The following is a 140,250-nucleotide window of genomic DNA, read 5'->3' on the forward strand; positions in this document are numbered from 1 at the left end:
TGGTAGCTTGGCGGGCTCAAAGTTTTAGGATTGTAAGTGAAGGCAGCGAGGAGTTGCGGCCATTTACGTCGCTTGTTGTGAAAGACGGAGAGACGGGACGCGTCGCGACGCGAAGCGCCGCCTAGCCCAGAACCGTGAGACGCGTAAAAAAACAAAGTTTGACAGTACAACTGAAGGAAAGTGACGGAAAGTGTTTAATTTGTAACTACATAAGTCGAAAAAGTGGCTTTTGCGTGAGTTTGTGTAAGCCGTTTTTCGGTTTGTATTTGCGTCTTTGATGGCGTTTTTTCCGGGGAAGGTAAGGGCGCATCAAGTCGAAATGAATATCACGTAGTGCGGTTGGTGGTAGCTTGGCGGGCTCAAAGTTTTAAGATTGTAAGTGAAGGCAGCGAGGAGTTGCGGCCATTTACGTCGCGTGTTGTGAAAGGCGGAGAGACGGGACGCGTCGCGACGCGAAGCGCCGTCTAGCCCAGAACCGTGAGACGCGTAGAGAAACAAAGATTGACAGTACAACTGAAGGAAACTAACGGAAAGTGTTTAATTTGTAACTACATAAGTCGAAAAAGTGGCTTTTGCGTGAGTTTGTGTAATCGGTTTTTTGGTTTGTATTTGCGTCTTTGAGAGAGCTTTTTCCATGGAAGGTAAGGGCGTATCAAGTCGAAATGAATATCAGGTAGTGCGGTTGGTGGTAGCTTGGGGGGCTCAAAGTTTTAAGATTGTAAGTGAAGGCAGGGAGGAGTTGCGGCCATTTATGTCGCGTGTTGTGAAAGACGGAGAGACGGGACGCGTCGCGACGCGAAGCGCCGTCTAGCCCAGAACCGTGAGACGCGTAAAGAAACAAAGATTGACAGTACAACTGAAGGAAACTAACGGAAAGTGTTTAATTTGTAACTACATAAGTCGAAAAAGTGGCTTTTGCGTGAGTTTGTGTAATCCGATTTTTGGTTTGTATTTGCGTCTTTGAGAGCGCTTTTTCCATGGAAGGTACGGGCGTATCAAGTCGAAATGAATATCACGTAGTGCGGTTGGTGGTAGCTTGGCGGGCTCAAAGTTTTAAGATTGTAAGTGAAGGCAGCGAGGAGTTGCGGCCATTTACGTCGCGTGTTGTGAAAGACGGAGAGACGGGACGCGTCGCGACGCGAAGCGCCGTCTAGCCCAGAACCGTGAGACGCATAAAGAAACAAAGTTTGACAGTACAACTGAAGGAAACTAACGGGCAGTGTTTAATTTGTAACTACATAAGTCGAAAAAGTGGCTTTTGCGTGAGTTTGTGTAATCGGTTTTTTGGTTTGTATTTGCGTCTTTGAGAGAGCTTTTTCCATGGAAGGTAAGGGCGTATCAAGTCGAAATGAATATCAGGTAGTGCGGTTGGTGGTAGCTTGGGGGGCTCAAAGTTTTAAGATTGTAAGTGAAGGCAGGGAGGAGTTGCGGCCATTTATGTCGCGTGTTGTGAAAGACGGAGAGACGGGACGCGTCGCGACGCGAAGCGCCGTCTAGCCCAGAACCGTGAGACGCGTAAAGAAACAAAGATTGACAGTACAACTGAAGGAAACTAACGGAAAGTGTTTAATTTGTAACTACATAAGTCGAAAAAGTGGCTTTTGCGTGAGTTTGTGTAATCCGATTTTTGGTTTGTATTTGCGTCTTTGAGAGCGCTTTTTCCATGGAAGGTACGGGCGTATCAAGTCGAAATGAATATCACGTAGTGCGGTTGGTGGTAGCTTGGCGGGCTCAAAGTTTTAAGATTGTAAGTGAAGGCAGCGAGGAGTTGCGGCCATTTACGTCGCGTGTTGTGAAAGACGGAGAGACGGGACGCGTCGCGACGCGAAGGGCCGTCTAGCCCAGAACCGTGAGACGCGTAAAGAAACAAAGTTTGACAGTACAACTGAAGGAAACTAACGGAAAGTGTTTAATTTGTAACTACATAAGTCGAAAAAGTGGCTTTTGCGTGAGTTTGTGTAATCGGTTTTTTGGTTTGTATTTGCGTCTTTGAGAGAGCTTTTTCCATGGAAGGTAAGGGCGTATCAAGTCGAAATGAATATCAGGTAGTGCGGTTGGTGGTAGCTTGGGGGGCTCAAAGTTTTAAGATTGTAAGTGAAGGCAGGGAGGAGTTGCGGCCATTTATGTCGCGTGTTGTGAAAGACGGAGAGACGGGACGCGTCGCGACGCGAAGCGCCGTCTAGCCCAGAACCGTGAGACGCGTAAAGAAACAAAGATTGACAGTACAACTGAAGGAAACTAACGGAAAGTGTTTAATTTGTAACTACATAAGTCGAAAAAGTGGCTTTTGCGTGAGTTTGTGTAATCCGTTTTTTGGTTTGTATTTGCGTCTTTGAGAGAGCTTTTTCCATGGAAGGTAAGGGCGTATCAATTCGAAATGAATATCACGTAGTGCGGTTGGTGGTAGCTTGGCGGGCTCAAAGTTTTAAGATTGTAAGTGAAGGCAGCGAGGAGTTGCGGCCATTTACGTCGCGTGTTGTGAAAGACGGAGAGACGGGACGCGTCGCGACGCGAAGGGCCGTCTAGCCCAGAACCGTGAGACGCGTAAAGAAACAAAGTTTGACAGTACAACTGAAGGAAACTAACGGAAAGTGTTTAATTTGTAACTACATAAGTCGAAAAAGTGGCTTTTGCGTGAGTTTGTGTAATCCGATTTTTGGTTTGTATTTGCGTCTTTGAGAGCGCTTTTTCCATGGAAGGTACGGGCGTATCAAGTCGAAATGAATATCACGTAGTGCGGTTGGTGGTAGCTTGGCGGGCTCAAAGTTTTAAGATTGTAAGTGAAGGCAGCGAGGAGTTGCGGCCATTTACGTCGCGTGTTGTGAAAGGCGGAGAGACGGGACGCGTCGCGACGCGAAGGGCCGTCTAGCCCAGAACCGTGAGACGCGTAAAGAAACAAAGTTTGACAGTACAACTGAAGGAAACTAACGGAAAGTGTTTAATTTGTAACTACATAAGTCGAAAAAGTGGCTTTTGCGTGAGTTTGTGTAATCCGATTTTTGGTTTGTATTTGCGTCTTTGAGAGCGCTTTTTCCATGGAAGGTACGGGCGTATCAAGTCGAAATGAATATCACGTAGTGCGGTTGGTGGTAGCTTGGCGGGCTCAAAGTTTTAAGATTGTAAGTGAAGGCAGCGAGGAGTTGCGGCCATTTACGTCGCGTGTTGTGAAAGACGGAGAGACGGGACGCGTCGCGACGCGAAGGGCCGTCTAGCCCAGAACCGTGAGACGCGTAAAGAAACAAAGTTTGACAGTACAACTGAAGGAAACTAACTGAAAGTGTTTAATTTGTAACTACATAAGTCGAAAAAGTGGCTTTTGTGTGAGTTTGCGTAATCCGTTTTTTGGTTTGTATTTGCGTCTTTGAGAGCGCTTTTTCCATGGAAGGTAAGGGCGTATCAAGTCGAAATGAATATCACGTAGTGCGGTTGGTGGTAGCTTGGGGGGCTCAAAGTTTTAAGATTGTAAGTGAAGGCAGGGAGGAGTTGCGGCCATTTACGTCGCGTGTTGTGAAAGACGGAGAGACGGGACGCGTCGCGACGCGAAGCGCCGTCTAGCCCAGAACCGTGAGACGCGTAAATAAACAAAGTTTGACAGTACAACTGAAGGAAACTAACGGAAAGTGTTTAATTTGTAACTACATAAGTCGAAAAAGTGGCTTTTGTGTGAGTTTGTGTAATCCGTTTTTTGGTTTGTATTTGCGTCTTTGAGAGCGCTTTTTCCATGGAAGGTAAGGGCGTATCAAGTCGAAATGAATATCACGTAGTGCGGTTGGTGGTAGCTTGGGGGGCTCAAAGTTTTAAGATTGTAAGTGAAGGCAGGGAGGAGTTGCGGCCATTTACGTCGCGTGTTGTGAAAGACGGAGAGACGGGACGCGTCGCGACGCGAAGCGCCGTCTAGCCCAGAACCGTGAGACGCGTAAATAAACAAAGTTTGACAGTACAACTGAAGGAAACTAACGGAAAGTGTTTAATTTGTAACTACATAAGTCGAAAAAGTGGCTTTTGTGTGAGTTTGTGTAATCCGTTTTTTGGTTTGTATTTGCGTCTTTGAGAGCGCTTTTTCCATGGAAGGTAAGGGCGTATCAAGTCGAAATGAATATCACGTAGTGCGGTTGGTGGTAGCTTGGGGGGCTCAAAGTTTTAAGATTGTAAGTGAAGGCAGGGAGGAGTTGCGGCCATTTACGTCGCGTGTTGTGAAAGACGGGGAGACGGGACGCGTCGCGACGCGAAGCGCCGTCTAGCCCAGAACCGTGAGACGCGTAAATAAACAAAGTTTGACAGTACAACTGAAGGAAACTAACGGAAAGTGTTTAATTTGTAACTACATAAGTCGAAAAAGTGGCTTTTGTGTGAGTTTGTGTAATCCGTTTTTTGGTTTGTATTTGCGTCTTTGAGAGCGCTTTTTCCATGGAAGGTAAGGGCGTATCAAGTCGAAATGAATATCACGTAGTGCGGTTGGTGGTAGCTTGGCGGGCTCAAAGTTTTAAGATTGTAAGTGAAGGCAGCGAGGAGTTGCGGCCATTTACGTCGCGTGTTGTGAAAGACGGGGAGATGGGACGCGTCGCGACGCGAAGCGCCGCCCAGCCCAGAACCGTGAGACGCGTAAAGAACCAAAGTTTGACAGTACAACTGAAGGAAAGTGACGGAAAGTGTTTAATTTGTAACTACATAAGTCAAAAAGTAACTTTTGCGTGAGTTTGTGTAATCCGTTTTTCGGTTTGTATATGCGTCTTTGAGAGCTTTTTTCCTGGGGAAGGTAAGGGCGTATCAAGTCGAAAAGAATATCACGTAGTGCAGTTGGTGGTAGCTTGGCGGGCTCAAAGTTTTAAGATTGTAAGTGAAGGCAGCGAGGAGTTGCGGCCATTTACGTCGCGTGTTGTGAAAGACGGAGAGACGGGACGCGTCGCGACGCGAAGCGCCGCCTAGCCCAGAACCGTGAGACGCGTAAAGAAACAAAGTTTGACAGTACAACTGAAGGAAAGTGACGGAAAGTGTTTCATTTCTAACTACATAAGTCGAAAAAGTGGCTTTTGCGTGAGTTTGTGTAAGCCGTTTTTCGGTTTGTATTTGCGTCTTTGAGAGCGCTTTTTCCATGGAAGGTAAGGGCGTATCAAGTCGAAATGAATATCACGTAGTGCGGTTGGTGGTAGCTTGGGGGGCTCAAAGTTTTAAGATTGTAAGTGAAGGCAGGGAGGAGTTGCGGCCATTTACGTCGCGTGTTGTGAAAGACGGGGAGATGGGACGCGTCGCGACGCGAAGCGCCGCCTAGCCCAGAACCGTGAGACGCGTAAAGAAACAAAGTTTGACAGTACAACTGAAGGAAAGTGACGGAAAGTGTTTCATTTGTAACTACATAAGTCGAAAAAGTGGCTTTTGCGTGAGTTTGTGTAAGCCGTTTTTCGGTTTGTATTTGCGTCTTTGAGAGCGCTTTTTCCATGGAAGGTAAGGGCGTATCAAGTCGAAATGAATATCACGTAGTGCGGTTGGTGGTAGCTTGGCGGGCTCAAAGTTTTAAGATTGTAAGTGAAGGCAGCGAGGAGTTGCGGCCATTTACGTCGCGTGTTGTGAAAGACGGGGAGATGGGACGCGTCGCGACGCGAAGCGCCGCCTAGCCCAGAACCGTGAGACGCGTAAAGAACCAAAGTTTGACAGTACAACTGAAGGAAAGTGACGGAAAGTGTTTAATTTGTAACTACATAAGTCAAAAAGTAACTTTTGCGTGAGTTTGTGTAATCCGTTTTTCGGTTTGTATTTGCGTCTTTGAGAGCTTTTTTCCTGGGGAAGGTAAGGGCGTATCAAGTCGAAAAGAATATCACGTAGTGCAGTTGGTGGTAGCTTGGCGGGCTCAAAGTTTTAAGATTGTAAGTGAAGGCAGCGAGGAGTTGCGGCCATTTACGTCGCGTGTTGTGAAAGACGGAGAGACGGGACGCGTCGCGACGCGAAGCGCCGCCTAGCCCAGAACCGTGAGACGCGTAAAGAAACAAAGTTTGACAGTACAACTGAAGGAAAGTGACGGAAAGTGTTTAATTTGTAACTACATAAGTCGAAAAAGTGGCTTTTGTGTGAGTTTGCGTAATCCGTTTTTCGGTTTGTATTTGCGTCTTTGAGAGCTTTTTTCCTGGGGAAGGTAAGGGCGTATCAAGTCGAAAAGAATATCACGTAGTGCAGTTGGTGGTAGCTTGGCGGGCTCAAAGTTTTAAGATTGTAAGTGAAGGCAGCGAGGAGTTGCGGCCATTTACGTCGCGTGTTGTGAAAGACGGAGAGACGGGACGCGTCGCGACGCGAAGCGCCGCCTAGCCCAGAACCGTGAGACGCGTAAAGAAACAAAGTTTGACAGTACAACTGAAGGAAAGTGACGGAAAGTGTTTCATTTGTAACTACATAAGTCGAAACAGTGGCTTTTGCGTGAGTTTGTGTAAGCCGTTTTTCGGTTTGTATTTGCGTCTTTGAGAGCGCTTTTTCCATGGAAGGTAAGGGCGTATCAAGTCGAAATGAATATCACGTAGTGCGGTTGGTGGTAGCTTGGCGGGCTCAAAGTTTTAAGATTGTAAGTGAAGGCAGCGAGGAGTTGCGGCCATTTACGTCGCGTGTTGTGAAAGACGGGGAGATGGGACGCGTCGCGACGCGAAGCGCCGCCTAGCCCAGAACCGTGAGACGCGTAAAGAACCAAAGTTTGACAGTACAACTGAAGGAAAGTGACGGAAAGTGTTTAATTTGTAACTACATAAGTCAAAAAGTAACTTTTGCGTGAGTTTGTGTAATCCGTTTTTCGGTTTGTATTTGCGTCTTTGAGAGCTTTTTTCCTGGGGAAGGTAACGGCGTATCAAGTCGAAAAGAATATCACGTAGTGCAGTTGGTGGTAGCTTGGCGGGCTCAAAGTTTTAAGATTGTAAGTGAAGGCAGCGAGGAGTTGCGGCCATTTACGTCGCGTGTTGTGAAAGACGGAGAGACGGGACGCGTCGCGACGCGAAGCGCCGCCTAGCCCAGAACCGTGAGACGCGTAAAGAAACAAAGTTTGACAGTACAACTGAAGGAAAGTGACGGAAAGTGTTTAATTTGTAACTACATAAGTCGAAAAAGTGGCTTTTGTGTGAGTTTGCGTAATCCGTTTTTTGGTTTGTATTTGCGTCTTTGAGAGCGCTTTTTCCATGGAAGGTACGGGCGTATCAAGTCGAAATGAATATCACGTAGTGCGGTTGGTGGTAGCTTGGCGGGCTCAAAGTTTTAAGATTGTAAGTGAAGGCAGCGAGGAGTTGCGGCCATTTACGTCGCGTGTTGTGAAAGACGGAGAGACGGGACGCGTCGCGACGCGAAGGGCCGTCTAGCCCAGAACCGTGAGACGCGTAAAGAAACAAAGTTTGACAGTACAACTGAAGGAAACTAACTGAAAGTGTTTAATTTGTAACTACATAAGTCGAAAAAGTGGCTTTTGTGTGAGTTTGCGTAATCCGTTTTTTGGTTTGTATTTGCGTCTTTGAGAGCGCTTTTTCCATGGAAGGTAAGGGCGTATCAAGTCGAAATGAATATCACGTAGTGCGGTTGGTGGTAGCTTGGGGGGCTCAAAGTTTTAAGATTGTAAGTGAAGGCAGGGAGGAGTTGCGGCCATTTACGTCGCGTGTTGTGAAAGACGGAGAGACGGGACGCGTCGCGACGCGAAGCGCCGTCTAGCCCAGAACCGTGAGACGCGTAAATAAACAAAGTTTGACAGTACAACTGAAGGAAACTAACGGAAAGTGTTTAATTTGTAACTACATAAGTCGAAAAAGTGGCTTTTGTGTGAGTTTGTGTAATCCGTTTTTTGGTTTGTATTTGCGTCTTTGAGAGCGCTTTTTCCATGGAAGGTAAGGGCGTATCAAGTCGAAATGAATATCACGTAGTGCGGTTGGTGGTAGCTTGGGGGGCTCAAAGTTTTAAGATTGTAAGTGAAGGCAGGGAGGAGTTGCGGCCATTTACGTCGCGTGTTGTGAAAGACGGAGAGACGGGACGCGTCGCGACGCGAAGCGCCGTCTAGCCCAGAACCGTGAGACGCGTAAATAAACAAAGTTTGACAGTACAACTGAAGGAAACTAACGGAAAGTGTTTAATTTGTAACTACATAAGTCGAAAAAGTGGCTTTTGTGTGAGTTTGTGTAATCCGTTTTTTGGTTTGTATTTGCGTCTTTGAGAGCGCTTTTTCCATGGAAGGTAAGGGCGTATCAAGTCGAAATGAATATCACGTAGTGCGGTTGGTGGTAGCTTGGGGGGCTCAAAGTTTTAAGATTGTAAGTGAAGGCAGGGAGGAGTTGCGGCCATTTACGTCGCGTGTTGTGAAAGACGGAGAGACGGGACGCGTCGCGACGCGAAGCGCCGTCTAGCCCAGAACCGTGAGACGCGTAAATAAACAAAGTTTGACAGTACAACTGAAGGAAACTAACGGAAAGTGTTTAATTTGTAACTACATAAGTCGAAAAAGTGGCTTTTGTGTGAGTTTGTGTAATCCGTTTTTTGGTTTGTATTTGCGTCTTTGAGAGCGCTTTTTCCATGGAAGGTAAGGGCGTATCAAGTCGAAATGAATATCACGTAGTGCGGTTGGTGGTAGCTTGGCGGGCTCAAAGTTTTAAGATTGTAAGTGAAGGCAGCGAGGAGTTGCGGCCATTTACGTCGCGTGTTGTGAAAGACGGGGAGATGGGACGCGTCGCGACGCGAAGCGCCGCCTAGCCCAGAACCGTGAGACGCGTAAAGAACCAAAGTTTGACAGTACAACTGAAGGAAAGTGACGGAAAGTGTTTAATTTGTAACTACATAAGTCAAAAAGTAACTTTTGCGTGAGTTTGTGTAATCCGTTTTTCGGTTTGTATTTGCGTCTTTGAGAGCTTTTTTCCTGGGGAAGGTAAGGGCGTATCAAGTCGAAAAGAATATCACGTAGTGCAGTTGGTGGTAGCTTGGCGGGCTCAAAGTTTTAAGATTGTAAGTGAAGGCAGCGAGGAGTTGCGGCCATTTACGTCGCGTGTTGTGAATGACGGAGAGACGGGACGCGTCGCGACGCGAAGCGCCGCCTAGCCCAGAACCGTGAGACGCGTAAAGAAACAAAGTTTGACAGTACAACTGAAGGAAAGTGACGGAAAGTGTTTCATTTGTAACTACATAAGTCGAAAAAGTCGCTTTTGCGTGAGTTTGTGTAAGCCGTTTTTCGGTTTGTATTTGCGTCTTTGAGAGCGCTTTTTCCATGGAAGGTAAGGGCGTATCAAGTCGAAATGAATATCACGTAGTGCGGTTGGTGGTAGCTTGGGGGGCTCAAAGTTTTAAGATTGTAAGTGAAGGCAGGGAGGAGTTGCGGCCATTTACGTCGCGTGTTGTGAAAGACGGGGAGATGGGACGCGTCGCGACGCGAAGCGCCGCCTAGCCCAGAACCGTGAGACGCGTAAAGAAACAAAGTTTGACAGTACAACTGAAGGAATGTGACGGAAAGTGTTTCATTTGTAACTACATAAGTCGAAAAAGTGGCTTTTGCGTGAGTTTGTGTAAGCCGTTTTTCGGTTTGTATTTGCGTCTTTGAGAGCGCTTTCTCCATGGAAGGTAAGGGCGTATCAAGTCGAAATGAATATCACGTAGTGCGGTTGGTGGTAGCTTGGCGGGCTCAAAGTTTTAAGATTGTAAGTGAAGGCAGCGAGGAGTTGCGGCCATTTACGTCGCGTGTTGTGAAAGACGGGGAGATGGGACGCGTCGCGACGCGAAGCGCCGCCTAGCCCAGAACCGTGAGACGCGTAAAGAACCAAAGTTTGACAGTACAACTGAAGGAAAGTGACGGAAAGTGTTTAATTTGTAACTACATAAGTCAAAAAGTAACTTTTGCGTGAGTTTGTGTAATCCGTTTTTCGGTTTGTATTTGCGTCTTTGAGAGCTTTTTTCCTGGGGAAGGTAAGGGCGTATCAAGTCGAAAAGAATATCACGTAGTGCAGTTGGTGGTAGCTTGGCGGGCTCAAAGTTTTAAGATTGTAAGTGAAGGCAGCGAGGAGTTGCGGCCATTTACGTCGCGTGTTGTGAAAGACGGGGAGATGGGACGCGTCGCGACGCGAAGCGCCGCCTAGCCCAGAACCGTGAGACGCGTAAAGAACCAAAGTTTGACAGTACCACTGAAGGAAAGTGACGGAAAGTGTTTAATTTGTAACTACATAAGTCAAAAAGTAACTTTTGCGTGAGTTTGTGTAATCCGTTTTTCGGTTTGTATTTGCGTCTTTGAGAGCTTTTTTCCTGGGGAAGGTAAGGGCGTATCAAGTCGAAAAGAATATCACGTAGTGCAGTTGGTGGTAGCTTGGCGGGCTCAAAGTTTTAAGATTGTAAGTGAAGGCAGCGAGGAGTTGCGGCCATTTACGTCGCGTGTTGTGAAAGACGGAGAGACGGGACGCGTCGCGACGCGAAGCGCCGCCTAGCCCAGAACCGTGAGACGCGTAAAGAAACAAAGTTTGACAGTACAACTGAAGGAAAGTGACGGAAAGTGTTTCATTTGTAACTACATAAGTCGAAAAAGTGGCTTTTGCGTGAGTTTGTGTAAGCCGTTTTTCGGTTTGTATTTGCGTCTTTGAGAGCGCTTTTTCCATGGAAGGTAAGGGCGTATCAAGTCGAAATGAATATCACGTAGTGCGGTTGGTGGTAGCTTGGCGGGCTCAAAGTTTTAAGATTGTAAGTGAAGGCAGCGAGGAGTTGCGGCCATTTACGTCGCGTGTTGTGAAAGACGGGGAGATGGGACGCGTCGCGACGCGAAGCGCCGCCTAGCCCAGAACCGTGAGACGCGTAAAGAACCAAAGTTTGACAGTACAACTGAAGGAAAGTGACGGAAAGTGTTTAATTTGTAACTACATAAGTCAAAAAGTAACTTTTGCGTGAGTTTGTGTAATCCGTTTTTCGGTTTGTATTTGCGTCTTTGAGAGCTTTTTTCCTGGGGAAGGTAAGGGCGTATCAAGTCGAAAAGAATATCACGTAGTGCAGTTGGTGGTAGCTTGGCGGGCTCAAAGTTTTAAGATTGTAAGTGAAGGCAGCGAGGAGTTGCGGCCATTTACGTCGCGTGTTGTGAAAGACGGAGAGACGGGACGCGTCGCGACGCGAAGCGCCGCCTAGCCCAGAACCGTGAGACGTGTAAAGAAACAAAGTTTGACAGTACAACTGAAGGAAAGTGACGGAAAGTGTTTAATTTGTAACTACATAAGTCGAAAAAGTGGCTTTTGTGTGAGTTTGCGTAATCCGTTTTTTGGTTTGTATTTGCGTCTTTGAGAGCGCTTTTTCCATGGAAGGTAAGGGCGTATCAAGTCGAAATGAATATCACGTAGTGCGGTTGGTGGTAGCTTGGGGGGCTCAAAGTTTTAAGATTGTAAGTGAAGGCAGGGAGGAGTTGCGGCCATTTACGTCGCGTGTTGTGAAAGACGGAGAGACGGGACGCGTCGCGACGCGAAGCGCCGTCTAGCCCAGAACCGTGAGACGCGTAAATAAACAAAGTTTGACAGTACAACTGAAGGAAACTAACGGAAAGTGTTTAATTTGTAACTACATAAGTCGAAAAAGTGGCTTTTGTGTGAGTTTGTGTAATCCGTTTTTTGGTTTGTATTTGCGTCTTTGAGAGCGCTTTTTCCATGGAAGGTAAGGGCGTATCAAGTCGAAATGAATATCACGTAGTGCGGCTGGTGGTAGCTTGGGGGGCTCAAAGTTTTAAGATTGTAAGTGAAGGCAGGGAGGAGTTGCGGCCATTTACGTCGCGTGTTGTGAAAGACGGAGAGACGGGACGCGTCGCGACGCGAAGCGCCGTCTAGCCCAGAACCGTGAGACGCGTAAATAAACAAAGTTTGACAGTACAACTGAAGGAAACTAACGGAAAGTGTTTAATTTGTAACTACATAAGTCGAAAAAGTGGCTTTTGTGTGAGTTTGTGTAATCCGTTTTTTGGTTTGTATTTGCGTCTTTGAGAGCGCTTTTTCCATGGAAGGTAAGGGCGTATCAAGTCGAAATGAATATCACGTAGTGCGGTTGGTGGTAGCTTGGCGGGCTCAAAGTTTTAAGATTGTAAGTGAAGGCAGCGAGGAGTTGCGGCCATTTACGTCGCGTGTTGTGAAAGACGGGGAGATGGGACGCGTCGCGACGCGAAGCGCCGCCTAGCCCAGAACCGTGAGACGCGTAAAGAACCAAAGTTTGACAGTACAACTGAAGGAAAGTGACGGAAAGTGTTTAATTTGTAACTACATAAGTCAAAAAGTAACTTTTGCGTGAGTTTGTGTAATCCGTTTTTCGGTTTGTATTTGCGTCTTTGAGAGCTTTTTTCCTGGGGAAGGTAAGGGCGTATCAAGTCGAAAAGAATATCACGTAGTGCAGTTGGTGGTAGCTTGGCGGGCTCAAAGTTTTAAGATTGTAAGTGAAGGCAGCGAGGAGTTGCGGCCATTTACGTCGCGTGTTGTGAAAGACGGAGAGACGGGACGCGTCGCGACGCGAAGCGCCGCCTAGCCCAGAACCGTGAGACGCGTAAAGAAACAAAGTTTGACAGTACAACTGAAGGAAAGTGACGGAAAGTGTTTCATTTGTAACTACATAAGTCGAAAAAGTGGCTTTTGCGTGAGTTTGTGTAAGCCGTTTTTCGGTTTGTATTTGCGTCTTTGAGAGCGTTTTTTCCGGAGAAGGTAAGGGCGCATCAAGTCGAAATGAATATCACGTAGTGCGGTTGGTGGTAGCTTGGCGGGCTCAAAGTTTTAGGATTGTAAGTGAAGGCAGCGAGGAGTTGCGGCCATTTACGTCGCTTGTTGTGAAAGACGGAGAGACGGGACGCGTCGCGACGCGAAGCGCCGCCTAGCCCAGAACCGTGAGACGCGTAAAGAAACAAAGTTTGACAGTACAACTGAAGGAAAGTGACGGAAAGTGTTTAATTTGTAACTACATAAGTCGAAAAAGTGGCTTTTGCGTGAGTTTGTGTAAGCCGTTTTTCGGTTTGTATTTGCGTCTTTGATGGCGTTTTTTCCGGGAAAGGTAAGGGCGCATCAAGTCGAAATGAATATCACGTAGTGCGGTTGGTGGTAGCTTGGCGGGCTCAAAGTTTTAAGATTGTAAGTGAAGGCAGCGAGGAGTTACGGCCATTTACGTCGCGTGTTGTGAAACACAGAGAGACGGGACGCGTCGCGACGCGAAGCGCCGCCTAGCCCAGAACCGTGAGACACGTAAAGAAACAACGTTTGACAGTACAACTGAAGGAAAGTGACTGAAAGTGTTTAATTTGTAACTACATAAGTCGAAAAAGTGGCTTTTGCGTGAGTTTGTGTAATCCGTTTTTTGGTTTGTATTTGCGTCTTTGAGAGCGCTTTTTCCATGGAAGGTAAGGGCGTATCAAGTCGAAATGAATATCACGTAGTGCGGTTGGTGGTAGCTTGGGGGCTCAAAGTTTTAAGATTGTAAGTGAAGGCAGGGAGGAGTTGCGGCCATTTACGTCGCGTGTTGTGAAAGACAGAGAGACGGGACGCGTCACGACGCGAAGCGCCGTCTAGCCCAGAACCGTGAGACGCGTAAAGAAACAAAGTTTGACAGTACAACTGAAGGAAACTGACGGAAAGTGTTTAATTTGTAACTACATAAGTCGAAAAAGTGGCTTTTGCGTGAGTTTGTGTAATCCGTTTTTTGGTTTGTATTTGCGTCTTTGAGAGCGCTTTTTCCATGGAAGGTAAGGGCGTATCAAGTCGAAATGAATATCACGTAGTGCGGTTGGTGGTAGCTTGGGGGCTCAAAGTTTTAAGATTGTAAGTGAAGGCAGGGAGGAGTTGCGGCCATTTACGTCGCGTGTTGTGAAAGACGGAGAGACGGGACGCGTCGCGACGCGAAGCGCCGTCTAGCCCAGAACCGTGAGACGCGTAAAGAAACAAAGTTTGACAGTACAAGTGAAGGAAACTTACGGAAAGTGTTTAATTTGTAACTACATAAGTCGAAAAAGTGGCTTTTGCGTGAGTTTGTGTAATCCGTTTTTTGGTTTGTATTTGCGTCTTAGAGAGCGCTTTTTCCATGGAAGGTAAGGGCGTATCAAGTCGAAATGAATATCACGTAGTGCGGTTGGTGGTAGCGTGGGGGGCTCAAAGTTTTAAGATTGTAAGTGAAGGCAGGGAGGAGTTGCGGCCATTTACGTCGCGTGTTGTGAAAGGCGGAGAGACGGGACGCGTCGCGACGCGAAGCGCCGTCTAGCCCAGAACCGTGAGACGCGTAAAGAAACAAAGATTGACAGTACAACTGAAGGAAACTAACGGAAAGTGTTTAATTTGTAACTACATAAGTCGAAAAAGTGGCTTTTGCGTGAGTTTGTGTAATCCGTTTTTTGGTTTGTATTTGCGTCTTTGAGAGAGCTTTTTCCATGGAAGGTAACTGCGTATCAAGTCGAAATGAATATCAGGTAGTGCGGTTGGTGGTAGCGTGGGGGGCTCAAAGTTTTAAGATTGTAAGTGAAGGCAGGGAGGAGTTGCGGCCATTTACGTCGCGTGTTGTGAAAGGCGGAGAGACGGGACGCGTCGCGACGCGAAGCGCCGTCTAGCCCAGAACCGTGAGACGCGTAAAGAAACAAAGTTTGACAGTACAACTGAAGGAAACTAACGGAAAGTGTTTAATTTGTAACTACATAAGTCGAAAAAGTGGCTTTTGCGTGAGTTTGTGTAATCCGATTTTTGGTTTGTATTTGCGTCTTTGAGAGCGCTTTTTCCATGGAAGGTACGGGCGTATCAAGTCGAAATGAATATCACGTAGTGCGGTTGGTGGTAGCTTGGCGGGCTCAAAGTTTTAAGATTGTAAGTGAAGGCAGCGAGGAGTTACGGCCATTTACGTCGCGTGTTGTGAAACACAGAGAGACGGGACGCGTCGCGACGCGAAGCGCCGCCTAGCCCAGAACCGTGAGACACGTAAAGAAACAACGTTTGACAGTACAACTGAAGGAAAGTGACTGAAAGTGTTTAATTTGTAACTACATAAGTCGAAAAAGTGGCTTTTGCGTGCGTTTGTGTAATCCGTTTTTTGGTTTGTATTTGCGTCTTTGAGAGCGCTTTTTCCATGGAAGGTAAGGGCGTATCAAGTCGAAATGAATATCACGTAGTGCGGTTGGTGGTAGCTTGGGGGCTCAAAGTTTTAAGATTGTAAGTGAAGGCAGGGAGGAGTTGCGGCCATTTACGTCGCGTGTTGTGAAAGACAGAGAGACGGGACGCGTCACGACGCGAAGCGCCGTCTAGCCCAGAACCGTGAGACGCGTAAAGAAACAAAGTTTGACAGTACAACTGAAGGAAACTGACGGAAAGTGTTTAATTTGTAACTACATAAGTCGAAAAAGTGGCTTTTGCGTGAGTTTGTGTAATCCGTTTTTTGGTTTGTATTTGCGTCTTTGAGAGCGCTTTTTCCATGGAAGGTAAGGGCGTATCAAGTCGAAATGAATATCACGTAGTGCGGTTGGTGGTAGCTTGGGGGCTCAAAGTTTTAAGATTGTAAGTGAAGGCAGGGAGGAGTTGCGGCCATTTACGTCGCGTGTTGTGAAAGACGGAGAGACGGGACGCGTCGCGACGCGAAGCGCCGTCTAGATCAGAACCGTGAGACGCGTAAAGAAACAAAGTTTGACAGTACAAGTGAAGGAAACTTACGGAAAGTGTTTAATTTGTAACTACATAAGTCGAAAAAGTGGCTTTTGCGTGAGTTTGTGTAATCCGTTTTTTGGTTTGTATTTGCGTCTTAGAGAGCGCTTTTTCCATGGAAGGTAAGGGCGTATCAAGTCGAAATGAATATCACGTAGTGCGGTTGGTGGTAGCTTGGGGGCTCAAAGTTTTAAGATTGTAAGTGAAGGCAGGGAGGAGTTGCGGCCATTTACGTCGCGTGTTGTGAAAGACGGAGAGACGGGACGCGTCGCGACGCGAAGCGCAGTCTAGCCCAGAACCGTGAGACGCGTAAAGAAACAAAGTTTGACAGTACAACTGAAGGAAACTAACGGAAAGTGTTTAATTTGTAACTACATAAGTCGAAAAAGTAGCTTTTGCGTGAGTTTGTGTAATCCGTTTTTTGGTTTGTATTTGCGTCTTAGAGAGCGCTTTTTCCATGGAAGGTAAGGGCGTATCAAGTCGAAATGAATATCACGTAGTGCGGTTGGTGGTAGCTTGGGGGCTCAAAGTTTTAAGATTGTAAGTGAAGGCAGGGAGGAGTTGCGGCCATTTACGTCGCGTGTTGTGAAAGACGGAGAGACGGGACGCGTCGCGACGCGAAGCGCCGTCTAGCCCAGAACCGTGAGACGCGTAAAGAAACAAAGTTTGACAGTACAACTGAAGGAAACTGACGGAAAGTGTTTAATTTGTAACTACATAAGTCGAAAAAGTGGCTTTTGCGTGAGTTTGTGTAATCCGTTTTTTGGTTTGTATTTGCGTCTTTGAGAGCGCTTTTTCCATGGAAGGTAAGGGCGTATCAAGTCGAAATGAATATCACGTAGTGCGGTTGGTGGTAGCTTGGGGGCTCAAAGTTTTAAGATTGTAAGTGAAGGCAGGGAGGAGTTGCGGCCATTTACGTCGCGTGTTGTGAAAGACGGAGAGACGGGACGCGTCGCGACGCGAAGCGCCGTCTAGCCCAGAACCGTGAGACGCGTAAAGAAACAAAGTTTGACAGTACAACTGAAGGAAACTAACGGAAAGTGTTTAATTTGTAACTACATAAGTCGAAAAAGTGGCTTTTGCGTGAGTTTGTGTAATCCGTTTTTTGGTTTGTATTTGCGTCTTAGAGAGCGCTTTTTCCATGGAAGGTAAGGGCGTATCAAGTCGAAATGAATATCACGTAGTGCGGTTGGTGGTAGCTTGGGGGGCTCAAAGTTTTAAGATTGTAAGTGAAGGCAGGGAGGAGTTGCGGCCATTTACGTCGCGTGTTGTGAAAGACGGAGAGACGGGACGCGTCGCGACGCGAAGCGCCGTCTAGCCCAGAACCGTGAGACGCGTAAATAAACAAATTTTGACAGTACAACTGAAGGAAAGTGACTGAAAGTGTTTAATTTGTAACTACATAAGTCGAAAAAGTGGCTTTTGCGTGAGTTTGTGTAATCCGTTTTTTGGTTTGTATTTGCGTCTTTGAGAGCGCTTTTTCCATGGAAGGTGAGGGCGTATCAAGTCGAAATGAATATCACGTAGTGCGGTTGGTGGTAGCTTCGGGGGCTCAAAGTTTTAAGATTGTAAGTGAAGGCAGGGAGGAGTTGCGGCCATTTACGTCGCGTGTTGTGAAAGACGGAGAGACGGGACGCGTCGCGACGCGAAGCGCCGTCTAGCCCAGAACCGTGAGACGCGTAAATAAACAAAGCTTGACAGTACAACTGAAGGAAACTAACGGAAAGTGTTTAATTTGTAACTACATGAGTCGAAAAAGTGGCTTTTGCGTGAGTTTGTGTAATCCGTTTTTTGGTTTGTATTTGCGTCTTTGAGAGCGCTTTTTCCATGGAAGGTAAGGGCGTATCAAGTCGAAATGAATATCACGTAGTGCGGTTGGTGGTAGCTTGGCGGGCTCAAAGTTTTAAGATTGTAAGTGAAGGCAGCGAGGAGTTGCGGCCATTTACGTCGCGTGTTGTGAAAGACGGAGAGACGGGACGCGTCGCGACGCGAAGCGCCGTCTAGCCCAGAACCGTGAGACGCGTAAAGAAACAAAGTTTGACAGTACAATTGAAGGAAACTAACGGAAAGTGTTTAATTTGTAACTACATAAGTCGAAAAAGTGGCTTTTGCGTGAGTTTGTGTAATCCGTTTTTTGGTTTGTATTTGCGTCTATGAGAGCGCTTTTTCCATGGAAGGTAAGGGCGTATCAAGTGGAAATGAATATCACGTAGTGCGGTTGGTGGTAGCTTGGCGGGCTCAAAGTTTTAAGATTGTAAGTGAAGGCAGCGAGGAGTTGCGGCCATTTACGTCGCGTGTTGTGAAAGACGGAGAGATAGGACGCGTCGCGACGGGAAGCGCCGTCTAGCCCAGAACCGTGAGACGCGTAAAGAAACAAAGTTTGACAGTACAACTGAAGGAAAGTGACGGAAAGTGTTTCATTTGTAACTACATAAGTCGAAAAAGTGGCTTTTTCGTGAGTTTGTGTAAGCCGTTTTTCGGTTTGTATTTGCGTCTTTGAGAGCGTTTTTTCCGGGGAAGATAAGGGCGCATCAAGTCGAAATGAATATCACGTAGTGCGGTTGGTGGTAGCTTGGCGGGCTCAAAGTTTTAAGATTGTAAGTGAAGGCAGCGAGGAGTTGCGGCCATTTACGTCGCGTGTTGTGAAAGACGGAGAGACGGGACGCGTCGCGACGCGAAGCGCCGTCTAGCCCAGAACCGTGAGACGCGTAAAGAAACAAAGTTTGACAGTACAACTGATGGAAAGTAACGGAAAGTGTTTCATTTGTAACTACATAAGTCGAAAAAGTAGCTTTTGCGTGAGTTTTTGTAATCCGTTTTTCGGTTTGTATTTGCGTATTTGAGAGCGTTTTTTCAGGGGAAGGTAGGGGCGCATCAAGTCGAAATGAATATCACGTAGTGCGGTTGGTGGTAGCTTGGCGTGCTCAAATTTTTAAGATTGTAAGTGAAGGCAGCGAGGAGTTGCGGCCATTTACGTCGCGTGTTGTGAAAGATGGAGAGACGGGACGCGTCGCGACGCGAAGCGCCGTCTAGCCCAGAACCGTGAGACGCGTAAAGAAACAAAGTTTGACAGTACAACTGATGGAAAGTAACGGAAAGTGTTTAATTTGCAACTACATAAGTCGAAAAAGTGGCTTTTGCGTGAGTTTGTGTAATCCGTTTTTTGGTTTGTATTTGCGTCTTTGAGAGCGCTTTTTCCATGGAAGGTAAGGGCGTATCAAGTCGAAATGAATATCACGGAGTGCGGTTGGTGGTAGTTTGGCGGGCTCAAAGTTTTATGATTGTAAGTGAAGGCAGCGAGGAGTTACGGCCATTTACGTCGCGTGTTGTGAAAGACGGAGAGACGGGACGCGTCGCGACGCGAAGCGCCGCCTAGCCCAGAACCGTGAGACGCGTAAAGAAACAAAGTTTGACAGTACAACTAAAGGAAAGTGACGGAAAGTGTTTAATTTGTAACTACATTAGTCGAAAAAGTGGCTTTTGCGTGAGTTTGTGTAAGCCGTTTTTCGGTTTGTATTTGCGACTTTGAAAGCGTTTTTGCCGGGGAAGGTAAGGGCGCATCAAGTCGAAATGAATATCACGTAGTGCGGTTGGTGATAGCTTGGCGGGCTCAAAGTTTTAAGATTGTAAGTGAAGGCAGCGAGGAGTTGCGGCCATTTACGTCGCGTGTTGTGAAAGACGGAGAGACGGGACGCGTCGCGACGCGAAGCGCCGCCTAGCCCAGAACCGTGAGACGCGTAAAGAAACTAAGTTTGACAGTACAACTGAAGGAAAGTGACGGAAAGTGTTTAATTTGTAACTACATAAGTCGAAAAAGTGGCTTTTGCATGAGTTTGTGTAAGCCGTTTTCCGGTTTGTATTTGCGTCTTTGAAAGCGTTTTTTCCGGGGAAGGTAAGGGCGCATCAAGTCGAAATGAATATCACGTAGTGCGGTTGGTGGTAGCTTGGCAGGCTCAAAGTTTTAAGATTGTAAGTGAAGGCAGCGAGGAGTTGCGGCCATTTACGTCGCGTGTTGTGAAAGACGGAGAGACGGGACGCGTCGCGACGCGAAGCGCCGTCTAGCCCAGAACCTTGAGACTCGTAAAGAAACAAAGTTTGACAGTAAAACTGAAGGAAACTAACGGAATGTGTTTAATTTGTAACTACATAAGTCGAAAAAGTGGCTTTTGCGTGAGTTTATGTAATCCGTTTCTTGGTTTGTATTTGCGTCTTTGAGAGCGCTTTTTCCATTGAAGGTAAGGGCGTATCAAGTCGAAATGAATATCACGTAGTGCGGTTGGTGGTAGCTTGGCGGGCTCAAAGTTTTAAGATTGTAAGTGAAGGCAGCGAGGAGTTGCGGCCATTTACGTCGCGTGTTGTGAAAGACGGAGAGACGGGACGCGTCGCGACGCGAAGCGGCGCCTAGCCCAGAACCGTGAGACGCGTGAAGAAACAAAGTTTGACAGTAAAACTAAAGGAAAGTGACGGAAAGTGTTTAATTTAAAACTACATAAGTCGAAAAAGTGGCTTTTGCGTGAGTTTGTGTAAGCCGTTTTTGGGTTTGTATTTGCGACTTTGAAAGCGTTTTTTCCGGGGAGTGAAGGGCGCATCAAGTCGAAATGAATATCACGTAGTGCGGTTGGTGATAGCTTGGCGGGCTCAAAGTTTGAAGATTGTAAGTGAAGGCAGCGAGGAGTTGCGGCGATTTACGTCGCGTGTTGTGAAAGACGGAGAGACGGGACGCGTCGCGTCGCGAAGCGCCGCCTAGCCCAGAACCGTGAGACGCGTAAAGAAACAAAGTTTGACAGTACAACTGAAGGAAAGTGACGGAAAGTGTTTAATTTGTAACTACATAAGTCGAAAAAGTGGCTTTTGCATGAGTTTGTCTAAGCCGTTTTTCGGTTTGTATTTGCGTCTTTGAAAGCGTTTTATCCGGGGAAGGTAAGGGCGCATCTAGTCGAAATGAATATCACGTAGTGCGGTTGGTGGTAGCTTGGCGGGCTCAAAGTTTTAAGATTGTAAGTGAAGGCAGCGAGGAGTTGCGGCCATTTACGTCGCGTGTTGTGAAAGACGGAGAGACGGGACGCGTCACGACGCGAAGCGCCGTCTAGCCCAGAACCGTGAGACGCGTAAAGAAACAAAGTTTGACAGTACAACTGAAGGAAAGTGACGGAAAGTGTTTCATTTGTAACTACATAAGTCGAAAGAGTGACTTTTGCATGAGTTTTTGTAAGCCGTTTTTCGGTTTGTATTTGCGTCTTTGAAAGCGTTTTTTCCGGGGAAGGTAAGGGCGCATCAAGTCGAAATGAATATCACGTAGTGCGGTTGGTGGTAGCTTGGCGGGCTCAAAGTTTTAAGATTGTAAGTGAAGGCAGCGAGGAGTTGCGGCCATTTACGTCGCGTGTTGTGAAAGGCGTTGAGACGGGACGCGTCGCGACGCGAAGCGCCGTCCAGCCCAGCACCGTGAGACGCGTAATGAAACAAAGTTTGACAGTACAACTGAAGGAAACTAACGGAAAGTGTTTAATTTGTAACTACATGAGTCGAAAAAGTGGCTTTTGCGTGAGTTTGTGTAATCCGTTTTTTGGTTTGTATTTGCGTCTTTGAGAGCGCTTTTTCCATTGAAGGTAAGGGCGTATCAAGTCGAAATGAATATCACGTAGTGCGGTTGGTGGTAGCTTGGCGGGCTCAATGTTTTAAGATTGTAAGTGAAGGCAGCGAGGAGTTGCGGCCATTTACGTCGCGTGTTGTGAAAGGCGGAGAGACGGGACGCGTCGCGACGTGAAGCGCCGTCTAGCCCAGAACCGTGAGACGCGTAAAGAAACAAAGTTTGACAGTACAACTGAAGGAAACTAACGGAAAGTGTTTAATTTGTAACTACATAAGTCGAAAATGTGGCTTTTGCGTGAGTTTGTGTAATCCGTTTTTTGGTTTGTATTTGCGTCTTTGAGAGCGCTTTTTCCATGGAAGGTAAGGGCGTATCAAGTCGAAATGAATATCACGTAGTGCGGTTGGTGGTAGTTTGGCGGGCTCAAAGTTTTATGATTGTAAGTGAAGGCAGCGAGGAGTTACGGCCATTTACGTCGCGTGTTGTGAAAGACGGAGAGACGGGACGCGTCGCGACGCGAAGCGCCGTCTAGCCCAGAACCGTGAGACGCGTAAAGAAACAAAGTTTGACAGTACAACTAAAGGAAAGTGACGGAAAGTGTTTAATTTGTAACTACATAAGTCGAAAAAGTGGCTTTTGCGTGAGTTTGTGTAAGCCGTTTTTCGGTTTGTATTTGCGACTTCGAAAGCGTTTTTTCCGGGGAAGGTAAGGGCGCATCAAGTCGAAATAAATATCACGTAGTGCGGTTGGTGGTAGCTTGGCGGGCTCAAAGTTTTAAGATTGTAAGTGAAGGCAGCGAGGAGTTGCGGCCATTTACGTCGCGTGTTGTGAAAGGCGGAGAGACGGGACGCGTCGCGACGCGAAGCGCCGTCTAGCCCAGAACCGTGAGACGCGTAAAGAAACAAAGTTTGACAGCACAACTGAAGGAAACTAACGGAAAGTGTTTAATTTGTAACTACATAAGTCGAAAAAGTGGCTTTTGCGTGAGTTTGTGTAATCCGTTTTTTGGTTTGTATTTGCGTCTTTGAGAGCGCTTTTTCCATGGAAGGTAAGGGCGTATCAAGTCGAAATGAATATCACGTAGTGCGGTTGGTGGTAGTTTGGCGGGCTCAAAGTTTTATGATTGTAAGTGAAGGCAGCGAGGAGTTACGGCCATTTAAGTCGCGTGTTGTGAAAGACGGAGAGACGGGACGCGTCGCGACGCGAAGCGCCGCCTAGCCCAGAACCGTGAGACGCGTAAAGAAACAAAGTTTGACAGTACAACTAAAGGAAAGTGACGGAAAGTGTTTAATTTGTAACTACATAAGTCGAAAAAGTGGCTTTTGCGTGAGTTTGTGTAAGCCGTTTTTCGGTTTGCATTTGCGACTTTGAAAGCGTTTTTTCCGGGGAAGGTAAGGGCGCATCTAGTCGAAATGAATATCACGTAGTGCGGTTGGTGGTAGCTTGGCGGGCTCAAAGTTTTAAGATTGTAAGTGAAGGCATCGAGGAGTTGCGGCCATTTACGTCGCGTGTTGTGAAAGGCGTTGAGACGGGACGCGTCGCGACGCGAAGCGCCGTCTAGCCCAGCACCGTGAGACGCGTAAAGAAACAAAGTTTGACAGTACAACTGAAGGAAACTAACGGAAAGTGTTTAATTTGTAACTACATAAGTCGAAAAAGTGGCTTTTGCGTGAGTTTGTGTAATCCGTTTTTTGGTTTGTATTTGCGTCTTTGAGAGCGCTTTTTCCATGGAAGGTAAGGGCGTATCAAGTCGAAATGAATATCACGTAGTGCGGTTGGTGGTAGTTTGGCGGGCTCAAAGTTTTATGATTGTAAGTGAAGGCAGCGAGGAGTTACGGCCATTTACGTCGCGTGTTGTGAAAGACGGAGAGACGGGACGCGTCGCGACGCGAAGCGCCGCCTATCCCAGAACCGTGAGACGCGTAAAGAAACAAAGTTTGACAGTACAACTGAAGGAAAGTGACGGAAAGTGTTTAATTTGTAACTACATAAGTCGAAAAAGTGGCTTTTGCATGAGTTTGTCTAAGCCGTTTTTCGGTTTGTATTTGCGTCTTTGAAAGCGTTTTTTCCGGGGAAGGTAAGGGCGCATCAAGTCGAAATAAATATCACGTAGTGCGGTTGGTGGTAGCTTGGCGGTCTCAAAGTTTTAAGATTGTAAGTGAAGGCAGCGAGGAGTTGCGGCCATTTACGTCGCGTGTTGTGAAAGGCGTTGAGACGGGACGCATCGCGACGCGAAGCGCCGTCTAGCCCAGCACCGTGAGACGCGTAAAGAAACAAAGTTTGACAGTACAACTGAAGGAAACTTACGGAAAGTGTTTAATTTGTAACTACATAAGTCGAAAAAGTGGCTGTTGCGTGAGTTTGTGTAATCCGTTTTCGGTTTGTATTTGCGTCTTTGAGAGCGCTTTTTCCATGGAAGGTAAGGGCGTATCAAGTCGAAATGAATATCACGTAGTGCGGTTGGTGGTAGCTTGGGGGCCCAAAGTTTTAAGATTGTAAGTGAAGGCAGCGAGGAGTTGCGGCCATTTACGTCGCGTGTTGTGAAAGGCGGAGAGACGGGACGCGTCGCGACGCGAAGCGCCGTCTAGCCCAGAAACGTGAGACGCGTAAAGAAACAAAGTTTGACAGTACAACTGAAGGAAACTAACGGAAAGAGATTAATTTGTAACTACATAAGTCGAAAAAGTGGCTTTTGCGTGAGTTTGTGTAATCCGTTTTTTGGTTTGTATTTGCGTCTTTGAGAGCGCTTTTTCCATTGAAGGTAAGGGCGTATCATGTCGAAATGAATATCACGTAGTGCGGTTGGTGGTAGCTTGGCGGGCTCAAAGTTTTAAGATTGTAAGTGAAGGAAGCGAGGAGTTGCGGCCATTTACGTCGCGTGTTGTGAAAGGCGGAGAGACGGGACGCGTCGCGACGCGAAGCGCCGTCTAGCCCAGAACCGTGAGACGCGTAAAGAAACAAAGTTTGACAGTACAACTGAAGGAAAGTGACGGAAAGTGTTTCATTTGTAACTACATAAGTCGAAAAAGTGGCTTTTGCATGAGTTTGTGTAAGCCGTTTTTCGGTTTGTATTTGCGTCTTTGAAAGCGTTTTTTCCGGGGAAGGTAAGGGCGCATCAAGTCGAAATGAATATCACGTAGTGCGGTTGGTGGTAGCTTGGCGGGCTCAAAGTTTTAAGATTGTAAGTGAAGGCAGCGAGGAGTTGCGGCCATTTACGTCGCGTGTTGTGAAAGGCGTTGGGACGGGACGCGTCGCGACGCGAAGCGCCGTCTAGCCCAGCACCGTGAGACGCGTAAAGAAACAAAGTTTGACAGTACAACTGAAGGAAACTAACGGAAAGTGATTAATTTGTAACTACATAAGTCGAAAAAGTGGCTTTTGCGTGAGTTTGTGTAATCCGTTTTTTGGTTTGTATTTGCGTCTTTGAGAGCGCTTTTTCCATTGAAGGTAAGGGCGTATCAAGTCGAAATGTATTTCACGTAGTGCGGTTGGTGGCAGCTTGGCGGGCTCAAAGTTTTAAGATTGTAAGTGACGGCAGCGAGGAGTTGCGGCCATTTACGTCGCGTGTTGTGACAGGCGGAGAGACGGGACGCGTCGCGACGCGAAGCGCCGTCTAGCCCAGAACCGTGAGACGCGTAAAGAAACAAAGTTTGACAGTACAACTGAAGGAAACTAACGGAAAGTGTTTAATTTGTAACTACATAAGTCGAAAAAGTGGCTTTTGCGTGAGTTTGTGTAATCCGTTTTTTGGTTTGTATTTGCGTCTTTGAGAGCGCTTTTTCCATTGAAGGTAAGGGCGTATCAATTCGAAATGAATATCACGCAGTGCGGTTGGTGGTAGCTTGGCGGGCTCAAAGTTTTAAGATTGTAAGTGAAGGCAGCGAGGAGTTGCGGCCATTTACGTCGCGTGTTGTGAAAGGCGTTGAGACGGGACGCGTCGCGACGCGAAGCGCCGTCTAGCCCAGCACCGTGAAACGCGTAAAGAAACAAAGTTTGACAGTACAACTGAAGGAAACTAACGGAAAGTGTTTAATTTGTAACTACATAAGTCGAAAAAGTGGCTGTTGCGTGAGTTTGTGTAATCCGTTTTTCGGTTTGTATTTGCGTCTTTGAGAGCGCTTTTTCCATGGAAGGTAAGGGCGTATCAAGTCGAAATGAATATCACGTAGTGCGGTTGGTGGTAGCTTGGGGGGGGGCCAAAGTTTTAAGATTGTAAGTGAAGGCAGCGAGGAGTTGCGGCCATTTACGTCGCGTGTTGTGAAAGTCGGAGAGACGGGACGCGTCGCGACGCGAAGCGCCGTCTAGCCCAGAACCGTGAGACGCGTAAAGAAACAAAGTTTGACAGTACAACTGAAGGAAACTAACGGAAAGTGTTTAATTTGTAACTACATAAGTCGAAAAAGTGGCTTTTGCGTGAGTTTGTGTAATCCGTTTTTTGGTTTGTATTTGCGTCTTTGAGAGCGCTTTTTCCATTGAAGGTAAGGGCGTATCAAGTCGAAATGAATATCACTAAGTGCGGTTGGTGGTAGCTTGGCGGGCTCAAAGTTTTAAGATTGTAAGTGAAGGCAGCGAGGAGTTGCGGCCATTTACGTCGCGTGTTGTGAAAGACGGAGAGACGGGACGCGTCGCGACGCGAAGCGCCGCCTAGCCCAGAACCGTGAGACGCGTAAGGAAACAAAGTTTGACAGTACAACTGAAGGAAACTAACGGAAAGAGATTAATTTGTAACTACATAAGTCGAAAAAGTGGCTTTTGCGTGAGTTTGTGTAATCCATTTTTTGGTTTGTATTTGCGTCTTTGAGAGCGCTTTTTCCATTGAAGGTAAGGGAGTATCAAGTCGAAATGAATATCACGTAGTGCGGTTGGTGGTAGCTTGGCGGGCTCAAAGTTTTAAGATTGTAAGTGAAGGAAACGAGGAGTTGCGGCCATTTACGTCGCGTGTTGTGAAAGGCGGAGAGACGGGACGCGTCGCGACGCGAAGCGCCGTCTAGCCCAGAACCGTGAGACGCGTAAAGAAACAAAGTTTGACAGTACAACTGAAGGAAACTAACGGAAAGTGTTTAATTTGTAACTACATAAGTCGAAAAAGTGGCTTTTGCGTGAGTTTGTGTAATCCGTTTTTCGGTTTGTATTTGCGTCTTTGAGAGCGCTTTTTCCATTGAAGGTAAGGGCGTATCAATTCGAAATGAATATCACGCAGTGCGGTTGGTGGTAGCTTGGCGGGCACAAAGTTTTAAGATTGTAAGTGAAGGCAGCGAGGAGTTGCGGCCATTTACGTCGCGTGTTGTGAAAGACGGAGAGACGGGACGCGTCGCGACGCGAAGCGCCGTCTAGCCCAGAACCGTGAGACGCGTAAAGAAACTAAGTTTGACAGTACAACTGAAGGAAAGTGACGGAAAGTGTTTCATTTGTAACTACATAAGTCGAAAAAATGGTTTTTGCATGAGTTTGTGTAAGCCGTTTTTCGGTTTGTATTTGCGTCTTTGAAAGCGTTTTTTCCGAGGAAGGTAAGGGCGCATCAAGTCGAAATGAATATCACGTAGTGCGGTTGGTGGTAGCTTGGCGGGCTCAAAGTTTTAAGATTGTAAGTGAAGGCAGCGAGGAGTTGCGGCCATTTACGTCGCGTGTTGAGAAAGGCGTTGAGACGGGACGCGTCGCGACGCGAAGCGCCGTCTAGCCCAGCACCGTGAGACGCGTAAAGAAACAAAGTTTGACAGTACAACTGAAGGAAACTAACGGAAAGTGATTAATTTGTAACTACATAAGTCGAAAAAGTGGCTTTTGCGTGAGTTTGTGTAATCCGTTTTTTGGTTTGTATTTGCGTCTTTGAGAGCGCTTTTTCCATTGAAGGTAAGGGCGTATCAAGTCGAAATGAATTTCACGTAGTGCGGTTGGTGGTAGCTTGGCGGGCTCAAAGTTTTAAGATTGTAAGTGACGGCAGCGAGGAGTTGCGGCCATTTACGTCGCGTGTTGTGACAGGCGGAGAGACGGGACGCGTCGCGACGCGAAGCGCCGTCTAGCCCAGAACCGTGAGACGCGTAAAGAAACAAAGTTTGACAGTACAACTGAAGGAAACTAACGGAAAGTGTTTAATTTGTAACTACATAAGTCGAAAAAGTGGCTGTTGCGTGAGTTTGTGTAATCCGTTTTTCGGTTTGTATTTGCGTCTTTGAGAGCGCTTTTTCCATGGAAGGTAAGGGCGTATCAAGTCGAAATGAATATCACGTAGTGCGGTTGGTGGTAGCTTGGGGGGGCCCAAAGTTTTAAGATTGTAAGTGAAGGCAGCGAGGAGTTGCGGCCATTTACGTCGCGTGTTGTGAAAGACGGAGAGACGGGACGCGTCGCGACGCGAAGCGCCGTCTAGCCCAGAACCGTGAGACGCGTAAAGAAACAAAGTTTGACAGTACAACTGAAGGAAACTAACGGAAAGTGTTTAATTTGTAACTACATAAGTCGAAAAAGTGGCTTTTGCGTGAGTTTGTGTAATCCGTTTTTTGGTTTGTATTTGCGTCTTTGAGAGCGCTTTTTCCATTGAAGGTAAGGGCGTATCAAGTCGAAATGAATATCACGAAGTGCGGCTGGTGGTAGCTTGGCGGGCTCAAAGTTTTAAGATTGTAAGTGAAGGCAGCGAGGAGTTGCGGCCATTTACGTCGCGTGTTGTGAAAGACGGAGAGACGGGACGCGTCGCGACGCGAAGCGCCGCCTAGCCCAGAACCGTGAGACGCGTAAAGAAACAAAGTTTGACAGTACAACTGAAGGAAAGTAACGGAAAGTGTTTAATTTGTAACTACATAAGTCGAAAAAGTGGCTTTTGCGTGAGTTTGTGTAATCCGTTTTTCGGTTTGTATTTGCGTCTTTGAGAGCGCGTTTTCCATTGAAGGTAAGGGCGTATCAATTCGAAGTGAATATCACGCAGTGCGGTTGGTGGTAGCTTGGCGGGCTCAAAGTTTTAAGATTGTAAGTGAAGGCAGCGAGGAGTTGCGGCCATTTACGTCGCGTGTTGTGAAAGACGGAGAGACGGGTCGCGTCGCGACGCGAAGCGCCGTCTAGCCCAGAACCGTGAGACGCGTAAAGAAACAAAGTTTGACAGTACAAATGAAGGAAAGTGACGGAGAGTGTTTCATTTGTAACTACATAAGTCGAAAAAGTGGCTTTTGCATGAGTTTGTGTAAGCCGTTTTTCGGTTTGTATTTGCGTCTTTGAAAGCGTTTTTTCCGGGGAAGGTAAGGGCGCATCAAGTCGAAATGAATATCACGTAGTGCGGTCGGTGGTAGCTTGGCGGGCTCAAAGTTTTAAGATTGTAAGTGAAGGCAGCGAGGAGTTGCGGCCATTTACGTCGCGTGTTGTGAAAGACGGAGAGACGGGACGCGTCGCTACGCGAAGCGCCGCCTAGCCCAGAACCGTGAGACGCGTAAAGAAACAAAGTTTGACAGTACAACTGAATGAAAGTGGCGGAAAGTGTTTCATTTGTAACTACATAAGTCGAAAAACTGGCTTTTGCGTGAGTTTGTGTAAGCCGTTTTTCGGTTTGTATTTGCGTCTTTGAAAGCGTTTTTTCCGGGGAAGGTAAGGGCGCATCAAGTCGAAATGAGTATCACGTAGTGCGGTTGGTGGTAGCTTGGCGGGCTCAAAGTTTTAAGATTGTAAGTGAAGGCAGCGAGGAGTTGCGGCCATTTACGTCGCGTGTTGTGACAGGCGGAGAGACGGGACGCGTCGCGACGCGAAGCGCCGTCTAGCCCAGAACCGTGAGACGCGTAAAGAAACAAAGTTTGACAGTACAACTGAAGGAAACTAACGGAAAGTGTTTAATTTGTAACTACATAAGTCGAAAAAGTGGCTTTTGCGTGAGTTTGTGTAATCCGTTTTTCGGTTTGTATTTGCGTCTTTGAGAGCGCTTTTTCCATGGAAGGTAAGGGCGTATCAAGTCGAAATGAATATCACGTAGTGCGGTTGGAGGTAGCTTGGGGGGCTCAAAGTTTTAAGATTGTAAGTGAAGGCAGCGAGGAGTTGCGGCCATTTACGTCGCGTGTTGTGAAAGGCTGAGAGACGGGACGCGTCGCGACGCGAAGCGCCGTCTAGCCCAGCACCGTGAGACGCGTAAAGAAACAAAGTTTGACAGTACAACTGAAGGAAACTAACGGAATGTGTTTAATTTGTAACTACATAAGTCGAAAAAGTAGCTTTTGCGTGAGTTTGTGTAATCCGTTTTTTGGTTTGTATTTGCGTCTTTGAGAGCGCTTTTTCCATTGAAGGTAAGGGCGTATCAAGTCGAAATGAATATCACGTAGTGCGGTTGGTGGTAGCTTGGCGGGCTCAAAGTTTTAAGATTGTAAGTGAAGGCAGCGAGGAGTTGCGGCCATTTACGTCGCGTGTTGTGAAAGACGGAGAGACGGGACGCGTCGCGACGCGAAGCGCCGTCTAGCCCAGAACCGTGAGACGCGTAAAGAAACAAAGTTTGACAGTACAACTGAAGGAAACTAACGGAATGTGTTTAATTTGTAACTACATAAGTCGAAAAAGTAGCTTTTGCGTGAGTTTGTGTAATCCGTTTTTTGGTTTGTATTTGCGTCTTTGATAGCGCTTTTTCCATTGAAGGTAAGGGCGTATCAAGTCGAAATGAATATCACGTAGTGCGGTTGGTGGTAGCTTGGCGGGCTCAAAGTTTTAAGATTGTAAGTGAAGGCAGCGAGGAGTTGCGGCCATTTACATCGCGTGTTGTGAAAGACGGAGAGACGGGACGCGTCGCGACGCGAAGCGCCGTCTAGCCCAGAACCGTGAGACGCGTAAAGAAACAAAGTTTGACAGTACAACTGAAGGAAACTAACGGAATGTGTTTAATTTGTAACTACATAAGTCGAATAAGTAGCTTTTGCGTGAGTTTGTGTAATCCGTTTTTTGGTTTGTATTTGCGTCTTTGAGAGCGCTTTTTCCATTGAAGGTAAGGGCGTATCAAGTCGAAATGAATATCACGTAGTGCGGTTGGTGGTAGCTTGGCGGGCTCAAAGTTTTAAGATTGTAAGTGAAGGCAGCGAGGAGTTGCGGCCATTTACATCGCGTGTTGTGAAAGACGGAGAGACGGGACGCGTCGCGACGCGAAGCGCCGTCTAGCCCAGAACCGTGAGACGCGTAAAGAAACAAAGTTTGACAGTACAACTGAAGGAAACTAACGGAATGTGTTTAATTTGTAACTACATAAGTCGAAAAAGTAGCTTTTGCGTGAGTTTGTGTAATCCCTTTTTTGGTTTGTATTTGCGTCTTTGAGAGCGCTTTTTCCATTGAAGGTAAGGGCGTATCAAGTCGAAATGAATATCACGTAGTTTGGTTGGTGGTAGCTTGGCGGGCTCAAAGTTTTAAGATTGTAAGTGAAGGCAGCGAGGAGTTGCGGCCATTTACATCGCGTGTTGTGAAAGACGGAGAGACGGGACGCGTCGCGACGCGAAGCGCCGTCTAGCCCAGAACCGTGAGACGCGTAAAGAAACAAAGTTTGACAGTACAACTGAAGGAAACTAACGGAAAGTGTTTAATTTGTAACTACATAAGTCGAAAAAGTTGCTTTTGCGTGAGTTTGTGTAATCCGTTTTTTGGTTTGTATTTGCGTCTTTGAGAGCGGTTTTTCCATTGAAGGTAAGGGCGTATCAAGTCGAAATGAATATCACGTAGTGCGGTTGGTGGTAGCTTGGCGGGCTCAAAGTTTTAAGATTGTAAGTGAAGGCAGCGAGGAGTTGCGGCCATTTACGTCGCGTGTTGTGAAAGACGGAGAGACGGGACGCGTCGCGACGCGAAGCGCCGTCTAGCCCAGAACCGTGAGACGCGTAAAGAAACAAAGTTTGACAGTACAACTGAAGGAAAGTGACGGAAAGTGTTTCATTTGTAACTACATAAGTCGAAAAAATGGCTTTTCCGTGAGTTTGTGTAAGCCGTTTTTCGGTTTGTATTTGCGTCTTTGAAAGCGTTTTTTCCGGGGAAGGTAAGGGCGCATCAAGTCGAAATGAATATCACGTAGTGCGGTTGGTGGTAGCTTGGCGGGCTCAAAGTTTTAAGATTGTAAGTGAAGGCAGCGAGGAGTTGCGGCCATTTACGTCGCGTGTTGTGAAAGGCGTTGAGACGGGACGCGTCGCGACGCGAAGCGCCGTCTAGCCCAGCACCGTGAGACGCGTAAAAAAACAAAGTTTGACAGTACAACTGAAGGAAACTAACGGAAAGTGATTAATTTGTAACTACATAAGTCGAAAAAGTGGCTTTTGCGTGAGTTTGTGTAATCCGTTTTTTGGTTTGTATTTGCGTCTTTGAGAGCGCTTTTTCCATTGAAGGTAAGGGCGTATCAAGTCGAAATGAATTTCACGTAGTGCGGTTGGTGGTAGCTTGGCGGGCTCAAAGTTTTAAGATTGTAAGTGACGGCAGCGAGGAGTTGCGGCCATTTACGTCGCGTGTTGTGACAGGCGGAGAGACGGGACGCGTCGCGACGCGAAGCGCCGTCTAGCCCAGAACCGTGAGACGCGTAAAGAAACAAAGTTTGACAGTACAACTGAAGGAAACTAACGGAAAGTGTTTAATTTGTAACTGCATAAGTCGAAAAAGTGGCTTTTGCGTGAGTTTGTGTAATCCGTTTTTTGGTTTGTATTTGCGTCTTTGTGAGCGCTTTTTCCATTGAAGGTAAGGGCGTATCAATTCGAAATGAATATCACGCAGTGCGGTTGGTGGTAGCTTGGCGGGCTCAAAGTTTTAAGATTGTAAGTGAAGGCAGCGAGGAGTTGCGGCCATTTACGTCGCGTGTTGTGAAAGGCGTTGAGACGGGACGCGTCGCGACGCGAAGCGCCGTCTAGCCCAGCACCGTGAGACGCGTAAAGAAACAAAGTTTACAGTACAACTGAAGGAAACTAACGGAAAGTGTTTAATTTGTAACTACATAAGTCGAAAAAGTGGCTGTTGCGTGAGTTTGTGTAATCCGTTTTTCGGTTTGTATTTGCGTCTTTGAGAGCGCTTTTTCCATGGAAGGTAAGGGCGTATCAAGTCGAAATGAATATCACGTAGTGCGGTTGGTGGTAGCTTGGGGGGCCCAAAGTTTTAAGATTGTAAGTGAAGGCAGCGAGGAGTTGCGGCCATTTACGTCGCATGTTGTGAAAGACGGAAAGACGGGACGCGTCGCGACGCGAAGCGCCGTCTAGCCCAGAACCGTGAGACGCGTAAAGAAACAAAGTTTGACAGTACAACTGAAGGAAACTAACGGAAAGTGTTTAATTTGTAACTACATAAGTCGAAAAAGTGGCTTTTGCGTGAGTTTGTGTAATCCGTTTTTTGGTTTGTATTTGCGTCTTTGAGAGCGCTTTTTCCATTGAAGGTAAGGGCGTATCAAGTCGAAATGAATATCACGTAGTGCGGTTGGTGGTAGCTTGGCGGGCTCAAAGTTTTTAGATTGTAAGTGAAGGCAGCGAGGAGTTGCGGCCATTTACGTCGCGTGTTGTGAAAGGCGGAGAGATGGGACGCATCGCGACGCGAAGCGCCGTCTAGCCCAGCACCGTGAGACGCGTAAAGAAACAAAGTTTGACAGTACAACTGAAGGAAACTAACGGAAAGTGATTAATTTGTAACTACATAAGTCGAAAAAATGGCTTTTGCGTGAGTTTGTGTAATCCGTTTTTTGGTTTGTATTTGCGTCTTTGAGAGCGCTTTTTCCATGGAAGGTAAGGGCGTATCAAGTCGAAATGAATATCACGTAGTGCGGTTGGTGGTAGCTTGGGGGGCCCAAAGTTTTAAGATTGTAAGTGAAGGCAGCGAGGAGTTGCGGCCATTTACGTCGCGTGTTGTGAAAGGCGGAGAGATGGGACGCGTCGCGATGCGAAGCGCCGTCTAGCCCAGCACCGTGAGACGCGTAAAGAAACAAAGTTTGACAGTACAACTGAAGGAAACTAACGGAAAGTGATTAATTTGTAACTACATAAGTCGAAAAAATGGCTTTTGCGTGAGTTTGTGTAATCCGTTTTTTGGTTTGTATTTGCGTCTTTGAGAGCGCTTTTTCCATGGAAGGTAAGGGCGTATCAAGTCGAAATGAATATCACGTAGTGCGGTTGGTGGTAGCTTGGGGGGCCCAAAGTTTTAAGATTGTAAGTGAAGGCAGCGAGGAGTTGCGGCCATTTACGTCGCATGTTGTGAAAGACGGTGAGACGGGACGCGTCGCGACGCGAAGCGCCGTCTAGCCCAGAACCGTGAGACGCGTAAAGAAACAAAGTTTGACAGTACAACTGAAGGAAACTAACGGAAAGTGTTTAATTTGTAACTACATAAGTCGAAAAAGTGGCTTTTGCGTGAGTTTGTGTAATCCGTTTTTTGGTTTGTATTTGCGTCTTTGAGAGCGCTTTTTCCATGGAAGGTAAGGGCGTATCAAGTCGAATTGAATATCACGTAGTGCGGTTGGTGGTTGCTTGGGGGGCCCAAAGTTTTAAGATTGTAAGTGAAGGCAGCGAGGAGTTGCGGCCATTTACGTCGCGTGTTGTGAAAGGCGGAGAGATGGGACGCGTCGCGACGCGAAGCGCCGTCTAGCCCAGCACCGTGAGACGCGTAAAGAAACAAAGTTTGACAGCACAACTGAAGGAAACTAACGGAAAGTGATTAATTTGTAACTACATAAGTCGAAAAAATGGCTTTTGCGTGAGTTTGTGTAATCCGTTTTTTGGTTTGTATTTGCGTCTTTGAGAGCGCTTTTTCCATGGAAGGTAAGGGCGTATCAAGTCGAAATGAATATCACGTAGTGCGGTTGGTGGTAGCTTGGGGGGCCCAAAGTTTTAAGATTGTAAGTGAAGGCAGCGAGGAGTTGCGGCCATTTACGTCGCGTGTTGTGAAAGGCGGAGAGATGGGACGCGTCGCGACGCGAAGCGCCGTCTAGCCCAGCACCGTGAGACGCGTAAAGAAACAAAGTTTGACAGTACAACTGAAGGAAACTAACGGAAAGTGATTAATTTGTAACTACATAAGTCGAAAAAATGGCTTTTGCGTGAGTTTGTGTAATCCGTTTTTTGGTTTGTATTTGCGTCTTTGAGAGCGCTTTTTCCATGGAAGGTAAGGGCGTATCAAGTCGAAATGAATATCACGTAGTGCGGTTGGTGGTAGCTTGGGGGACCCAAAGTTTTAAGATTGTAAGTGAAGGCAGCGAGGAGTTGCGGCCATTTACGTCGCATGTTGTGAAAGACGGAGAGACGGGACGCGTCGCGACGCTAAGCGCCGTCTAGCCCAGAACCGTGAGACGCGTAAAGAAACAAAGTTTGACAGTACAACTGAAGGAAACTAACGGAAAGTGTTTAATTTGTAACTACATAAGTCGAAAAAGTGGCTTTTGCGTGAGTTTGTGTAATCCGTTTTTTGGTTTGTATTTGAGTCTTTGAGAGCGCTTTTTCCATTGAAGGTAAGGGCGTATCAAGTCGAAAAGAATATCACGTAGTGCGGTTGGTGGTAGCTTGGCGGGCTCAAAGTTTTAAGATTGTAAGTGAAGGCAGCGAGGAGTTGCGGCCATTTACGTCGCGTGTTGTGAAAGGCGGAGAGATGGGACGCGTCGCGACGCGAAGCGCCGTCTAGCCCAGCACCGTGAGACGCGTAAAGAAACAAAGTTTGACAGTACAACTGAAGGAAACTAACGGAAAGTGATTAATTTGTAACTACATAAGTCGAAAAAATGGCTTTTGCGTGAGTTTGTGTAATCCGTTTTTTGGTTTGTATTTGCGTCTTTGAGAGCGCTTTTTCCATTGAAGGTAAGGGCGTATCAAGTCGAAATGAATTTCACGTAGTGCGGTTGGTGGTCGCTTGGCGGGCTCAAAGTTTTAAGATTGTAAGTGACGGCAGCGAGGAGTTGCGGCCATTTACGTCGCGTGTTGTGACAGGCGGAGAGACGGGACGCGTCGCGACGCGAAGCGCCGTCTAGCCCAGAACCGTGAGACGCGTAAAGAAACAAAGTTTGACAGTACAACTGAAGGAAACTAACGGAAAGTGTTTAATTTGTAACTACATAAGTCGAAAAAGTGGCTTTTGCGTGAGTATGTGTAATCCGTTTTTTGGTTTGTATTTGCGTCTTTGAGAGCGCTTTTTCCATTGAAGGTAAGGGCGTATCAATTCGAAATGAATATCACGTAGTGCGGTTGGTGGTAGCTTGTCGGGCTCAAAGTTTTAAGATTGTAAGTGACGGCAGCGGAGAGTTGCGGCCATTTACGTCGCGTGTTGTGACAGGCGGAGAGACGGGACGCGTCGCTACGCGAAGCGCCGCCTAGCCCAGAACCGTGAGACGCGTAAAGAAACAAAGTTTGACAGTACAACTGAATGAAAGTGGCGGAAAGTGTTTCATTTGTAACTACATAAGTCGAAAAACTGGCTTTTGCGTGAGTTTGTGTAACCCGTTTTTCGGTTTGTATTTGCGTCTTTGAAAGCGTTTTTTTCGGGGAAGGTAAGGGCGCATCAAGTCGAAATGAATATCACGTAGTGCGGTTGGTGGTAGCTTGTCGGGCTCAAAGTTTTAAGATTGTAAGTGAAGGCAGCGAGGAGTTGCGGCCATTTACGTCGCGTGTTGTGAAAGGCGGTGAGACGGGACGCGTCGCGACGCGAAGCGCCGTCTAGCCCAGCACCGTGAGACGCGTAAAGAAACAAAGTTTGACAGTACAACTGAAGGAAACTAACGGAATGTGTTTAATTTGTAACTACATAAGTCGAAAAAGTAGCTTTTGCGTGAGTTTGTGTAATCCGTTTTTTGGTTTGTATTTGCGTCTTTGAGAGCGCTTTTTCCATTGAAGGTAAGGGCGTATCAAGTCGAAATGAATATCACGTAGTGCCGTTGGTGGTAGCTTGGCGGGCTCAAAGTTTTAAGATTGTAAGTGAAGGCAGCGAGGAGTTGCGGCCATTTACGTCGCGTGTTGTGAAAGACGGAGAGACGGGACGCGTCGCGACGCGAAGCGTCGTCTAGCCCAGAACCGTGAGACGCGTAAAGAAACAAAGTTTGACAGTACAACTGAAGGAAACTAACGGAATGTGTTTAATTTGTAACTACATAAGTCGAAAAAGTAGCTTTTGCGTGAGTTTGTGTAATCCGTTTTTTGGTTTGTATTTGCGTCTTTGAGAGCGCTTTTTCCATTGAAGGTAAGGGCGTATCAAGTCGAAAAGAATATCACGTAGTGCGGTTGGTGGTAGCTTGGCGGGCTCAAAGTTTTAAGATTGTAAGTGAAGGCAGCGAGGAGTTGCGGCCATTTACGTCGCATGTTGTGAAAGACGGAGAGACGGGACGCGTCGCGACGCGAAGCGCCGTCTAGCCCAGCACCGTGAGACGCGTAAAGAAACAAAGTTTGACAGTACAACTGAAGGAAACTAACGGAATGTGTTTAATTTGTAACTACATAAGTCGAAAAAGTAGCTTTTGCGTGAGTTTGTGTAATCCGTTTTTTGGTTTGTATTTGCGTCTTTGAGAGCGCTTTTTCCATTGAAGGTAAGGGCGTATCAAGTCGAAATGAATATCACGTAGTGCGGTTGGTGGTAGCTTGGCGGGCTCAAAGTTTTAAGATTGTAAGTGAAGGCAGCGAGGAGTTGCGGCCATTTACGTCGCGTGTTGTGAAAGGCGGAGAGACGGGACGCGTCGCGACGCGAAGCGCCGTCTAGCCCAGCACCGTGAGACGCGTAAAGAAACAAAGTTTGACGGTACAACTGAAGGAAACTAACGGAATGTGTTTAATTTGTAACTACATAAGTCGAAAAAGTAGCTTTTGCGTGAGTTTGTGTAATCCGTTTTTTGGTTTGTATTTGCGTCTTTGAGAGCGCTTTTTCCATTGAAGGTAAGGGCGTATCAAGTCGAAAAGAATATCACGTAGTGCGGTTGGTGGTAGCTTGGGGGGCTCAAAGTTTTAAGATTGTAAGTGAAGGCAGCGAGGAGTTGCGGCCATTTACGTCGCGTGTTGTGAAAGGCGGAGAGACGGGACGCGTCGCGACGCGAAGCGCCGTCTTGCCCAGCACCGTGAGACGCGTAAAGAAACAAAGTTTGACAGTACAACTGAAGGAAACTAACGGAATGTGTTTAATTTGTAACTACATAAGTCGAAAAAGTAGCTTTTGCGTGAGTTTGTGTAATCCGTTTTTTGGTTTGTATTTGCGTCTTTGAGAGCGCTTTTTCCATTGAAGGTAAGGGCGTATCAAGTCGAAATGAATATCACGTAGTGCGGTTGGTGGTAGCTTGGCGGGCTCAAAGTTTTAAGATTGTAAGTGAAGGCAGCGAGGAGTTGCGGCCATTTACGTCGCATGTTGTGAAAGACGGAGAGACGGGACGCGTCGCGACGCGAAGCGCCGTCTAGCCCAGAACCGTGAGACGCGTAAAGAAACAAAGTTTGACAGTACAACTGAAGGAAACTAACGGAAAGTGTTTAATTTGTAACTACATAAGTCGAAAAAGTGGCTTTTGCGTGAGTTTGTGTAATCCGTTTTTTGGTTTGTATTTGAGTCTTTGAGAGCGCTTTTTCCATTGAAGGTAAGGGCGTATCAAGTCGAAAAGAATATCACGTAGTGCGGTTGGTGGTAGCTTGGCGGGCTCAAAGTTTTAAGATTGTAAGTGAAGGCAGCGAGGAGTTGCGGCCATTTACGTCGCGTGTTGTGAAAGGCGGAGAGATGGGACGCGTCGCGACGCGAAGCGCCGTCTAGCCCAGCACCGTGAGACGCGTAAAGAAACAAAGTTTGACAGTACAACTGAAGGAAACTAACGGAAAGTGATTAATTTGTAACTACATAAGTCGAAAAAATGGCTTTTGCGTGAGTTTGTGTAATCCGTTTTTTGGTTTGTATTTGCGTCTTTGAGAGCGCTTTTTCCATTGAAGGTAAGGGCGTATCAAGTCGAAATGAATTTCACGTAGTGCGGTTGGTGGTCGCTTGGCGGGCTCAAAGTTTTAAGATTGTAAGTGACGGCAGCGAGGAGTTGCGGCCATTTACGTCGCGTTTTGTGACAGGCGGAGAGACGGGACGCGTCGCGACGCGAAGCGCCGTCTAGCCCAGAACCGTGAGACGCGTAAAGAAACAAAGTTTGACAGTACAACTGAAGGAAACTAACGGAAAGTGTTTAATTTGTAACTACATAAGTCGAAAAAGTGGCTTTTGCGTGAGTATGTGTAATCCGTTTTTTGGTTTGTATTTGCGTCTTTGAGAGCGCTTTTTCCATTGAAGGTCAGGGCGTATCAATTCGAAATGAATATCACGCAGTGCGGTTGGTGGTAGCTTGGCGGGCTCAAAGTTTTAAGATTGTAAGTGAAGGCAGCGAGGAGTTGCGGCCATTTACGTCGCGTGTTGTGAAAGACGGAGAGACGGGACGCGTCGCTACGCGAAGCGCCGCCTGGCCCAGAACCGTGAGACGCGTAAAGAAACAAAGTTTGACAGTACAACTGAATGAAAGTGGCGGAAAGTGTTTCATTTGTAACTACATAAGTCGAAAAACTGGCTTTTGCGTGAGTTTGTGTAAGCCGTTTTTCGGTTTGTATTTGCGTCTTTGAAAGCGTTTTTTCCGGGGAAGGTAAGGGCGCATCAAGTCGAAATGAATATCACGTAGTGCGGTTGGTGGTAGCTTGTCGGGCTCAAAGTTTTAAGATTGTAAGTGAAGGCAGCGAGGAGTTGCGGCCATTTACGTCGCGTGTTGTGACAGGCGGAGATACGGGACGCGTCGCGACGCGAAGCGCCGTCTAGCCCAGAACCGTGAGACGCGTAAAGAAACAAAGTTTGACAGTACAACTGAAGGAAACTAACGGAAAGTGTTTAATTTGTAACTACATAAGTCGAAAAAGTGGCTTTTGCGTGAGTTTGTTTAATCCGTTTTTCGGTTTGTATTTGCGTCTTTGAGATCGCTTTTTCCATGGAAGGTAAGGGCGTATCAAGTCGAAATGAATATCACGTAGTGCGGTTGGAGGTAGCTTGGGGGGCTCAAAGTGTTAAGATTGTAAGTGAAGGCAGCGAGGAGTTGCGGCCATTTACGTCGCGTGTTGTGAAAGGCGGAGAGACGGGACGCGTCGCGACGCGAAGCGCCGTCTAGCCCAGCACCGTGAGACGCGTAAAGAAACAAAGTTTGACAGTACAACTGAAGGAAACTAACGGAATGTGTTTAATTTGTAACTACATAAGTCGAAAAAGTAGCTTTTGCGTGAGTTTGTGTAATCCGTTTTTTGGTTTGTATTTGCGTCTTTGAGAGCGCTTTTTCCATTGAAGGTAAGGGCGTATCAAGTCGAAATGAATATCACGTAGTGCGGTTGGTGGTAGCTTGGCGGGCTCAAAGTTTTAAGATTGTAAGTGAAGGCAGCCAGGAGTTGCGGCCATTTACGTCGCGTGTTGTGAAAGACGGAGAGACGGGACGCGTCGCGACGCGAAGCGCCGTCTAGCCCAGAACCGTGAGACGCGTAAAGAAACAAAGTTTGACAGTACAACTGAAGGAAACTAACGGAATGTGTTTAATTTGTAACTACATAAGTCGAAAAAGTAGCTTTTGCGTGAGTTTGTGTAATCCGTTTTTTGGTTTGTATTTGCGTCTTTGAGAGCGCTTTTTCCATTGAAGGTAAGGGCGTATCAAGTCGAAAAGAATATCACGTAGTGCGGTTGGTGGTAGCTTGGGGGGCTCAAAGTTTTAAGATTGTAAGTGAAGGCAGCGAGGAGTTGCGGCCATTTACGTCGCGTGTTGTGAAAGGCGGAGAGACGGGACGCGTCGCGACGCGAAGCGCCGTCTTGCCCAGCACCGTGAGACGCGTAAAGAAACAAAGTTTGACAGTACAACTGAAGGAAACTAACGGAATGTGTTTAATTTGTAACTACATAAGTCGAAAAAGTAGCTTTTGCGTGAGTTTGTGTAATCCGTTTTTTGGTTTGTATTTGCGTCTTTGAGAGCGCTTTTTCCATTGAAGGTAAGGGCGTATCAAGTCGAAATGAATATCACGTAGTGCGGTTGGTGGTAGCTTGGCGGGCTCAAAGTTTTAAGATTGTAAGTGAAGGCAGCGAGGAGTTGCGGCCATTTACGTCGCATGTTGTGAAAGACGGAGAGACGGGACGCGTCGCGACGCGAAGCGCCGTCTAGCCCAGAACCGTGAGACGCGTAAAGAAACAAAGTTTGACAGTACAACTGAAGGAAACTAACGGAAAGTGTTTAATTTGTAACTACATAAGTCGAAAAAGTGGCTTTTGCGTGAGTTTGTGTAAACCGTTTTTTGGTTTGTATTTGAGTCTTTGAGAGCGCTTTTTCCATTGAAGGTAAGGGCGTATCAAGTCGAAAAGAATATCACGTAGTGCGGTTGGTGGTAGCTTGGCGGGCTCAAAGTTTTAAGATTGTAAGTGAAGGCAGCGAGGAGTTGCGGCCATTTACGTCGCGTGTTGTGAAAGGCGGAGAGATGGGACGCGTCGTGACGCGAAGCGCCGTCTAGCCCAGCACCGTGAGACGCGTAAAGAAACAAAGTTTGACAGTACAACTGAAGGAAACTAACGGAAAGTGATTAATTTGTAACTACATAAGTCGAAAAAATGGCTTTTGCGTGAGTTTGTGTAATCCGTTTTTTGGTTTGTATTTGCGTCTTTGAGAGCGCTTTTTCCATTGAAGGTAAGGGCGTATCAAGTCGAAATGAATTTCACGTAGTGCGGTTGGTGGTCGCTTGGCGGGCTCAAAGTTTTAAGATTGTAAGTGACGGCAGCGAGGAGTTGCGGCCATTTACGTCGCGTTTTGTGACAGGCGGAGAGACGGGACGCGTCGCGACGCGAAGCGCCGTCTAGCCCAGAACCGTGAGACGCGTAAAGAAACAAAGTTTGACAGTACAACTGAAGGAAACTAACGGAAAGTGTTTAATTTGTAACTACATAAGTCGAAAAAGTGGCTTTTGCGTGAGTATGTGTAATCCGTTTTTTGGTTTGTATTTGCGTCTTTGAGAGCGCTTTTTCCATTGAAGGTCAGGGCGTATCAATTCGAAATGAATATCACGCAGTGCGGTTGGTGGTAGCTTGGCGGGCTCAAAGTTTTAAGATTGTAAGTGAAGGCAGCGAGGAGTTGCGGCCATTTACGTCGCGTGTTGTGAAAGACGGAGAGACGGGACGCGTCGCTACGCGAAGCGCCGCCTGGCCCAGAACCGTGAGACGCGTAAAGAAACAAAGTTTGACAGTACAACTGAATGAAAGTGGCGGAAAGTGTTTCATTTGTAACTACATAAGTCGAAAAACTGGCTTTTGCGTGAGTTTGTGTAAGCCGTTTTTCGGTTTGTATTTGCGTCTTTGAAAGCGTTTTTTCCGGGGAAGGTAAGGGCGCATCAAGTCGAAATGAATATCACGTAGTGCGGTTGGTGGTAGCTTGTCGGGCTCAAAGTTTTAAGATTGTAAGTGAAGGCAGCGAGGAGTTGCGGCCATTTACGTCGCGTGTTGTGACAGGTGGAGATACGGGACGCGTCGCGACGCGAAGCGCCGTCTAGCCCAGAACCGTGAGACGCGTAAAGAAACAAAGTTTGACAGTACAACTGAAGGAAACTAACGGAAAGTGTTTAATTTGTAACTACATAAGTCGAAAAAGTGGCTTTTGCGTGAGTTTGTTTAATCCGTTTTTCGGTTTGTATTTGCGTCTTTGAGATCGCTTTTTCCATGGAAGGTAAGGGCGTATCAAGTCGAAATGAATATCACGTAGTGCGGTTGGAGGTAGCTTGGGGGGCTCAAAGTGTTAAGATTGTAAGTGAAGGCAGCGAGGAGTTGCGGCCATTTACGTCGCGTGTTGTGAAAGGCGGAGAGACGGGACGCGTCGCGACGCGAAGCGCCGTCTAGCCCAGCACCGTGAGACGCGTAAAGAAACAAAGTTTGACAGTACAACTGAAGGAAACTAACGGAATGTGTTTAATTTGTAACTACATAAGTCGAAAAAGTAGCTTTTGCGTGAGTTTGTGTAATCCGTTTTTTGGTTTGTATTTGCGTCTTTGAGAGCGCTTTTTCCATTGAAGGTAAGGGCGTATCAAGTCGAAATGAATATCACGTAGTGCGGTTGGTGGTAGCTTGGCGGGCTCAAAGTTTTAAGATTGTAAGTGAAGGCAGCCAGGAGTTGCGGCCATTTACGTCGCGTGTTGTGAAAGACGGAGAGACGGGACGCGTCGCGACGCGAAGCGCCGTCTAGCCCAGAACCGTGAGACGCGTAAAGAAACAAAGTTTGACAGTACAACTGAAGGAAACTAACGGAATGTGTTTAATTTGTAACTACATAAGTCGAAAAAGTAGCTTTTGCGTGAGTTTGTGTAATCCGTTTTTTGGTTTGTATTTGCGTCTTTGAGAGCGCTTTTTCCATTGAAGGTAAGGGCGTATCAAGTCGAAATGAATATCACGTAGTGCGGTTGGTGGTAGCTTGGCGGGCTCAAAGTTTTAAGATTGTAAGTGAAGGCAGCGAGGAGTTGCGGCCATTTACATCGCGTGTTGTGAAAGACGGAGAGACGGGACGCGTCGCGACGCGAAGCGCCGTCTAGCCCAGAACCGTGAGACGCGTAAAGAAACAAAGTTTGACAGTACAACTGAAGGAAACTAACGGAAAGTGTTTAATTGGTAACTACATAAGTCGAAAAAGTGGCTTTTGCGTGAGTTTGTGTAATCCGTTTTTTGGTTTGTATTTGCGTCTTTGAATGCGCTTTTTCCATGGAAGGTAAGGGCGTATCAAGTCGAAATGAATATCACGTAGTGCGGTTGGTGGTAGCTTGGCGGGCTCAAAGTTTTAAGATTGTAAGTGAAAGCAGCGAGGAGTTGCGGCCATTTACGTCGCGTGTTGTGAAAGACGGAGAGACGGGACGCGTCGCGACGCGAAGCGCCGTCTAGCCCAGCACCGTGAGACGCGTAAAGAAACAAAGTTTGACAGTACAACTGAAGGAAAGTGACGGAAAGTGTTTCATTTGTAACTACATAAGTCGAAAAAGTGGCTTTTCCGTGAGTTTGTGTAAGCCGTTTTTCGGTTTGTATTTGCGTCTTTGAGAGCGTTTTTTCCGGGGAAGGTAAGGGCGCATCAAGTCGAAATGAATATCACGTAGTGCGGTTGGTGGTAGCTTGGCGGGCTCAAAGTTTTAAGATTGTAAGTGAAGGCAGCGAGGAGTTGCGGCCATTTACGTCGCGTGTTGTGAAAGACGGAGAGACGGGACGCGTCGCGACGCGAAGCGCCGTCTAGCCCAGAACCGTGAGACGCGTAAAGAAACAAAGTTTGACAGTACAACTGATGGAAAGTAACGGAAAGTGTTTCATTTGTAACTACATAAGTCGAAAAAGTGGCTTTTGCGTGAGTTTGTGTAATCCGTTTTTCGGCTTGTATTTGCGTCTTTGAGAGCGTTTTTTCAGGGGAAGGTAAGGGCGTATCAAGTCGAAATGAATATCACGTAGTGCGGTTGGTGGTAGCTTGGCGGGCTCAAAGTTTTAAGATTGTAAGTGAAGGCAGCGAGGAGTTGCGGCCATTTACGCCGCGTGTTGTGAAAGGCGGAGAGACGGGACGCGTCGCGACGCGAAGCGCCGTCTAGCCCAAAACCGTGAGACGCGTAAAGAAACAAAGTTTGACAGTACACCTGAAGGAAACTAACGGAAAGTGTTTAATTTGTAACTACATTAGTCGAAAACGTGGCTTTTGCGTGAGTTTGTGTAATCCGTTTTTTGGTTTGTATTTGCGTCTTTGAGAGCGCTTTTTCCATGGAAGGTAAGGGCGTATCAAGTCGAAATGAATATCACGTAGTGCGGTTGGTGGTAGTTTGGCGGGCTCAAAGTTTTATGATTGTAAGTGAAGGCAGCGAGGAGTTACGGCCATTTACGTCGCTTGTTGTGAAAGGCGGAGAGACGGGACGCGTCGCGACGCGAAGCGCCGTCTAGCCCAGCACCGTGAGACGCGTAAAGAAACAAAGTTTGACAGTACAACTGAAGGAAACTAACGGAAAGTGTTTAATTTGTAACTACATAAGTCGAAAAAGTGGCTTTTGCGTGAGTTTGTGTAATCCGTTTTTTGGTTTGTATTTGCGTCTTTGAGAGCGCTTTTTTCATTGAAGGTAAGGGCGTATCAAGTCGAAATGAATATCACGTAGTGCGGTTGGTGGTAGCTTGGCGGGCTCAAAGTTTTAAGATTGTAAGTGAAGGCAGCGAGGAGTTGCGGCCATTTACGTCGCGTGTTGTGAAAGGCGGAGAGACGGGACGCGTCGCGACGCGAAGCGCCGTCTAGCCCAGCACCGTGAGACGCGTAAAGAAACAAAGTTTGACAGTACAACTGAACGAAACTAACGGAAAGTGTTTAATTTGTAACTACATAAGTCGAAAAAGTGGCTTTTGCGTGAGTTTGTGTAATCCGTTTTTTGGTTTGTATTTGCGTCTTTGAGAGCGCTTTTTCCATTGAAGGTAAGGGCGTATCAAGTCGAAATGAATATCACGTAGTGCGGTTGGTGGTAGCTAGGCGGGCTCAAAGTTTTAAGATTGTAAGTGAAGGCAGCGAGGAGTTGCGGACATTTACGTCGCGTGTTGTGAAAGGCGGAGAGACGGGACGCGTCGCGACGCGAAGCGCCGTCTAGCCCAGAACCGTGAGACGCGTAAAGAAACAAAGTTTGACAGTACAACTGAAGGAAACTAACGGAAAGTGTTTAATTTGTAACTACATAAGTCGAAAAAGTGGCTTTTGCGTGAGTTTGTGTAATCCGTTTTTTGGTTTGTATTTGCGTGTTTGAGAGCGCTTTTTCCATTGAAGGTAAGGGCGTATCAAGTCGAAACGAATATCACGTAGTGCGGTTGGTGGTAGCTTGGCGGGCTCAAAGTTTTAAGATTGTAAGTGAAGGCAGCGAGGAGTTGCGGCCATTTACGTCGCGTGTTGTGAAAGACGGAGAGACGGGACGCGTCGCGACGCGAAGCGCCGTCTAGCCCAGAACCGTGAGACGCGTAAAGAAACAAAGTTTGACAGTACAACTGAGGGAAAGTGACGGAAAGTGTTTAATTTGTAACTACATAAGTCGAAAAAGTGGCTTTTGCGTGAGTTTGTGTAAGCCGTTTTTCGGTTTGTATTTGCGACTTTGAAAGCGTTTTTTCCGGGGAAGGTAAGGGCGCATCAAGTCGAAATGAATATCACGTAGTGCGGTTGGTGGTAGCTTGGCGGGCTCAAAGTTTTAAGATTGTAAGTGAAGGCAGCGAGGAGTTGCGGCCATTTACGTCGCGTGTTGTGAAAGGCGGAGAGACGGGACGCGTCGCGACGCGAAGCGCTGTCTAGCCCAGCTCCGTGAGACGCGTAAAGAAACAAAGTTTGACAGTACAACTGAAGGAAACTAACGGAAAGTGTTTAATTTGTAACTACATAAGTCGAAAAAGTGGCTTTTGCGTGAGTTTGTGTAATCCGTTTTTTGGTTTGTATTTGCGTCTTTGAGAGCGCTTTTTCCATGGAAGGTAAGGGCGTATCAAGTCGAAATGAATATCACGTAGTGCGGTTGGTGGTAGCTTGGCGGGCTCAAAGTTTTAAGATTGTAAGTGAAGGCAGCGAGGAGTTGCGGCCATTTACGTCGCGTGTTGTGAAAGGCGGAGAGACGGGACGCGTCGCGACGCGAAGCGCCGTCTAGCCCAGCACCGTGAGACGCGTAAAGAAACAAAGTTTGACAGTACAACTGAAGGAAACTAACGGAAAGTGTTTAATTTGTAACTACATAAGTCGAAAAAGTGGCTTTTGCGTGAGTTTGTGTAATCCGTTTTTTGGTTTGTATTTGCGTCTTTGAGAGCGCTTTTTTCATTGAAGGTAAGGGCGTATCAAGTCGAAATGAATATCACGTAGTGCGGTTGGAGGTAGCTTGGCGGGCTCAAAGTTTTAAGATTGTAAGTGAAGGCAGCGAGGAGTTGCGGCCATTTACGTCGCGTGTTGTGAAAGGCGGAGAGACGGGACGCGTCGCGACGCGAAGCGCCGTCTAGCGCAGCACCGTAAGACGCGTAAAGAAACAAAGTTTGACAGTACAACTGAAGGAAACTAATGGAAAGTGTTTAATTTGTAACTACATAAGTCGAAAAAGTGGCTTTTGCGTGAGTTTGTGTAATCCGTTTTTTGGTTTGTATTTGCGTCTTTGAGAGCGCTTTTTCCATTGAAAGTAAGGGCGTATCAAGTCGAAATGAATATCACGTAGTGCGGTTGGTGGTAGCTAGGCGGGCTCAAAGTTTTAAGATTGTAAGTGAAGGCAGCGAGGAGTTGCGGACATTTACGTCGCGTGTTGTGAAAGGCGGAGAGACGGGACGCGTCGCGACGCGAAGCGCCGTCTAGCCCAGAACCGTGAGACGCGTAAAGAAACAAAGTTTGACAGTACAACTGAAAAAAACTAACGGAAAGTGTTTAATTTGTAACTACATAAGTCGAAAAAGTGGCTTTTGCGTGAGTTTGTGTAATCCGTTTTTTGGTTTGTATTTGCGTCTTTGAGAGCGCTTTTTCCATTGAAGGTAAGGGCGTATCAAGTCGAAACGAATATCACGTAGTGCGGTTGGTGGTAGCTTGGCGGGCTCAAAGTTTTAAGATTTTAAGTGAAGGCAGCGAGGAGTTGCGGCCATTTACGTCGCGTGTTGTGAAAGACGGAGAGACGGGACGCGTCGCGACGCGAAGCGCCGTCTAGCCCAGAACCGTGAGACGCGTAAAGAAACAAAGTTTGACAGTACAACTGAGGGAAAGTGACGGAAAGTGTTTAATTTGTAACTACATAAGTCGAAAAAGTGGTTTTTGCGTGAGTTTGTGTAAGCCGTTTTTCGGTTTGTATTTGCGAATTTGAAAGCGTTTTTTCCGGGGAAGGTAAGGGCGCATCAAGTCGAAATGAATATCACGTAGTGCGGTTGGTGGTAGCTTGGCGGGCTCAAAGTTTTAAGATTGTAAGTGAAGGCAGCGAGGAGTTGCGGCCATTTACGTCGCGTGTTGTGAAAGACGGAGAGACGGGACGCGTCGCGACGCGAAGCGCCGTCTAGCCCAGCTCCGTGAGACGCGTAAAGAAACAAAGTTTGACAGTACAACTGAAGGAAACTAACGGAAAGTGTTTAATTTGTAACTACATAAGTCGAAAAACTGGCTTTTGCGTGAGTTTGTGTAATCCGTTTTTTGGTTTGTATTTGCGTCTTTGAGAGCGCTTTTTTCATTGAAGGTAAGGGCGTATCAAGTCGAAATGAATATCACGTAGTGCGGTTGGTGGTAGCTTGGCGGGCTCAAAGTTTTAAGATTGTAAGTGAAGGCAGCGAGGAGTTGCGGCCATTTACGTCGCGTGTTGTGAAAGGCGGAGAGACGGGACGCGTCGCGACGCGAAGCGCCGTCTAGCCCAGCACCGTGAGACGCGTAAAGAAACAAAGTTTGACAGTACAACTGAACGAAACTAACGGAAAGTGTTTAATTTGTAACTACATAAGTCGAAAAAGTGGCTTTTGCGTGAGTTTGTGTAATCCGTTTTTTGGTTTGTATTTGCGTCTTTGAGAGCGCTTTTTCCATTGAAGGTAAGGGCGTATCAAGTCGAAATGAATATCACGTAGTGCGGTTGGTGGTAGCTTGGCGGGCTCAAAGTTTTAAGATTGTAAGTGAAGGCAGCGAGGAGTTGCGGCCATTTACGTCGCGTGTTGTGAAAGGCGGAGAGACGGGACGCGTCGCGACGCGAAGCGCCGTCTAGCCCAGCACCGTGAGACGCGTAAAGAAACAAAGTTTGACAGTACAACTGAACGAAACTAACGGAAAGTGTTTAATTTGTAACTACATAAGTCGAAAAAGTGGCTTTTGCGTGAGTTTGTGTAATCCGTTTTTTGGTTTGTATTTGCGTCTTTGAGAGCGCTTTTTCCACTGAAGGTAAGGGCGTATCAAGTCGAAATGAATATCACGTAGTGCGGTTGGTGGTAGCTAGGCGGGCTCAAAGTTTTAAGATTGTAAGTGAAGGCAGCGAGGAGTTGCGGACATTTACGTCGCGTGTTGTGAAAGGCGGAGAGACGGGACGCGTCGCGACGCGAAGCGCCGTCTAGCCCAGAACCGTGAGACGCGTAAAGAAACAAAGTTTGACAGTACAACTGAAGGAAACTAACGGAAAGTGTTTAATTTGTAACTACATAAGTCGAAAAAGTGGCTTTTGCGTGAGTTTGTGTAATCCGTTTTTTGGTTTGTATTTGCGTGTTTGAGAGCGCTTTTTCCATTGAAGGTAAGGGCGTATCAAGTCGAAACGAATATCACGTAGTGCGGTTGGTGGTAGCTTGGCGGGCTCAAAGTTTTAAGATTGTAAGTGAAGGCAGCGAGGAGTTGCGGCCATTTACGTCGCGTGTTGTGAAAGACGGAGAGACGGGACGCGTCGCGACGCGAAGCGCCGTCTAGCCCAGAACCGTGAGACGCGTAAAGAAACAAAGTTTGACAGTACAACTGAGGGAAAGTGACGGAAAGTGTTTAATTTGTAACTACATAAGTCGAAAAAGTGGCTTTTGCGTGAGTTTGTGTAAGCCGTTTTTCGGTTTGTATTTGCGACTTTGAAAGCGTTTTTTCCGGGGAAGGTTAGGGCGCATCAAGTCGAAATGAATATCACGTAGTGCGGTTGGTGGTAGCTTGGCGGGCTCAAAGTTTTAAGATTGTAAGTGAAGGCAGCGAGGAGTTGCGGCCATTTACGTCGCGTGTTGTGAAAGGCGGAGAGACGGGACGCGTCGCGACGCGAAGCGCTGTCTAGCCCAGCTCCGTGAGACGCGTAAAGAAACAAAGTTTGACAGTACAACTGAAGGAAACTAACGGAAAGTGTTTAATTTGTAACTACATAAGTCGAAAAAGTGGCTTTTGCGTGAGTTTGTGTAATCCGTTTTTTGGTTTGTATTTGCGTCTTTGAGAGCGCTTTTTCCATGGAAGGTAAGGGCGTATCAAGTCGAAATGAATATCACGTAGTGCGGTTGGTGGTAGCTTGGCGGGCTCAAAGTTTTAAGATTGTAAGTGAAGGCAGCGAGGAGTTGCGGCCATTTACGTCGCGTGTTGTGAAAGGCGGAGAGACGGGACGCGTCGCGACGCGAAGCGCCGTCTAGCCCAGCACCGTGAGACGCGTAAAGAAACAAAGTTTGACAGTACAACTGAAGGAAACTAACGGAAAGTGTTTAATTTGTAACTACATAAGTCGAAAAAGTGGCTTTTGCGTGAGTTTGTGTAATCCGTTTTTTGGTTTGTATTTGCGTCTTTGAGAGCGCTTTTTTCATTGAAGGTAAGGGCGTATCAAGTCGAAATGAATATCACGTAGTGCGGTTGGAGGTAGCTTGGCGGGCTCAAAGTTTTAAGATTGTAAGTGAAGGCAGCGAGGAGTTGCGGCCATTTACGTCGCGTGTTGTGAAAGGCGGAGAGACGGGACGCGTCGCGACGCGAAGCGCCGTCTAGCGCAGCACCGTAAGACGCGTAAAGAAACAAAGTTTGACAGTACAACTGAAGGAAACTAATGGAAAGTGTTTAATTTGTAACTACATAAGTCGAAAAAGTGGCTTTTGCGTGAGTTTGTGTAATCCGTTTTTTGGTTTGTATTTGCGTCTTTGAGAGCGCTTTTTCCATTGAAAGTAAGGGCGTATCAAGTCGAAATGAATATCACGTAGTGCGGTTGGTGGTAGCTAGGCGGGCTCAAAGTTTTAAGATTGTAAGTGAAGGCAGCGAGGAGTTGCGGACATTTACGTCGCGTGTTGTGAAAGGCGGAGAGACGGGACGCGTCGCGACGCGAAGCGCCGTCTAGCCCAGAACCGTGAGACGCGTAAAGAAACAAAGTTTGACAGTACAACTGAAAAAAACTAACGGAAAGTGTTTAATTTGTAACTACATAAGTCGAAAAAGTGGCTTTTGCGTGAGTTTGTGTAATCCGTTTTTTGGTTTGTATTTGCGTCTTTGAGAGCGCTTTTTCCATTGAAGGTAAGGGCGTATCAAGTCGAAACGAATATCACGTAGTGCGGTTGGTGGTAGCTTGGCGGGCTCAAAGTTTTAAGATTTTAAGTGAAGGCAGCGAGGAGTTGCGGCCATTTACGTCGCGTGTTGTGAAAGACGGAGAGACGGGACGCGTCGCGACGCGAAGCGCCGTCTAGCCCAGAACCGTGAGACGCGTAAAGAAACAAAGTTTGACAGTACAACTGAGGGAAAGTGACGGAAAGTGTTTAATTTGTAACTACATAAGTCGAAAAAGTGGCTTTTGCGTGAGTTTGTGTAAGCCGTTTTTCGGTTTGTATTTGCGAATTTGAAAGCGTTTTTTCCGGGGAAGGTAAGGGCGCATCAAGTCGAAATGAATATCACGTAGTGCGGTTGGTGGTAGCTTGGCGGGCTCAAAGTTTTAAGATTGTAAGTGAAGGCAGCGAGGAGTTGCGGCCATTTACGTCGCGTGTTGTGAAAGACGGAGAGACGGGACGCGTCGCGACGCGAAGCGCCGTCTAGCCCAGCTCCGTGAGACGCGTAAAGAAACAAAGTTTGACAGTACAACTGAAGGAAACTAACGGAAAGTGTTTAATTGGTAACTACATAAGTCGAAAAAGTGGCTTTTGCGTGAGTTTGTGTAATCCGTTTTTTGGTTTGTATTTGCGTCTTTGAGAGCGCTTTTTCCATGGAAGGTAAGGGCGTATCAAGTCGAAATGAATATCACGTAGTGCGGTTGGTGGTAGCTTGGCGGGCTCAAAGTTTTAAGATTGTAAGTGAAGGCAGCGAGGAGTTGCGGCCATTTACGTCGCGTGTTGTGAAAGGCGGAGAGACGGGACGCGTCGCGACGCGAAGCGCCGTCTAGCCCAGCACCGTGAGACGCGTAAAGAAACAAAGTTTGACAGTACAACTGAAGGAAACTAACGGAAAGTGTTTAATTTGTAACTACATAAGTCGAAAAAGTGGCTTTTGCGTGAGTTTGTGTAATCCGTTTTTTGGTTTGTATTTGCGTTTTTGAGAGCGTTTTTTCCGGGGAAGGTAAGAGCGTATCAAGTCGAAATGAATATCACGTAGTGCGGTTGGTGGTAGCTTGGCGGGCTCAAAGTTTTAAGATTGTAAGTGAAGGCAGCGAGGAGTTGCGGACATTTACGTCGCGTGTTGTGAAAGGCGGAGAGACGGGACGCGTCGCGACGCGAAGCGCCGTCTAGCCCAGAACCGTGAGACGCGTAAAGAAACAATGTTTGACAGTACAACTGAAGGAAACTAACGGAAAGTGTTTAATTTGTAACTACATAAGTCGAAAAAGTGGCTTTTGCGTGAGTTTGTGTAATCCGTTTTTCGGTTACTATTTGCGTCTTTGAGAGCGTTTTTTCCGGGGAAGGTAAGGGTGTATCAAGTCGAAATGAAAATCACGCAGTGCGGTTGGTGGTAGCTTGGCGGGCTCAAAGTTTTAAGATTGTAAGTGAAGGCATCGAGGAGTTACGGCTATTTACGTCGCGTGTTGTGAAAGACGGGGAGACGGGACGCGTCGCGACGCGAAGCGCCGACTAGCCCAGAACCGTGAGACGCGTAAAGAAACAAACTTTGACAGTACAACTGAAGGAAAGTGACGGAAAGTGTTTAATTTGTAACTACATAAGTCGAAAAAGTGGCTTTTGCGTGAGTTTGTGTAATCCGTTTTTTGGTTTGTATTTGCGTTTTTGAGAGCGCTTTTTCCATGGAAGGTAAGGGCGTATCAAGTCGAAATGAATATCACGTAGTGCGGTTGGTGGTAGCTTGGGGGGCTCAAAGTTTTAAGATTGTAAGTGAAGGCAGCGAGGAGTTGCGGCCATTTACGTCGCGTGTTGTGAAAGGCGGAGAGACGGGACGCGTCGCAACGCGAAGCGCCGTCTAGCCCAGAACCGTGAGAAGTGTAAAGAAACAAAGTTTACAGTACAACTGAAGGAAACTAACGGAAAGTGTTTAATTTGTAACTACATAAGTCGAAAAAGTGGCTTTTGCGTGAGTTTGTGTAATCCGTTTTTCGGTTAGTATTTGCGTCTTTGGGAGCTTTTTTCCGGGGAAGGTAAGGGCCTATCAAGTCGAAATGAATATCACGTAGTTCGGTTGGTGTTAGCTTGGCGGGCTCAAAGTTTTAAGATTGTAAGTGAAGGCAGCGAGGAGTTGCGGCCATTTACGTCGCGTGTTGTGAAAGGCGGAGAGACGGGACGCGTCGCGACGCGAAGCGCCGTATAGCCCAGAACCGTGAGACGTGTAAAGAAACAAAGTTTACAGTACAAGTGAAGGAAACTAACGGAAAGTGTTTAATTTGTAACTACATAAGTCGAAAAAGTGGCTTTTGCGTGCGTTTGTGAAATCCGTTTTTCGGTTAGTATTTGCGTCTTTGGGAGCTTTTTTCCGGGGAAGGTAAGGGCCTATCAAGTCGAAATGAATATCACGTAGTGCGGTTGGTGGTAGCTTGGCGGGCTCAAAGTTTTAAGATTGTAAGTGAAGGCAGCGAGGAGTTGCGGCCATTTACGTCGCGTGTTGTGAAAGACGGAGAGACGGGACGCGTCGCGACGCGAAGCGCCGTCTACCCCAGAACCGTGAGACGTGTAAAGAAACAAAGTTTACAGTACAACTGAAGGAAACTAACGGAAAGTGTTTAATTTGTAACTACATAAGTCGAAAAAGTGGCTTTTGCGTGAGTTTGTGTAATCCTTTTTTTGGTTTGTATTTGCGTCTTTGAGAGCGCTTTTTCCATTGAAGGTAAGGGCGTATCAAGTCGAAACAAATATCACGTAGTGCGGTTGGTGGTAGCTCGGCGGGCTCAAAGTTTTAAGATTGTAAGTGAAGGCAGCGAGGAGTTGCGGCCATTTACGTCGCGTGTTGTGAAAGACGGAGAGACGGGACGCGTCGCGACGCGAAGCGCCGTCTAGCCCAGAACCGTGAGACGCGTAAAGAAACAAAGTTTGACAGTACAACTGAAGGAAACTAACGGAATGTGTTTAATTTGTAACTACATAAGTCGAAAAAGTGGCTTTTGCGTGAGTTTGTGTAATCCGTTTTTCGGTTAGTATTTGCGTCTTTGGGAGCTTTTTTCCGGGGAAGGTAAGGGCCTATCAAGTCGAAATGAATATCACGTAGTGCGGTTGGTGGTAGCTTGGCGGGCTCAAAGTTTTAAGATTGTAAGTGAAGGCAGCGAGGAGTTGCGGCCATTTACGTCGCGTGTTGTGAAAGGCGGAGAGACGGGACGCGTCGCGACGCGAAGCGCCGTCTAGCCCAGCACCGTGAGACGCGTAAAGAAACAAAGTTTGACAGTACAACAGAAGGAAACTAACGGAATGTGTTTAATTTGTAACTACATAAGTCGAAAAAGTGGCTTTTGCGTGAGTTTGTGTAATCCGTTTTTCGGTTAGTATTTGCGTCTTTGGGAGCTTTTTTCCGGGGAAGGTAAGGGCCTATCAAGTCGAAATGAATATCACGTAGTGCGGTTGGTGGTAGCTTGGCGGGCTCAAAGTTTTAAGATTGTAAGTGAAGGCAGCGAGGAGTTGCGGCCATTTACGTCGCGTGTTGTGAAAGGCGGAGAGACGGGACGCGTCGCGACGCGAAGCGCCGTCTAGCCCAGCACCGTGAGACGCGTAAAGAAACAAAGTTTGACAGTACAACTGAAGGAAACTAACGGAATGTGTTTAATTTGTAACTACATAAGTCGAAAAAGTGGCTTTTGCGTGAGTTTGTGTAATCCGTTTTTCGGTTAGTATTTGCGTCTTTGGGAGCTTTTTTCCGGGGAAGGTAAGGGCCTATCAAGTCGAAATGAATATCACGTAGTGCGGTTGGTGGTAGCTTGGCGGGCTCAAAGTTTTAAGATTGTAAGTGAAGGCAGCGAGGAGTTGCGGCCATTTACGTCGCGTGTTGTGAAAGACGGAGAGACGGGACGCGTCGCGACGCGAAGCGCCGTCTAGCCCAGAACCGTGAGACGCGTAAAGAAACAAAGTTTGACAGTACAACTGAAGGAAACTAACGGAATGTGTTTAATTTGTAACTACATAAGTCGAAAAAGTGGCTTTTGCGTGAGTTTGTGTAATCCGTTTTTCGGTTAGTATTTGCGTCTTTGGGAGCTTTTTTCCGGGGAAGGTAAGGGCCTATCAAGTCGAAATGAATATCACGTAGTGCGGTTGGTGGTAGCTTGGCGGGCTCAAAGTTTTAAGATTGTAAGTGAAGGCAGCGAGGAGTTGCGGCCATTTACGTCGCGTGTTGTGAAAGGCGGAGAGACGGGACGCGTCGCGACGCGAAGCGCCGTCTAGCCCAGCACCGTGAGACGCGTAAAGAAACAAAGTTTGACAGTACAACTGAAGGAAACTAACGGAAAGTGTTTAATTTGTAACTACATAAGTCGAAAAAGTGGCTTTTGCGTGAGTTTGTGTAATCCGTTTTTGGTTTGTATTTGCGTCTTTGAGAGCGCTTTTTCCATGGAAGGTAAGGGCGTATCAAGTCGAAATGAACATCACGTAGTGCGGGTGGTGGTAGCTTGGCGGGCTCAAAGTTTTAAGATTGTAAGTGAAGGCAGCGAGGAGTTGCGGCCATTTACGTCGCGTGTTGTGAAAGACGGAGAGACGGGACGCGTCGCGACGCGAAGCGCCGTCTAGCCCAGAACCGTGAGACGCGTAAAGAAACAAAGTTTGACAGTACAACTGAAGGAAACTAACGGAAAGTGTTTAATTTGTAACTACATAAGTCGAAAAAGTGGCTTTTGCGTGAGTTTGTGTAATCCGTTTCTTGGTTTGTATTTGCGTCTTTGAGAGCGCTTTTTCCATTGAAGGTAAGGGCGTATCAAGTCGAAACAAATATCACGTAGTGCGGTTGGTGGTAGCTTGGGGGGCTCAAAGTTTTAAGATTGTAAGTGAAGGCAGCGAGGAGTTGCGGCCATTTACGTCGCGTGTTGTGAAAGACGGAGAGACGGGACGCGTCGCGACGCGAAGCGCCGTCTAGCCCAGAACCGTGAGACGCGTAAAGAAACAAAGTTTGACAGTACAACTGAAGGAAACTAACGGAAAGTGTTTAATTTGTAACTACATAAGTCGAAAAAGTGGCTTTTGCGTGAGTTTGTGTAATCCGTTTTTTGGTTTGTATTTACGTCTTTGAGAGCGCTTTTTCCATGGAAGGTAAGGGCGTATCAAGTCGAAATGAGCATCACGTAGTGCGGTTGGTGGTAGCTTGGCGGGCTCAAAGTTTTAAGATTGTAAGTGAAGGCAGCGAGGAGTTGCGGCCATTTACGTCGCGTGTTGTGAAAGGCGGAGAGACGGGACGCGTCGCGACGCGAAGCGCCGTCTAGCCCAGCACCGTGAGACGCGTAAAGAAACAAAGTTTGACAGTACAACTGAACGAAACTAACGGAAAGTGTTTAATTTGTAACTACATAAGTCGAAAAAGTGGCTTTTGCGTGAGTTTGTGTAATCCGTTTTTTGGTTTGTATTTGCGTCTTTGAGAGCGCTTTTTCCATTGAAGGTAAGGGCGTATCAAGTCGAAATGAATATCACGTAGTGCGGTTGGTGGTAGCTAGGCGGGCTCAAAGTTTTAAGATTGTAAGTGAAGGCAGCGAGGAGTTGCGGACATTTACGTCGCGTGTTGTGAAAGGCGGAGAGACGGGACGCGTCGCGACGCGAAGCGCCGTCTAGCCCAGAACCGTGAGACGCGTAAAGAAACAAAGTTTGACAGTACAACTGAAGGAAACTAACGGAAAGTGTTTAATTTGTAACTACATAAGTCGAAAAAGTGGCTTTTGCGTGAGTTTGTGTAATCCGTTTTTTGGTTTGTATTTGCGTGTTTGAGAGCGCTTTTTCCATTGAAGGTAAGGGCGTATCAAGTCGAAACGAATATCACGTAGTGCGGTTGGTGGTAGCTTGGCGGGCTCAAAGTTTTAAGATTGTAAGTGAAGGCAGCGAGGAGTTGCGGCCATTTACGTCGCGTGTTGTGAAAGACGGAGAGACGGGACGCGTCGCGACGCGAAGCGCCGTCTAGCCCAGAACCGTGAGACGCGTAAAGAAACAAAGTTTGACAGTACAACTGAGGGAAAGTGACGGAAAGTGTTTAATTTGTAACTACATAAGTCGAAAAAGTGGCTTTTGCGTGAGTTTGTGTGAGCCGTTTTTCGGTTTGTATTTGCGACTTTGAAAGCGTTTTTTCCGGGGAAGGTAAGGGCGCATCAAGTCGAAATGAATATCACGTAGTGCGGTTGGTGGTAGCTTGGCGGGCTCAAAGTTTTAAGATTGTAAGTGAAGGCAGCGAGGAGTTGCGGCCATTTACGTCGCGTGTTGTGAAAGACGGAGAGACGGGACGCGTCGCGACGCGAAGCGCCGCCTAGCCCAGAACCGTGAGACGCGTAAAGAAACAAAGTTTGACAGTACAACTGAGGGAAAGTGACGGAAAGTGTTTAATTTGTAACTACATAAGTCGAAAAAGTGGCTTTTGCGTGAGTTTGTGTAAGCCGTTTTTCGGTTTGTATTTGCGACTTTGAAAGCGTTTTTTCCGGGGAAGGTTAGGGCGCATCAAGTCGAAATGAATATCACGTAGTGCGGTTGGTGGTAGCTTGGCGGGCTCAAAGTTTTAAGATTGTAAGTGAAGGCAGCGAGGAGTTGCGGCCATTTACGTCGCGTGTTGTGAAAGGCGGAGAGACGGGACGCGTCGCGACGCGAAGCGCTGTCTAGCCCAGCTCCGTGAGACGCGTAAGGAAACAAAGTTTGACAGTACAACTGAAGGAAACTAACGGAAAGTGTTTAATTTGTAACTACATAAGTCGAAAAGTGGCTTTTGCGTGAGTTTGTGTAATCCGTTTTTTGGTTTGTATTTGCGTCTTTGAGAGCGCTTTTTCCATGGAAGGTAAGGGCGTATCAAGTCGAAATGAATATCACGTAGTGCGGTTGGTGGTAGCTTGGCGGGCTCAAAGTTTTAAGATTGTAAGTGAAGGCAGCGAGGAGTTGCGGCCATTTACGTCGCGTGTTGTGAAAGGCGGAGAGACGGGACGCGTCGCGACGCGAAGCGCCGTCTAGCCCAGCACCGTGAGACGCGTAAAGAAACAAAGTTTGACAGTACAACTGAAGGAAACTAACGGAAAGTGTTTAATTTGTAACTACATAAGTCGAAAAAGTGGCTTTTGCGTGAGTTTGTGTAATCCGTTTTTTGGTTTGTATTTGCGTCTTTGAGAGCGCTTTTTTCATTGAAGGTAAGGGCGTATCAAGTCGAAATGAATATCACGTAGTGCGGTTGGAGGTAGCTTGGCGGGCTCAAAGTTTTAAGATTGTAAGTGAAGGCAGCGAGGAGTTGCGGCCATTTACGTCGCGTGTTGTGAAAGGCGGAGAGACGGGACGCGTCGCGACGCGAAGCGCCGTCTAGCGCAGCACCGTAAGACGCGTAAAGAAACAAAGTTTGACAGTACAACTGAAGGAAACTAATGGAAAGTGTTTAATTTGTAACTACATAAGTCGAAAAAGTGGCTTTTGCGTGAGTTTGTGTAATCCGTTTTTTGGTTTGTATTTGCGTCTTTGAGAGCGCTTTTTCCATTGAAAGTAAGGGCGTATCAAGTCGAAATGAATATCACGTAGTGCGGTTGGTGGTAGCTAGGCGGGCTCAAAGTTTTAAGATTGTAAGTGAAGGCAGCGAGGAGTTGCGGACATTTACGTCGCGTGTTGTGAAAGGCGGAGAGACGGGACGCGTCGCGACGCGAAGCGCCGTCTAGCCCAGAACCGTGAGACGCGTAAAGAAACAAAGTTTGACAGTACAACTGAAAAAAACTAACGGAAAGTGTTTAATTTGTAACTACATAAGTCGAAAAAGTGGCTTTTGCGTGAGTTTGTGTAATCCGTTTTTTGGTTTGTATTTGCGTCTTTGAGAGCGCTTTTTCCATTGAAGGTAAGGGCGTATCAAGTCGAAACGAATATCACGTAGTGCGGTTGGTGGTAGCTTGGCGGGCTCAAAGTTTTAAGATTTTAAGTGAAGGCAGCGAGGAGTTGCGGCCATTTACGTCGCGTGTTGTGAAAGACGGAGAGACGGGACGCGTCGCGACGCGAAGCGCCGTCTAGCCCAGAACCGTGAGACGCGTAAAGAAACAAAGTTTGACAGTACAACTGAGGGAAAGTGACGGAAAGTGTTTAATTTGTAACTACATAAGTCGAAAAAGTGGCTTTTGCGTGAGTTTGTGTAAGCCGTTTTTCGGTTTGTATTTGCGAATTTGAAAGCGTTTTTTCCGGGGAAGGTAAGGGCGCATCAAGTCGAAATGAATATCACGTAGTGCGGTTGGTGGTAGCTTGGCGGGCTCAAAGTTTTAAGATTGTAAGTGAAGGCAGCGAGGAGTTGCGGCCATTTACGTCGCGTGTTGTGAAAGACGGAGAGACGGGACGCGTCGCGACGCGAAGCGGCGTCTAGCCCAGCTCCGTGAGACGCGTAAAGAAACAAAGTTTGACAGTACAACTGAAGGAAACTAACGGAAAGTGTTTAATTGGTAACTACATAAGTCGAAAAAGTGGCTTTTGCGTGAGTTTGTGTAATCCGTTTTTTGGTTTGTATTTGCGTCTTTGAGAGCGCTTTTTCCATGGAAGGTAAGGGCGTATCAAGTCGAAATGAATATCACGTAGTGCGGTTGGTGGTAGCTTGGCGGGCTCAAAGTTTTAAGATTGTAAGTGAAGGCAGCGAGGAGTTGCGGCCATTTACGTCGCGTGTTGTGAAAGGCGGAGAGACGGGACGCGTCGCGACGCGAAGCGCCGTCTAGCCCAGCACCGTGAGACGCGTAAAGAAACAAAGTTTGACAGTACAACTGAAGGAAACTAACGGAAAGTGTTTAATTTGTAACTACATAAGTCGAAAAAGTGGCTTTTGCGTGAGTTTGTGTAATCCGTTTTTTGGTTTGTATTTGCGTCTTTGAGAGCGTTTTTTCCGGGGAAGGTAAGAGCGTATCAAGTCGAAATGAATATCACGTAGTGCGGTTGGTGGTAGCTTGGCGGGCTCAAAGTTTTAAGATTGTAAGTGAAGGCAGCGAGGAGTTGCGGACATTTACGTCGCGTGTTGTGAAAGGCGGAGAGACGGGACGCGTCGCGACGCGAAGCGCCGTCTAGCCCAGAACCGTGAGACGCGTAAAGAAACAATGTTTGACAGTACAACTGAAGGAAACTAACGGAAAGTGTTTAATTTGTAACTACATAAGTCGAAAAAGTGGCTTTTGCGTGAGTTTGTGTAATCCGTTTTTCGGTTACTATTTGCGTCTTTGAGAGCGTTTTTTCCGGGGAAGGTAAGGGTGTATCAAGTCGAAATGAAAATCACGCAGTGCGGTTGGTGGTAGCTTGGCGGGCTCAAAGTTTTAAGATTGTAAGTGAAGGCATCGAGGAGTTACGGCTATTTACGTCGCGTGTTGTGAAAGACGGGGAGACGGGACGCGTCGCGACGCGAAGCGCCGACTAGCCCAGAACCGTGAGACGCGTAAAGAAACAAACTTTGACAGTACAACTGAAGGAAAGTGACGGAAAGTGTTTAATTTGTAACTACATAAGTCGAAAAAGTGGCTTTTGCGTGAGTTTGTGTAATCCGTTTTTTGGTTTGTATTTGCGTTTTTGAGAGCGCTTTTTCCATGGAAGGTAAGGGCGTATCAAGTCGAAATGAATATCACGTAGTGCGGTTGGTGGTAGCTTGGGGGGCTCAAAGTTTTAAGATTGTAAGTGAAGGCAGCGAGGAGTTGCGGCCATTTACGTCGCGTGTTGTGAAAGGCGGAGAGACGGGACGCGTCGCAACGCGAAGCGCCGTCTAGCCCAGAACCGTGAGAAGTGTAAAGAAACAAAGTTTACAGTACAACTGAAGGAAACTAACGGAAAGTGTTTAATTTGTAACTACATAAGTCGAAAAAGTGGCTTTTGCGTGAGTTTGTGTAATCCGTTTTTCGGTTAGTATTTGCGTCTTTGGGAGCTTTTTTCCGGGGAAGGTAAGGGCCTATCAAGTCGAAATGAATATCACGTAGTTCGGTTGGTGGTAGCTTGGCGGGCTCAAAGTTTTAAGATTGTAAGTGAAGGCAGCGAGGAGTTGCGGCCATTTACGTCGCGTGTTGTGAAAGGCGGAGAGACGGGACGCGTCGCGACGCGAAGCGCCGTCTAGCCCAGAACCGTGAGACGTGTAAAGAAACAAAGTTTACAGTACAACTGAAGGAAACTAACGGAAAGTGTTTAATTTGTAACTACATAAGTCGAAAAAGTGGCTTTTGCGTGCGTTTGTGAAATCCGTTTTTCGGTTAGTATTTGCGTCTTTGGGAGCTTTTTTCCGGGGAAGGTAAGGGCCTATCAAGTCGAAATGAATATCACGTAGTGCGGTTGGTGGTAGCTTGGCGGGCTCAAAGTTTTAAGATTGTAAGTGAAGGCAGCGAGGGGTTGCGGCCATTTACGTCGCGTGTTGTGAAAGACGGAGAGACGGGACGCGTCGCGACGCGAAGCGCCGTCTAGCCCAGAACCGTGAGACGTGTAAAGAAACAAAGTTTACAGTACAACTGAAGGAAACTAACGGAAAGTGTTTAATTTGTAACTACATAAGTCGAAAAAGTGGCTTTTGCGTGAGTTTGTGTAATCCTTTTTTTGGTTTGTATTTGCGTCTTTGAGAGCGCTTTTTCCATTGAAGGTAAGGGCGTATCAAGTCGAAACAAATATCACGTAGTGCGGTTGGTGGTAGCTCGGCGGGCTCAAAGTTTTAAGATTGTAAGTGAAGGCAGCGAGGAGTTGCGGCCATTTACGTCGCGTGTTGTGAAAGACGGAGAGACGGGACGCGTCGCGACGCGAAGCGCCGTCTAGCCCAGAACCGTGAGACGCGTAAAGAAACAAAGTTTGACAGTACAACTGAAGGAAACTAACGGAATGTGTTTAATTTGTAACTACATAAGTCGAAAAAGTGGCTTTTGCGTGAGTTTGTGTAATCCGTTTTTCGGTTAGTATTTGCGTCTTTGGGAGCTTTTTTCCGGGGAAGGTAAGGGCCTATCAAGTCGAAATGAATATCACGTAGTGCGGTTGGTGGTAGCTTGGCGGGCTCAAAGTTTTAAGATTGTAAGTGAAGGCAGCGAGGAGTTGCGGCCATTTACGTCGCGTGTTGTGAAAGGCGGAGAGACGGGACGCGTCGCGACGCGAAGCGCCGTCTAGCCCAGCACCGTGAGACGCGTAAAGAAACAAAGTTTGACAGTACAACTGAAGGAAACTAACGGAATGTGTTTAATTTGTAACTACATAAGTCGAAAAAGTGGCTTTTGCGTGAGTTTGTGTAATCCGTTTTTCGGTTAGTATTTGCGTCTTTGGGAGCTTTTTTCCGGGGAAGGTAAGGGCCTATCAAGTCGAAATGAATATCACGTAGTGCGGTTGGTGGTAGCTTGGCGGGCTCAAAGTTTTAAGATTGTAAGTGAAGGCAGCGAGGAGTTGCGGCCATTTACGTCGCGTGTTGTGAAAGGCGGAGAGACGGGACGCGTCGCGACGCGAAGCGCCGTCTAGCCCAGCACCGTGAGACGCGTAAAGAAACAAAGTTTGACAGTACAACTGAAGGAAACTAACGGAATGTGTTTAATTTGTAACTACATAAGTCGAAAAAGTGGCTTTTGCGTGAGTTTGTGTAACCCGTTTTTCGGTTAGTATTTGCGTCTTTGGGAGCTTTTTTCCGGGGAAGGTAAGGGCCTATCAAGTCGAAATGAATATCACGTAGTGCGGTTGGTGGTAGCTTGGCGGGCTCAAAGTTTTAAGATTGTAAGTGAAGGCAGCGAGGAGTTGCGGCCATTTACGTCGCGTGTTGTGAAAGACGGAGAGACGGGACGCGTCGCGACGCGAAGCGCCGTCTAGCCCAGAACCGTGAGACGCGTAAAGAAACAAAGTTTGACAGTACAACTGAAGGAAACTAACGGAATGTGTTTAATTTGTAACTACATAAGTCGAAAAAGTGGCTTTTGCGTGAGTTTGTGTAATCCGTTTTTCGGTTAGTATTTGCGTCTTTGGGAGCTTTTTTCCGGGGAAGGTAAGGGCCTATCAAGTCGAAATGAATATCACGTAGTGCGGTTGGTGGTAGCTTGGCGGGCTCAAAGTTTTAAGATTGTAAGTGAAGGCAGCGAGGAGTTGCGGCCATTTACGTCGCGTGTTGTGAAAGGCGGAGAGACGGGACGCGTCGCGACGCGAAGCGCCGTCTAGCCCAGCACCGTGAGACGCGTAAAGAAACAAAGTTTGACAGTACAACTGAAGGAAACTAACGGAAAGTGTTTAATTTGTAACTACATAAGTCGAAAAAGTGGCTTTTGCGTGAGTTTGTGTAATCCGTTTTTGGTTTGTATTTGCGTCTTTGAGAGCGCTTTTTCCATGGAAGGTAAGGGCGTATCAAGTCGAAATGAACATCACGTAGTGCGGGTGGTGGTAGCTTGGCGGGCTCAAAGTTTTAAGATTGTAAGTGAAGGCAGCGAGGAGTTGCGGCCATTTACGTCGCGTGTTGTGAAAGACGGAGAGACGGGACGCGTCGCGACGCGAAGCGCCGTCTAGCCCAGAACCGTGAGACGCGTAAAGAAACAAAGTTTGACAGTACAACTGAAGGAAACTAACGGAAAGTGTTTAATTTGTAACTACATAAGTCGAAAAAGTGGCTTTTGCGTGAGTTTGTGTAATCCGTTTCTTGGTTTGTATTTGCGTCTTTGAGAGCGCTTTTTCCATTGAAGGTAAGGGCGTATCAAGTCGAAACAAATATCACGTAGTGCGGTTGGTGGTAGCTTGGGGGGCTCAAAGTTTTAAGATTGTAAGTGAAGGCAGCGAGGAGTTGCGGCCATTTACGTCGCGTGTTGTGAAAGACGGAGAGACGGGACGCGTCGCGACGCGAAGCGCCGTCTAGCCCAGAACCGTGAGACGCGTAAAGAAACAAAGTTTGACAGTACAACTGAAGGAAACTAACGGAAAGTGTTTAATTTGTAACTACATAAGTCGAAAAAGTGGCTTTTGCGTGAGTTTGTGTAATCCGTTTTTTGGTTTGTATTTACGTCTTTGAGAGCGCTTTTTCCATGGAAGGTAAGGGCGTATCAAGTCGAAATGAGCATCACGTAGTGCGGTTGGTGCTAGCTTGGCGGGCTCAAAGTTTTAAGATTGTAAGTGAAGGCAGCGAGGAGTTGCGGCCATTTACGTCGCGTGTTGTGAAAGGCGGAGAGACGGGACGCGTCGCGACGCGAAGCGCCGTCTAGCCCAGAACCGTGAGACGTGTAAAGAAACAAAGTTTGACAGTACAACTGAAGGAAACTAACGGAAAGTGTTTAATTTGTAACTACATAAGTCGAAAAAGTGGCTTTTGCGTGAGTTTGTGTAATCCGTTTTTCGGTTACTATTTGCGTCTTTGAGAGCGTTTTTTCCGGGGAAGGTAAGGGTGTATCAAGTCGAAATGAAAATCACGCAGTGCGGTTGGTGGTAGCTTGGCGGGCTCAAAGTTTTAAGATTGTAAGTGAAGGCATCGAGGAGTTACGGCCATTTACGTCGCGTGTTGTGAAAGACGGGGAGACGGGACGCGTCGCGACGCGAAGCGCCGACTAGCCCAGAACCGTGAGACGCGTAAAGAAACAAAGTTTGACAGTACAACTGAAGGAAACTAACGGAAAGTGTTTAATTTGTAACTACATAAGTCGAAAAAGTGGCTTTTGCGTGAGTTTGTGTAATCCGTTTTTCGGTTACTATTTGCGTCTTTGAGAGCGTTTTTTCCGGGGAAGGTAAGGGTGTATCAAGTCGAAATGAAAATCACGCAGTGCGGTTGGTGGTAGCTTGGCGGGCTCAAAGTTTTAAGATTGTAAGTGAAGGCATCGAGGAGTTACGGCCATTTACGTCGCGTGTTGTGAAAGACGGGGAGACGGGACGCGTCGCGACGCGAAGCGCCGTCTAGCCCAGAACCGTGAGACGTGTAAAGAAACAAAGTTTACAGTACAACTGAAGGAAACTAACGGAAAGTGTTTAATTTGTAACTACATAAGTCGAAAAAGTGGCTTTTGCGTGAGTTTGTGTAATCCGTTTTTCGGTTACTATTTGCGTCTTTGAGAGCGTTTTTTCCGGGGAAGGTAAGGGTGTATCAAGTCGAAATGAAAATCACGCAGTGCGGTTGGTGGTAGCTTGGCGGGCTCAAAGTTTTAAGATTGTAAGTGAAGGCATCGAGGAGTTACGGCCATTTACGTCGCGTGTTGTGAAAGGCGGAGAGACGGGACGCATCGCGACGCGAAGCGCCGTCTAGCCCAGAACCGTGAGACGTGTAAAGAAACAAAGTTTACAGTACAACTGAAGGAAACTAACGGAAAGTGTTTAATTTGTAACTACATAAGTCGAAAAAGTGGCTTTTGCGTGAGTTTGTGTAATCCTTTTTTTGGTTTGTATTTGCGTCTTTGAGAGCGCTTTTTCCATTGAAGGTAAGGGCGTATCAAGTCGAAACAAATATCACGTAGTGCGGTTGGTGGTAGCTCGGCGGGCTCAAAGTTTTAAGATTGTAAGTGAAGGCAGCGAGGAGTTGCGGCCATTTACGTCGCGTGTTGTGAAAGACGGGGAGACGGGACGCGTCGCGACGCGAAGCGCCGTCTAGCCCAGAACCGTGAGACGTGTAAAGAAACAAAGTTTACAGTACAACTGAAGGAAACTAACGGAGAGTGTTTAATTTGTAACTACATAAGTCGAAAAAGTGGCTTTTGCGTGAGTTTGTGTAATCCGTTTTTCGGTTACTATTTGCGTCTTTGAGAGCGTTTTTTCCGGGGAAGGTAAGGGTGTATCAAGTCGAAATGAAAATCACGCAGTGCGGTTGGTGGTAGCTTGGCGGGCTCAAAGTTTTAAGATTGTAAGTGAAGGCATCGAGGAGTTACGGCCATTTACGTCGCGTGTTGTGAAAGGCGGAGAGACGGGACGCATCGCGACGCGAAGCGCCGTCTAGCCCAGAACCGTGAGACGTGTAAAGAAACAAAGTTTACAGTACAACTGAAGGAAACTAACGGAAAGTGTTTAATTTGTAACTACATAAGTCGAAAAAGTGGCTTTTGCGTGAGTTTGTGTAATCCGTTTTTCGGTTAGTATTTGCGTTTTTGGGAGCTTTTTTCCGGGGAAGGTAAGGGCCTATCAAGTCGAAATGAATATCACGTAGTGCGGTTGGTGGTAGCTTGGCGGGCTCAAAGTTTTAAGATTGTAAGTGAAGGCAGCGAGGAGTTGCGGCCATTTACGTCGCGTGTTGTGAAAGGCGGAGAGACGGGACGCGTCGCGACGCGAAGCGCCGTCTAGCCCAGCACCGTGAGACGCGTAAAGAAACAAAGTTTGACAGTACAACTGAAGGAAACTAACGGAATGTGTTTAATTTGTAACTACATAAGTCGAAAAAGTGGCTTTTGCGTGAGTTTGTGTAATCCGTTTTTGGTTTGTATTTGCGTCTTTGAGAGCGCTTTTTCCATGGAAGGTAAGGGCGTATCAAGTCGAAATGAACATCACGTAGTGCGGTTGGTGCTAGCTTGGCGGGCTCAAAGTTTTAAGATTGTAAGTGAAGGCAGCGAGGAGTTGCGGCCATTTACGTCGCGTGTTGTGAAAGGCGGAGAGACGGGACGCGTCGCGACGCGAAGCGCCGTCTAGCCCAGAACCGTGAGACGTGTAAAGAAACAAAGTTTGACAGTACAACTGAAGGAAACTAACGGAAAGTGTTTAATTTGTAACTACATAAGTCGAAAAAGTGGCTTTTGCGTGAGTTTGTGTAATCCGTTTTTCGGTTTGTATTTACGTCTTTGAGAGCGCTTTTTCCATGGAAGGTAAGGGCGTATCAAGTCGAAATGAACATCACGTAGTGCGGTTGGTGCTAGCTTGGCGGGCTCAAAGTTTTAAGATTGTAAGTGAAGGCAGCGAGGAGTTGCGGCCATTTACGTCGCGTGTTGTGAAAGACGGAGAGACGGGACGCGTCGCGACGCGAAGCGCCGTCTAGCCCAGAACCGTGAGACGCGTAAAGAAACAAAGTTTGACAGTACAACTGAAGGAAACTAACGGAAAGTGTTTAATTTGTAACTACATAAGTCGAAAAAGTGGGTTTGCGTGAGTTTGTGTAATCCGTTTTTTGGTTTGTATTTACGTCTTTGAGAGCGCTTTTTCCATGGAAGGTAAGGGCGTATCAAGTCGAAATGAACATCACGTAGTGCGGTTGGTGCTAGCTTGGCGGGCTCAAAGTTTTAAGATTGTAAGTGAAGGCAGCGAGGAGTTGCGGCCATTTACGTCGCGTGTTGTGAAAGACGGAGAGACGGGACGCGTCGCGACGCGAAGCGCCGTCTAGCCCAGAACCGTGAGACGCGTAAAGAAACAAAGTTTGACAGTACAACTGAAGGAAACTAACGGAAAGTGTTTAATTTGTAACTACATAAGTCGAAAAAGTGGCTTTTGCGTGAGTTTGTGTAATCCGTTTTTCGGTTAGTATTTGCGTCTTTGGGAGCTTTTTTCCGGGGAAGGTAAGGGCGTATCAAGTCGAAATGAATATCACGTAGTGCGGTTGGTGGTAGCTTGGCGGGCTCAAAGTTTTAAGATTGTAAGTGAAGGCAGCGAGGAGTTGCGGCCATTTACGTCGCGTGTTGTGAAAGACGGAGAGACGGGACGCGTCGCGACGCGAAGCGCCGTCTAGCCCAGAACCGTGAGACGCGTAAAGAAACAAAGTTTACAGTACAACTGAAGGAAACTAACGGAAAGTGTTTAATTTGTAACTACATAAGTCGAAAAAGTGGCTTTTGCGTGAGTTTGTGTAATCCGGTTTCTGGTTTGTATTTGCGTCTTTGAGAGCGCTTTTTCCATTGAAGGTAAGGGCGTATCAAGTCGAAACGAATATCACGTAGTGCGGTTGGTGGTAGCTTGGCGGGCTCAAAGTTTTAAGATTGTAAGTGAAGGCAGCGAGGAGTTGCGGCGTGTTGTGAAAGACGGAGAGACGGGACGCGTCGCGACGCGAAGCGCGGTCTAGGCCCAGAACCGTGAGACGCGTAAAGAAACAAAGTTTGACAGTACAACTGAAGGAAACTAACGGAAAGTGTTTAATTTGTAACTACATAAGTCGAAAAAGTGGCTTTTGCGTGAGTTTGTGTAATCCGTGTTTTGGTTTGTATTTGCGTCTTTGAGAGCGCTTTTTCCATGGAAGGTAAGGGCGTATTAAGTCGAAATGAATATCACGTAGTGCGGTTGGTGGTAGCTTGGGGGGCTCAAAGTTTTAAGATTGTAAGTGAAGGCAGCGAGGAGTTGCGGCCATTTACGTCGCGTGTTGTGAAAGGCGGAGAGACGGGACGCGTCGCGACGCGAAGCGCCGTCTAGCCCAGAACCGTGAGACGCGTAAAGAAACAAAGTTTGACAGTACAACTGAAGGAAACTAACGGAAAGTGTTTAATTTGTAACTACATAAGTCGAAAAAGTGGCTTTTGCGTGAGTTTGTGTAATCCGTTTTTCGGTTGTATTTCCGTCTTTGAGAGCGCTTTTTCCATGGAAGGTAAGGGCGTATCAAGTCGAAATGAATATCACGTAGTGCGGTTGGTGGTAGCTTGGCGGGCTCAAAGTTTTAAGATTGTAAGTGAAGGCAGCGAGGAGTTGCGGCCATTTACGTCGCGTGTTGTGAAAGACGGAGAGACGGGACGCGTCGCGACGCGAAGCGCCGTCTAGCCCAGAACCGTGAGACGTGTAAAGAAACAAAGTTTGACAGTACAACTGAAGGAAACTAACGGAAAGTGTTTAATTTGTAACTACATAAGTCGAAAAAGTGGCTTTTGCGTGAGTTTGTGTAATCCGTTTTTCGGTTTGTATTTCCGTCTTTGAGAGCGCTTTTTCCATGGAAGGTAAGGGCGTATCAAGTCGAAATGAATATCACGTAGTGCGGTTGGTGGTAGCTTGGCGGGCTCAAAGTTTTAAGATTGTAAGTGAAGGCAGCGAGGAGTTGCGGCCATTTACGTCGCGTGTTGTGAAAGACGGAGAGACGGGACGCGTCGCGACGCGAAGCGCCGTCTAGCCCAGAACCGTGAGACGTGTAAAGAAACAAAGTTTGACAGTACAACTGAAGGAAACTAACGGAAAGTGTTTAATTTGTAACTACATAAGTCGAAAAAGTGGCTTTTGCGTGAGTTTGTGTAATCCGTTTTTCGGTTTGTATTTCCGTCTTTGAGAGCGCTTTTTCCATGGAAGGTAAGGGCGTATCAAGTCGAAATGAATATCACGTAGTGCGGTTGGTGGTAGCTTGGCGGGCTCAAAGTTTTAAGATTGTAAGTGAAGGGCAGCGAGGAGTTGCGGCCATTTACGTCGCGTGTTGTGAAAGACGGAGAGACGGGACGCGTCGCGACGCGAAGCGCCGTCTAGCCCAGAACCGTGAGACGTGTAAAGAAACAAAGTTTGACAGTACAACTGAAGGAAACTAACGGAAAGTGTTTAATTTGTAACTACATAAGTCGAAAAAGTGGCTTTTGCGTGAGTTTGTGTAATCCGTTTTTCGGTTTGTATTTCCGTCTTTGAGAGCGCTTTTTCCATGGAAGGTAAGGGCGTATCAAGTCGAAATGAATATCACGTAGTGCGGTTGGTGGTAGCTTGGCGGGCTCAAAGTTTTAAGATTGTAAGTGAAGGCAGCGAGGAGTTGCAGCCATTTACGTCGCGTGTTGTGAAAGACGGAGAGACGGGACGCGTCGCGACGCGAAGCGCCGTCTAGCCCAGAACCGTGAGACGTGTAAAGAAACAAAGTTTGACAGTACAACTGAAGGAAACTAACGGAAAGTGTTTAATTTGTAACTACATAAGTCGAAAAAGTGGCTTTTGCGTGAGTTTGTGTAATCCGTTTTTCGGTTTGTATTTCCGTCTTTGAGAGCGCATTTTCCATGGAAGGTAAGGGCGTATCAAGTCGAAACGAATATCACGTAGTGCAGTTGGTGGTAGCTTGGGGGGCTCAAAGTTTTAAGATTGTAAGTGAAGGCAGCGAGGAGTTGCGGCCATTTACGTCGCGTGTTGTGAAAGGCGGAGAGACGGGACGCGTCGCGACGCGAAGCGCCGTCTAGCCCAGAACCGTTAGACGCGTAAAGAAACAAAGTTTGACAGTACAACTGAAGGAAACTAACGGAAAGTGTTTAATTTGTAACTACATAAGTCGAAAAAGTGGCTTTTGCGTGAGTTTGTGTAATCCGTTTTTCGGTTTGTATTTCCGTCTTTGAGAGCGCTTTTTCCATGGAAGGTAAGGGCGTATCAAGTCGAAATGAATATCACGTAGTGCGGTTGGTGGTAGCTTGGCGGGCTCAAAGTTTTAAGATTGTAAGTGAAGGCAGCGAGGAGTTGCGGCCATTTACGTCGCGTGTTGTGAAAGACGGAGAGACGGGACGCGTCGCGACGCGAAGCGCCGTCTAGCCCAGAACCGTGAGACGTGTAAAGAAACAAAGTTTGACAGTACAACTGAAGGAAACTAACGGAAAGTGTTTAATTTGTAACTACATAAGTCGAAAAAGTGGCTTTTGCGTGAGTTTGTGTAATCCGTTTTTCGGTTTGTATTTCCGTCTTTGAGAGCGCTTTTTTCCATGGAAGGTAAGGGCGTATCAAGTCGAAATGAATATCACGTAGTGCGGTTGGTGGTAGCTTGGCGGGCTCAAAGTTTTAAGATTGTAAGTGAAGGCAGCGAGGAGTTGCGGCCATTTACGTCGCGTGTTGTGAAAGACGGAGAGACGGGACGCGTCGCGACGCGAAGCGCCGTCTAGCCCAGAACCGTGAGACGTGTAAAGAAACAAAGTTTGACAGTACAACTGAAGGAAACTAACGGAAAGTGTTTAATTTGTAACTACATAAGTCGAAAAAGTGGCTTTTGCGTGAGTTTGTGTAATCCGTTTTTCGGTTTGTATTTCCGTCTTTGAGAGCGCATTTTCCATGGAAGGTAAGGGCGTATCAAGTCGAAACGAATATCACGTAGTGCAGTTGGTGGTAGCTTTGGGGGGCTCAAAGTTTTAAGATTGTAAGTGAAGGCAGCGAGGAGTTGCGGCCATTTACGTCGCGTGTTGTGAAAGGCGGAGAGACGGGACGCGTCGCGACGCGAAGCGCCGTCTAGCCCAGAACCGTGAGACGCGTAAAGAAACAAAGTTTGACAGTACAACTGAAGGAAACTAACGGAAAGTGTTTAATTTGTAACTACATAAGTCGAAAAAGTGGCTTTTGCGTGAGTTTGTGTAATCCGTTTTTTGGTTTGTATTTGCGTCTTTGAGAGCGCTTTTTCCATTGAAGGTAAGGGCGTATCAAGTCGAAACGAATATCACGTAGTGCAGTTGGTGGTAGCTTGGGGGGCTCAAAGTTTTAAGATTGTAAGTGAAGGCAGCGAGGAGTTGCGACCATTTACGTCGCGTGTTGTGAAAGGCGGAGAGACGGGACGCGTCGCGACGCGAAGCGCCGTCTAGCCCAGAACCGTGAGACGTGTAAAGAAACAAAGTTTGACGGTACAACTGAAGGAAACTAACGGAAAGTGTTTAATTTGTAACTACATAAGTCGAAAAAGTGGCTTTTGCGTGAGTTTGTGTAATCCGTTTTTTCGGTTTGTATTTCCGTCTTTGAGAGCGCATTTTCCATGGAAGGTAAGGGCGTATCAAGTCGAAATGAATATCACGTAGTGCGGTTGGTGGTAGCTTGGCGGGCTCAAAGTTTTAAGATTGTAAGTGAAGGCAGCGAGGAGTTGCGGCCATTTACGTCGCGTGTTGTGAAAGGCGGAGAGACGGGACGCGTCGCGACGCGAAGCGCCGTCTAGCCCAGAACCGTGAGACGCGTAAAGAAACAAAGTTTGACAGTACAACTGAAGGAAACTAACGGAAAGTGTTTAATTTGTAACTACATAAGTCGAAAAAGTGGCTTTTGCGTGAGTTTGTGTAATCCGTTTTTTGGTTTGTATTTGCGTCTTTGAGAGCGCTTTTTCCATTGAAGGTAAGGGCGTATCAAGTCGAAACGAATATCACGTAGTGCAGTTGGTGGTAGCTTGGGGGGCTCAAAGTTTTAAGATTGTAAGTGAAGGCAGCGAGGAGTTGCGGCCATTTACGTCGCGTGTTGTGAAAGGCGGAGAGACGGGACGCGTCGCGACGCGAAGCGCCGTCTAGCCCAGAACCGTGAGACGCGTAAAGAAACAAAGTTTGACAGTACAACTGAAGGAAACTAACGGAAAGTGTTTAATTTGTAACTACATAAGTCGAAAAAGTGGCTTTTGCGTGAGTTTGTGTAATCCGTTTTTTGGTTTGTATTTGCGTCTTTGAGAGCGCTTTTTCCATTGAAGGTAAGGGCGTATCAAGTCGAAACGAATATCACGTAGTGCAGTTGGTGGTAGCTTGGCGCGCTCAAAGTTTTAAGATTGTAAGTGAAGGCAGCGAGGAGTTGCGGCCATTTACGTCGCGTGTTGTGAAAGGCGGAGAGACGGGACGCGTCGCGACGCGAAGCGCCGTCTAGCCCAGAACCGTGAGACGTGTAAAGAAACAAAGTTTGACAGTACAACTGAAGGAAACTAACGGAAAGTGTTTAATTTGTAACTACATAAGTCGAAAAAGTGGCTTTTGCGTGAGTTTGTGTAATCCGTTTTTCGGTTTGTATTTCCGTCTTTGAGAGCGCATTTTCCATGGAAGGTAAGGGCGTATCAAGTCGAAATGAATATCACGTAGTGCGGTTGGTGGTAGCTTGGCGGGCTCAAAGTTTTAAGATTGTAAGTGAAGGCAGCGAGGAGTTGCGGCCATTTACGTCGCGTGTTGTGAAAGGCGGAGAGACGGGACGCGTCGCGACGCGAAGCGCCGTCTAGCCCAGAACCGTGAGACGTGTAAAGAAACAAAGTTTGACAGTACAACTGAAGGAAACTAACGGAAAGTGTTTAATTTGTAACTACATAAGTCGAAAAAGTGGCTTTTGCGTGAGTTTGTGTAATCCGTTTTTTGGTTTGTATTTCCGTCTTTGAGAGCGCATTTTCCATGGAAGGTAAGGGCGTATCAAGTCGAAATGAATATCACGTAGTGCGGTTGGTGGTAGCTTGGCGGGCTCAAAGTTTTAAGATTGTAAGTGAAGGCAGCGAGGAGTTGCGGCCATTTACGTCGCGTGTTGTGAAAGGCGGAGAGACGGGACGCGTCGCGACGCGAAGCGCCGTCTAGCCCAGAACCGTGAGACGTGTAAAGAAACAAAGTTTGACAGTACAACTGAAGGAAACTAACGGAAAGTGTTTAATTTGTAACTACATAAGTCGAAAAAGTGGCTTTTGCGTGAGTTTGTGTAATCCGTTTTTTCGGTTTGTATATCCGTCTTTGAGAGCGCATTTTCCATGGAAGGTAAGGGCGTATCAAGTCGAAATGAATATCACGTAGTGCGGTTGGTGGTAGCTTGGCGGGCTCAAAGTTTTAAGATTGTAAGTGAAGGCAGCGAGAGTTGCGGCCATTTACGTCGCGTGTTGTGAAAGGCGGAGAGACGGGACGCGTCGCGACGCGAAGCGCCGTCTAGCCCAGAACCGTGAGACGCGTAAAGAAACAAAGTTTGACAGTACAACTGAAGGAAACTAACGGAAAGTGTTTAATTTGTAACTACATAAGTCGAAAAAGTGGCTTTTGCGTGAGTTTGTGTAATCCGTTTTTTGGTTTGTATTTGCGTCTTTGAGAGCGCTTTTTCCATTGAAGGTAATGGCGTATCAAGTCGAAATGAATATCACGTAGTGCGGTTGGTGGTAGCTTGGGGGGCTCAAAGTTTTAAGATTGTAAGTGAAGGCAGCGAGGAGTTGCGGCCATTTACGTCGCGTGTTGTGAAAGGCGGAGAGACGGGACGCGTCGCGACGCGAAGCGCCGTCTAGCCCAGAACCGTGAGACGTGTAAAGAAACAAAGTTTGACAGTACAACTGAAGGAAACTAACGGAAAGTGTTTAATTTGTAACTACATAAGTCGAAAAAGTGGCTTTTGCGTGAGTTTGTGTAATCCGTTTTTCGGTTTGTATTTCCGTCTTTGAGAGCGCTTTTTCCATGGAAGGTAAGGGCGTATCAAGTCGAAATGAATATCACGTAGTGCGGTTGGTGGTAGCTTGGGGGGCTCAAAGTTTTAAGATTGTAAGTGAAGGCAGCGAGGAGTTGCGGCCATTTACGTCGCTTGTTGTGAAAGGCGGAGAGACGGGACGCGTCGCGACGCGAAGCGCCGTCTAGCCCAGAACCGTGAGACGTGTAAAGAAACAAAGTTTGACAGTACAACTGAAGGAAACTAACGGAAAGTGTTTAATTTGTAACTACATAAGTCGAAAAAGTGGCTTTTGCGTGAGTTTGTGTAATCCGTTTTTTGGTTTGTATTTGCGTCTTTGAGAGCGCTTTTTCCATTGAAGGTAATAGCGTATCAAGTCGAAATGAATATCACGTAGTGCGGTTGGTGGTAGCTTGGGGGGCTCAAAGTTTTAAGATTGTAAGTGAAGGCAGCGAGGAGTTGCGGCCATTTACGTCGCGTGTTGTGAAAGGCGGAGAGACGGGACGCGTCGCGACGCGAAGCGCCGTCTAGCCCAGAACCGTGAGACGTGTAAAGAAACAAAGTTTGACAGTACAACTGAAGGAAACTAACGGAAAGTGTTTAATTTGTAACTACATAAGTCGAAAAAGTGGCTTTTGCGTGAGTTTGTGTAATCCGTTCTCGGTTTGTATTTCCGTCTTTGAGAGCGCTTTTTCCATGGAAGGTAAGGGCGTATCAAGTCGAAATGAATGTCACGTAGTGAGGTTGGTGGTAGCTTGGCGGGCTCAAAGTTTTAAGATTGTAAGTGAAGGCAGCGAGGAGTTGCGGCCATTTACGTCGCGTGTTGTGAAAGGCGGAGAGACGGGACGCGTCGCGACGCGAAGCGCCGTCTAGCCCAGAACCGTGAGACGCGTAAAGAAACAAAGTTTGACAGTACAACTGAAGGAAACTAACGGAAAGTGTTTAATTTGTAACTACATAAGTCGAAAAAGTGGCTTTTGCGTGAGTTTGTGTAATCCGTTTTTTGGTTTGTATTTGCGTCTTTGAGAGCGCTTTTTCCATTGAAGGTAATGGCGTATCAAGTCGAAATGAATATCACGTAGTGCGGTTGGTGGTAGCTTGGGGGGCTCAAAGTTTTAAGATTGTAAGTGAAGGCAGCGAGGAGTTGCGGCCATTTACGTCGCGTGTTGTGAAAGGCGGAGAGACGGGACGCGTCGCGACGCGAAGCGCCGTCTAGCCCAGAACCGTGAGACGTGTAAAGAAACAAAGTTTGACAGTACAACTGAAGGAAACTAACGGAAAGTGTTTAATTTGTAACTACATAAGTCGAAAAAGTGGCTTTTTCGTGAGTTTGTGTAATCCGTTTTTCGGTTTGTATTTCCGTCTTTGAGAGCGCTTTTTCCTTGGAAGGTAAGGGCGTATCAAGTCGAAATGAATATCACGTAGTGCGGTTGGTGGTAGCTTGGCGGGCTCAAAGTTTTAAGATTGTAAGTGAAGGCAGCGAGGAGTTGCGGCCATTTACGTCGCGTGTTGTGAAAGGCGGAGAGACGGGACGCGTCGCGACGCGAAGCGCCGTCTAGCCCAGAACCGTGAGACGTGTAAAGAAACAAAGTTTGACAGTACAACTGAAGGAAACTAACGGAAAGTGTTTAATTTGTAAATACATAAGTCGAAACAGTGGCTTTTGCGTGAGTTTGTGTAATCCGTTTTTCGGTTACTATTTGCGTCTTTGAGAGCGTTTTTTCCGGGGAAGGTAAGGGCGTATCAAGTCGAAATGAATATCACGTAGTGCGGTTGGTGGTAGCTTGGGGGGCTCAAAGTTTTAAGATTGTAAGTGAAGGCAGCGAGGAGTTACGGCCATTTACGTCGCGTGTTGTGAAAGACGGGGGAGACGGGACGCGTCGCGACGCGAAGCGCCGCCTAGCCCAGAACCGTGAGACGCGTAAAGAAACAAAGTTTGACAGTACAACTGAAGGAAAGTGACGGAAAGTGTTTAATTTGTAACTACATAAGTCGAAACAGTGGCTTTTGCGTGAGTTTGTGTAATCCGTTTTTCGGTTTGTATTTCCGTCTTTGAGAGCGCTTTTTCCATGGAAGGTAAGGGCGTATCAAGTCGAAATGAATATCACGTAGTGCGGTTGGTGGTAGCTTGGGGGGCTCAAAGTTTTAAGATTGTAAGTGAAGGCAGCGAGGAGTTGCGGCCATTTACGTCGCGTGTTGTGAAAGGCGGAGAGACGGGACGCGTCGCGACGCGAAGCGCCGTCTAGCCCAGAACCGTGAGACGTGTAAAGAAACAAAGTTTGACAGTACAACTGAAGGAAACTACCGGAAAGTGTTTAATTTGTAAATACATAAGTCGAAAAAGTGGCTTTTGCGTGAGTTTGTGTAATCCGTTTTTTGGTTTGTATTTGCGTCTTTGAGAGCGCTTTTTCCGGGGAAGGTGAGGGCGTATCAAGTCGAAATGAATATCACGTAGTGCAGTCGGTGGTAGCTTGGGGGGCTTAAAGTTTTAAGATTGTAAGTGAAGGCAGCGAGGAGTTGCGGCCATTTACGTCGCGTGTTGTGAAAGGCGGAGAGACGGGACGCGTCGCGACGCGAAGCGCCGTCTAGCCCAGAACCGTGAGACGTGTAAAGAAACAAAGTTTGACAGTGCAACTGAAGGAAACTAACGGAAAGTGTTTAATTTGTAACTACATAAGTCGAAAAAGTGGCTTTTGCGTGAGTTTGTGTAATCCGTTTTTTGGTTTGTATTTGCGTCTGTGAGAGCGCTTTTTCCGTGGAAGGTAAGGGCGTATCAAGGCGAAATGAATATCACGTAGTGCAGTTGGTGGTAGCTTGGCGGGCTCAAAGTTTTAAGATTGTAAAGGAAGGCAGCGAGGAGTTGCGGCCATTTACGTCGCGTGTTGTGAAAGGCGGAGAGACGGGACGCGTCGCGACGCGAAGCGCCGTCTAGCCCAGAACCGTGAGACGCGTAAAGAAACAAAGTTTGACAGTACAACTGAAGGAAACTAACGGAAAGTGTTTAATTTGTAACTACATAAGTCGAAAAAGTGGCTTTTGCGTGAGTTTGTGTAATCTGTTTTTTGGTTTGTATTTGCTTCTTTGAGAGCGCTTTTTCCATTGAAGGTAAGGGCGTATCAAGTCGAAATGAATATCACGTAGTGCGGTTGGTGGTAGCTTGGGGGGCTCAAAGTTTTAAGATTGTAAGTGAAGGCAGCGAGGAGTTGCGGCCATTTACGTCGCGTGTTGTGAAAGGCGGAGAGACGGGACGCGTTGCGACGCGAAGCGCCGTCTAGCCCAGAACCGTGAGACGTGTAAAGAAACAAAGTTTGACAGTACAACTGAAAGAAACTAACGGAAAGTGTTTAATTTGTAACTACATAAGTCGAAAAAGTGGCTTTTGCGTGAGTTTGTGTAATCCGTTTGTCGGTTTGTATTTGCGTCTTTGAGAGCGCTTTTTGCATGGAAGGTAAGGGCGTATCAAGTCGAAATGAATATTACGTAGTGCGGTTGGTGGTAGCTTGGGGGGCTCAAAGTTTTAAGATTGTAAGTGAAGGCAGCGAGGAGTTGCGGCCATTTACGTCGCGTGTTGTGAAAGGCGGAGAGACGGGACGCGTCGCGACGCGAAGCGCCGTCTAGCCCAGAACCGTGAGACGTGTAAAGAAACAAAGTTTGACAGTACAACTGAAGGAAACTAACGGAAAGTGTTTAATTTGTAACTACATAAGTCGAAACAGTGGCTTTTGCGTGAGTTTGTGTAATCCGTTTTTCGGTTACTATTTGCGTCTTTGAGAGCGTTTTTTCCGGGGAAGGTAAGGGCGTATCAAGTCGAAATGAATATCACGTAGTGCGGTTGGTGGTAGCTTGGGGGGCTCAAAGTTTTAAGATTGTAAGTGAAGGCAGCGAGGAGTTACGGCCATTTACGTCGCGTGTTGTGAAAGACGGGGAGACGGGACGCGTCGCGACGCGAAGCGCCGCCTAGCCCAGAACCGTGAGACGCGTAAAGAAACAAAGTTTGACAGTACAACTGAAGGAAAGTGACGGAAAGTGTTTAATTTGTAACTACATAAGTCGAAACAGTGGCTTTTGCGTGAGTTTGTGTAATCCGTTTTTCGGTTTGTATTTCCGTCTTTGAGAGCGCTTTTTCCATGGAAGGTAAGGGCGTATCAAGTCGAAATGAATATCACGTAGTGCGGTTGGTGGTAGCTTGGGGGGCTCAAAGTTTTAAGATTGTAAGTGAAGGCAGCGAGGAGTTGCGGCCATTTACGTCGCGTGTTGTGAAAGGCGGAGAGACGGGACGCGTCGCGACGCGAAGCGCCGTCTAGCCCAGAACCGTGAGACGTGTAAAGAAACAAAGTTTGACACTACAGCTGAAGGAAACTACCGGAAAGTGTTTAATTTGTAACTACATAAGTCGAAAAAGTGGCTTTTGCGTGAGTTTGTGTAATCCGTTTTTTGGTTTGTATTTGCGTCTTTGAGAGCGCTTTTTCCGGGGAAGGTAAGGGCGTATCAAGTCGAAATGAATATCACGTAGTGCAGTTGGTGGTAGCTTGGGGGGCTTAAAGTTTTAAGATTGTAAGTGAAGGCAGCGAGGAGTTGCGGCCATTTACGTCGCGTGTTGTGAAAGGCGGAGAGACGGGACGCGTCGCGACGCGAAGCGCCGTCTAGCCCAGAACCGTGAGACGCGTAAAGAAACAAAGTTTGACAGTACAACTGAAGGAAACTAACGGAAAGTGTTTAATTTGTAACTACATAAGTCGAAAAAGTGGCTTTTGCGTGAGTTTGTGTAATCCGTTTTTCGGTTTGTATTTGCGTCTTTGAGAGCGCTTTTTCCATGGAAGCTAAGGGCGTATCAAGTCGAAATGAATATTACGTAGTGCGGTTGGTGGTAGCTTGGGGGGCTCAAAGTTTTAAGATTGTAAGTGAAGGCAGCGAGGAGTTGCGGCCATTTACGTCGCGTGTTGTGAAAGGCGGAGAGACGGGACGCGTCTCGACGCGAAGCGCCGTCTAGCCCAGAACCGTGAGACGTGTAAAGAAACAAAGTTTGACAGTACAACTGAAGGAAACTAACGGAAAGTGTTTAATTTGTAACTACATAAGTCGAAACAGTGGCTTTTGCGTGAGTTTGTGTAATCCGTTTTTCGGTTTGTATTTCCGTCTTTGAGAGCGCTTTTTCCATGGAAGCTAAGGGCGTATCAAGTCGAAATGAATATTACGTAGTGCGGTTGGTGGTAGCTTGGGGGGCTCAAAGTTTTAAGATTGTAAGTGAAGGCAGCGAGGAGTTGCGGCCATTTACGTCGCGTGTTGTGAAAGGCGGAGAGACGGGACGCGTCTCGACGCGAAGCGCCGTCTAGCCCAGAACCGTGAGACGTGTAAAGAAACAAAGTTTGACAGTACAACTGAAGGAAACTAACGGAAAGTGTTTAATTTGTAACTACATAAGTCGAAACAGTGGCTTTTGCGTGAGTTTGTGTAATCCGTTTTTCGGTTTGTATTTCCGTCTTTGAGAGCGCTTTTTCCATGGAAGCTAAGGGCGTATCAAGTCGAAATGAATATTACGTAGTGCGGTTGGTGGTAGCTTGGGGGGCTCAAAGTTTTAAGATTGTAAGTGAAGGCAGCGAGGAGTTGCGGCCATTTACGTCGCGTGTTGTGAAAGGCGGAGAGACGGGACGCGTCTCGACGCGAAGCGCCGTCTAGCCCAGAACCGTGAGACGTGTAAAGAAACAAAGTTTGACAGTACAACTGAAGGAAACTAACGGAAAGTGTTTAATTTGTAACTACATAAGTCGAAACAGTGGCTTTTGCGTGAGTTTGTGTAATCCGTTTTTCGGTTTGTATTTCCGTCTTTGAGAGCGCTTTTTCCATGGAAGCTAAGGGCGTATCAAGTCGAAATGAATATTACGTAGTGCGGTTGGTGGTAGCTTGGGGGGCTCAAAGTTTTAAGATTGTAAGTGAAGGCAGCGAGGAGTTGCGGCCATTTACGTCGCGTGTTGTGAAAGGCGGAGAGACGGGACGCGTCGCGACGCGAAGCGCCGTCTAGCCCAGAACCGTGAGACGCGTAAAGAAACAAAGTTTGACAGTACAACTGAAGGAAACTAACGGAAAGTGTTTAATTTGTAACTACATAAGTCGAAAAAGTGGCTTTTGCGTGAGTTTGTGTAATCTGTTTTTTGGTTTGTATTTGCTTCTTTGAGAGCGCTTTTTCCATTGAAGGTAAGGGCGTATCAAGTCGAAATGAATATCACGTAGTGCGGTTGGTGGTAGCTTGGGGGGCTCAAAGTTTTAAGATTGTAAGTGAAGGCAGCGAGGAGTTGCGGCCATTTACGTCGCGTGTTGTGAAAGGCGGAGAGACGGGACGCGTTGCGACGCGAAGCGCCGTCTAGCCCAGAACCGTGAGACGTGTAAAGAAACAAAGTTTGACAGTACAACTGAAAGAAACTAACGGAAAGTGTTTAATTTGTAACTACATAAGATTTGTAACTACATAAGTCGAAAAAGTGGCTTTTGCGTGAGTTTGTGTAATCCGTTTTTCGGTTTGTATTTGCGTCTTTGAGAGCGCTTTTTCCATGGAAGGTAAGGGCGTATCAAGTCGAAATGAGTATTACGTAGTGCGGTTGGTGGTAGCTTGGGGGGCTCAAAGTTTTAAGATTGTAAGTGAAGGCAGCGAGGAGTTGCGGCCATTTACGTCGCGTGTTGTGAAAGGCGGAGAGACGGGACGCGTCTCGACGCGAAGCGCCGTCTAGCCCAGAACCCTGAGACGTGTAAAGAAACAAAGTTTGACAGTACAACTGAAGGAAACTAACGGAAAGTGTTTAATTTGTAACTACATAAGTCGAAACAGTGGCTTTTGCGTGAGTTTGTGTAATCCGTTTTTCGGTTTGTATTTGCGTCTTTGAGAGCGCTTTTTCCATGGAAGGTAAGGGCGTATCAAGTCGAAATGAGTATTACGTAGTGCGGTTGGTGGTAGCTTGGGGGGCTCAAAGTTTTAAGATTGTAAGTGAAGGCAGCGAGGAGTTGCGGCCATTTACGTCGCGTGTTGTGAAAGGCGGAGAGACGGGACGCGTCTCGACGCGAAGCGCCGTCTAGCCCAGAACCGTGAGACGCGTAAAGAAACAAAGTTTGACAGTACAACTGAAGGAAACTAACGGAAAGTGTTTAATTTGTAACTACATAAGTCGAAACAGTGGCTTTTGCGTGAGTTTGTGTAATCCGTTTTTCGGTTACTATTTGCGTCTTTGAGAGCGTTTTTTCCGGGGAAGGTAAGGGCGTATCAAGTCGAAATGAAAATCACGTAGTGCGGTTGGTGGTAGCTTGGCGGGCTCAAAGTTTTAAGATTGTAAGTGAAGGCAGCGAGGAGTTACGGCCATTTACGTCGCGTGTTGTGAATGACGGGGAGACGGGACGCGTCGCGACGCGAAGCGCCGTCTAGCCCAGAACCGTGAGACGCGTAAAGAAACAAAGTTTGACAGTACAACTGAAGGAAAGTGACGGAAAGAGTTTAATTTGTAACGACATAAGTCGAAACAGTGGCTTTTGCGTGAGTTTGTGTAATCCGTTTTTCGGTTTGTATTTCCGTCTTTGAGAGCGCTTTTTCCATGGAAGGTAAGGGCGTATCAAGTCGAAATGAATATCACGTAGTGCGGTTGGTGGTAGCTTGGGGGGCTCAAAGTTTTAAGATTGTAAGTGAAGGCAGCGAGGAGTTGCGGCCATTTACGTCGCGTGTTGTGAAAGGCGGAGAGACGGGACGCGTCGCGACGCGAAGCGCCGTCTAGCCCAGAACCGTGAGACGCGTAAAGAAACAAAGTTTGACAGTACAACTGAAGGAAACTAACGGAAAGTGTTTAATTTGTAACTACATAAGTCGAAAAAGTGGCTTTTGCGTGAGTTTGTGTAATCTGTTTTTTGGTTTGTATTTGCTTCTTTGAGAGCGCTTTTTCCATTGAAGGTAAGGGCGTATCAAGTCGAAATGAATATCACGTAGTGCGGTTGGTGGTAGCTTGGGGGGCTCAAAGTTTTAAGATTGTAAGTGAAGGCAGCGAGGAGTTGCGGCCATTTACGTCGCGTGTTGTGAAAGGCGGAGAGACGGGACGCGTTGCGACGCGAAGCGCCGTCTAGCCCAGAACCGTGAGACGTGTAAAGAAACAAAGTTTGACAGTACAACTGAAAGAAACTAACGGAAAGTGTTTAATTTGTAACTACATAAGATTTGTAACTACATAAGTCGAAAAAGTGGCTTTTGCGTGAGTTTGTGTAATCCGTTTTTCGGTTTGTATTTGCGTCTTTGAGAGCGCTTTTTCCATGGAAGGTAAGGGCGTATCAAGTCGAAATGAGTATTACGTAGTGCGGTTGGTGGTAGCTTGGGGGGCTCAAAGTTTTAAGATTGTAAGTGAAGGCAGCGAGGAGTTGCGGCCATTTACGTCGCGTGTTGTGAAAGGCGGAGAGACGGGACGCGTCTCGACGCGAAGCGCCGTCTAGCCCAGAACCCTGAGACGTGTAAAGAAACAAAGTTTGACAGTACAACTGAAGGAAACTAACGGAAAGTGTTTAATATGTAACTACATAAGTCGAAACAGTGGCTTTTGCGTGAGTTTGTGTAATCCGTTTTTCGGTTACTATTTGCGTCTTTGAGAGCGTTTTTTCCGGGGAAGGTAAGGGTGTATCAAGTCGAAATGAAAATCACGTAGTGCGGTTGGTGGTAGCTTGGCGGGCTCAAAGTTTTAAGATTGTAAGTGAAGGCAGCGAGGAGTTACGGCCATTTACGTCGCGTGTTGTGAAAGACGGGGAGACGGGACGCGTCGCGACGCGAAGCGCCGTCTAGCCCAGAACCGTGAGACGCGTAAAGAAACAAAGTTTGACAGTACAACTGAAGGAAAGTGACGGAAAGAGTTTAATTTGTAACGACATAAGTCGAAACAGTGGCTTTTGCGTGAGTTTGTGTAATCCGTTTTTCGGTTTGTATTTCCGTCTTTGAGAGCGCTTTTTCCATGGAAGGTAAGGGCGTATCAAGTCGAAATGAATATCACGTAGTGCGGTTGGTGGTAGCTTGGGGGGCTCAAAGTTTTAAGATTGTAAGTGAAGGCAGCGAGGAGTTGCGGCCATTTACGTCGCGTGTTGTGAAAGGCGGAGAGACGGGACGCGTCGCGACGCGAAGCGCCGTCTAGCCCAGAACCGTGAGACGCGTAAAGAAACAAAGTTTGACAGTACAACTGAAGGAAACTAACGGAAAGTGTTTAATTTGTAACTACATAAGTCGAAAAAGTGGCTTTTGCGTCAGTTTGTGTAATCCGTTTTTTGGTTTGTATTTGCGTCTTTGAGAGCGCTTTTTCCATTGAAGGTAAGGGCGTATCAAGTCGACATGAATATCACGCAGTGCGGTTGGTGGTAGCTTGGGGGGCTCAAAGTTTTAAGATTGTAAGTGAAGGCAGCGAGGAGTTGCGGCCATTTACGTCGCGTGTTGTGAAAGGCGGAGAGACGGGACGCGTCGCGACGCGAAGCGCCGTCTAGCCCAGAAAAGTGAGACGCGTAAAGAAACAAAGTTTGACAGTACAACTGAAGGAAACTAACGGAAAGTGTTTAATTTGTAACTACATAAGTCGAAAAAGTGGCATTTGCGTGAGTTTGTGTAATCCGTTTTTTGGTTTGTATTTGCGTCTTTGAGAGCGCTTTTTCCATTGAAGGTAAGGGCGTATCAAGTCGAAACGAATATCACGTAGTGCGGTTGGTGGTAGCTTGGCGGGCTCAAAGTTTTAAGATTGTAAGTGAAGGCAGCGAGGAGTTGCGGCCATTTACGTCGCGTGTTGTGAAAGACGGAGAGACGGGACGCGTCGCGACGCGAAGCGCCGTCTAGCCCAGAACCGTGAGACGCGTAAAGAAACAAAGTTTGACAGTACAACTGAAGGAAACTAACGGAAAGTGTTTAATTTGTAACTACATAAGTCGAAAAAGTGGCTTTTGCGTGAGTTTGTGTAATCCGTTTTTTGGTTTGTATTTGCGTCTTTGAGAGCGCTTTTTCCATTGAAGGTAAGGGCGTATCAAGTCGAAACGAATATCACGTAGTGCGGTTGGTGGTAGCTTGGCGGGCTCAAAGTTTTAAGATTGTAAGTGAAGGCAGCGAGGAGTTGCGGCCATTTACGTCGCGTGTTGTGAAAGACGGAGAGACGGGACGCGTCGCGACGCGAAGCGCCGTCTAGCCCAGAACCGTGAGACGCGTAAAGAAACAAAGTTTGACAGTACAACTGAAGGAAACTAACGGAAAGTGTTTAATATGTAACTACATAAGTCGAAAAAGTGGCTTTTGCGTGAGTTTGTGTAATCCGTTTTTTGGTTTGTATTTGCGTCTTTGAGAGCGCTTTTTCCATTGAAGGTAAGGGCGTATCAAGTCGAAACGAATATCACGTAGTGCGGTTGGTGGTAGCTTGGCGGGCTCAAAGTTTTAAGATTGTAAGTGAAGGCAGCGAGGAGTTGCGGCCATTTACGTCGCGTGTTGTGAAAGACGGAGAGACGGGACGCGTCGCGACGCGAAGCGCCGTCTAGCCCAGAACCGTGAGACGCGTAAAGAAACAAAGTTTGACAGTGCAACTGAAGGAAACTAACGGAAAGTGTTTAATTTGTAACTACATAAGTCGAAAAAGTGGCTTTTGCGTGAGTTTGTGTAATCCGTTTTTTGTTTTGTATTTGCGTCTTTGAGAGCGCTTTTTCCATGGAAGGTAAGGGCGTATCAGGTCGAAATGAAAATCACGTAGTGCGGTTGGTGGTAGCTTGGGGGGCTCAAAGGTTTAAGATTGTAAGTGAAGGCAGCGAGGAGTTGCGGCCATTTACGTCGCGTGTTGTGAAAGACGGAGAGACGGGACGCGTCGCGACGCGAAGCGCCGTCTAGCCCAGAACCGTGAGACGCGTAAAGAAACAAAGTTTGACAGTACAACTGAAGGAAACTAACGGAAAGTGTTTAATTTGTAACTACATAAGTCGAAAAAGTGGCTTTTGCGTGAGTTTGTGTAATCCGTTTTTTGGTTTGTATTTGCGTCTTTGAGAGCGCTTTTTCCATTGAAGGTAAGGGCGTATCAAGTCGAAACGAATATCACGTAGTGCGGTTGGTGGTAGCTTGGCGGGCTCAAAGTTTTAAGATTGTAAGTGAAGGCAGCGAGGAGTTGCGGCCATTTACGTCGCATGTTGTGAAAGACGGAGAGACGGGACGCGTCGCGACGCGAAGCGCCGTCTAGCCCAGAACCGTGAGACGCGTAAAGAAACAAAGTTTGACAGTACAACTGAAGGAAACTAACGGAAAGTGTTTAATTTGTAACTACATAAGTCGAAAAAGTGGCTTTTGCGTGAGTTTGTGTAATCCGTTTTTTGGTTTGTATTTGCGTCTTTGAGAGCGCTTTTTCCATTGCAGGTAAGGGCGTATCAAGTCGAAACGAATATCACGTAGTGCGGTTGGTGGTAGCTTGGCGGGCTCAAAGTTTTAAGATTGTAAGTGAAGGCAGCGAGGAGTTGCGGCCATTTACGTCGCGTGTTGTGAAAGACGGAGAGACGGGACGCGTCGCGACGCGAAGCGCCGTCTAGCCCAGAACCGTGAGACGCGTAAAGAAACAAAGTTTGACAGTACAACTGAAGGAAACTAACGGAAAGTGTTTAATTTGTAACTACATAAGTCGAAAAAGTGGCTTTTGCGTGAGTTTGTGTAATCCGTTTTTTGGTTTGTATTTGCGTCTTTGAGAGCGCTTTTTCCATTGAAGGTAAGGGCGTATCAAGTCGAAACGAATATCACGTAGTGCGGTTGGTGGTAGCTTGGCGGGCTCAAAGTTTTAAGATTGTAAGTGAAGGCAGCGAGGAGTTGCGGCCATTTACGTCGCGTGTTGTGATAGACGGGGAGACGGGACGCGTCGCGACGCGAAGCGCCGTCTAGCCCAGAACCGTGAGACGCGTAAAGAAACAAAGTTTGACAGTACAACTGAAGGAAACTAACGGAAAGTGTTTAATTTGTAACTACATAAGTCGAAAAAGTGGCTTTTGCGTGAGTTTGTGTAATCCGTTTTTTGGTTTGTATTTGCGTCTTTGAGAGCGCTTTTTCCATTGAAGGTAAGGGCGTATCAAGTCGGAACGAATATCACGTAGTGCGGTTGGTGGTAGCTTGGCGGGCTCAAAGTTTTAAGATTGTAAGTGAAGGCAGCGAGGAGTTGCGGCCATTTACGTCGCGTGTTGTGAAAGACGGAGAGACGGGACGCGTCGCGACGCGAAGCGCCGTCTAGCCCAGAACCGTGAGACGCGTAAAGAAACAAAGTTTGACAGTACAACTGAAGGAAACTAACGGAAAGTGTTTAATTTGTAACTACATAAGTCGAAAAAGTGGCTTTTGCGTGAGTTTGTGTAATCCGTTTTTTGGTTTGTATTTGCGTCTTTGAGAGCGCTTTTTCCATTGAAGGTAAGGGCGTATCAAGTCGAAACGAATATCACGTAGTGCGGTTGGTGGTAGCTTGGCGGGCTCAAAGTTTTAAGATTGTAAGTGAAGGCAGCGAGGAGTTGCGGCCATTTACGTCGCGTGTTGTGAAAGACGGATAGACGGGACGCGTCGCGACGCGAAGCGCTGTCTAGCCCAGAACCGTGAGACGCGTAAAGAAACAAAGTTTGACAGTACAACTGAAGGAAACTAACGGAAAGTGTTTAATTTGTAACTACATAAGTCGAAAAAGTGGCTTTTGCGTGAGTTTGTGTAATCCGTTTTTTGGTTTGTATTTTCGTCTTTGAGAGCGCTTTTTCCATTGAAGGTAAGGGCGTATCAAGTCGAAACGAATATCACGTAGTGCGGTTGGTGGTAGCTTGGCGGGCTCAAAGTTTTAAGATTGTAAGTGAAGGCAGCGAGGAGTTGCGGCCATTTACGTCGCGTGTTGTGAAAGACGGAGAGACGGGACGCGTCGCGACGCGAAGCGCCGTCTAGCCCAGAACCGTGAGACGCGTAAAGAAACAAAGTTTGACAGTACAACTGAAGGAAACTAACGGAAAGTGTTTAATTTGTAACTACATAAGTCGAAAAAGTGGCTTTTGCGTGAGTTTGTGTAATCCGTTTTTTGGTTTGTATTTGCGTCTTTGAGAGCGCTTTTTCCATTGAAGGTAAGGGCGTATCAAGTCGAAACGAATATCACGTAGTGCGGTTGGTGGTAGCTTGGCGGGCTCAAAGTTTTAAGATTGTAAGTGAAGGCAGCGAGGAGTTGCGGCCATTTACGTCGCGTGTTGTGAAAGACGGAGAGACGGGACGCGTCGCGACGCGAAGCGCCGTCTAGCCCAGAACCGTGAGACGCGTAAAGAAACAAAGTTTGACAGTACAACTGAAGGAAACTAACGGAAAGTGTTTAATTTGTAACTACATAAGTCGAAAAAGTGGCTTTTGCGTGAGTTTGTGTAATCCGTTTTTTGGTTTGTATTTGCGTCTTTGAGAGCGCTTTTTCCATTGAAGGTAAGGGCGTATCAAGTCGAAACGAATATCACGTAGTGCGGTTGGTGGTAGCTTGGCGGGCTCAATCTTTTAAGATTGTAAGTGAAGGCAGCGAGGAGTTGCGGCCATTTACGTCGCGTGTTGTGAAAGACGGAGAGACGGGACGCGTCGCGACGCGAAGCGCCGTCTAGCCCAGAACCGTGAGACGCGTAAAGAAACAAAGTTTGACAGTACAACTGAAGGAAACTAACGGAAAGTGTTTAATTTGTAACTACATAAGTCGAAAAAGTGGCTTTTGCGTGAGTTTGTGTAATCCGTTTTTTGGTTTGTATTTGCGTCTTTGAGAGCGCTTTTTCCATTGAAGGTAAGGGCGTATCAAGTCGAAACGAATATCACGTAGTGCGGTTGGTGGTAGCTTGGCGGGCTCAAAGTTTTAAGATTGTAAGTGAAGGCAGCGAGGAGTTGCGGCCATTTACGTCGCGTGTTGTGAAAGACGGAGAGACGGGACGCGTCGCGACGCGAAGCGCCGTCTAGCCCAGAACCGTGAGACGCGTAAAGAAACAAAGTTTGACAGTGCAACTGAAGGAAACTAACGGAAAGTGTTTAATTTGTAACTACATAAGTCGAAAAAGTGGCTTTTGCGTGAGTTTGTGTAATCCGTTTTTTGGTTTGCATTTGCGTCTTTGAGAACGCTTTTTCCATGGAAGGTTAGGGCGTATCAGGTCGATTGAAAATCACGTAGTGCGGTTGGTGGTAGCTTGGGGGGCTCAAAGTTTTAAGATTGTAAGTGAAGGCAGCGAGGAGTTGCGGCCATTTACGTCGCGTGTTGTGAAAGACGGAGAGACGGGACGCGTCGCGACGCGAAGCGCCGTCTAGCCCAGAACCGTGAGACGCGTAAAGAAACAAAGTTTGACAGTACAACTGAAGGAAACTAACGGAAAGTGTTATTTTGTAACTACATAAGTCGAAAAAGTGGCTTCTGCGTGAGTTTGTGTAATCCGTTTTTTGGTTTGTATTTGCGTCTTTGAGAGCGCTTTTTCCATTGAAGGTAAGGGCGTATCAAGTCGAAACGAATATCACGTAGTGCGGTTGGTGGTAGCTTGGCGGGCTCAAAGTTTTAAGATTGTAAGTGAAGGCAGCGAGGAGTTGCGGCCATTTACGTCGCGTGTTGTGAAAGACGGAGAGACGGGACGCGTCGCGACGCGAAGCGCCGTCTAGCCCAGAACCGTGAGACGTGTAAAGAAACAAAGTTTGACAGTACAACTGAAGGAAACTAACGGAAAGTGTTTAATTTGTAACTACATAAGTCGAAAAAGTGGCTTTTGCGTGAGTTTGTGTAATTCGTTTTTCGGTTAGTATTTGCGTCTTTGGGAGCTTTTTTCCGGGGAAGGTAAGGGCGTATCGAGTCGAAATGAATATCACGTAGTGCGGTTGGTGGTAGCTTGGCGGGCTCAAAGTTTTAAGATTGTAAGTGAAGGCAGCGAGGATTTGCGGCCATTTACGTCGCGTGTTGTGAAAGGCGGAGAGACGGGACGCGTCGCGACGCGAAGCGCCGTCTAGCCCAGAACCGTGAGACGTGTAAGGAAACAAAGTTTGACAGTACAACTGAAGGAAACTAACGGAAAGTGTTTAATTTGTAACTACATAAGTCGAAAAAGTGACTTTTGCGTGAGTTTGTGTAATCCGTTTTTCGGTTTGTATTTCCGTCTTTGAGAGCGCATTTTCCATGGAAGTTAAGGGCGTATCAAGTCGAAATGAATATCACGTAGTGCGGTTGGTGGTAGCTTGGCGGGCTCAAAGTTTTAAGATTGTAAGTGAAGGCAGCGAGGAGTTGCGGCCATTTACGTCGCGTGTTGTGAAAGGCGGAGAGACGGGACGCGTCGCGACGCGAAGCGCCGTCTAGCCCAGAACCGTGAGACGTGTAAAGAAACAAAGTTTGACAGTACAACTGAAGGAAACTAACGGAAAGTGTTTAATTTGTAACTACATAAGTCGAAAAAGTGGCTTTTGCTAGAGTTTGTGTAATCCGTTTTTCGGTTTGTATTTCCGTCTTTGAGAGCGCATTTTCCATGGAAGGTAAGGGCGTATCAAGTCGAAATGAATATCACGTAGTGCGGTTGGTGGTAGCTTGGCGGGCTCAAAGTTTTAAGATTGTAAGTGAAGGCAGCGAGGAGTTGCGGCCATTTACGTCGCGTGTTGTGAAAGGCGGAGAGACGGGACGCGTCGCGACGCGAAGCGCCGTCTAGCCCAGAACCGTGAGACGTGTAAAGAAACAAAGTTTGACAGTACAACTGAAGGAAACTAACGGAAAGTGTTTAATTTGTAACTACATAAGTCGAAAAAGTGGCTTTTGCGTGAGTTTGTGTAATCCGTTTTTTGGTTTGTATTTGCGTCTTTGAGAGCGCTTTTTCCATTGAAGGTAAGGGCATATCAAGTCGAAATGAATATCACGTAGTGCGGTTGGTGGTAGCTTGGGGGGGTCAAAGTTTTAAGACTGTAAGTGAAGGCAGCGAGGAGTTGCGGCCATTTACGTCGCGTGTTGTGAAAGGCGGAGAGACGGGACGCGTCGCGACGCGAAGCGCCGGTTAGCCCAGAACCGTGACACGCGTAAAGAAACAAAGTTTTACAGTACAACTGAAGGAAACTAACGGAAAGTGTTTAATTTGTAACTACATAAGTCGAAGAAGTGGCTTTTGCGTGAGTTTGTGTAATCCGTTTTTCGGTTTGTATTTCCGTCTTTGAGAGCGCTTTTTCCATTGAAGGTAAGGGCGTATCAAGTCGAAATGAATATCACGTAGTGCGGTTGGTGGTAGCTTGGGGGGCTCAAAGTTTTAAGATTGTAAGTGAAGGCAGCGAGGAGTTGCGGCCATTTACGTCGCGTGTTGTGAAAGGCGGAGAGACGGGACGCGTCGCGACGCGAAGCGCCGTCTAGCCCAGAACCGTGAGACGTATAAAGAAACAAAGTTTGACAGTACAACTGAAGGAAACTAACGGAAAGTGTTTAATTTGTAACTACATAAGTCGAAAAAGTGGCTTTTGCGTGAGTTTGTGTAATCCGTTTTTTGGTTTGTATTTGCGTCTTTGAGAGCGCTTTTTCCATTGAAGGTAAGGGCGTATCAAGTCGAAATGAATATCACGTAGTGCGGTTGGTAGTAGCTTGGGGGGCTCAAAGTTTTAAGATTGTAAGTGAAGGCAGCGAGGAGTTGCGGCCATTTACGTCGCGTGTTGTGAAAGGCGGAGAGACGGGACGCGTCGCGACGCGAAGCGCCGTCTAGCCCAGAACCGTGACACGCGTAAAGAAACAAAGTTTGACAGTACAACTGAAGGAAACTAACGGAAAGTGTTTAATTTGTAACTACATAAGTCGAAAAAGTGGCTTTTGCGTGAGTTTGTGTAATCCGTTTTTCGGTTTGTATTTCCGTCTTTGAGAGCGCTCTTTCCATTGAAGGTAAGGGCGTATCAAGTCGAAATGAATATCACGTAGTGCGGTTGGTGGTAGCTTGGGGGGCTCAAAGTTTTAAGATTGTAAGTGAATCCAGCGAGGAGTTACGGCCATTTACGTCGCGTGTTGTGAAAGGCGGAGAGACGGGACGCGTCGCGACGCGAAGCGCCGTCTAGCCCATAACCGTGACACGCCTAAAGAAACAAAGTTTGACAGTACAACTGAAGGAAACTAACGGAAAGTGTTTAATTTGTAACTACATAAGTCGAAAAAGAAGGCTTTTGCGTAAGTTTGTGTAATCCGTTTTTTGTTTTGTATTTGCGTCTTTGAGAGCGCTTTTTCCATTGAAGGTAAGGGCGTATCAAGTCGAAATGAATATCACGTAGTGCGGTTGGTGGTAGCTTGGCGGGCTCAAAGTTTTAAGATTGTAAGTGAAGGCAGCGAGGAGTTGCGGCCATTTACGTCGCGTGTTGTGAAAGGCGGAGAGACGGGACGCGTCGCGACGCGAAGCGCCGTCTAGCCCAGAACCGTGAGACGCGTAAAGAAACAAAGTTTGACAGTACAACTGAAGGAAACTAACGGAAAGTGTTTAATTTGTAACTACATAAGTCGAAAAAGTGGCTTTTGCGTGAGTTTGTGTAATCCGTTTTTCGGTTTGTATTTCCGTCTTTGAGAGCGCTCTTTCCATGGAAGGTAAGGGCGTATCAAGTCGAAATGAATATCACGTAGTGCGGTTGGCGGTAGCTTGGGGGGCTCAAAGTTTTAAGATTGTAAGTGAAGGCAGCGAGGAGTTGCGGCCATTTACGTCGCGTGTTGTGAAAGGCGGAGAGACGGGACGCGCCGCGACGCGAAGCGCCGTCTAGCCCAGAACCGTGAGACGTGTAAAAAAACAAAGTTTACAGTACAACTGAAGGAAACTAACGGAAAGTGTTTGATTTGTAACTACATAAGTCGAAAAAGTGGCTTTTGCGTGAGTTTGTGTAATCCGTTTTTTGGTTTGTATTTGCGTCTTTGAGAGCGCTTTTTCCATTGAAGGTAAGGGCGTATCAAGTCGAAATGAATATCACGTAGTGCGGTTGGTGGTAGCTTGGCGGGCACAAAGTTTTAAGATTGTAAGTGAAGGCAGCGAGGAGTTGCGGCCATTTACGTCGCGTGTTGTGAAAGGCGGAGAGACGGGACGCGTCGCGACGCGAAGCGCCGTCTAGCCCAGAACCGTGAGACGTGTAAAGAAACAAAGTTCGACAGTACAACTGAAGGAAACTAACGGAAAGTGTTTAATTTGTAACTACATAAGTCGAAAAAGTGGCTTTTGCGTGAGTTTGTGTAATCCGTTTTTTGGTTTGTATTTGCGTCTTTGAGAGCGCTTTTTCCATTGAAGGTAAGGGCGTATCAAGTCGAAATGAATATCACGTAGTGCGGTTGGTGGTAGCTTGGCGGGCTCAAAGTTTTAAGATTGTAAGTGAAGGCAGCGAGGAGTTGCGGCTATTTACGTCGCGTGTTGTGAAAGGCGGAGAGACGGGACGCGCCGCGACGCGAAGCGCCGTCTAGCCCAGAACCGTGAGACGTGTAAAGAAACAAAGTTTGACAGTACAACTGAAGGAAACTAACGGAAAGTGTTTAATTTGTAACTACATAAGTCGAAAAAGTGGCTTTTGCGTGAGTTTGTGTAATCCGTTTTTTGGTTTGTATTTGCGTCTTTGAGAGCGCTTTTTCCATTGAAGGTAAAGGCGTATCAAGTCGAAACGAATATCACGTAGTGCGGTTGGTGGTAGCTTGGCGGGCTCAAAGTTTTAAGATTGTAAGTGAAGGCAGCGAGGAGTTGCGGCCATTTACGTCGCGTGTTGTGAAAGACGGAGAGACGGGACGCGTCGCGACGCGAAGCGCCGTCTAGCCCAGAACCGTGAGACGCGTAAAGAAACAAAGTTTGACAGTACAACTGAAGGAAACTAACGGAAAGTGTTTAATTTGTAACTACATAAGTCGAAAAAGTGGCTTTTGCGTGAGTTTGTGTAATCCGTTTTTTGGTTTGTATTTGCGTCTTTGAGAGCGCTTTTTCCATTGAAGGTAAGGGCGTATCAAGTCGAAACGAATATCACGTAGTGCGGTTGGTGGTAGCTTGGCGGGCTCAATCTTTTAAGATTGTAAGTGAAGGCAGCGAGGAGTTGCGGCCATTTACGTCGCGTGTTGTGAAAGACGGACAGACGGGACGCGTCGCGACGCGAAGCGCCGTCTAGCCCAGAACCGTGAGACGCGTAAAGAAACAAAGTTTGACAGTACAACTGAAGGAAACTAACGGAAAGTGTTTAATTTGTAACTACATAAGTCGAAAAAGTGGCTTTTGCGTGAGTTTGTGTAATCCGTTTTTTGGTTTGTATTTGCGTCTTTGAGAGCGCTTTTTCCATTGAAGGTAAGGGCGTATCAAGTCGAAACGAATATCACGTAGTGCGGTTGGTGGTAGCTTGGCGGGCTCAAAGTTTTAAGATTGTAAGTGAAGGCAGCGAGGAGTTGCGGCCATTTACGTCGCGTGTTGTGAAAGACGGAGAGACGGGACGCGTCGCGACGCGAAGCGCCGTCTAGCCCAGAACCGTGAGACGCGTAAAGAAACAAAGTTTGACAGTGCAACTGAAGGAAACTAACGGAAAGTGTTTAATTTGTAACTACATAAGTCGAAAAAGTGGCTTTTGCGTGAGTTTGTGTAATCCGTTTTTTGGTTTGTATTTGCGTCTTTGAGAACGCTTTTTCCATGGAAGGTTAGGGCGTATCAGGTCGAAATGAAAATCACGTAGTGCGGTTGGTGGTAGCTTGGGGGGCTCAAAGTTTTAAGATTGTAAGTGAAGGCAGCGAGGAGTTGCGGCCATTTACGTCGCGTGTTGTGAAAGACGGAGAGACGGGACGCGTCGCGACGCGAAGCGCCGTCTAGCCCAGAACCGTGAGACGCGTAAAGAAACAAAGTTTGACAGTACAACTGAAGGAAACTAACGGAAAGTGTTATTTTGTAACTACATAAGTCGAAAAAGTGGCTTCTGCGTGAGTTTGTGTAATCCGTTTTTTGGTTTGTATTTGCGTCTTTGAGAGCGCTTTTTCCATTGAAGGTAAGGGCGTATCAAGTCGAAACGAATATCACGTAGTGCGGTTGGTGGTAGCTTGGCGGGCTCAAAGTTTTAAGATTGTAAGTGAAGGCAGCGAGGAGTTGCGGCCATTTACGTCGCGTGTTGTGAAAGACGGAGAGACGGGACGCGTCGCGACGCGAAGCGCCGTCTAGCCCAGAACCGTGAGACGTGTAAAGAAACAAAGTTTGACAGTACAACTGAAGGAAACTAACGGAAAGTGTTTAATTTGTAACTACATAAGTCGAAAAAGTGGCTTTTGCGTGAGTTTGTGTAATTCGTTTTTCGGTTAGTATTTGCGTCTTTGGGAGCTTTTTTCCGGGGAAGGTAAGGGCGTATCGAGTCGAAATGAATATCACGTAGTGCGGTTGGTGGTAGCTTGGCGGGCTCAAAGTTTTAAGATTGTAAGTGAAGGCAGCGAGGATTTGCGGCCATTTACGTCGCGTGTTGTGAAAGGCGGAGAGACGGGACGCGTCGCGACGCGAAGCGCCGTCTAGCCCAGAACCGTGAGACGTGTAAGGAAACAAAGTTTGACAGTACAACTGAAGGAAACTAACGGAAAGTGTTTAATTTGTAACTACATAAGTCGAAAAAGTGACTTTTGCGTGAGTTTGTGTAATCCGTTTTTCGGTTTGTATTTCCGTCTTTGAGAGCGCATTTTCCATGGAAGTTAAGGGCGTATCAAGTCGAAATGAATATCACGTAGTGCGGTTGGTTGTAGCTTGGCGGGCTCAAAGTTTTAAGATTGTAAGTGAAGGCAGCGAGGAGTTGCGGCCATTTACGTCGCGTGTTGTGAAAGGCGGAGAGACGGGACGCGTCGCGACGCGAAGCGCCGTCTAGCCCAGAACCGTGAGACGTGTAAAGAAACAAAGTTTGACAGTACAACTGAAGGAAACTAACGGAAAGTGTTTAATTTGTAACTACATAAGTCGAAAAAGTGGCTTTTGCTAGAGTTTGTGTAATCCGTTTTTCGGTTTGTATTTCCGTCTTTGAGAGCGCATTTTCCATGGAAGGTAAGGGCGTATCAAGTCGAAATGAATATCACGTAGTGCGGTTGGTGGTAGCTTGGCGGGCTCAAAGTTTTAAGATTGTAAGTGAAGGCAGCGAGGAGTTGCGGCCATTTACGTCGCGTGTTGTGAAAGGCGGAGAGACGGGACGCGTCGCGACGCGAAGCGCCGTCTAGCCCAGAACCGTGAGACGTGTAAAGAAACAAAGTTTGACAGTACAACTGAAGGAAACTAACGGAAAGTGTTTAATTTGTAACTACATAAGTCGAAAAAGTGGCTTTTGCGTGAGTTTGTGTAATCCGTTTTTTGGTTTGTATTTGCGTCTTTGAGAGCGCTTTTTCCATTGAAGGTAAGGGCATATCAAGTCGAAATGAATATCACGTAGTGCGGTTGGTGGTAGCTTGGGGGGGTCAAAGTTTTAAGACTGTAAGTGAAGGCAGCGAGGAGTTGCGGCCATTTACGTCGCGTGTTGTGAAAGGCGGAGAGACGGGACGCGTCGCGACGCGAAGCGCCGGTTAGCCCAGAACCGTGACACGCGTAAAGAAACAAAGTTTTACAGTACAACTGAAGGAAACTAACGGAAAGTGTTTAATTTGTAACTACATAAGTCGAAGAAGTGGCTTTTGCGTGAGTTTGTGTAATCCGTTTTTCGGTTTGTATTTCCGTCTTTGAGAGCGCTTTTTCCATTGAAGGTAAGGGCGTATCAAGTCGAAATGAATATCACGTAGTGCGGTTGGTGGTAGCTTGGGGGGCTCAAAGTTTTAAGATTGTAAGTGAAGGCAGCGAGGAGTTGCGGCCATTTACGTCGCGTGTTGTGAAAGGCGGAGAGACGGGACGCGTCGCGACGCGAAGCGCCGTCTAGCCCAGAACCGTGAGACGTATAAAGAAACAAAGTTTGACAGTACAACTGAAGGAAACTAACGGAAAGTGTTTAATTTGTAACTACATAAGTCGAAAAAGTGGCTTTTGCGTGAGTTTGTGTAATCCGTTTTTTGGTTTGTATTTGCGTCTTTGAGAGCGCTTTTTCCATTGAAGGTAAGGGCGTATCAAGTCGAAATGAATATCACGTAGTGCGGTTGGTAGTAGCTTGGGGGGCTCAAAGTTTTAAGATTGTAAGTGAAGGCAGCGAGGAGTTGCGGCCATTTACGTCGCGTGTTGTGAAAGGCGGAGAGACGGGACGCGTCGCGACGCGAAGCGCCGTCTAGCCCAGAACCGTGACACGCGTAAAGAAACAAAGTTTGACAGTACAACTGAAGGAAACTAACGGAAAGTGTTTAATTTGTAACTACATAAGTCGAAAAAGTGGCTTTTGCGTGAGTTTGTGTAATCCGTTTTTCGGTTTGTATTTCCGTCTTTGAGAGCGCTCTTTCCATTGAAGGTAAGGGCGTATCAAGTCGAAATGAATATCACGTAGTGCGGTTGGTGGTAGCTTGGGGGGCTCAAAGTTTTAAGATTGTAAGTGAAGGCAGCGAGGAGTTACGGCCATTTACGTCGCGTGTTGTGAAAGGCGGAGAGACGGGACGCGTCGCGACGCGAAGCGCCGTCTAGCCCATAACCGTGACACGCCTAAAGAAACAAAGTTTGACAGTACAACTGAAGGAAACTAACGGAAAGTGTTTAATTTGTAACTACATAAGTCGAAAAAGAAGGCTTTTGCGTGAGTTTGTGTAATCCGTTTTTTGTTTTGTATTTGCGTCTTTGAGAGCGCTTTTTCCATTGAAGGTAAGGGCGTATCAAGTCGAAATGAATATCACGTAGTGCGGTTGGTGGTAGCTTGGGGGGCTCAAAGTTTTAAGATTGTAAGTGAAGGCAGCGAGGAGTTGCGGCCATTTACGTCGCGTGTTGTGAAAGGCGGAGAGACGGGACGCGTCGCGACGCGAAGCGCCGTCTAGCCCAGAACCGTGACACGCGTAAAGAAACAAAGTTTGACAGTACAACTGAAGGAAACTAACGGAAAGTGTTTAATTTGTAACTACATAAGTCGAAAAAGTGGCTTTTGCGTGAGTTTGTGTAATCCGTTTTTCGGTTTGTATTTCCGTCTTTGAGAGCGCTCTTTCCATGGAAGGTAAGGGCGTATCAAGTCGAAATGAATATCACGTAGTGCGGTTGGCGGTAGCTTGGGGGGCTCAAAGTTTTAAGATTGTAAGTGAAGGCAGCGAGGAGTTGCGGCCATTTACGTCGCGTGTTGTGAAAGGCGGAGAGACGGGACGCGCCGCGACGCGAAGCGCCGTCTAGCCCAGAACCGTGAGACGTGTAAAAAAACAAAGTTTACAGTACAACTGAAGGAAACTAACGGAAAGTGTTTGATTTGTAACTACATAAGTCGAAAAAGTGGCTTTTGCGTGAGTTTGTGTAATCCGTTTTTTGGTTTGTATTTGCGTCTTTGAGAGCGCTTTTTCCATTGAAGGTAAGGGCGTATCAAGTCGAAATGAATATCACGTAGTGCGGTTGGTGGTAGCTTGGCGGGCTCAAAGTTTTAAGATTGTAAGTGAAGGCAGCGAGGAGTTGCGGCCATTTACGTCGCGTGTTGTGAAAGGCGGAGAGACGGGACGCGTCGCGACGCGAAGCGCCGTCTAGCCCAGAACCGTGAGACGTGTAAAGAAACAAAGTTCGACAGTACAACTGAAGGAAACTAACGGAAAGTGTTTAATTTGTAACTACATAAGTCGAAAAAGTGGCTTTTGCGTGAGTTTGTGTAATCCGTTTTTTGGTTTGTATTTGCGTCTTTGAGAGCGCTTTTTCCATTGAAGGTAAGGGCGTATCAAGTCGAAATGAATATCACGTAGTGCGGTTGGTGGTAGCTTGGCGGGCTCAAAGTTTTAAGAATGTAAGTGAAGGCAGCGAGGAGTTGCGGCTATTTACGTCGCGTGTTGTGAAAGGCGGAGAGACGGGACGCGCCGCGACGCGAAGCGCCGTCTAGCCCAGAACCGTGAGACGTGTAAAGAAACAAAGTTTGACAGTACAACTGAAGGAAACTAACGGAAAGTGTTTAATTTGTAACTACATAAGTCGAAAAAGTGGCTTTTGCGTGAGTTTGTGTAATCCGTTTTTTGGTTTGTATTTGCGTCTTTGAGAGCGCTTTTTCCATTGAAGGTAAAGGCGTATCAAGTCGAAACGAATATCACGTAGTGCGGTTGGTGGTAGCTTGGCGGGCTCAAAGTTTTAAGATTGTAAGTGAAGGCAGCGAGGAGTTGCGGCCATTTACGTCGCGTGTTGTGAAAGGCGGAGAGACGGGACGCGCCGCGACGCGAAGCGCCGTCTAGCCCAGAACCGTGAGACGTGTAAAGAAACAAAGTTTGACAGTACAACTGAAGGAAACTAACGGAAAGTGTTTAATTTGTAACTACATAAGTCGAAAAAGTGGCTTTTGCGTGAGTTTGTGTAATCCGTTTTTTGGTTTGTATTTGCGTCTTTGAGAGCGCTTTTTCCATTGAAGGTAAAGGCGTATCAAGTCGAAACGAATATCACGTAGTGCGGTTGGTGGTAGCTTGGCGGGCTCAAAGTTTTAAAATTGTAAGTGAAGGCAGCGAGGAGTTGCGGCCATTTACGTCGCGTGTTGTGAAAGGCGGAGAGACGGGACGCGCCGCGACGCAAAGCGCCGTCTAGCCCAGAACCGTGAGACGTGTAAAGAAACAAAGTTTGACAGTACAACTGAAGGAAACTAACGGAAAGTGTTTAATTTGTAACTACATAAGTCGAAAAAGTGGCTTTTGCGTGAGTTTGTGTAATCCGTTTTTTGGTTTGTATTTGCGTCTTTGAGAGCGCTTTTTCCATTGAAGGTAAAGGCGTATCAAGTCGAAACGAATATCACGTAGTGCGGTTGGTGGTAGCTTGGCGGGCTCAAAGTTTTAAGATTGTAAGTGAAGGCAGCGAGGAGTTGCGGCCATTTACGTCGCGTGTTGTGAAAGGCGGAGAGACGGGACGCGCCGCGACGCGAAGCGCCGTCTAGCCCAGAACCGTGAGACGTGTAAAGAAACAAAGTTTGACAGTACAACTGAAGGAAACTAACGGAAAGTGTTTAATTTGTAACTACATAAGTCGAAAAAGTGGCTTTTGCGTGAGTTTGTGTAATCCGTTTTTTGGTTTGTATTTGCGTCTTTGAGAGCGCTTTTTCCATTGAAGGTAAGGGCGTATCAAGTCGAAATGAATATCACGTAGTGCGGTTGGTGGTAGCTTGGCGGGCTCAAAGTTTTAAGATTGTAAGTGAAGGCAGCGAGGAGTTGCGGCCATTTACGTCGCGTGTTGTGAAAGGCGGAGAGACGGGACGCGTCGCGACGCGAAGCGCCGTCTAGCCCAGAACCGTGAGACGTGTAAAGAAACAAAGTTTGACAGTACAACTGAAGGAAACTAACGGAAAGTGTTTAATTTGTAACTACATAAGTCGAAAAAGTGGCTTTTGCGTGAGTTTGTGTAATCCGTTTTTTGGTTTGTATTTGCGTCTTTGAGAGCGCTTTTTCCATTGAAGGTAAAGGCGTATCAAGTCGAAACGAATATCACGTAGTGCGGTTGGTGGTAGCTTGGCGGGCTCAAAGTTTTAAGATTGTTAGTGAAGGCAGCGAGGAGTTGCGGCCATTTACGTCGCGTGTTGTGAAAGGCGGAGAGACGGGACGCGCCGCGACGCGAAGCGCCGTCTAGCCCAGAACCGTGAGACGTGTAAAGAAACAAAGTTTGACAGTACAACTGAAGGAAACTAACGGAAAGTGTTTAATTTGTAACTACATAAGTCGAAAAAGTGGCTTTTGCGTGAGTTTGTGTAATCCGTTTTTTGGTTTGTATTTGCGTCTTTGAGAGCGCTTTTTCCATTGAAGGTAAAGGCGTATCAAGTCGAAACGAATATCACGTAGTGCGGTTGGTGGTAGCTTGGCGGGCTCAAAGTTTTAAGATTGTAAGTGAAGGCAGCGAGGAGTTGCGGCCATTTACGTCGCGTGTTGTGAAAGGCGGAGAGACGGGACGCGCCGCGACGCGAAGCGCCGTCTAGCCCAGAACCGTGAGACGTGTAAAGAAACAAAGTTTGACAGTACAACTGAAGGAAACTAACGGAAAGTGTTTAATTTGTAACTACATAAGTCGAAAAAGTGGCTTTTGCGTGAGTTTGTGTAATCCGTTTTTTGGTTTGTATTTGCGTCTTTGAGAGCGCTTTTTCCATTGAAGGTAAGGGCGTATCAAGTCGAAATGAATATCACGTAGTGCGGTTGGTGGTAGCTTGGCGGGCTCAAAGTTTTAAGATTGTAAGTGAAGGCAGCGAGGAGTTGCGGCCATTTACGTCGCGTGTTGTGAAAGGCGGAGAGACGGGACGCGCCGCGACGCAAAGCGCCGTCTAGCCCAGAACCGTGAGACGTGTAAAGAAACAAAGTTTGACAGTACAACTGAAGGAAACTAACGGAAAGTGTTTAATTTGTAACTACATAAGTCGAAAAAGTGGCTTTTGCGTGAGTTTGTGTAATCCGTTTTTTGGTTTGTATTTGCGTCTTTGAGAGCGCTTTTTCCATTGAAGGTAAAGGCGTATCAAGTCGAAACGAATATCACGTAGTGCGGTTGGTGGTAGCTTGGCGGGCTCAAAGTTTTAAGATTGTAAGTGAAGGCAGCGAGGAGTTGCGGCCATTTACGTCGCGTGTTGTGAAAGGCGGAGAGACGGGACGCGCCGCGACGCGAAGCGCCGTCTAGCCCAGAACCGTGAGACGTGTAAAGAAACAAAGTTTGACAGTACAACTGAAGGAAACTAACGGAAAGTGTTTAATTTGTAACTACATAAGTCGAAAAAGTGGCTTTTGCGTGAGTTTGTGTAATCCGTTTTTTGGTTTGTATTTGCGTCTTTGAGAGCGCTTTTTCCATTGAAGGTAAGGGCGTATCAAGTCGAAATGAATATCACGTAGTGCGGTTGGTGGTAGCTTGGCGGGCTCAAAGTTTTAAGATTGTAAGTGAAGGCAGCGAGGAGTTGCGGCCATTTACGTCGCGTGTTGTGAAAGACGGAGAGACGGGACGCGTCGCGACGCGAAGCGCCGTCTAGCCCAGAACCGTGAGACGTGTAAAGAAACAAAGTTTGACAGTACAACTGAAGGAAACTAACGGAAAGTGTTTAATTTGTAACTACATAAGTCGAAAAAGTGGCTTTTGCGTGAGTTTGTGTAATCCGTTTTTCGGTTTGTATTTCCGTCTTTGAGAGCGCTTTTTCCATGGAAGGTAAGGGCGTATCAAGTCGAAATGAATATCACGTAGTGAGGTTGGTGGTAGCTTGGCGGGCTCAAAGTTTTAAGATTGTAAGTGAAGGCAGCGAGGAGTTGCGGCCATTTACGTCGCGTGTTGTGAAAGGCGGAGAGACGGGACGCGTCGCGACGCGAAGCGCTGTCTAGCCCAGAACCGTGAGACGCGTAAAGAAACAAAGTTTGACAGTACAACTGAAGGAAACTAACGGAAAGTGTTTAATTTGTAACTACATAAGTCGAAAAAGTGACTTTTGCGTGAGTTTGTGTAATCCGTTTTTTGGTTTGTATTTGCGTCTTTGAAAGTGCTTTTTCCATGGAAGGTAAGGGCGTATCAAGTCGAAATGAATATCACGTAGTGCGGTTGGTGGTAGCTTGGGGGGCTCAAAGTTTTAAGATTGTAAGTGAAGGCAGCGAGGAGTTGCGGCCATTTACGTCGCGTGTTGTGAAAGGCGGAGAGACGGGACGCGTCGCGACGCGAAGCGCCGTCCAGCCCAGAACCGTGAGACGTGTAAAGAAACAAAGTTTGACAGTACAACTGAAGGAAACTAACGGAAAGTGTTTAATTTGTAACTACATAAGTTGAAAAAGTGGCTTTTGCGTGAGTTTGTGTAATCCGTTTTTCGGTTTGTATTTCCGTCTTTGAGAGCGCTTTTTCCATGGAAGGTAAGGGCGTATCAAGTCGAAATGAATATCACGTAGTGAGGTTGGTGGTAGCTTGGCGGGCTCAAAGTTTTAAGATTGTAAGTGAAGGCAGCGAGGAGTTGCGGCCATTTACGTCGCGTGTTGTGAAAGGCGGAGAGACGGGACGCGTCGCGACGCGAAGCGCCGTCTAGCCCAGAACCGTGAGACGCGTAAAGAAACAAAGTTTGACAGTACAACTGAAGGAAACTAACGGAAAGTGTTTAATTTGTAACTACATAAGTCGAAAAAGTGACTTTTGCGTGAGTTTGTGTAATCCGTTTTTTGGTTTGTATTTGCGTCTTTGAAAGTGCTTTTTCCATGGAAGGTAAGGGCGTATCAAGTCGAAATGAATATCACGTAGTGCGGTTGGTGGTAGCTTGGGGGGCTCAAAGTGTTAAGATTGTAAGTGAAGGCAGCGAGGAGTTGCGGCCATTTACGTCGCGTGTTGTGAAAGGCGGAGAGACGGGACGCGTCGCGACGCGAAGCGCCGTCTAGCCCATAACCGTGAGACGTGTAAAGAAACAAAGTTTGACAGTACAACTGAAGGAAACTAACGGAAAGTGTTTAATTTGTAACTACATAAGTCGAAAAAGTGGCTTTTGCGTGAGTTTGTGTAATCCGTTTTTTGGTTTGTATTTGCGTCTGTGAGAGCGCTTTTTCCGTGGAAGGTAAGGGCGTATCAAGTCGAAATGAATATCACGTAGTGCGGTTGGTGGTAGCTTGGCGGGCTCAAAGTTTTAAGATTGTAAGTGAAGGCAGCGAGGAGTTGCGGCCATTTACGTCGCGTGTTGTGAAAGGCGGAGAGACGGGACGCGTCGCGACGCGAAGCGCCGTCTAGCCCAGAACCGTGAGACGTGTAAAGAAACAAAGTTTGACAGTACAACTGAAGGAAACTAACGGAAAGTGTTTAATTTGTAACTACATAAGTCGAAAAAGTGGCCTTTGCGTGAGTTTGTGTAATCCGTTTTTTGGTTAGTATTTGCGTCTTTGAGAGCGCTTTTTTCATGGAAGCTAAGGGCGTATCAAGTCGAAATGAATATCACGTAGTGCGGTTGGTGGTAGCTTGGGGGGCTCAAAGTTTTAAGATTGTAAGTGAAGGCAGCGAGGAGTTACGGCCATTTACGTCGCGTGTTGTGAAAGGCGGAGAGACGGGACGCGTCGCGACGCAAAGCGCCGTCTAGCCCAGAACGGTGAGACGTGTAAAGAAACAAAGTTTGACAGTACAACTGAAGGAAACTAACGGAAAGTGTTTAATTTGTAACTACATAAGTCGAAAAAGTGGCTTTTGCGTGAGTTTGTGTAATCCGTTTTTTGGTTTGTATTTGCGTCTGTGAGAGCGCTTTTTCCGTGGAAGGTAAGGGCGTATCAAGTCGAAATGAATATCACGTAGTGCGGTTGGTGGTAGCTTGGCGGGCTCAAAGTTTTAAGATTGTAAGTGAAGGCAGCGAGGAGTTGCGGCCATTTACGTCGCGTGTTGTGAAAGACGGAGAGACGGGACGCGTCGCGACGCGAAGCGCCGTCTAGCCCAGAACCGTGAGACGTGTAAAGAAACAAAGTTTGACAGTACAACTGAAGGAAACTAACGGAAAGTGTTTAATTTGTAACTACATAAGTCGAAAAAGTGGCTTTTGCGTGAGTTTGTGTAATCCGTTTTTTGGTTTGTATTTGCGTCTGTGAGAGCGCTTTTTCCGTGGAAGGTAAGGGCGTATCAAGTCGAAATGAATATCACGTAGTGCGGTTGGTGGTAGCTTGGCGGGCTCAAAGTTTTAAGATTGTAAGTGAAGGCAGCGAGGAGTTGCGGCCATTTACGTCGCGTGTTGTGAAAGGCGGAGAGACGGGACGCGTCGCGCCGCGAAGCGCCGTCTAGCCCAGAACCGTGAGACGTGTAAAGAAACAAAGTTTGACAGTACAACTGAAGGAAACTAACGGAAAGTGTTTAATTTGTAACTACATAAGTCGAAAAAGTGGCTTTTGCGTGAGTTTGTGTAATCCGTTTTTCGGTTTGTATTTCCGTCTTTGAGAGCGCTTTTTCCATGGAAGGTAAGGGCGTATCAAGTCGAAACGAATATCACGTAGTGCGTTTGGTGGTAGCTTGGCGGGCTCAAAGTTTTAAGATTGTAAGTGAAGGCAGCGAGGAGTTGCGGCCATTTACGTCGCGTGTTGTGAAAGGCGGAGAGACGGGACGCGTCGCGACGCGAAGCGCCGTCTAGCCCAGAACGGTGAGACGTGTAAAGAAACAAAGTTTGACAGTACAACTGAAGGAAACTAACGGAAAGTGTTTAATTTGTAACTACATAAGTCGAAAAAGTGGCTTTTGCGTGAGTTTGTGTAATCGGTTTTTCGGTTTGTATTTCCGTCTTTGAGAGCGCTTTTTCCATGGAAGGTAAGGGCGTATCAATTCGAAATGAATATCACGTAGTGAGGTTGGTGGTAGCTTGGCGGGCACAAAGTTTTAAGATTGTAAGTGAAGGTAGCGAGGAGTTACGGCCATTTACGTCGCGTGTTGTGAAAGGCGGAGAGACGGGACGCGTCGCGACGCGAAGCGCCGTCTAGCCCAGAACCGTGAGACGTGTAAAGAAACAAAGTTTGACAGTACAACTGAAGGAAACTAACGGAAAGTGTTTAATTTGTAACTACATAAGTCGAAAAAGTGGCTTTTGCGTGAGTTTGTGTAATCCGTTTTTTGGTTTGTATTTGCGTCTGTGAGAGCGCTTTTTCCATGGAAGGTAAGGGCTTATCAAGTCGAAATGAATATCACGTAGTGAGGTTGGTGGTAGCTTGGCGGGCACAAAGTTTTAAGATTGTAAGTGAAGGCAGCGAGGAGTTACGGCCATTTACGTCGCGTGTTGTGAAAGGCGGAGAGACGGGACGCGTCGCGACGCGAAGCGCCGTCTAGCCCAGAACCGTGAGACGTGTAAAGAAACAAAGTTTGACAGTACAACTGAAGGAAACTAACGGAAAGTGTTTAATTTGTAACTACATAAGTCGAAAAAGTGGCTTTTGCGTGAGTTTGTGTAATCCGTTTTTCGGTTTGTATTTCCGTCTTTGAGAGCGCTTTTTCCATGGAAGGTAAGGGCGTATCAAGTCGAAACGAATATCACGTAGTGCGGTTGGTGGTAGCTTGGCGGGCTCAAAGTTTTAAGATTGTAAGTGAAGGCAGCGAGGAGTTGCGGCCATTTACGTCGCGTGTTGTGAAAGGCGGAGAGACGGGACGCGTCGCGACGCGAAGCGCCGTCTAGCCCAGAACCGTGAGACGCGTAAAGAAACAAAGTTTGACAGTACAACTGAAGGAAACTAACGGAAAGTGTTTAATTTGTAACTACATAAGTCGAAAAAGTGGCTTTTGCGTGAGTTTGTGTAATCCGTTTTTCGGTTTGTATTTCCGTCTTTGAGAGCGCTTTTTCCATGGAAGGTAAGGGCGTATCAATTCGAAATGAATATCACGTAGTGAGGTTGGTGGTAGCTTGGCGGGCTCAAAGTTTTAAGATTGTAAGTGAAGGCAGCGAGGAGTTGCGGCCATTTACGTCGCGTGTTGTGAAAGGCGGAGAGACGGGACGCGTCGCGACGCGAAGCGCCGTCTAGCCCAGAACCGTGAGACGTGTAAAGAAACAAAGTTTGACAGTACAACTGAAGGAAACTAACGGAAAGTGTTTAATTTGTAACTACATAAGTCGAAAAAGTGGCTTTTGCGTGAGTTTGTGTAATCCGTTTTTCGGTTTGTATTTCCGTCTTTGAGAGCGCTTTTTCCATGGAAGGTAAGGGCGTATCAAGTCGAAACGAATCTCACGTAGTGCGGTTGGTGGTAGCTTGGCGGGCTCAAAGTTTTAAGATTGTAAGTGAAGGCAGCGAGGAGTTGCGGCCATTTACGTCGCGTGTTGTGAAAGGCGGAGAGACGGGACGCGTCGCGACGCGAAGCGCCGTCTAGCCCAGAACCGTGAGACGCGTAAAGAAACAAAGTTTGACAGTACAACTGAAGGAAACTAACGGAAAGTGTTTAATTTGTAACTACATAAGTCGAAAAAGTGGCTTTTGCGTGAGTTTGTGTAATCCGTTTTTCGGTTTGTATTTCCGTCTTTGAGAGCGCTTTTTCCATGGAAGGTAAGGGCGTATTAATTCGAAATGAATATCACGTAGTGAGGTTGGTGGTAGCTTGGCGGGCTCAAAGTTTTAAGATTGTAAGTGAAGGCAGCGAGGAGTTGCGGCCATTTACGTCGCGTGTTGTGAAAGGCGGAGAGACGGGACGCGTCGCGACGCGAAGCGCCGTCTAGCCCAGAACCGTGAGACGTGTAAAGAAACAATGTTTGACAGTACAACTGAAGGAAACTAACGGAAAGTGTTTAATTTGTAACTACATAAGTCGAAAAAGTGGCTTTTGCGTGAGTTTGTGTAATCCGTTTTTCGGTTTGTATTTCCGTCTTTGAGAGCGCTTTTTCCATGGAAGGTAAATGCGTATCAAGTCGAAATGAATATCACGTAGTGAGGTTGGTGGTAGCTTGGCGGGCTCAAAGTTTTAAGATTGTAAGTGAAGGCAGCGAGGAGTTGCGGCCATTTACGTCGCGTGTTGTGAAAGGCGGAGAGACGGGACGCGTCGCGACGCGAAGCGCCGTCTAGCCCAGAACCGTGAGACGTGTAAAGAAACAAAGTTTGACAGTACAACTGAAGGAAACTAACGGAAAGTGTTTAATTTGTAACTACATAAGTCGAAAAAGTGGCTTTTGCGTGAGTATGTGTAATCCGTTTTTCGGTTTGTATTTCCGTCTTTGAGAGCGCTTTTTCCATGGAAGGTAAGGGCGTATCAAGTCGAAACGAATATCACGTAGTGCGGTTGGTGGTAGCTTGGCGGGCTCAAAGTTTTAAGATTGTAAGTGAAGGCAGCGAGGAGTTGCGGCCATTTACGTCGCGTGTTGTGAAAGACGGAGTGACGGGACGCGTCGCGACGCGAAGCGCCGTCTAGCCCAGAACCGTGAGACGTGTAAAGAAACAAAGTTTGACAGTACAACTGAAGGAAACTAACGGAAAGTGTTTAATTTGTAACTACATAAGTCGAAAAAGTGGCTTTTGCGTGAGTTTGTGTAATCCGTTTTTCGGTTTGTATTTCCGTCTTTGAGAGCGCTTTTTCCATGGAAGGTAAGGGCGTATCAAGTCGAAATGAATATCACGTAGTGAGGTTGGTGGTAGCTTGGCGGGCTCAAAGTTTTAAGATTGTAAGTGAAGGCAGCGAGGAGTTGCGGCCATTTACGTCGCGTGTTGTGAAAGGCGGAGAGACGGGACGCGTCGCGACGCGAAGCGCCGTCTAGCCCAGAACCGTGAGACGTGTAAAGAAACAAAGTTTGACAGTACAACTGAAGGAAACTAACGGAAAGTGTTTAATTTGTAACTACATAAGTCGAAAAAGTGGCTTTTGCGTGAGTATGTGTAATCCGTTTTTCGGTTTGTATTTCCGTCTTTGAGAGCGCTTTTTCCATGGAAGGTAAGGGCGTATCAAGTCGAAACGAATATCACGTAGTGCGGTTGGTGGTAGCTTGGCGGGCTCAAAGTTTTAAGATTGTAAGTGAAGGCAGCGAGGAGTTGCGGCCATTTACGTCGCGTGTTGTCAAAGGCGGAGAGACGGGACGCGTCGCGACGCGAAGCGCCGTCTAGCCCAGAACCGTGAGACGCGTAAAGAAACAAAGTTTGACAGTACAACTGAAGGAAACTAACGGAAAGTGTTTAATTTGTAACTACATAAGTCGAAAAAGTGACTTTTGCGTGAGTTTGTGTAATCCGTTTTTTGGTTAGTATTTGCGTCTTTGAAAGTGCTTTTTCCATGGAAGGTAAGGGCGTATCAAGTCGAAATGAATATCACGTAGTGCGGTTGGTGGTAGCTTGGGGGGCTCAAAGTTTTAAGATTGTAAGTGAAGGCAGCGAGGAGTTGCGGCCATTTACGTCGCGTGTTGTGAAAGGCGGAGAGACGGGACGCGTCGCGACGCGAAGCGCCGTCTAGCCCAGAACCGTGAGACGTGTAAAGAAACAAAGTTTGACAGTACAACTGAAGGAAACTAACGGAAAGTGTTTAATTTGTAACTACATAAGTCGAAAAAGTGGCTTTTGCGTGAGTTTGTGTAATCCGTTTTTCGGTTTGTATTTCCGTCTTTGAGAGCGCTTTTTCCATGGAAGGTAAGGGCGTATCAAGTCGAAACGAATATCACGTAGTGCGGTTGGTGGTAGCTTGGCGGGCTCAAAGTTTTAAGATTGTAAGTGAAGGCAGCGAGGAGTTGCGGCCATTTACGTCGCGTGTTGTGAAAGACGGAGAGACGGGACGCGTCGCGACGCGAAGCGCCGTCTAGCCCAGAACCGTGAGACGTGTAAAGAAACAAAGTTTGACAGTACAACTGAAGGAAACTAACGGAGAGTGTTTAATTTGTAACTACATAAGTCGAAAAAGTGGCTTTTGCGTGAGTTTGTGTAATCCGTTTTTCGGTTTGTATTTCCGTCTTTGAGAGCGCTTTTTCCATGGAAGGTAAGGGCGTATCAAGTCGAAATGAATATCACGTAGTGAGGTTGGTGGTAGCTTGGCGGGCTCAAAGTTTTAAGATTGTAAGTGAAGGCAGCGAGGAGTTGCGGCCATTTACGTCGCGTGTTGTGAAAGGCGGAGAGACGGGACGCGTCGCGACGCGAAGCGCCGTCTAGCCCAGAACCGTGAGACGTGTAAAGAAACAAAGTTTGACAGTACAACTGAAGGAAACTAACGGAAAGTGTTTAATTTGTAACTACATAAGTCGAAAAAGTGGCTTTTGCGTGAGTATGTGTAATCCGTTTTTCGGTTTGTATTTCCGTCTTTGAGAGCGCTTTTTCCATGGAAGGTAAGGGCGTATCAAGTCGAAACGAATATCACGTAGTGCGGTTGGTGGTAGCTTGGCGGGCTCAAAGTTTTAAGATTGTAAGTGAAGGCAGCGAGGAGTTGCGGCCATTTACGTCGCGTGTTGTGAAAGGCGGAGAGACGGGACGCGTCGCGACGCGAAGCGCCGTCTAGCCCAGAACCGTGAGACGCGTAAAGAAACAAAGTTTGACAGTACAACTGAAGGAAACTAACGGAATGTGTTTAATTTGTAACTACATAAGTCGAAAAAGTGACTTTTGCGTGAGTTTGTGTAATCCGTTTTTTGGTTTGTATTTGCGTCTTTGAAAGTGCTTTTTCCATGGAAGGTAAGGACGTATCAAGTCGAAATGAATATCACGTAGTGCGGTTGGTGGTAGCTTGGGGGGCTCAAAGTTTTAAGATTGTAAGTGAAGGCAGCGAGGAGTTGCGGCCATTTACGTCGCGTGTTGTGAAAGGCGGAGAGACGGGACGCGTCGCGACGCGAAGCGCCGTCTAGCCCAGAACCGTGAGACGTGTAAAGAAACAAAGTTTGACAGTACAACTGAAGGAAACTAACGGAAAGTGTTTAATTTGTAACTACATAAGTCGAAAAAGTGGCTTTTGCGTGAGTTTGTGTAATCCGTTTTTTGGTTTGTATTTGCGTCTTTGAAAGTGCTTTTTCCATGGAAGGTAAGGGCGTATCAAGTCGAAATGAATATCACGTAGTGCGGTTGGTGGTAGCTTGGGGGGCTCAAAGTTTTAAGATTGTAAGTGAAGGCAGCGAGGAGTTGCGGCCATTTACGTCGCGTGTTGTGAAAGGCGGAGAGACGGGACGCGTCGCGACGCGAAGCGCCGTCTAGCCCAGAACCGTGAGACGTGTAAAGAAACAAAGTTTGACAGTACAACTGAAGGAAACTAACGGAAAGTGTTTAATTTGTAACTACATAAGTCGAAAAAGTGGCTTTTGCGTGAGTTTGTGTAATCCGTTTTTCGGTTTGTATTTCCGTCTTTGAGAGCGCTTTTTCCATGGAAGGTAAGGGCGTATCAAGTCGAAATGAATATCACGTAGTGCGGTTGGTGGTAGCTTGGGGGGCTCAAAGTTTTAAGATTGTAAGTGAAGGCAGCGAGGAGTTGCGGCCATTTACGTCGCGTGTTGTGAAAGGCGGAGAGACGGGACGCGTCGCGACGCGAAGCGCCGTCTAGCCCAGAACCGTGAGACGTGTAAAGAAACAAAGTTTGACAGTACAACTGAAGGAAACTAACGGAAAGTGTTTAATTCGTAACTACATAAGTCGAAAAAGTGGCTTTTGCGTGAGTTTGTGTAATCCGTTTTTTGGTTTGTATTTGCGTCTTTGAAAGTGCTTTTTCCATGGAAGGTAAGGGCGTATCAAGTCGAAATGAATATCACGTAGTGCGGTTGGTGGTAGCTTGGGGGGCTCAAAGTTTTAAGATTGTAAGTGAAGGCAGCGAGGAGTTGCGGCCATTTACGTCGCGTGTTGTGAAAGGCGGAGAGACGGGACGCGTCGCGACGCGAAGCGCCGTCTAGCCCAGAACCGTGAGACGCGTAAAGAAACAAAGTTTGACAGTACAACTGAAGGAAACTAACGGAAAGTGTTTAATTTGTAACTACATAAGTCGAAAAAGTGGCTTTTGCGTGAGTTTGTGTAATCCGTTTTTTGGTTTGTATTTGCGTCTGTGAGAGCGCTTTTTCCGTGGAAGGTAAGGGCGTATCAAGTCGAAATGAATATCACGTAGTGCGGTTGGTGGTAGCTTGGCGGGCTCAAAGTTTAAAGATTGTAAGTGAAGGCAGCGAGGAGTTGCGGCCATTTACGTCGCGTGTTGTGAAAGGCGGAGAGACGGGACGCGTCGCGACGCGAAGCGCCGTCTAGCCCAGAACCGTGAGACGTGTAAAGAAACAAAGTTTGACAGTACAACTGAAGGAAACTAACGGAAAGTGTTTAATTTGTAACTACATAAGTCGAAAAAGTGGCCTTTGCGTGAGTTTGTGTAATCCGTTTTTTGGTTAGTATTTGCGTCTTTGAGAGCGCTTTTTCCATGGAAGGTAAGGGCGTATCAAGTCGAAATGAATATCACGTAGTGCGGTTGGTGGTAGGTTGGGGGGCTCAAAGTTTTAAGATTGTAAGTGAAGGCAGCGAGGAGTTGCGGCCATTTACGTCGCGTGTTGTGAAAGGCGGAGAGACGGGACGCGTCGCGACGCGAAGCGCCGTCTAGCCCAGAACGGTGAGACGTGTAAAGAAACAAAGTTTGACAGTACAACTGAAGGAAACTAACGGAAAGTGTTTAATTTGTAACTACATAAGTCGAAAAAGTGGCTTTTGCGTGAGTTTGTGTAATCCGTTTTTTGGTTTGTATTTGCGTCTGTGAGAGCGCTTTTTCCATGGAAGGTAAGGGCGTATCAAGTCGAAATGAATATCACGTAGTGCGGTTGGTGGTAGCTTGGCGGGCTCAAAGTTTTAAGATTGTAAGTGAAGGCAGCGAGGAGTTGCGGCCATTTACGTCGCGTGTTGTGAAAGGCGTAGAGACGGGACGCGTCGCGACGCGAAGCGCCGTCTAGCCCAGAACCGTGAGACATGTAAAGAAACAAAGTTTACAGTACAACTGAAGGAAACTAACGGAAAGTGTTTAATTTGTAACTACATAAGTCGAAAAAGTGGCTTTTGCGTGAGTTTGTGTAATCCGTTTTTTGGTTAGTATTTGCGTCTTTGAGAGCGCTTTTTCCATGGAAGGTAAGGGCGTATCAAGTCGAAATGAATATCACGTAGTGCGGTTGGTGGTAGCTTGGGGGGCTCAAAGTTTTAAGATTGTAAGTGAAGGCAGCGAGGAGTTGCGGCCATTTACGTCGCGTGTTGTGAAAGGCGGAGAGACGGGACGCGTCGCGACGCGAAGCGCCGTCTAGCCCAGAACGGTGAGACGTGTAAAGAAACAAAGTTTGACAGTACAACTGAAGGAAACTAACGGAAAGTGTTTAATTTGTAACTACATAAGTCGAAAAAGTGGCTTTTGCGTGAGTTTGTGTAATCCGTTTTTTGGTTTGTATTTGCGTCTGTGAGAGCGCTTTTTCCGTGGAAGGTAAGGGCGTATCAAGTCGAAATGAATATCACGTAGTGCGGTTGGTGGTAGCTTGGCGGGCTCAAAGTTTTAAGATTGTAAGTGAAGGCAGCGAGGAGTTGCGGCCATTTACGTCGCGTGTTGTGAAAGGCGGAGAGACGGGACGCGTCGCGACGCGAAGCGCCGTCTAGCCCAGAACCGTGAGACGTGTAAAGAAACAAAGTTTACAGTACAACTGAAGGAAACTAACGGAAAGTGTTTAATTTGTAACTACATAAGTCGAAAAAGTGGCTTTTGCGTGAGTTTGTGTAATCCGTTTTTCGGTTTGTATTTCCGTCTTTGAGAGCGCTTTTTCCATGGAAGGTAAGGGCGTATCAAGTCGAAATGAATATCACGTAGTGAGGTTGGTGGTAGCTTGGCGGGCTCAAAGTTTTAAGATTGTAAGTGAAGGAAGCGAGGAGTTGCGGCCATTTACGTCGCGTGTTGTGAAAGGCGGAGAGACGGGACGCGTCGCGACGCGAAGCGCCGTCTAGCCCAGAACCGTGAGACGCGTAAAGAAACAAAGTTTGACAGTACAACTGAAGGAAACTAACGGAAAGTGTTTAATTTGTAACTACATAAGTCGAAAAAGTGGCTTTTGCGTGAGTTTGTGTAATCCGTTTTTTGGTTTGTATTTGCGTCTGTGAGAGCGCTTTTTCCGTGGAAGGTAAGGGCGTATCAAGTCGAAATGAATATCACGTAGTGCGGTTGGTGGTAGCTTGGCGGGCTCAAAGTTTTAAGATTGTAAGTGAAGGCAGCGAGGAGTTGCGGCCATTTACGTCGCGTGTTGTGAAAGGCGGAGAGACGGGACGCGTCGCGACGCGAAGCGCCGTCTAGCCCAGAACGGTGAGACGTGTAAAGAAACAAAGTTTGACAGTACAACTGAAGGAAACTAACGGAAAGTGTTTAATTTGTAACTACATAAGTCGAAAAAGTGGCTTTTGCGTGAGTTTGTGTAATCCGTTTTTTGGTTTGTATTTGCGTCTGTGAGAGCGCTTTTTCCATGGAAGGTAAGGGCGTATCAAGTCGAAATGAATATCACGTAGTGCGGTTGGTAGTAGCTTGGCGGGCTCAAAGTTTTAAGATTGTAAGTGAAGGCAGCGAGGAGTTGCGGCCATTTACGTCGCGTGTTGTGAAAGGCGGAGAGACGGGACGCGTCGCGACGCGAAGCGCCGTCTAGCCCAGAACCGTGAGACATGTAAAGAAACAAAGTTTACAGTACAACTGAAGGAAACTAACGGAAAGTGTTTAATTTGTAACTACATAAGTCGAAAAAGTGGCTTTTGCGTGAGTTTGTGTAATCCGTTTTTTGGTTAGTATTTGCGTCTTTGAGAGCGCTTTTTCCATGGAAGGTAAGGGCGTATCAAGTCGAAATGAATATCACGTAGTGCGGTTGGTGGTAGCTTGGGGGGCTCAAAGTTTTAAGATTGTAAGTGAAGGCAGCGAGGAGTTGCGGCCATTTACGTCGCGTGTTGTGAAAGGCGGAGAGACGGGACGCGTCGCGACGCGAAGCGCCGTCTAGCCCAGAACGGTGAGACGTGTAAAGAAACAAAGTTTGACAGTACAACTGAAGGAAACTAACGGAAAGTGTTTAATTTGTAACTACATAAGTCGAAAAAGTGGCTTTTGCGTGAGTTTGTGTAATCCGTTTTTTGGTTTGTATTTGCGTCTGTGAGAGCGCTTTTTCCGTGGAAGGTAAGGGCGTATCAAGTCGAAATGAATATCACGTAGTGCGGTTGGTGGTAGCTTGGCGGGCTCAAAGTTTTAAGATTGTAAGTGAAGGCAGCGAGGAGTTGCGGCCATTTACGTCGCGTGTTGTGAAAGGCGGAGAGACGGGACGCGTCGCGACGCGAAGCGCCGTCTAGCCCAGAACCGTGAGACGTGTAAAGAAACAAAGTTTACAGTACAACTGAAGGAAACTAACGGAAAGTGTTTAATTTGTAACTACATAAGTCGAAAAAGTGGCTTTTGCGTGAGTTTGTGTAATCCGTTTTCTGGTTTGTATTTGCGTCTATGAGAGCGCTTTTTCCATTGAAGGTAAGGGCGTATCAAGTCGAAACGAATATCACGTAGTGCGGTTGGTGGTAGCTTGGCGGGCTCAAAGTTTTAAGATTGTAAGTGAAGGCAGCGAGGAGTTGCGGCCATTTACGTCGCGTGTTGTGAAAGACGGAGAGACGGGACGCGTCGCGACGCGAAGCGCCGTCTAGCCCAGAACCGTGAGACGTGTAAAGAAACAAAGTTTACAGTACAACTGAAGGAAACTAACGGAAAGTGTTTAATTTGTAACTACATAAGTCGAGAAAGTGGCTTTTGCGTGAGTTTGTGTAATCCGTTTTTTGGTTTGTATTTGCGTCTTTGAGAGCGCTTTTTCCATGGAAGGTAAGGGCGTATCAAGTCGAAATGAATATCACGTAGTGCGGTTGGTGGTAGCTTGGGGGACTCAAAGTTTTAAGATTGTAAGTGAAGGCAGCGAGGAGTTGCGGCCATTTACGTCGCGTGTTGTGAAAGGCGGAGAGACGGGACGCGTCGCGACGCGAAGCGCCGTCTAGCCCAGAACCGTGAGACGTGTAAAGAAACAAAGTTTTGACAGTACAACTGAAGGAAACTAACGGAAAGTGTTTAATTTGTAACTACATAAGTCGAAAAAGTGGCTTTTGCGTGAGTTTGTGTAATCCGTTTTTTGGTTTGTATTTGCGTCTCTGAGAGCTCTTTTTCCGGGGAAGGTAAGGGCGTATCAAGTCGAAATGAATATCACGTAGTGCGGTTGGTGGTAGCTTGGCGGGCTCAAAGTTTTAAGATTGTAAGTGAAGGCAGCGAGGAGTTGCGGCCATTTACGTCGCGTGTTGTGAGAGGCGGAGAGACGGGACGCGTCGCGACGCGAAGCGCCGTCTAGCCCAGAACCGTGAGACCTGTAAAGAAACAAAGTTTGACAGTACAACTGAAGGAAACTAACGGAAAGTGTTTAATTTGTAACTACATAAGTCGAAAAAGTGGCTTTTGCGTGAGTTAGTGTAATCCGTTTTTCGGTGTGTATTTCCGTCTTTGAGAGCGCTTTTTCCATGGAAGGTAAGGGCGTATCAAGTCGAAATGAATATCACGTAGTGCGGTTGGTGGTAGCTTGGGGGGCTCAAAGTTTTAAGATTGTAAGTGAAGGCAGCGAGGAGTTGCGGCCATTTACGTCGCGTGTTGTGAAAGGCGTTGAGACGGGACGCGTCGCGATGCGAAGCGCCGTCTAGCCCAGAACCGTGACACGCGTAAAGAAACAAAGTTTGACAGTACAACTGAAGGAAACTAACGGAAAGTGTTTAATTTGTAACTACATAAGTCGAAAAAGTGGCTTTTGCGTGAGTTTGTGTAATCCGTTTTTTGGTTCGTATTTGCGTCTGTGAGAGCGCTTTTTCCATGGAAGGTAAGGGCGTATCAAGTCGAAATGAATATCACGTAGCGCGGTTGGTGGTAGCTTGGCGGGCTCAAAGTTTTAAGATTGTAAGTGAAGGCAGCGAGGAGTTGCGGCCATTTACGTCGCGTGTTGTGAAAGGCGGAGAGACGGGACGCGTCGCGACGCGAAGCGCCGTCTAGCCCAGACCCGTGAGACGTGTAAAGAAACAAAGTTTGACAGTACAACTGAAGGAAACTAACGGAAAGTGTTTAATTTGTAACTACATAAGTCGAAAAAGTGGCTTTTGCGTGAGTTTGTGTAATCCGTTTTTCGGTTTGTATTTCCGTCTTTGAGAGCGCTTTTTCCATGGAAGGTAAGGGCGTATTAAGTCGAAATGAATATCACGTAGTGCGGTTGGTGGTAGCTTGGCGGGCTCAAAGTTTTAAGATTGTAAGTGAAGGCAGCGAGGAGTTGCGGCCATTTACGTCGCGTGTTGTGAAAGGCGGAGAGACGGAACGCGTCGCGACGCGAAGCGCCGCCTAGCCCAGAACCGTGACACGCGTAAAGAAACAAAGTTTGACAGTACAACTGAAGGAAACTAACGGAAAGTGTTTAATTTGTAACTACATAAGTCGAAACAGTGGCTTTTGCGTGAGTTTTTGTAATCCGTTTTTCGGTTACTATTTGCGTCTTTGAGAGCGTTTTTTCCGGGGAAGGTAAGGGTGTATCAAGTCGAAATGAAAATCACGTAGTGCGGTTGGTGGTAGCTTGGCGGGCTCAAAGTTTTAAGATTGTAAGTGAAGGCAGCGAGGAGTTGCGGCCATTTACGTCGCGTGTTGTGAAAGGCGGAGAGACGGGACGCGTCGCGACGCGAAGCGCCGTCTAGCCCAGAACCGTGAGACATGTAAAGAAACAAAGTTTACAGTACAACTGAAGGAAACTAACGGAAAGTGTTTAATTTGTAACTACATAAGTCGAAAAAGTGGCTTTTGCGTGAGTTTGTGTAATCCGTTTTTCGGTTTGTATTTCCGTCTTTGAGAGCGCATTTTCCATGGAAGGTAAGGGCGTATCAAGTCGAAATGAATATCACGTAGTGCGGTTGGTGGTAGCTTGGGGGGCTCAAAGTTTTAAGATTGTAAGTGAAGGCAGCGAGGAGTTGCGGCCATTTACGTCGCGTGTTGTGAAAGGCGGAGAGACGGGACGCGTCGCGACGCGAAGCGCCGTCTAGCCCAGACCCGTGAGACGTGTAAAGAAACAAAGTTTGACAGTACAACTGAAGGAAACTAACGGAAAGTGTTTAATTTGTAACTACATAAGTCGAAAAAGTGGCTTTTGCGTGAGTTTGTGTAATCCGTTTTTCGGTTTGTATTTCCGTCTTTGAGAGCGCTTTTTCCATGGAAGGTAAGGGCGTATTAAGTCGAAATGAATATCACGTAGTGCGGTTGGTGGTAGCTTGGCGGGCTCAAAGTTTTAAGATTGTAAGTGAAGGCAGCGAGGAGTTGCGGCCATTTACGTCGCGTGTTGTGAAAGGCGGAGAGACGGGACGCGTCGCGACGCGAAGCGCCGCCTAGCCCAGAACCGTGACACGCGTAAAGAAACAAAGTTTGACAGTACAACTGAAGGAAACTAACGGAAAGTGTTTAATTTGTAACTACATAAGTCGAAACAGTGGCTTTTGCGTGAGTTTTTGTAATCCGTTTTTCGGTTACTATTTGCGTCTTTGAGAGCGTTTTTTCCGGGGAAGGTAAGGGTGTATCAAGTCGAAATGAAAATCACGTAGTGCGGTTGGTGGTAGCTTGGCGGGCTCAAAGTTTTAAGATTGTAAGTGAAGGCAGCGAGGAGTTGCGGCCATTTACGTCGCGTGTTGTGAAAGGCGGAGAGACGGGACGCGTCGCGACGCGAAGCGCCGTCTAGCCCAGAACCGTGAGACATGTAAAGAAACAAAGTTTACAGTACAACTGAAGGAAACTAACGGAAAGTGTTTAATTTGTAACTACATAAGTCGAAAAAGTGGCTTTTGCGTGAGTTTGTGTAATCCGTTTTTTGGTTAGTATTTGCGTCTTTGAGAGCGCTTTTTCCATGGAAGGTAAGGGCGTATCAAGTCGAAATGAATATCACGTAGTGCGGTTGGTGGTAGCTTGGGGGGCTCAAAGTTTTAAGATTGTAAGTGAAGGCAGCGAGGAGTTGCGGCCATTTACGTCGCGTGTTGTGAAAGGCGGAGAGACGGGACGCGTCGCGACGCGAAGCGCCGTCTAGCCCAGAACGGTGAGACGTGTAAAGAAACAAAGTTTGACAGTACAACTGAAGGAAACTAACGGAAAGTGTTTAATTTGTAACTACATAAGTCGAAAAAGTGGCTTTTGCGTGAGTTTGTGTAATCCGTTTTTTGGTTTGTATTTGCGTCTGTGAGAGCGCTTTTTCCGTGGAAGGTAAGGGCGTATCAAGTCGAAATGAATATCACGTAGTGCGGTTGGTGGTAGCTTGGCGGGCTCAAAGTTTTAAGATTGTAAGTGAAGGCAGCGAGGAGTTGCGGCCATTTACGTCGCGTGTTGTGAAAGGCGGAGAGACGGGACGCGTCGCGACGCGAAGCGCCGTCTAGCCCAGAACCGTGAGACGTGTAAAGAAACAAAGTTTACAGTACAACTGAAGGAAACTAACGGAAAGTGTTTAATTTGTAACTACATAAGTCGAAAAAGTGGCTTTTGCGTGAGTTTGTGTAATCCGTTTTCTGGTTTGTATTTGCGTCTATGAGAGCGCTTTTTCCATTGAAGGTAAGGGCGTATCAAGTCGAAACGAATATCACGTAGTGCGGTTGGTAGTAGCTTGGCGGGCTCAAAGTTTTAAGATTGTAAGTGAAGGCAGCGAGGAGTTGCGGCCATTTACGTCGCGTGTTGTGAAAGACGGAGAGACGGGACGCGTCGCGACGCGAAGCGCCGTCTAGCCCAGAACCGTGAGACGTGTAAAGAAACAAAGTTTACAGTACAACTGAAGGAAACTAACGGAAAGTGTTTAATTTGTAACTACATAAGTCGAGAAAGTGGCTTTTGCGTGAGTTTGTGTAATCCGTTTTTTGGTTTGTATTTGCGTCTTTGAGAGCGCTTTTTCCATGGAAGGTAAGGGCGTATCAAGTCGAAATGAATATCACGTAGTGCGGTTGGTGGTAGCTTGGGGGACTCAAAGTTTTAAGATTGTAAGTGAAGGCAGCGAGGAGTTGCGGCCATTTACGTCGCGTGTTGTGAAAGGCGGAGAGACGGGACGCGTCGCGACGCGAAGCGCCGTCTAGCCCAGAACCGTGAGACGTGTAAAGAAACAAAGTTTTGACAGTACAACTGAAGGAAACTAACGGAAAGTGTTTAATTTGTAACTACATAAGTCGAAAAAGTGGCTTTTGCGTGAGTTTGTGTAATCCGTTTTTTGGTTTGTATTTGCGTCTCTGAGAGCTCTTTTTCCGGGGAAGGTAAGGGCGTATCAACTCGAAATGAATATCACGTAGTGCGGTTGGTGGTAGCTTGGCGGGCTCAAAGTTTTAAGATTGTAAGTGAAGGCAGCGAGGAGTTGCGGCCATTTACGTCGCGTGTTGTGAGAGGCGGAGAGACGGGACGCGTCGCGACGCGAAGCGCCGTCTAGCCCAGAACCGTGAGACCTGTAAAGAAACAAAGTTTGACAGTACAACTGAAGGAAACTAACGGAAAGTGTTTAATTTGTAACTACATAAGTCGAAAAAGTGGCTTTTGCGTGAGTTAGTGTAATCCGTTTTTCGGTGTGTATTTCCGTCTTTGAGAGCGCTTTTTCCATGGAAGGTAAGGGCGTATCAAGTCGAAATGAATATCACGTAGTGCGGTTGGTGGTAGCTTGGGGGGCTCAAAGTTTTAAGATTGTAAGTGAAGGCAGCGAGGAGTTGCGGCCATTTACGTCGCGTGTTGTGAAAGGCGTTGAGACGGGACGCGTCGCGACGCGAAGCGCCGTCTAGCCCAGACCCGTGAGACGTGTAAAGAAACAAAGTTTGACAGTACAACTGAAGGAAACTAACGGAAAGTGTTTAATTTGTAACTACATAAGTCGAAAAAGTGGCTTTTGCGTGAGTTTGTGTAATCCGTTTTTCGGTTTGTATTTCCGTCTTTGAGAGGGCATTTTCCATGGAAGGTAAGGGCGTATTAAGTCGAAATGAATATCACGTAGTGCGGTTGGTGGTAGCTTGGCGGGCTCAAAGTTTTAAGATTGTAAGTGAAGGCAGCGAGGAGTTGCGGCCATTTACGTCGCGTGTTGTGAAAGGCGAAGAGACGGGACGCGTCGCGACGCGAAGCGCCGCCTAGCCCAGAACCGTGACACGCGTAAAGAAACAAAGTTTGACAGTACAACTGAAGGAAACTAACGGAAAGTGTTTAATTTGTAACTACATAAGTCGAAACAGTGGCATTTGCGTGAGTTTTTGTAATCCGTTTTTCGGTTACTATTTGCGTCTTTGAGAGCGTTTTTTCCGGGGAAGGTAAGGGTGTATCAAGTCGAAATGAAAATCACGTAGTGCGGTTGGTGGTAGCTTGGCGGGCTCAAAGTTTTAAGATTGTAAGTGAAGGCAGCGAGGAGTTGCGGCCATTTACGTCGCGTGTTGTGAAAGGCGGAGAGACGGGACGCGTCGCGACGCGAAGCGCCGTCTAGCCCAGAACCGTGAGACGTGTAAAGAAACAAAGTTTGACAGTACAACTGAAGGAAACTAACGGAAAGTGTTTAATTTGTAACTACATAAGTCGAAAAAGTGGCTTTTGCGTGAGTTTGTGTAATCCGTTTTTCGGTTTGTATTTCCGTCTTTGAGAGCGCATTTTCCATGGAAGGTAAGGGCGTATCAAGTCGAAATGAATATCACGTAGTGCGGTTGGTGGTAGCTTGGCGGGCTCAAAGTTTTAAGATTGTAAGTGAAGGCAGCGAGGAGTTGCGGCCATTTACGTCGCGTGTTGTGAAAGGCGGAGAGACGGGACGCGTCGCGACGCGAAGCGCCGTCTAGCCCAGAACCGTGAGACGTGTAAAGAAACAAAGTTTGACAGTACAACTGAAGGAAACTAACGGAAAGTGTTTAATTTGTAACTACATAAGTCGAAAAAGTGGCTTTTGCGTGAGTTTGTGTAATCCGTTTTTTGGTTTGTATTTGCGTCTTTGAGAGCGCTTTTTCCATGGAAGGTAAGGGCGTATCAACTCGAAATGAATATCACGTAGTGCGGTTGGTGGTAGCTTGGGGGGCTCAAAGTTTTAAGATTGTAAGTGAAGGCAGCGAGGAGTTGCGGCCATTTACGTCGCGTGTTGTGAAAGGCGGAGAGACGGGACGCGTCGCGACGCGAAGCGCCGTCTAGCCCAGAACCGTGAGACGTGTAAAGAAACAAAGTTTGACAGTACAACTGAAGGAAACTAACGGAAAGTGTTTAATTTGTAACTACATAAGTCGAAAAAGTGGCTTTTGCGTGAGTTTGTGTAATCCGTTTTTCGGTTTGTATTTGCGTCTTTGAGAGCGCATTTTCCATGGAAGGTAAGGGCGTATCAACTCGAAATGAATATCACGTAGTGCGGTTGGTGGTAGCTTGGCGGGCTCAAAGTTTTAAGATTGTATGTGAAGGCAGCGAGTAGTTGCGGCCATTTACGTCGCGTGTTGTGAAAGGCGGAGAGACGGGACGCGTCGCGACGCGAAGCGCCGTCTAGCCCAGAACCGTGACACGCGTAAAGAAACAAAGTTTGACAGTACAACTGAAGGAAACTAACGGAAAGTGTTTAATTTGTAACTACATAAGTCGAAACAGTGGCTTTTCCGTGAGTTTGTGTAATCCGTTTTTCGGTTACTATTTGCGTCTTTGAGAGCGTTTTTTCCGGGGAAGGTAAGGGTGTATCAAGTCGAAATGAAAATCACGTAGTGCGGTTGGTGGTAGCTTGGCGGGCTCAAAGTTTTAAGATTGTAAGTGAAGGCAGCGAGGAGTTGCGGCCATTTACGTGGCGTGTTGTGAAAGGCGGAGAGACGGGACGCGTCGCGACGCGAAGCGCCGTCTAGCCCAGAACCGTGAGACGTGTAAAGAAACAAAGTTTGACAGTACAACTGAAGGAAACTAACGGAAAGTGTTTAATTTGTAACTACATAAGTCGAAAAAGTGGCTTTTGCGTGAGTTTGTGTAATCCGTTTTTCGGTTTGTATTTCCGTCTTTGAGAGCGCATTTTCCATGGAAGGTAAGGGCGTATCAAGTCGAAATGAATATCACGTAGTGCGGTTGGTGGTAGCTTGGCGGGCTCAAAGTTTTAAGATTGTAAGTGAAGGCAGCGAGGAGTTGCGGCCATTTACGTCGCGTGTTGTGAAAGGCGGAGAGACGGGACGCGTCGCGACGCGAAGCGCCGTCTAGCCCAGAACCGTGAGACGTGTAAAGAAACAAAGTTTGACAGTACAACTGAAGGAAACTAACGGAAAGTGTTTAATTTGTAACTACATAAGTCGAAAAAGTGGCTTTTGCGTGAGTTTGTGTAATCCGTTTTTTGGTTTGTATTTGCGTCTTTGAGAGCGCATTTTCCATGGAAGGTAAGGGCGTATCAATTCAAAATGAATATCACGTAGTGCGGTTGGTGGTAGCTTGGGGGGCTCAAAGTTTTAAGATTGTAAGTGAAGGCAGCGAGGAGTTGCGGCCATTTACGTCGCGTGTTGTGAAAGGCGGAGAGACGGGACGCGTCGCGACGCGAAGCGCCGTCTAGCCCAGAACCGTGAGACGTGTAAAGAAACAAAGTTTGACAGTACAACTGAAGGAAACTAACGGAAAGTGTTTAGTTTGTAACTACATAAGTCGAAAAAGTGGCTTTTGCGTGAGTTTGTGTAATCCGTTTTTTGGTTTGTATTTGCGTCTTTGAGAGCGCTTTTTCCATGGAAGGTAAGGGCGTATCAACTCGAAATGAATATCACGTAGTGCGGTTGGTGGTAGCTTGGGGGGCTCAAAGTTTTAAGATTGTAAGTGAAGGCAGCGAGGAGTTGCGGCCATTTACGTCGCGTGTTGTGAAAGGCGGAGAGACGGGACGCGTCGCGACGCGAAGCGCCGTCTAGCCCAGAACCGTGAGACGTGTAAAGAAACAAAGTTTGACAGTACAACTGAAGGAAACTAACGGAAAGTGTTTAATTTGTAACTACATAAGTCGAAAAAGTGGCTTTTGCGTGAGTTTGTGTAATCCGTTTTTCGGTTTGTATTTCCGTCTTTGAGAGCGCATTTTCCATGGAAGGTAAGGGCGTATCAAGTCGAAATGAATATCACGTAGTGCGGTTGGTGATAGCTTGGCGGGCTCAAAGTTTTAAGATTGTAAGTGAAGGCAGCGAGTAGTTGCGGCCATTTACGTCGCGTGTTGTGAAAGGCGGAGAGACGGGACGCGTCGCGACGCGAAGCGCCGTCTAGCCCAGAACCGTGAGACGTGTAAAGAAACAAAGTTTGACAGTACAACTGAAGGAAACTAACGGAAAGTGTTTAATTTGTAACTACATAAGTCGAAAAAGTGGCTTTTGCGTGAGTTTGTGTAATCCGTTTTTCGGTTTGTATTTGCGTCTTTGAGAGCGCATTTTCCATGGAAGGTAAGGGCGTATCAACTCGAAATGAATATCACGTAGTGCGGTTGGTGGTAGATTGGCGGGCTCAAAGTTTTAAGATTGTAAGTGAAGGCAGCGAGGAGTTGCGGCCATTTACGTCGCGTGTTGTGAAAGGCGGAGAGACGGGACGCGTCGCGACGCGAAGCGCCGTCTAGCCCAGAACCGTGAGACGTGTAAAGAAACAAAGTTTGACAGTACAACTGAAGGAAACTAACGGAAAGTGTTTAATTTGTAACTACATAAGTCGAAAAAGTGGCTTTTGCGTGAGTTTGTGTAATCCGTTTTTCGGTTTGTATTTGCGTCTTTGAGAGCGCATTTTCCATGGAAGGTAAGGGCGTATCAACTCGAAATGAATATCACGTAGTGCGGTTGGTGGTAGCTTGGCGGGCTCAAAGTTTTAAGATTGTAAGTGAAGGCAGCGAGGAGTTGCGGCCATTTACGTCGCGTGTTGTGAAAGGCGGAGAGACGGGACGCGTCGCGACGCGAAGCGCCGTCTAGCCCAGAACCGTGAGACGTGTAAAGAAACAAAGTTTGACAGTACAACTGAAGGAAACTAACGGAAAGTGTTTAATTTGTAACTACATAAGTCGAAAAAGTGGCTTTTGCGTGAGTTTGTGTAATCCGTTTTTCGGTTTGTATTTGCGTCTTTGAGAGCGCATTTTCCATGGAAGGTAAGGGCGTATCAACTCGAAATGAATATCACGTAGTGCGGTTGGTGGTAGCTTGGCGGGCTCAAAGTTTTAAGATTGTAAGTGAAGGCAGCGAGTAGTTGCGGCCATTTACGTCGCGTGTTGTGAAAGGCGGAGAGACGGGACGCGTCGCGACGCGAAGCGCCGTCTAGCCCAGAACCGTGAGACGTGTAAAGATACAAAATTTGACAGTACAACTGAAGGAAACTAACGGAAAGTGTTTAATTTGTAACTACATAAGTCGAAAAAGTGGCTTTTGCGTGAGTTTGTGTAATCCGTTTTTCGGTTTGTATTTGCGTCTTTGAGAGCGCATTTTCCATGGAAGGTAAGGGCGTATCAACTCGAAATGAATATCACGTAGTGCGGTTGGTGGTAGCTTGGCGGGCTCAAAGTTTTAAGATTGTAAGTGAAGGCAGCGAGTAGTTGCGGCCATTTACGTCGCGTGTTGTGAAAGGCGGAGAGACGGGACGCGTCGCGACGCGAAGCGCCGTCTAGCCCAGAACCGTGAGACGTGTAAAGAAACAAAGTTTGACAGTACAACTGAAGGAAACTAACGGAAAGTGTTTAATTTGTAACTACATAAGTCGAAAAAGTGGCTTTTGCGTGAGTTTGTGTAATCCGTTTTTCGGTTTGTATTTGCGTCTTTGAGAGCGCATTTTCCATGGAAGGTAAGGGCGTATCAACTCGAAATGAATATCACGTAGTGCGGTTGGTGGTAGCTTGGCGGGCTCAAAGTTTTAAGATTGTAAGTGAAGGCAGCGAGTAGTTGCGGCCATTTACGTCGCGTGTTGTGAAAGGCGGAGAGACGGGACGCGTCGCGACGCGAAGCGCCGTCTAGCCCAGAACCGTGAGACGTGTAAAGAAACAAAGTTTGACAGTACAACTGAAGGAAACTAACGGAAAGTGTTTAATTTGTAACTACATAAGTCGAAAAAGTGGCTTTTGCGTGAGTTTGTGTAATCCGTTTTTCGGTTTGTATTTGCGTCTTTGAGAGCGCATTTTCCATGGAAGGTAAGGGCGTATCAACTCGAAATGAAAATCACGTAGTGCAGTTGGTGTTAGCTTGGCGGGCTCAAAGTTTTAAGATTGTAAGTGAAGGCAGCGAGTAGTTGCGGCCATTTACGTCGCGTGTTGTGAAAGGCGGAGAGACGGGACGCGTCGCGACGCGAAGCGCCGTCTACCCCAGAACCGTGAGACGTGTAAAGAAACAAAGTTTGACAGTACAACTGAAGGAAACTAACGGAAAGTGTTTAATTTGTAACTACATAAGTCGAAAAAGTGGCTTTTGCGTGAGTTTGTGTAATCCGTTTTTCGGTTTGTATTTCCGTCTTTGGGAGCGCATTTTCCATGGAAGGTAAGGGCGTATTAAGTCGAAATGAATATCACGTAGTGCGGTTGGTGGTAGCTTGGCGGGCTCAAAGTTTTAAGATTGTAAGTGAAGGCAGCGAGGAGTTGCGGCCATTTACGTCGCGTGTTGTGAAAGGCGGAGAGACGGGACGCGTCGCGACGCGAAGCGCCGTCTAGCCCAGAACCGTGAGACGTGTAAAGAAACAAAGTTTGACAGTACAACTGAAGGAAACTAACGGAAAGTGTTTAATTTGTAACTACATAAGTCGAAAAAGTGGCTTTTGCGTGAGTTTGTGTAATCCGTTTTTCGGTTTGTATTTGCGTCTTTGAGAGCGCATTTTCCATGGAAGGTAAGGGCGTATCAACTCGAAATGAATATCACGTAGTGCGGTTGGTGGTAGCTTGGCGGGCTCAAAGTTTTAAGATTGTAAGTGAAGGCAGCGAGGAGTTGCGGCCATTTACGTCGCGTGTTGTGAAAGGCGGAGAGACGGGACGCGTCGCGACGTGAAGCGCCGTCTAGCCCAGAACCGTGAGACGTGTAAAGAAACAAAGTTTGACAGTACAACTGAAGGAAACTAACGGAAAGTGTTTAATTTGTAACTACATAAGTCGAAAAAGTGGCTTTTGCGTGAGTTTGTGTAATCCGTTTTTCGGTTTGTATTTGCGTCTTTGAGAGCGCATTTTCCATGGAAGGTAAGGGCGTATCAACTCGAAATGAATATCACGTAGTGCGGTTGGTGGTAGCTTGGCGGGCTCAAAGTTTTAAGATTGTAAGTGAAGGCAGCGAGTAGTTGCGGCCATTTACGTCGCGTGTTGTGAAAGGCGGAGAGACGGGACGCGTCGCGACGCGAAGCGCCGTCTAGCCCAGAACCGTGAGACGTGTAAAGAAACAAAATTTGACAGTACAACTGAAGGAAACTAACGGAAAGTGTTTAATTTGTAACTACATAAGTCGAAAAAGTGGCTTTTGCGTGAGTTTGTGTAATCCGTTTTTCGGTTTGTATTTGCGTCTTTCAGAGCGCATTTTCCATGGAAGGTAAGGGCGTATCAACTCGAAATGAATATCACGTAGTGCGGTTGGTGGTAGCTTGGCGGGCTCAAAGTTTTAAGATTGTAAGTGAAGGCAGCGAGTAGTTGCGGCCATTTACGTCGCGTGTTGTGAAAGGCGGAGAGACGGGACGCGTCGCGACGCGAAGCGCCGTCTAGCCCAGAACCGTGAGACGTGTAAAGAAACAAAGTTTGACAGTACAACTGAAGGAAACTAACGGAAAGTGTTTAATTTGTAACTACATAAGTCGAAAAAGTGGCTTTTGCGTGAGTTTGTGTAATCCGTTTTTCGGTTTGTATTTGCGTCTTTGAGATCGCATTTTCCATGGAAGGTAAGGGCGTATCAACTCGAAATGAATATCACGTAGTGCGGTTGGTGGTAGCTTGGCGGGCTCAAAGTTTTAAGATTGTAAGTGAAGGCAGCGAGTAGTTGCGGCCATTTACGTCGCGTGTTGTGAAAGGCGGAGAGACGGGACGCGTCGCGACGCGAAGCGCCGTCTAGCCCAGAACCGTGAGACGTGTAAAGAAACAAAGTTTGACAGTACAACTGAAGGAAACTAACGGAAAGTGTTTAATTTGTAACTACATAAGTCGAAAAAGTGGCTTTTGCGTGAGTTTGTGTAATCCGTTTTTCGGTTTGTATTTGCGTCTTTGAGAGCTCATTTTCCATGGAAGGTAATGGCGTATCAACTCGAAATGAAAATCACGTAGTGCAGTTGGTGGTAGCTTGGCGGGCTCAAAGTTTTAAGATTGTAAGTGAAGGCAGCGAGTAGTTGCGGCCATTTACGTCGCGTGTTGTGAAAGGCGGAGAGACGGGACGCGTCGCGACGCGAAGCGCCGTCTAGCCCAGAACCGTGAGACGTGTAAAGAAACAAAGTTTGACAGTACAACTGAAGGAAACTAACGGAAAGTGTTTAATTTGTAACTACATAAGTCGAAAAAGTGGCTTTTGCGTGAGTTTGTGTAATCCGTTTTTCGGTTTGTATTTCCGTCTTTGAGAGCGCATTTTCCATGGAAGGTAAGGGCGTATCAAGTCGAAATGAATATCACGTAGTGCGGTTGGTGGTAGCTTGGCGGGCTCAAAGTTTTAAGATTGTAAGTGAAGGCAGCGAGTAGTTGCGGCCATTTACGTCGCGTGTTGTGAAAGGCGGAGAGACGGGACGCGTCGCGACGCGAAGCGCCGTCTAGCCCAGAACCGTGAGACGTGTAAAGAAACAAAGTTTGACAGTACAACTGAAGGAAACTAACGGAAAGTGTTTAATTTGTAACTACATAAGTCGAAAAAGTGGCTTTTGCGTGAGTTTGTGTAATCCGTTTTTCGGTTTGTATTTGCGTCTTTGAGAGCGCATTTTCCATGGAAGGTAAGGGCGTATCAACTCGAAATGAATATCACGTAGTGCGGTTGGTGGTAGCTTGGCGGGCTCAAAGTTTTAAGATTGTAAGTGAAGGCAGCGAGTAGTTGCGGCCATTTACGTCGCGTGTTGTGAAAGGCGGAGAGACGGGACGCGTCGCGACGCGAAGCGCCGTCTAGCCCAGAACCGTGAGACGTGTAAAGAAACAAAGTTTGACAGTACAACTGAAGGAAACTAACGGAAAGTGTTTAATTTGTAACTACATAAGTCGAAAAAGTGGCTTTTGCGTGAGTTTGTGTAATCCGTTTTTCGGTTTGTATTTGCGTCTTTGAGAGCGCATTTTCCATGGAAGGTAAGGGCGTATCAACTCGAAATGAATATCACGTAGTGCGGTTGGTGGTAGCTTGGCGGGCTCAAAGTTTTAAGATTGTAAGTGAAGGCAGCGAGTAGTTGCGGCCATTTACGTCGCGTGTTGTGAAAGGCGGAGAGACGGGACGCGTCGCGACGCGAAGCGCCGTCTAGCCCAGAACCGTGAGACGTGTAAAGAAACAAAGTTTGACAGTACAACTGAAGGAAACTAACGGAAAGTGTTTAATTTGTAACTACATAAGTCGAAAAAGTGGCTTTTGCGTGAGTTTGTGTAATCCGTTTTTCGGTTTGTATTTGCGTCTTTGAGAGCGCATTTTCCATGGAAGGTAAGGGCGTATCAACTCGAAATGAATATCACGTAGTGCGGTTGGTGGTAGCTTGGCGGGCTCAAAGTTTTAAGATTGTAAGTGAAGGCAGCGAGTAGTTGCGGCCATTTACGTCGCGTGTTGTGAAAGGCGGAGAGACGGGACGCGTCGCGACGCGAAGCGCCGTCTAGCCCAGAACCGTGAGACGTGTAAAGAAACAAAGTTTGACAGTACAACTGAAGGAAACTAACGGAAAGTGTTTAATTTGTAACTACATAAGTCGAAAAAGTGGCTTTTGCGTGAGTTTGTGTAATCCGTTTTTCGGTTTGTATTTGCGTCTTTGAGAGCGCATTTTCCATGGAAGGTAAGGGCGTATCAACTCGAAATGAATATCACGTAGTGCGGTTGGTGGTAGCTTGGCGGGCTCAAAGTTTTAAGATTGTAAGTGAAGGCAGCGAGTAGTTGCGGCCATTTACGTCGCGTGTTGTGAAAGGCGGAGAGACGGGACGCGTCGCGACGCGAAGCGCCGTCTAGCCCAGAACCGTGAGACGTGTAAAGAAACAAAGTTTGACAGTACAACTGAAGGAAACTAACGGAAAGTGTTTAATTTGTAACTACATAAGTCGAAAAAGTGGCTTTTGCGTGAGTTTGTGTAATCCGTTTTTCGGTTTGTATTTGCGTCTTTGAGAGCGCATTTTCCATGGAAGGTAAGGGCGTATCAAGTCGAAATGAATATCACGTAGTGCGGTTGGTGGTAGCTTGGCGGGCTCAAAGTTTTAAGATTGTAAGTGAAGGCAGCGAGTTGTTGCGGCCATTTACGTCGCGTGTTGTGAAAGGCGGAGAGACGGGACGCGTCGCGACGCGAAGCGCCGTCTAGCCCAGAACCGTGAGACGTGTAAAGAAACAAAGTTTGACAGTACAACTGAAGGAAACTAACGGAAAGTGTTTAATTTGTAACTACATAAGTCGAAAAAGTGGCTTTTGCGTGAGTTTGTGTAATCCGTTTTTCGGTTTGTATTTGCGTCTTTGAGAGCGCATTTTCCATGGAAGGTAAGGGCGTATCAACTCGAAATGAATATCACGTAGTGCGGTTGGTGGTAGCTTGGCGGGCTCAAAGTTTTAAGATTGTAAGTGAAGGCAGCGAGTAGTTGCGGCCATTTACGTCGCGTGTTGTGAAAGGCGGAGAGACGGGACGCGTCGCGACGCGAAGCGCCGTCTAGCCCAGAACCGTGAGACGTGTAAAGAAACAAAGTTTGACAGTACAACTGAAGGAAACTAACGGAAAGTGTTTAATTTGTAACTACATAAGTCGAAAAAGTGGCTTTTGCGTGAGTTTGTGTAATCCGTTTTTCGGTTTGTATTTGCGTCTTTGAGAGCGCATTTTCCATGGAAGGTAAGGGCGTATCAACTCGAAATGAATATCACGTAGTGCGGTTGGTGGTAGCTTGGCGGGCTCAAAGTTTTAAGATTGTAAGTGAAGGCAGCGAGTAGTTGCGGCCATTTACGTCGCGTGTTGTGAAAGGCGGAGAGACGGGACGCGTCGCGACGCGAAGCGCCGTCTAGCCCAGAACCGTGAGACGTGTAAAGAAACAAAGTTTGACAGTACAACTGAAGGAAACTAACGGAAAGTGTTTAATTTGTAACTACATAAGTCGAAAAAGTGGCTTTTGCGTGAGTTTGTGTAATCCGTTTTTCGGTTTGTATTTGCGTCTTTGAGAGCGCATTTTCCATGGAAGGTAAGGGCGTATCAACTCGAAATGAATATCACGTAGTGCGGTTGGTGGTAGCTTGGCGGGCTCAAAGTTTTAAGATTGTAAGTGAAGGCAGCGAGTAGTTGCGGCCATTTACGTCGCGTGTTGTGAAAGGCGGAGAGACGGGACGCGTCGCGACGCGAAGCGCCGTCTAGCCCAGAACCGTGAGACGTGTAAAGAAACAAAGTTTGACAGTACAACTGAAGGAAACTAACGGAAAGTGTTTAATTTGTAACTACATAAGTCGAAAAAGTGGCTTTTGCGTGAGTTTGTGTAATCCGTTTTTCGGTTTGTATTTGCGTCTTTGAGAGCGCATTTTCCATGGAAGGTAAGGGCGTATCAACTCGAAATGAATATCACGTAGTGCGGTTGGTGGTAGCTTGGCGGGCTCAAAGTTTTAAGATTGTAAGTGAAGGCAGCGAGTAGTTGCGGCCATTTACGTCGCGTGTTGTGAAAGGCGGAGAGACGGGACGCGTCGCGACGCGAAGCGCCGTCTAGCCCAGAACCGTGAGACGTGTAAAGAAACAAAGTTTGACAGTACAACTGAAGGAAACTAACGGAAAGTGTTTAATTTGTAACTACATAAGTCGAAAAAGTGGCTTTTGCGTGAGTTTGTGTAATCCGTTTTTCGGTTTGTATTTGCGTCTTTGAGAGCGCATTTTCCATGGAAGGTAAGGGCGTATCAACTCGAAATGAATATCACGTAGTGCGGTTGGTGGTAGCTTGGCGGGCTCAAAGTTTTAAGATTGTAAGTGAAGGCAGCGAGTAGTTGCGGCCATTTACGTCGCGTGTTGTGAAAGGCGGAGAGACGGGACGCGTCGCGACGCGAAGCGCCGTCTAGCCCAGAACCGTGAGACGTGAAAAGAAACAAAGTTTGACAGTACAACTGAAGGAAACTAACGGAAAGTGTTTAATTTGTAACTACATAAGTCGAAAAAGTGGCTTTTGCGTGAGTTTGTGTAATCCGTTTTTCGGTTTGTATTTGCGTCTTTGAGAGCGCATTTTCCATGGAAGGTAAGGGCGTATCAACTCGAAATGAATATCACGTAGTGCGGTTGGTGGTAGCTTGGCGGGCTCAAAGTTTTAAGATTGTAAGTGAAGGCAGCGAGTAGTTGCGGCCATTTACGTCGCGTGTTGTGAAAGGCGGAGAGACGGGACGCGTCGCGACGCGAAGCGCCGTCTAGCCCAGAACCGTGAGACGTGTAAAGAAACAAAGTTTGACAGTACAACTGAAGGAAACTAACGGAAAGTGTTTAATTTGTAACTACATAAGTCGAAAAAGTGGCTTTTGCGTGAGTTTGTGTAATCCGTTTTTCGGTTTGTATTTGCGTCTTTGAGAGCGCATTTTCCATGGAAGGTAAGGGCGTATCAACTCGAAATGAATATCACGTAGTGCGGTTGGTGGTAGCTTGGCGGGCTCAAAGTTTTAAGATTGTAAGTGAAGGCAGCGAGTAGTTGCGGCCATTTACGTCGCGTGTTGTGAAAGGCGGAGAGACGGGACGCGTCGCGACGCGAAGCGCCGTCTAGCCCAGAACCGTGAGACGTGTAAAGAAACAAAGTTTGACAGTACAACTGAAGGAAACTAACGGAAAGTGTTTAATTTGTAACTACATAAGTCGAAAAAGTGGCTTTTGCGTGAGTTTGTGTAATCCGTTTTTCGGTTTGTATTTGCGTCTTTGAGAGCGCATTTTCATGGAAGGTAAGGGCGTATCAACTCGAAATGAATATTACGTAGTGCGGTTGGTGGTAGCTTGGCGGGCTCAAAGTTTTAAGATTGTAAGTGAAGGCAGCGAGTAGTTGCGGCCATTTACGTCGCGTGTTGTGAAAGGCGGAGAGACGGGACGCGTCGCGACGCGAAGCGCCGTCTAGCCCAGAACCGTGAGACGTGTAAAGAAACAAAGTTTGACAGTACAACTGAAGGAAACTAACGGAAAGTGTTTAATTTGTAACTACATAAGTCGAAAAAGTGGCTTTTGCGTGAGTTTGTGTAATCCGTTTTTCGGTTTGTATTTGCGTCTTTGAGAGCGCATTTTCCATGGAAGGTAAGGGCGTATCAACTCGAAATGAATATCACGTAGTGCGGTTGGTGGTAGCTTGGCGGGCTCAAAGTTTTAAGATTGTAAGTGAAGGCAGCGAGTAGTTGCGGCCATTTACGTCGCGTGTTGTGAAAGGCGGAGAGACGGGACGCGTCGCGACGCGAAGCGCCGTCTAGCCCAGAACCGTGAGACGTGTAAAGAAACAAAGTTTGACAGTACAACTGAAGGAAACTAACGGAAAGTGTTTAATTTGTAACTACATCAGTCGAAAAAGTGGCTTTTGCGTGAGTTTGTGTAATCCGTTTTTCGGTTTGTATTTGCGTCTTTGAGAGCGCATTTTCCATGGAAGGTAAGGGCGTATCAACTCGAAATGAATATCACGTAGTGCGGTTGGTGGTAGCTTGGCGGGCTCAAAGTTTTAAGATTGTAAGTGAAGGCAGCGAGTAGTTGCGGCCATTTACGTCGCGTGTTGTGAAAGGCGGAGAGACGGGACGCGTCGCGACGCGAAGCGCCGTCTAGCCCAGAACCGTGAGACGTGTAAAGAAACAAAGTTTGACAGTACAACTGAAGGAAACTAACGGAAAGTGTTTAATTTGTAACTACATAAGTCGAAAAAGTGGCTTTTGCGTGTGTTTGTGTAATCCGTTTTTCGGTTTGTATTTGCGTCTTTGAGAGCGCATTTTCCATGGAAGGTAAGGGCGTATCAACTCGAAATGAATATCACGTAGTGCGGTTGGTGGTAGCTTGGCGGGCTCAAAGTTTTAAGATTGTAAGTGAAGGCAGCGAGGAGTTGCGGCCATTTACGTCGCGTGTTGTGAAAGGCGGAGAGACGGGACGCGTCGCGACGCGAAGCGCCGTCTAGCCCAGAACCGTGAGACGTGTAAAGAAACAAAGTTTGACAGTACAACTGAAGGAAACTAACGGAAAGTGTTTAATTTGTAACTACATAAGTCGAAAAAGTGGCTTTTGCGTGAGTTTGTGTAATCCGTTTTTCGGTTTGTATTTGCGTCTTTGAGAGCGCATTTTCCATGGAAGGTAAGGGTGTATCAACTCGAAATGAATATCACGTAGTGCGGTTGGTGGTAGCTTGGCGGGCTCAAAGTTTTAAGATTGTAAGTGAAGGCAGCGAGTAGTTGCGGCCATTTACGTCGCGTGTTGTGAAAGGCGGAGAGACGGGACGCGTCGCGACGCGAAGCGCCGTCTAGCCCAGAACCGTGAGACGTGTAAAGAAACAAAGTTTGACAGTACAACTGAAGGAAACTAACGGAAAGTGTTTAATTTGTAACTACATAAGTCGAAAAAGTGGCTTTTGCGTGAGTTTGTGTAATCCGTTTTTCGGTTTGTATTTGCGTCTTTGAGAGCGCATTTTCCATGGAAGGTAAGGGCGTATCAACTCGAAATGAATATCACGTAGTGCGGTTGGTGGTAGCTTGGCGGGCTCAAAGTTTTAAGATTGTAAGTGAAGGCAGCGAGTAGTTGCGGCCATTTACGTCGCGTGTTGTGAAAGGCGGAGAGACGGGACGCGTCGCGACGCGAAGCGCCGTCTAGCCCAGAACCGTGAGACGTGTAAAGAAACAAAGTTTGACAGTACAACTGAAGGAAACTAACGGAAAGTGTTTAATTTGTAACTACATAAGTCGAAAAAGTGGCTTTTGCGTGAGTTTGTGTAATCCGTTTTTCGGTTTGTATTTGCGTCTTTGAGAGCGCATTTTCCATGGAAGGTAAGGGCGTATCAACTCGAAATGAATATCACGTAGTGCGGTTGGTGGTAGCTTGGCGGGCTCAAAGTTTTAAGATTGTAAGTGAAGGCAGCGAGGAGTTGCGGCCATTTACGTCGCGTGTTGTGAAAGGCGGAGAGACGGGACGCGTCGCGACGCGAAGCGCCGTCTAGCCCAGAACCGTGAGACGTGTAAAGAAACAAAGTTTGACAGTACAACTGAAGGAAACTAACGGAAAGTGTTTAATTTGTAACTACATAAGTCGAAAAAGTGGCTTTTGCGTGAGTTTGTGTAATCCGTTTTTCGGTTTGTATTTCCGTCTTTGAGAGCGCATTTTCCATGGAAGGTAAGGGCGTATCAAGTCGAAATGAATATCACGTAGTGCGGTTGGTGGTAGCTTGGCGGGCTCAAAGTTTTAAGATTGTAAGTGAAGGCAGCGAGGAGTTGCGGCCATTTACGTCGCGTGTTTTGAAAGGCGGAGAGACGGGACGCGTCGCGACGCGAAGCGCCGTCTAGCCCAGAACCGTGACACGCGTAAAGAAACAAAGTTTGACAGTACAACTGAAGGAAACTAGCGGAAAGTGTTTAATTTGTAACTACATAAGTCGAAAAAGTGGATTTTGCGTGAGTTTGTGTAATCCGTTTTTCGGTTTGTATTTGCGTCTTTGAGAGCGCATTTTCCATGGAAGGTAAGGGCGTATCAACTTGAAATGAATATCACGTAGTGCGGTTGGTGGTAGCTTGGGGGGCTCAAAGTTTTAAGATAGTAAGTGAAGGCAGCGAGGAGTTGCGGCCATTTACGTCGCGTGTTGTGAAAGGCGGAGAGACGGGACGCGTCGCGACGCGAAGCGCCGTCTAGCCCAGAACCGTGAGACGTGTAAAGAAACAAAGTTTGACAGTACAACTGAAGGAAACTAACGGAAAGTGTTTAATTTGTAACTACATAAGTCGAAAAAGTGGCTTTTGCGTGAGTTTGTGTAATCCGTTTTTCGGTTTGTATTTCCGTCTTTGAGAGCGCATTTTCCATGGAAGGTAAGGGCGTATCAAGTCGAAATGAATATCACGTAGTGCGGTTGGTGGTAGCTTGGGGGCTCAAAGTTTTAAGATTGTAAGTGAAGGCAGCGAGGAGTTGCGGCCATTTACGTCGCGTGTTTTGAAAGGCGGAGAGACGGGACGCGTCGCGACGCGAAGCGCCGTCTAGCCCAGAACCGTGACACGCGTAAAGAAACAAAGTTTGACAGTACAACTGAAGGAAACTAGCGGAAAGTGTTTAATTTGTAACTACATAAGTCGAAAAAGTGGATTTTGCGTGAGTTTGTGTAATCCGTTTTTCGGTTTGTATTTGCGTCTTTGAGAGCGCATTTTCCATGGAAGGTAAGGGCGTATCAACTTGAAATGAATATCACGTAGTGCGGTTGGTGGTAGCTTGGGGGGCTCAAAGTTTTAAGATAGTAAGTGAAGGCAGCGAGGAGTTGCGGCCATTTACGTCGCGTGTTGTGAAAGGCGGAGAGACGGGACGCGTCGCGACGCGAAGCGCCGTCTAGCCCAGAACCGTGAGACGTGTAAAGAAACAAAGTTTGACAGTACAACTGAAGGAAACTAACGGAAAGTGTTTAATTTGTAACTACATAAGTCGAAAAAGTGGCTTTTGCGTGAGTTTGTGTAATCCGTTTTTCGGTTTGTATTTCCGTCTTTGAGAGCGCATTTTCCATGGAAGGTAAGGGCGTATCAAGTCGAAATGAATATCACGTAGTGCGGTTGGTGGTAGCTTGGCGGGCTCAAAGTTTTAAGATTGCAAGTGAAGGCAGCGAGGAGTTGCGGCCATTTACGTCGCGTGCTGTGAAAGGCGGAGATACGGGACGCGTCGCGACGCGAAGCGCCGTCTAGCCCAGAACCGTGAGACGTGTAAAGAAACAAAGTTTGACAGTACAACTGAAGGAAACTAACGGAAAGTGTTTAATTTGTAACTACATAAGTCGAAACAGTGGCTTTTGCGTGAGTTTGTGTAATCCGTTTTTCGGTTACTATTTGCGTCTTTGAGAGCGTTTTTTCCGAGGAAGGTAAGGGTGTATCAAGTCGAAATGAAAATCACGTAGTGCGGTTGGTGGTAGCTTGGCGGGCTCAAAGTTTTAAGATTGTAAGTGAAGGCAGCGAGGAGTTAGGGCCATTTACGTCGCGTGTTGTGAAAGACGGAGAGACGGGACGCGTCGCGACGCGAAGCGCCGCCTAGCCCAGAACCGTGAGACGCGTAAAGAAACAAAGTTTGACAGTACAACTGAAGGAAAGTGACGGAAAGTGTTTAATTTGTAACTACATTAGTCGAAACAGTGGCTTTTGCGTGAGTTTGTGTAATCCGTTTTTCGGTTACTATTTGCGTCTTTGAGAGCGTTTTTTCCGGGGAAGGTAAGGGTGTATCAAGTCGAAATGAAAATCACGTAGTGCGGTTGGTGGTAGCTTGGCGGGCTCAAAGTTTTAAGATTGTAAGTGAAGGCAGCGAGGAGTTACGGCCATTTACGTCGCGTGTTGTGAAAGACGGGGAGAGGGGACGCGTTGCGACGCGAAGCGCCGTCTAGCCCAGAACCGTGAGACGCGTAAAGAAACAAAGTTTGACAGTACAACTGAAGGAAAGTGACGGAAAGTGTTTAATTTGTAACTACATTAGTCGAAACAGTGGCTTTTGCGTGAGTTTGTGTAATCCGTTTTTCGGTTACTATTTGCGTCATTGAGAGCGTTTTTTCCGGGGAAGGTAAGGGCGTATCAAGTCGAAATGAAAATCACGTAGTGCGGTTGGTGGTAGCTTGGGGGGCTCAAAGTTTTAAGATTGTAAGTGAAGGCAGCGAGGAGTTACGGCCATTTACGTCGCGTGTTGTGAAAGGCGGAGAGACGGGACGCGTCGCGACGCGAAGCGCCGTCTAGCCCAGAACCGTGAGACGTGTAAAGAAACAAAGTTTGACAGTACAACTGAAGGAAACTAACGGAAAGTGTTTAATTTGTAAGTACATAAGTCGAAACAGTGGCTTTTGCGTGAGTTTGCGTAATCCGTTTTTCGGTTACTATTTGCGTCTTTGAGAGCGTTTTTTCCGGGGAAGGTAAGGGCGTATCAAGTCGAAATGAAAATCACGTAGTGCGGTTGGTGGTAGCTTGGCGGGCTCAAAGTTTTAAGATTGTAAGTGAAGGCAGCGAGGAGTTACGGCCATTTACGTCGCGTGTTGTGAAAGACGGGGAGACGGGACGCGTCGCGACGCGAAGCGCCGCCTAGCCAAGAAACGTGAGACGCGTAAAGAAACAAAGTTTGACAGTACAACTGAAGGAAAGTGACGGAAAGTGTTTAATTTGTAACTACATAAGTCGAAACAGTGGCTTTTGCGTGAGTTTGTGTAATCCGTTTTTCGGTTACTATTTGCGTCATTGAGAGCGTTTTTTCCGGGGAAGGTAAGGGCGTATCAAGTCGAAATGAATATTACGTAGTGCGGTTGGTGGTAGCTTGGGGGGCTCAAAGTTTTAAGATTGTAAAAGAAGGCAGCGAGGAGTTGCGGCCATTTACGTCGCGTGTTGTGAAAGGCGGAGAGACGGGACGCGTCGCGACGCGAAGCGCCGTCTAGCCCAGAACCGTGAGACGTGTAAAGAAACAAAGTTTGACAGTACAACTGAAGGAAACTAACGGAAAGTGTTTAATTTGTAACTACATAAGTCGAAAAAGTGGCTTTTGCGTGAGTTTGTGTAATCCGTTTTTCGGTTTGTATTTGCGTCTTTGAGAGCGCTTTTTCCATGGAAGGTAAGGGCGTATCAAGTCGAAATGAATATTACGTAGTGCGGTTGGTGGTAGCTTGGGGGGCTCAAAGTTTTAAGATTGTAAGTGAAGGCAGCGAGGAGTTGCGGCCATTTACGTCGCGTGTTGTGAAAGGCGGAGAGACGGGACGCGTCGCGACGCGAAGCGCCGTCTAGCCCAGAACCGTGAGACGTGTAAAGAAACAAAGTTTGACAGTACAACTGAAGGAAACTAACGGAAAGTGTTTAATTTGTAACTACATAAGTCGAAAAAGTGGCTTTTGCGTGAGTTTGTGTAATCCGTTTTTTGGTTTGTATTTGCGTCTTTGAGAGCGCTTTTTCCATTGAAGGTAAGGGCGTATCAAGTCGAAATGAATATCACGTAGTGCGGTTGGTGGCAGCTTGGGGGTCTCAAAGTTTTAAGACTGTAAGTGAAGGCAGCGAGGAGTTGCGGCCATTTACGTCGCGTGTTGTGAAAGGCGGAGAGACGGGACGCGTCGCGACGCGAAGCGCCGTCTAGCCCAGAACCGTGAGACGTGTAAAGAAACAAAGTTTGACAGTACAACTGAAGGAAACTAACGGAAAGTGTTTAATTTGTAACTACATAAGTCAAAAAGTGGCTTTTGCGTGAGTTTGTGTAATCCGTTTTTCGGTTTGTATTTGCGTCTTTGAGAGCGCTTTTTCCATGGAAGGTAAGGGCGTATCAAGTCGAAATGAATATTACGTAGTGCGGTTGGTGGTAGCTTGGGGGGCTCAAAGTTTTAAGATTGTAAGTGAAGGCAGCGAGTAGTTGCGGCCATTTACGTCGCGTGTTGTGAAAGGCGGAGAGACGGGACGCGTCGCGACGCGAAGCGCCGTCTAGCCCAGAACCGTGAGACGTGTAAAGAAACAAAGTTTGACAGTACAACTGAAGGAAACTAACGGAAAGTGTTTAATTTGTAACTACATAAGCGAAACAGTGGCTTTTGCGTGAGTTTGTGTAATCCGTTTTTCGGTTACTATTTGCGTCTTTGAGAGCGTTTTTTCCGGGGAAAGTAAGGGTGTATCAAGTCGAAATGAAAATCACGTAGTGCGGTTGGTGGTAGCTTGGCGGGCTCAAAGTTTTAAGATTGTAAGTGAAGGCAGCGAGGAGTTAGGGCCATTTACGTCGCGTGTTGTGAAAGACTGAGAGACGGGACGCGTCGCGACGCGAAGCGCCGCCTAGCCCAGAACCGTGAGACTCGTAAAGAAACAAAGTTTGACAGTACAACTGAAGGAAACTAACGGAAAGTGTTTAATTTGTAACTACATAAGTCGAAAAAGTGGCTTTTGCGTGAGTTTGTGTAATCCGTTTTTTGGTTTGTATTTGCGTCTTTGAGAGCGCTTTTTCCATTGAAGGTAAGGGCGTATCAAGTCGAAATGAATATCACGTAGTGCGGTTGGTGGTAGCTTGGCGGGCTCAAAGTTTTAAGATTGTAAGTGAAGGCAGCGAGGAGTTAGGGCCATTTACGTCGCGTGTTGTGAAAGACGGAGAGACGGGACGCGTCGCGACGCGAAGCGCCGCCTAGCCCAGAACCGTGAGACGCGTAAAGAAACAAAGTTTGACAGTACAACTGAAGGAAAGTGACGGAAAGTGTTTAATTTGTAACTACATAAGTCGAAACAGTGGCTTTTGCGTGAGTTTGTGTAATCCGTTTTTCGGTTACTATTTGCGTCTTTGAGAGCGTTTTTTCCGGGGAAGGTAAGGGCGTATCAAGTCGAAATGAATATCACGTAGTGCGGTTGGTGGTAGCTTGGCGGGCTCAAAGTTTTAAGGTTGTAAATGAAGGCAGCGAGGAGTTGCGGCCATTTACGTCGCGTGTTGTGAAAGACGGAGAGACGGGACGCGTCGCGACGCGAAGCGCCGCCTAGCCCAGAACCGTGAAACGCGTAAGGAAACAAAGTTTGACAGTACAACTGAAGGAAAGTGACGGAAAGTGTTTAATTTGTAACTACATAAGTCGAAACAGTGGCTTTTGCGTGAGTTTGCGTAATCCGTTTTTCGGTTACTATTTGCGTCTTTGAGAGCGTTTTTTCCGGGGAAGGTAAGGGCGTATCAAGTCGAAATGAAAATCACGTAGTGCGGTTGGTGGTAGCTTGGCGGGCTCAAAGTTTTAAGATTGTAAGTGAAGGCAGCGAGGAGTTACGGCCATTTACGTCACGTGTTGTGAAAGACGGGGAGACGGGACGCGTCGCGACGCGAAGCGCCGCCTAGCCCAGAAACGTGAGACGCGTAAAGAAACAAAGTTTGACAGTACAACTGAAGGAAAGTGACGGAAAGTGTTTAATTTGTAACTACATAAGTCGAAACAGTGGCTTTTGCGTGAGTTTGTGTAATCCGTTTTTCGGTTACTATTTGCGTCATTGAGAGCGTTTTTTCCGGGAAAGGTAAGGGCGTATCAAGTCGAAATGAAAATCACGTAGTGCGGTTGGTGGTAGCTTGGCGGGCTCAAAGTTTTAAGATTGTAAGTGAAGGCAGCGAGGAGTTGCGGCCATTTACGTCGCGTGTTGTGAAAGACGGAGAGACGGGACGCGTCGCGACGCGAAGCGCCGTCTAGCCCAGAACCGTGAGACGCGTAAAGAAACAAAGTTTGACAGTACAACTGAAGGAAAGTGGCGGAAAGTGTTTAATTTGTAACTACATAAGTCGAAACAGTGGCTTTTGCGTGAGTTTGTGTAATCCGTTTTTCGGTTACTATTTGCGTCTTTGAGAGCTTTTTTTCCGGGGAAGGTAAGGGCGTATCAAGTCGAAATGAAAATCACGTAGTGCGGTTGGTGGTAGCTTGGCGGGATCAACGTTTTAAGATTGTAAGTGAAGGCAGCGAGGAGTTACGGCCATTTACGTCGCGTGTTGTGAAAGACGGAGAGACGGGACGCGTCGCGACGCGAAGCGCCGCCTAGCCCAGAACCGCGAGACGCGTAAAGAAACAAAGTTTGACAGTACAACTGAAGGAAAGTGGCGGATAGTGTTTAATTTGTAACTACATAAGTCGAAACAGTGGCTTTTGCGTGAGTTTGTGTAATCCGTTTTTCGGTTACTATTTGCGTCTTTGAGAGTTTTTTTCCGGGGAAGGTAAGGGCGTATCAAGTCGAAATGAATATCACGTAGTGCGGTTGGTGGTAGCTTGGCGGGCTCAAAGTTTTAAGATTGTAAGTGAAGGCAGCGAGGAGTTACGGCCATTTACGTCGCGTGTTGTGAAAGACGGAGAGACGGGACGCGTCGCGACGCGAAGCGCCGTCTAGCCCAGAACCGTGAGACGCGTAAAGGAACAAAGTTTGACAGTACAACTGAAGGAAAGTGACGGAAAGTGATTAATTTGTAACTACATAAGTCGAAACAGTGGCTTTTGCGTGAGTTTGTGTAATCCGTTTTTCGGTTACTATTTGCGTCTTTGAGAGCTTTTTTCCGGGGAAGCTAAGGGCGTATCAAGTCGAAATGAATATCACGTAGTGCGGTTGGTGGTAGCTTGGCGGGCTCAAAGTTTTAAGATTGTAAGTGAAGGCAGCGAGGAGTTACGGCCATTTACGTCGCGTGTTGTGATAGACGGAGAGACGGGACGCGTCGCGACGCGAAGCGCCGTCTAGCCCAGAACCGTGAGACGCGTAAAGAAACAAAGATTCACAGTACAACTGAAGGAAAGTGACGGAAAGTGTTTAATTTGTAACTACATAAGTCGAAGAAGTGGCTTTTGCGTGAGTTTGTGTAATTCGTTTTTCGGTTACTATTTGCGTCTTTGAGAGCTTTTTTTCCGGGGAAGGTAATGGCGTATCAAGTCGAAATGAATATTACGTAGTGCGGTTGGTGGTAGCTTGGGGGGCTCAAAGTTTTAAGATTGTAAGTGAAGGCAGCGAGGAGTTGCGGCCATTTACGTCGCGTGTTGTGAAAGGCGGAGAGACGGGACGCGTCGCGACGCGAAGCGCCGTCTAGCCCAGAACCGTGAGACGCGTAAAGAAACAAAGTTTGACAGTACAACTGAAGGAAAGTGACGGAAAGTGTTTAATTTGTAACTACATTAGTCGAAACAGTGGCTTTTGCGTGAGTTTGTGTAATCCGTTTTTCGGTTACTATTTGCGTCTTTGAGAGCGTTTTTTCCGGGGAAGGTAAGGGTGTATCAAGTCGAAATGAAAATCACGCAGTGCGGTTGGT

This window comes from Schistocerca piceifrons, chromosome 11 (genome assembly GCF_021461385.2).
Source record: "Schistocerca piceifrons isolate TAMUIC-IGC-003096 chromosome 11, iqSchPice1.1, whole genome shotgun sequence".
Classification (NCBI taxonomy): domain Eukaryota; kingdom Metazoa; phylum Arthropoda; class Insecta; order Orthoptera; family Acrididae; genus Schistocerca; species Schistocerca piceifrons.